At 33.3% G+C, this 144,179-nt stretch overlaps 8 protein-coding genes and 2 long non-coding RNA genes across 10 annotated transcripts; 8 read left to right on the top strand and 2 right to left on the bottom strand.

Moving 5' to 3' along the window:
• The first annotated feature begins 22,626 nt into the window (after window positions 1-22,626).
• LOC139430319 (jerky protein homolog-like) lies at window positions 22,627-23,343 on the top strand. The gene has a single exon (XM_071197134.1). The coding sequence runs from the start codon at window positions 22,627-22,629 to the stop codon at window positions 23,341-23,343; it is 717 nt and encodes a 238-aa protein (XP_071053235.1).
• A 16,391-nt stretch (window positions 23,344-39,734) lies between these two features.
• On the bottom strand, window positions 39,735-41,012 carry LOC139430311 (uncharacterized). The gene is made up of 2 exons (XR_011640779.1): window positions 40,630-41,012; window positions 39,735-40,439 (listed from the first exon to the last, which is right to left on the bottom strand). It is a non-coding gene; the product is annotated as an uncharacterized lncRNA (long non-coding RNA).
• Window positions 40,175-41,066, top strand: LOC111413791 (uncharacterized). Its single transcript, XR_002706210.2, has 2 exons — window positions 40,175-40,459; window positions 40,666-41,066. It is a non-coding gene; the product is annotated as an uncharacterized lncRNA (long non-coding RNA).
• A 16,881-nt stretch (window positions 41,067-57,947) lies between these two features.
• On the top strand, window positions 57,948-109,890 carry LOC111413790 (N-terminal amidohydrolase 1). The gene is made up of 7 exons (XM_023044899.2): window positions 57,948-58,230; window positions 97,935-98,128; window positions 98,291-98,356; window positions 108,464-108,646; window positions 108,710-108,918; window positions 108,974-109,135; window positions 109,189-109,890. The coding sequence occupies exons 2-7, from the start codon at window positions 97,942-97,944 to the stop codon at window positions 109,312-109,314; spliced, it is 933 nt and encodes a 310-aa protein (XP_022900667.1). The 5' UTR covers window positions 57,948-58,230; window positions 97,935-97,941; the 3' UTR covers window positions 109,315-109,890.
• A 3,761-nt stretch (window positions 109,891-113,651) lies between these two features.
• Window positions 113,652-115,308, top strand: LOC139430298 (putative nuclease HARBI1). The gene is made up of 5 exons (XM_071197093.1): window positions 113,652-114,159; window positions 114,217-114,500; window positions 114,560-114,779; window positions 114,839-114,997; window positions 115,059-115,308. The coding sequence occupies exons 1-5, from the start codon at window positions 113,936-113,938 to the stop codon at window positions 115,240-115,242; spliced, it is 1,071 nt and encodes a 356-aa protein (XP_071053194.1). The 5' UTR covers window positions 113,652-113,935; the 3' UTR covers window positions 115,243-115,308.
• LOC139430300 (myb/SANT-like DNA-binding domain-containing protein 3) lies at window positions 115,233-116,651 on the bottom strand. The gene is made up of 4 exons (XM_071197100.1): window positions 116,192-116,651; window positions 115,936-116,131; window positions 115,515-115,832; window positions 115,233-115,459 (listed from the first exon to the last, which is right to left on the bottom strand). The coding sequence occupies exons 1-3, from the start codon at window positions 116,354-116,356 to the stop codon at window positions 115,675-115,677; spliced, it is 519 nt and encodes a 172-aa protein (XP_071053201.1). The 5' UTR covers window positions 116,357-116,651; the 3' UTR covers window positions 115,233-115,459; window positions 115,515-115,674.
• Window positions 116,652-117,472: 821 nt separating this feature from the next.
• LOC111413799 (protein MMS22-like) lies at window positions 117,473-125,517 on the top strand. The gene is made up of 2 exons (XM_023044907.2): window positions 117,473-118,982; window positions 123,826-125,517. The coding sequence occupies exons 1-2, from the start codon at window positions 117,582-117,584 to the stop codon at window positions 125,449-125,451; spliced, it is 3,027 nt and encodes a 1,008-aa protein (XP_022900675.2). The 5' UTR covers window positions 117,473-117,581; the 3' UTR covers window positions 125,452-125,517.
• Window positions 125,518-130,401: 4,884 nt separating this feature from the next.
• Window positions 130,402-131,928, top strand: LOC111422669 (POC1 centriolar protein homolog B-like). The gene is made up of 4 exons (XM_023055884.2): window positions 130,402-130,500; window positions 130,619-131,050; window positions 131,111-131,641; window positions 131,702-131,928. The coding sequence occupies exons 2-4, from the start codon at window positions 130,691-130,693 to the stop codon at window positions 131,768-131,770; spliced, it is 960 nt and encodes a 319-aa protein (XP_022911652.2). The 5' UTR covers window positions 130,402-130,500; window positions 130,619-130,690; the 3' UTR covers window positions 131,771-131,928.
• Window positions 131,929-132,285: 357 nt separating this feature from the next.
• On the top strand, window positions 132,286-134,958 carry LOC111413803 (gastrulation defective protein 1 homolog). Its single transcript, XM_023044911.2, has 3 exons — window positions 132,286-133,070; window positions 133,128-133,278; window positions 133,328-134,958. The coding sequence occupies exons 1-3, from the start codon at window positions 132,858-132,860 to the stop codon at window positions 134,872-134,874; spliced, it is 1,911 nt and encodes a 636-aa protein (XP_022900679.2). The 5' UTR covers window positions 132,286-132,857; the 3' UTR covers window positions 134,875-134,958.
• Window positions 134,959-135,135: 177 nt separating this feature from the next.
• LOC111413771 (glucosidase 2 subunit alpha) lies at window positions 135,136-143,292 on the top strand. Its single transcript, XM_023044872.2, has 11 exons — window positions 135,136-135,175; window positions 135,569-135,895; window positions 135,954-136,127; window positions 140,298-140,579; window positions 140,635-141,451; window positions 141,509-141,763; window positions 141,825-142,074; window positions 142,131-142,285; window positions 142,334-142,447; window positions 142,506-142,615; window positions 142,674-143,292. The coding sequence occupies exons 1-11, from the start codon at window positions 135,162-135,164 to the stop codon at window positions 142,885-142,887; spliced, it is 2,712 nt and encodes a 903-aa protein (XP_022900640.2). The 5' UTR covers window positions 135,136-135,161; the 3' UTR covers window positions 142,888-143,292.
• Window positions 143,293-144,179: the final 887 nt, after the last annotated feature.

Below are 144,179 nucleotides of genomic sequence, written 5' to 3'. Positions count from 1 at the left end.
CCCCTATTCTTTTTTAATCTAATCTCCCCGCAGGTTTTATACTCCCCCGTCGTTTCTTAAGCATTCTTTCTGGACGTCTGGAGAGTTTGGATCCCTTTTTTAATCAATAAAGTAAATATAAAACTCCTCGAAAGAAAATGCCCACAGTAAGTACCACAAAGCTTCTTGAAAAATTCTTTTTTTTATTATTATTTTGATGAAGGGCATTAATAAACCCATTCTACGTAATACTTATATCCCTGCTTTGAATACAGGAATTCAATCGAGTAGAAAATTTGGTATTCACCCTATAGGAGGTTGAATTCTTTACGAAATCCGCCCCTTAAAATCACCTTTATGGGGATCGTCTCGCATACACAACTTGTGACTTCCAGGCACCACCTACATACTCTTCACAGAGGGATACCATAAATAACGATTTATACATGCGAAGTTCAGTTCGTGAAAGTCGTAAAATCCGTATATAGCGATGGGCTTAACTTTATCGTTGCCAACAAATACTTTAGTGGCGATACGGTACTTCCCTTCCGTTTCCGCTGTGGGGAGAGTGTCCCGAATGAGCTATTACTACGAATCTATTCGGCAATATAAGAAATACTCTTAAACCTGTATAAACTATCTTTTATGTGAAAGATTACAAGTTATGTAAACCTTTTAACATAAAAAAAATTCATATTGACGTATGACTTAAGATTTCTACAAAACAAATTGGATTTTATAATTAATATTTTCCAAGAAATGAAATGAAAATCCCCTAAAGGACACTTTAATTACTTTCTTTTATACGTCATGTCGTAAAGCTACTTTATGCGTCGAGACAGCATCCGGGAGTTTTTATCTCGCAAAGTTTTTACCACTGCTCTCTCCCTCGCCAAAACTACAATCCACTTCCTTTAATATTCTCAGTACAAAAGTGTATCAAAAACAAAAAACAAGACAAGCCAAGATCGTTTTCTTTTATATTAAACTAAAATATACGCACCGTTCTTTACTTTTTGTAAAAATTTGGCTCTAGTTTGGATGATAGTTTTAAGCCAGAATCCGCCAAAACTTGCAAAATTTACGAGGAAACTGTATTATAGGGGATAATGATAGCGAACAACTTTGTTAATAAAGGGGTTCATAAATTATTAAACTTTCGCTTTCCCTCTTTATAATTATAACCGCTACTATCCCCAATTCTATTAGTATATACACTATTATTACGGTCGAACTAAACCATCGTATTACTGATTGTTTGTTTGTGCCAAACTTTCCCAATGAAATTATATCGCAATTTGGTCCAGACAAAACCAATAAACTGTTTCCTCAATCGCCCAAAACTTTACTACTCCAAATTATTATGTGTTTTATGATGTAATCAATGATATAGCTTTTTTATGTTGTTGTGTTATCGGTTTTTTACTAAATGCCTAACAACTTATATTAGTATCTGGTATAAATTGCTAAGATTCTTGTAATTAATATTTAATAATGAGTATTTAATTGTATTTGTTATCATTTTTTATCGACCTCCTCAAAGAAGAAACAGATGCGGCAAATACCCAACATGTTAAACTTGATAAAATAAATAATGAGAAGAAAATTCGCAAGCTCTTTTTGGTGAATGTTACATCTAGTCAAATAATGCTTAATTTGCAGAACAATCTTTATCAATGGATCTACAGATAGATCTTAAAGATATAGATGTATTTTAATGTAATCATTGGTACTTTAGATAAAGCTGTATTTTGTGATCTGATTTTCGATAATTTTAGTTAAATTTAGTAGTATTTAATAAAGCAAATTATAGCACTTTTAAGGGTTTTTGATGGTTATATCCAAAAATTAATAGACCAATTGCTCATTTTATCCCTATTACGTTTAAAAACGGTAACTGTGTCAAAAGTAACAAACAGAAGCAGATTTGCCGAGCATCTAGAAAGCACGTTTAAACCCAGCAACAAAGGATGGTTGCAAGAAATTCCACATTAATATATTAGATTTCAAAATAAAGTACTGAGGAACATCGTCGCTGCTCTATGGTACATACACAAAAGCAACATCCATCATGACCTGAATATGGAAGTTGTAGCTGTAACTTCATACCATACTAATTGACAACTAATTAAACAATAATGAACCAATTCTTCTTTATTGTTTACCAGTTCTGCCTAACATTTAAGCAGATTTTTATCAACTCGTTCTTTTAATTAATCTAATTTATCTATGAATTATGAAGTCGTTGACATTTTTTTAAACAGCATCACGTATTTGCCAAATATGAAAGAGTATTTCCTCTGCGTGCAACGATTTAAATATCCCCACGCTAACTCTTACATTTATTTCTGTTAATTTTCTACTCATTTCCATTGACAACTTCCCGCTGTTCACTGTGTCGGCAACCTATAAATTAATAAAAGGAGTTCAAAGATTTCGTGCTTACCGACCCAACAAACCTATTCAGTTTTATAAAGTGCGGTCGTTTCTTCTTAAATCTGGAAATATTCGCTCTGAAACTGTTTGCTCTCACTCCTACGTTGCTTCCATCCATATCACAAACGAACTTCAATGTTTTTCTGGTATCTTTCTCTTCTTCAATCACCTTTCTACTAGCTATATATCACCCACTGTTATTTCTGCTTTTCCAAACACATCCCCTGAAGGTCTATCTTCGGTATTTTACTTATGATCTTGCTTTATCGTCATAATTTAACTTCTCGACTATTTTTTATCCTCGTTACCTTTTCCTACATATGTTAACTACCCGACATTGATATTTGTACACTTCCCCGTAACGCTAACACTTCAATCTTCGTTCCTTGTCCTTCTTTTCGATTCTTCCCAGCCTCAATCTTCTTCACTCTCTTCCATTAATTATCTAGTAGTTCTATTAGATGTTACTCCTTGGACTAACCCTTCTGGACTTCGTTTTCTCCTCTACTGCTCTTATTTCATTTCTTCCCTTCAGTCGTATTTCTAGTGATTGATGATCGTATTCCATAGATACCGTTAGTGTGAGCTTGTCTAGACCCTCTAATTTTATGATCCATGGTTACATACTATCTGAGAGTAAAAAAGAACGAGACCAATATTGTTAAGAATAAAATTGGCTACAACTTTTGTTCTAAAAGTTTTTTGTAACATGCTCTAATTTCCGAGTGTTACCATTCACAGTTTGTAAGACAACAAAATTCATAAAATTTTCATATTTTTGTATTTTTCTCGATATCTATGCATGTGAGAGCAATAAAGCAAGAGAACAATATTGTTAAGAATAAAATTTCCTACAAGTTTTGTTCTAAAATTTTTTTGTAGGTATCAACATCAGTATGCTTGAACTACTAAGAAACTGTGGAAATTTTAGCTGTTTACTCTTAGATTACTATTCTTTCTAGTTAGAAATAGAAATTATAGTATAAATCTAGTAAACAAATAAACAAAAGATATTAATACATTTTTATCACTTTTTGTATTTCAAGTGATTTAATTGCAGACAATAATCCGTTCAAGAATGAGGAAAACTTTGTTAACGAGTGAAAACATAAAGTAAAAATCATATCATTCCCAAGCGAATGGTTGTACAGAAAAAATCTTCAAAAGATAGAGAGTACAGCTATCGCCTGGGAAACAATTCTGGAAAAGAAATACAATTATGACGAACGGGCTAAAGTGCCAAAAAAGATAAAAAAGGAGAGAATACTGTAATAATAAATATTAATCAGAAAGTAGGAAAGTAAGAAGACTTTGTAGTGATAGAAAAGAAAGAAACATATGAACGTAGTAGTATGTTTTTGAAGTACTTACCGAATAAAATACAACCAAACAAAATTGTAAATTACACGGTGATTACATAAAATGTCATAGTACTAATTTAAGTACAAGTAATTGTGTTACTAATAGGAGCAAAGTCATTAAACCACCGTCTTATCGTAAGGATTACATTTCATAATACATACGTAAAAGAGGTTTTATGATAACTACATAATGGTTTTTATGTTGATATTTCTCGCCTACCAACCGTTATCAAGAGAGCAGTGATTACAGCATTATAAGAATATGACAAAGTATATCATCATAATAAAGTAAATAATTATACACTAATGTATAATTAACATCTTAACTCAATAATAAACTTACTATTTTAAACCGTAAATTAAGATTTTAATAATGTTTTCTCTTTGAATATTTTCCATACATTATGATTCACCCAGTACGTTATGTAAGTTGTGGAGCACAAAAGATAATGGTTCAGTAGTTTTCATTTAGTTGGATAATGCATCAACAGTGCAGTGTAATAGAAAACAGGAGAATATAATGGAAATAAACCGGATTCATCAGAAACTACACTGCGCTATCTTGTCTTCAAATGAACGGCCGCGGACTTCTGTTCACGACATCTCATTAGATTTTGAATAACCAATTTCAGTCAATTTCTCGGGGTACCTTTTCGCAGCGTCTCCATAATCCGTCCGTTCGTGGGCCCCTTTCAGGACGAACGGAGAGAAGCAGCCCTGTGAAATTCAATCTCGGGAAATTTAAATGTGTGATCAGATTTACGGTCTGGCATTACGGGGCCACACTCGATCGGGTCCGAGTTCGGCGCCAGGCGTCCGAATTAATGGCCTATCAATTCGACGACCCCGACTCTTCTTCCTTCTCCATCCGTATATCCTTTCGTTTTCCCCCCGGATTTTCGTATCCTTTCCAAGAACGTAACGGAAAAGAAAAGGGTCTACGAGTGAAATATAAAGTAATTTGGAAGTAAGGAAAATGGCGATTCGTCACTACAGGACGATTTCACTTTTCCACGATTCTGAATTTCGCGGATATTAAATTTTTTATGATTTGTGGATGAGAATTTACGAGGTGGATATTAAAATTGTATTTTTGGAGCAAGGTGAAATAAAATGTTATATGATCCAAAATTCATAAAGTTTTAAACTTTTAGTTTTATTCATTTTTTGTTTTTATATTACCGTGTAAAGAATTTGTAGTATGAATTAGTTCTTTTAAAGTTAGTATAAAACTGAATTTATGCACTAGTTTTCCTCCACGAGTAATACTCGCGCAAGCTTTTAAACTTTTTCGACATATATTACGCAAGCCGTAACCCCGGAAAAAGTTTTATGCCGACTTCTCTCCATGTCCGCGTTCTTCGGCACGCTATATTAGCGCCATCTGGCAGTAGCATTCGCAGTGGCGGCAAACTTTCGAATTTATGTACCATCCACGCTGCAACTGACAACCAGGGGACGATTCCCGCTTTGAGAAGACCAGCGGCGAGGCGAAAATGCCCCCCGGAATACCCCGTGAGGCTCTCCAACGCCCGGTCCTTTCCGGCTCTAACGCAACAGCATAACGTCAGTGACACGACCAGATAATATATAAATTAGCGCGCATTAATTTGGGCACAATGTAACCGGGTTCTATTGATGATATATTGCACTGACAAGAGCATGTACATTTGCGCAATGTCCTGTGTTTCGTAAGCGAACTGTATTTGAAGGGTTTTAAATGCTGCGCTAGGACAAATTTTGAATTTAATTAGCAGATGCGTTACGTGGTAATCTCAAAATTACCATTCAATTCAGAACTTCAAAAAAATGTTGAGCCGCACCTCGCTTTGCACAACTCGATGATCCTATCCCTTTGTACTCGCTGGCTCACTTAAAAGGCTTTAAATCGAAATGAACGCTCTCCTAGTGCATCTTTGAAATTCAATTGGGTGTAAATCCAGCCCAATTTCACCTCGACAATCACGCATTTCATGCTAAACCCTCGCTCAGATTCAATCAAGAGGAAATGGCGCACGAATAGGCAAAATGGGGAAATAAATAATACGTCGGTCGTCCGAACCCGGGGACCGCCCGGAATTATACGGCATTCTCTTTTGAACGCCAAACTACGAATTAACGTCGTTATTTTACGTGTGGAAATTTGCGGCCGACAATGCGGTAATTATTAATCTACATACAACGGCAATTATGCACTTTATAATGGATTTTGCACCAGCGAATCGATAACTCCCTTTCAAACAATCCCTTTGAACAAATAACATTTACCAATCGATAATACAATTTATCTGGACGCTATAAATAAATTTACTATAATGTATTAATTTATTACATACCGGGAGCTTTGAAAATGTAGTTACATAACTCGTTACCAATCGAAAACGGGGGAATGAAAATGTAGCGTGTCCGTCTGATTGCCCTACGAACAAATAGCTACATGGCAAATCAGTGTAATTAGATTATAAGTTCACATTTTGCGTTATATGGTCAAGCTTAATTATAGTAGCCTTGAAAATGTTTATTTACTATCTAATGTGCTGATCCTGTCTCTTAAGAACGGTTATTTTGAATATTGACTTTTAGAACATCATATTGTACATAATTTAATATACAGCTAAATGATTGATCACATCTGATTTTAAGCTGACCCATCACCTCGACTTTTATTTATTCCAGCTGCTGAGAATGACTTTTGTCAGTCTAACTTACAATTCCAAATAGTTTAACGAAGTGCGCTAGAAATAAGTTTAAAGGCAGAAGAAAATTAGAGACGCTTATTTTGAGACTATACATCTATAAATAGAAGAACTAGAAACGATTAATTACTAGATTGACCCCTGATACTAAAAATTCACAGGTCTCATAGTTTCTCCTGCCATTAAGATGACACTTTGAAGATTATGTTTAAATGAAGTACTTCCTCATATCAAACTAGCCTTCATCAGCATTCGAATAGATTTTTTGCAATCAATTAAATCAACCATATTCAAAACAAACTCACTAATTAATCTAATGCTGAAGTTGAAATGAATGTCCTTTGTTTCCCAATATGTAATGGTAAGCTATTTCTGCGTTTGAAAGGTGAAATCCACAATTACGATGCATTAATATTCAGATGATTTTAAAAAATAATTATTTCATTTACTAGCAACCATCATGGCAGTGTATTTTTCAACCATTTTCTCAAATTACTGTAGAACAGGATCATTTAGAATTTGTGTTGTTGTGAAACAATTTCATAGTCGTACAATAGCTTAATATATGTAATTAGCTTAAACTGATTTATTATGGTAATTCTAAGTCTTCGCTGTTACAACTTCCTAATTAATCTAATTAAACTCACTAATATTAATATAATGCTGAAGTTGAAATTAACGTCCTTTGTTTCCCAATATGTAATGGTAAGCTATTTCTGCGTTTGAAAGGTGAAATCCACAATTACGATGCATTAATATTCAGATGATTTAAAAAAATAATTATTTCATTTACTAGCAACCATCATGGCAGTGCATTTTTTAACCATTTCCTTATATTACTATAGAACAGCATCATTTAGAATTTGTGTTGTTGTGACACAATTTCATAGTCGTACAATAGTTTAATATATGTAATTAGCTTAAAATGATTCATTATGGTAATTCTAAGTATTCCCTGTTGCAACTCCTTACCAGTACAATCTGTGATATAATAAATGTAAAATCTTTCCAAGAACTCGTCGTTGGGCGTAGCTCTATTTCTTCTGCTATGCCTCTAACGCCTATGACACAGTCTTCCTCAAAATCCGCCCCAAAGGAGCAACAATCGGAACAGGTAAGAAATGCGTAACTCATAATCATTCATTATTTATCAGTTTTGTTTATCAATCCATGAAAGAAGGGATCAAGGAATCTGTGATATTTTTTGCTATCCGAAATATCAGGAACAAACACAACATGAAAAAGCAAAATAAGCAAAGCTAAGAAATATTTGAGTAAAGTACACTTGATCTTTCAAATAACCTCATAGAAAGAAGATAAATGCGAAGTTAAATCTGGTGATCTCGGTAATGAAGACTTGATGCAGAGATACGGAGTTATCTCAATAGAGACCTGATGGAGATTTGGAATAGGCATGCTAGACATTTAAAGTAGAGTAATCCGTGGTAACTGTTCCTTAGAAGTGTTGATGCATAACGAGACGCAGTTTGATGTAAACCCGATAACGATATGATGCAGTTTGATGAAGAGTTAACTTTGTATAAACTTGATTTAGAAACATGGTGAAGACTTGATGCAGTGATAACTCTTTATGCGGTGTTGTCTCGATCCAGACTTGATAGAAGTATTATATAAAATTAATTCAGAATGGTTGAAAATTAATGATATAGATGTAGACTTTTCATAGAGTTGGTCATCTATCAACTCATTTGATGATGAACAAACTGCACTTTTGAATTTTATTCGTAGTGCAGACTTGGTGGATAGTTGTTGGAGGAATGATACACGTTGAAAGTTGATTTCTTTTTTCTGCGTTCATCAATTCAGAAGGTACGATGGAGATTTAGTGCAGATTTCAAAGACATGTCATAGAATTAATGGGATATATGGACATTTATGCAATCATGACGAAATCTGGATTCACTCTAGATACAGTGCTGATGTAATCTTAGTGTAGTTTAATAGAAATTTGGCACTGTAGAAACATGGAAAAGAGAAACATGAGAGAAACATTGATGCAGAAATAATGCAGTTTTTATACGGAGCTGTTTCGGTGTTAGCTTGATAGAAACTTGAAATAATAGAGATTCGAAGTAGACTGGCTACAGACACAAATTGCTTTAAGCTAATTTACTCATATGGAGTCAATTTAGTGCATAATGTTGAATGACAGAAATTTTATCAAAATGATAATGTAAGAAAGGAATTTGTATAATATTGATTCAATCATTGATTGGTACAACAGATACGTACATTTGTACATTAAAGCGACATGAACGGAAACCTTACATATTTAGAAGTGCCAAGAAACCAGTTCCTGCTCATTACCTTGGCCATCCTTGCGACTGTGAGTTTCAATTGTAACAACCAAATATACTAAATTTCCAATAATTTTATAGATTATTCTCAGAATTACTAAGTAACATGTTCAGTTAGTTTTAGATAAGACACGTTTATCTGGAAATCTTCAATTCGATCCAAGAGGAGAAAGAAATCGAGCAATGAAACAAGCTTTAATAGTCGAAAGTCAAAAGTGTAGGTAAGTGACGGTCTCTATCAACTACAGCCGAGTAAAAAGTCCTCACCGATAGTACTTTCCTGTGGCACTCAAAGTACATTCCATGTATTCAACATACGTCAACTGACTTGAAGAAAATTACTCAAATTCTAGTTCTCATTCTGTCATGAGCATTCAGGTCTTATTCTTGCAGGTAGCGACACTTGCAATTTTTGTGATAAAAGAAACGTTATGTTCAAGAATGACAAATTACTGAGTAAATAGCCAGACACTAATGAAAAATGTAAGTGCAAGGTAAATCTCTTCATACCCAAATGAACTCTTACAAAAATAATACTGACGAGTCTTTTGACAAGAACATGGATATTTAATGACATAGCATTTCAGGAGGAAACAAAAGGAAATTATGAACCTAAATTTTTGTGTGTCTATAACAGATTTATTAAATTTCTACTTTATTTTATGGTTGCTGGTCATTCCTTTTTACCTTGTGACCGGAATTGAAAAGGGACTTTATTTCATGAAAAAATGACACCTTTTCAAATTGTTCGTTTCGCACAGTATTTAATCAAGAATTTAAATTTCCTTCAAATAACTAAATTTCACTTGATGTGCGCGAAATTTAATGGTGGAAAATATTTCCAATTTATGCACAAGTATAAACAAGGCTTTTACATAGATAACTAATATAATTTGGATGTCTTGGATAATTTGGACTTGTGAAAAGAAAGGCTTCTAATTATGACATCACAAAATGTTGACTCACAAACGAAAACTTTGAAAAATTGTATGAACCGCTTACTAAAATTGCTGCTCCAAAATTAAACAACATTGCTGTTTTGATCTGACCTCGACTGCTAAAATTACTTTAACTATACGTGTTGTCTAAAACTGACAACAGATTTGGACCAGAAGACTCTGGACCTGTATTTTAGTTTAATGATTTCGGAGATGGATCGTACACTAGGTCCCTTTGGTGATTTCTTGGAAATTTATCCACAGAAGATCTGAACGCCAGTCTCATCAAAACCCTTAGGGAATTACAAACAAAAGCATGTAGCATGTCACCAAAGAACAAAGTTCGTTCACGTAGGAAACTAAGTTGAGCTAACACACTTCTTTGTATACGACGAAAACTAGAGTTAAACTGAAATCAAAATTGATGTCTAACAGAGGACCGAAGAACCCTTGATTTTTGCAAATAAGAATGATTTTTGTCGGTTATGAAACCAAATTATTTCTATCTAGTTTAGGGTAATTCAATTTATGGGGTGATTCTACAATAATCTTTCTGGTAAATAAGGGTAGTAGGAATAAGAAAACAAAATATTAATAGAAATGGTGAAATACATTTAATTGACGATTTTAAAAGAACTCCTGGGGCAATACATCGACTGAGGCAAAGAGCAATTTAGGGTATAAGGGTTGACTAAATTTGATTATCTCTCTACTCTTATACAACGTGTGGATGTGAAGTACAACGTCGATATAATCAATAAAAAAGAGCGTTCCCCTTTTATTACTACCTTTTCAGTACATTTATTTTAATAAAAACGAGTGTTATCTAATGACTCCAAACCTCCAACATTTAACAACCGAACTAAATGAAATGTGATAAAATTGATTTATGAAATTATAGATCAAGACTAAACAATACTAAAACTATAATCTAGTAGCTACATTGTCTAGAAGTTTATTGTCGCAACATCGCAAACGACAATTCGACCGCAAATAAGAGGGTTGCTAACAGGGGTTCTGAAAAAGATAACAGAACATAAAGAGTTCCCAAAGGAGGGTATGGGGTGTGCATCAAACCATTCAGCGATACCGTCACCTCGCTAACTGTTGTTATTGAATTACGGTTCACCACAACGATGCTCCGTCATCAATGTTTTCGGTGACGCGTCATCGGTAAAACATCTCAGGAAAGTTTATAATCGAGTTGGGCCCCCTTAAAGGCCAAGTTCTTTAAGTTAATGCGTCCTCGTTTCCATCGTTGCTTGTTCGGCAAGAATACAAAGATTTTCAGATTAACGTCCAAGGTTCGATAAATTTTAAAATAGAATCATCAAGTCGAGTTCGTTCTGAATACAAATTTAAAAAGTCGGGGGATTTACATTTTTTTTGCTTTGACATTGAATTTATATTTAAAAAGTGTAGATTTCTTTAATGTATTTCAGGTTTACAAGAAATTAAAAGATCTCAATGTAATTTGCAAAGAAAAAAAAATGTCATTCCTAAATAAGATATGGGGTTGAACGGGACCCTCGCCTCGTTTTGGAAACATTTCCTGTCGTAACGAAACCACCGTATATAACAGGGAATAAACAGAAAACAAGATTAATTTGCTCACTTTTGTTGGCTTAAAAGCATCTCCCTAATCCGAAAGTCGTCCTCTTTTTCTGTGTATCCGGCCTGTACGTCGCCGGAAGGTCTTTACGAACGCGAAACTTTTTGGCGACGCGGTTACTTTTGGGTCGTAGGAATTACGAGGTTGCTATCCACAAAAAAAACATCTTAACTCGTGGAGGGATAACGTTGACGCGCAAGACATTAATACCTTACAGCCACCTTCAGTCAGCTTTTCAAACTTTTTCTTAAGCTTTTTCAAAAGACCTCCCTCTTTACTCTTATCAACTTGAGCTTTTTTATTTTTTCTTTTTTTGGAAGGCAAATTTATCATTTATCAACCACGACACCTAAAAAGAGAATTTAATTTAAAATTTTTCGGCAATAACAACTAATCGGTGTTTAATTGAATAGCTTTAACGGTTATAACGTGAAACATAAATCATGGTAAAAAGTGTAATATTCAATATGAAATTGTGCTGCAAAACCGGGCTTATCCATATTTCATGCGAGCGTCGAACGCTGCTGACTCATTCCATCGACATCAGACCAACTAAAGCGTAAAAAAATCGCAAGCGCCATTGAGCAATTATAACCATGATTGAATTATCAGAAAACGCATTTGCCGATAATGATTTTATACCCCTATGAAAGATTTACGATTATGTTTATGTTTATTGTCGAGCCTCGCAATAGCTACACTTGCTAATAATAATTTTAATAGATCAGTACGTGGGCAATAATGGATATTGTATTCTCGATTAACATTTCCAATACCATCTGTGTTGGTGCGCTATTAATTTTTGTCCCTTTTAATTTATATGTATAGTGTTGTAATTAACTAACTGGAGAAACTATTGAGAAGATGAAAACAAATAATGGACGTAAATATGAATATTAGAGATAACGCGGATGTAATTTTTTTATTTATACAGTTTCAGGACGTTATTCTAACCTTTTTTTGGAACAATTGTCTAAAAAAATTACAAAAAAGAATAACTACCTACTTGACAGCTCAACGTGGGAACAATATTCAATAAGAAACAGATTACAACTTCTCCAATAATGCAAGCTCCAACAATAATCCATACTGACCCTCATTGTATTAATGCCAATATAGGGTTTTTCGCATGAAAGACAAAGTGTTCTCATATTGTCTGCGAAAGTCCAACTTTTACGTGTCGGCCCTAACGAGTTCGTGCGAACGAATCACAAGGGTGTGCCTGAAATAGGCATCCTTTAGCGACCTATTGGTAGTGTCTGAATAAAACACAGTAACCGTATACTAACATTGACCTCATTGTCAGAACGAGCCTGAGAAGGCTCTGCGGCATTGAGCGTTTAGAATTTTTCGCATGAAAGGCAAAGTGCCTGAAAAGGCATGGGCGTGTCGATACCTGAAAAGACGATGTTACGACACCTTCCCATATTGTTTGCGAAAAGTCCAGCTTGTACGTGCCCTGATGAGTACGTGCTATTTGCAATATCTATTCAAGACAGCTGCTAATATGCAGGTTTGTAATGCTATTACCATGACGTATTGTTATTGAAGCAGTTGGAATTATTAACACCATTCTTTGCCCATCGCTACAAAGCGCAATGTTATTCTTTGGGAAATTTTTTGTATATCTCATGCTCAAACTCATATATTTGCAGATAGAGCTACTCAGAGGATAATGGCGAAAAATGTTATTAATAGAATATGGGGGCATCACCATGTAAGGGTCTGTTGTTTTATAATAAATCATGTAGTATACAGGGTGTTTCGGTGACTCGGGGAACAAATTTAACCACATATACTAGAGTGAAAATGACGACATTCATGTAAAAAAAAATTAGTAAAAGTCTTCAAATTTCAAAGATACCGGCCATCAAAGTTAGGAAATTTTAACACATTTTTCCAAATATCTTAAACACTATTTACAGTAGAACGCTGAAATTTGGTACAGTATAATCCAATGTAATGTAAAATCGTTAGGTAATTTATGGTTTGGATCGGTCCGCGGGAACAATGCTATACAGGCTGTTCCTAAAGTTTGTTTGCTCAGAACTTTTTTATTCTATCATAACCCTACATTTATTTTTGCAGTTTCTAATAGTAAATTTAGTTTAGAAACTTTTATTACTCTTAGATAATATTGATAAAAATCACCGTTTTCGTGGTAAATGCAAAAATGTTGGGTTCCAATTTCAATAATAGCACAAAAAAAAAAGAAATCTAAGTTTTTGAACGTTTCCTTTAGTATTTTTTATTACTTGTCTTGTTATTTTATGTACTTTTTTTATTATTCCTGTTAGTGTTGTCGTTTTTTGTTTATTTTTTGTTGATTTTTAATTTATTGTTTTTGGATTCTTTTATTAAACCAACTAAAACAAATTAAAAATGTGATTTAGCTAAATCTACACTTTTACATGTTGCATACATAATAGTATAATTATGACAGCTCAGTTCGATTTTTACTTGTCATTGCCGATTCAGATTATTTATTTATTTAATTTTTGTAGTGTTATTGAATTCGGAGCCTAACATTTTTGCATTTAATACGAAAACGGTGGTTTCTATCAATATTCTCTAAGATTGATAAAAGTTTCTAAACTAAAATTGCTCTTAGAAACTGCAAAAATAAATGTAGTGTTATGATAGAATAAAAAAGTTCTGAGCAAACAAACTTTCGGAACAGCCTGTATAGCATTGTTCCCGCGTACCGATCCAGCTCAAAAATTGCCTAAAGATTTTACGTGATATTAGTTTACACTGTACCAAATTTCAACGCTTTACCATAAATAGTGTAATTTCCTAATTTGGATGGCCTGTATCTTTGCAATTTGAGGATTTTTACTAATTTTTTTTTACATGAATCGTCATCATTTTCACTCTAGTATATGTGGTTACATTTGTTCCCCGAGTCATCGAAACACCCTGTATACATCAAAAGTTCCTCAGATACTAAACGAGTGATGTCATAAATAACATAATCCTTGTAAATATGCGTAGTCGGATATTTAGGCATGTTTGTGTAAATTAAGGAGTCATTTTGCTCTTACCAGCCAATTCTAGATTGTTTTAAGTTCTCTAATATGAGAAACTATAGACTAATTTCTAATGTCTAAATATTTGGAAAAATACCTTAAGTTGTAAATTGTTCGATTTTAAGAGAAATAGATCGATGATCTCTGTTGGTGATGCTATGGTTGTTTTTATGTTTTATGACGTTACTAAAGTGTTTACTGGTGTATTACATGATTTGCTGCAGGGTAAAATTCAAGCTGAAAGTGTAAGATGCTCAATGAAATATGGTTTAAGGTACTGTTAGTTAACTGTGATGTGTCATAGGGTAAAACATTATTCGTGACATTTGTTAACAATCCACCCGCTGGTGTTGTTATTGGTAATGATACGACTATATTTACAAAGAACATTGTAACTAAAATGCTAGACAGCTTAGTCTTGAATATGCACATAACTATGTTAGAAGCACATGGTTCAATAATAATAAACTAAAAAAAATTTCAATTTTGTGCACGAGCAATGGTATCGATAATATCAGAAAGCTAATTCAAACGCTTGTTAAAAGAATATTTGGTTTCGTAGTAGCCAAAATAATTATGGCGCCTCATACCACAATTAGTTTATGGATAACTAACCATGTGGACAGCATTGTTGCTGTACAGAGATCATATTGATATAGAGACTGATATAGAGTTGCAGATAAAATTTGTGAAACCCAATATCTTAACTGTTCCCCCTATTTACTTGTTTATTGCATACTAAAAGATATAATAACAGCACGAAATGGTAGAGATGGGCTAGAGATAGAAGTAATCACAATGGCATCAAACTTTTCAATATCCTTTTTGAAGTGGTGGTACTTTTGTCTCTAAAAATTACTAAACCTCACATATCTTCTAAGGTACAGTATGAATGATCCTCTACAATTTATTGTGCAAAGCTAATTTTTAAGTCTTATTTAGAACTTATTTGTAAAAATTGTATTATTTTATTGTTATTTTATATGATATTTGCTTCTGTGATCTATTAATATTGTTACCATTTTAAAACGGTGGCTGGTACAATAATCATAAGTTTCTTCGCCTAGATCTTCAATGTACAGAGAACTTTTCTAAACATTGTTACTTTCATTGAGGAAAGATTAGGATAAGAATCAAGAATTAAATTATATAGAATAGAACATATCATACTTTCGATAAGTCGCTTAATTTTAATTACGGGATGAAAGAATACATACCAAATATAAGCTAACCAAAGTCTAGTACCCAGATGGTTCCAAGTAAAATAGCACATCCATCGTGGTAGGAACTCAGCTTTTCCGTGACAGCGACACCCACAATTTGCAACGAAAAGACGGAAAGATGCGTAGGACGATTTCAACCACCCTGGCAAAACACTGATCTGGCTTCGTTTAGGTATAACGTAAAAATTCGTCAACTAATCAGCAACCAGTAATTTTATGCCAGTTCTACAGCTAATCCAGCTGTAGAACTTTCAGCTAGTCTATCGGTGTGTTTATTCAACGGGCAAATCAAAATTCCCTTTTGCAACTGAAGTGTAATATACTTATGTATTGCCGCCACCTGACAATCCATCATAAACACAGAGGTGAGCTTTTCATTACTTATTATTGTTAGAACTAAATCTGATATTTGTCTAAAACTGCAGCTGCTTTTTAAACCAGCGGAGGTAGTCCGTACAACATCTGTAACAACATAGGAAGCAGCAGTAAAATTGCAAATGTACACCACTTCACTGCACTGTAAATGAGATCGGATTATAGTCGATTAAAACAAAAAAGAACAAATTTTACTTTCTAAAAGGCGAAATATTTAACAGATTTTGACAAGTTCAAATTCAACTATTCTCAACTTCTTGTTCTCAACTATTTTGAGCACTACCTCTTTTCAATCAAAACACCTCCATGTATTTTCTCTGAAGATGATATTAAGATCCACGATGTCATCTTTTTCATGGTTCAGGTTAAAGCGAATCCTTATAATGTTACAGACAAAGCAGATACCTCCTGCCTTCGTACCGGAAAATATATCTAGGTAACCAAAATCCAGATTTAATGGTGTTTTCATGCTTGCCTTCACGTCAAGCGATTTTTAACTTTTAAAATTTGGTACAATTTTAATGCTAGCTCGTCATTAACTTTATCGTATTCTTTCTCGCTGAATTTCTCCAGTTGTTTAGGTGCGATACCATCTCATCATTGAAGCTGAATGGTGGGTATTTACTAGCCGATGATTTACCCTATACAGGTCCCCTCTATCCTTTACGATTCTTCCCAAAAAGATCGATTCCGATATGTTTCGAATTGTAACCCTTGGCCCCCAGTTGCTTTTGAGGGTGTTGGCTACGCTTTGCTCTGGAGCTTTCTCTTGGCAGAGATCTTTTCTCTCGCCTTCCTTCTCATTTTGGCATCCACTCCACTCGCCTTGCTGTATATACGATGCTGGACTTCCGTGCCTCCTCATTGAACAGTCCTTCAATTGATGTGGAGGTAGGTAAGTGTTTGGAGGGTCAGTCTTCACCGTTTATCACCCCTGTTAAATAAACAAAAAGAAATGTTCTCGAACGCATCCTCGAGTATCAAAAATACGAGAAACTTAGTCCGTAAAACTAATTACGTACTAGCAATTCTTGTATATACGTCATAAGCATGTTGTATAAAAACAGTGGTAAAACCTTGCATTCATAAAAACGTGGAAAAAGATGAAGCAACGTGTACATCAAATCTATAAAACGATCCGTAGCTTAATAATAATTTTTGTTGTTAGACTTTATTATTATATTTCAATAACTCAAGAAATGTTTCCCGTGAAAATAGTCACATCATCTTTATCATACAAATAGAACACCATGGATAATAAACTTTTCAAGTTCTCTCATTTTTTGCTTAGTAACTATTTATATTCCAATTTTAATAAATTTAAAATACAAATGTTTCGATTAAATTCATTTTAATACACCTAGTGCTATCTACCGTAAATATGAAAATAAGGTTACATCTCCGTTTTAAAACTAGTATCAACTTACAGTGCATCTATAATCACACGACAGGAAATTGTGTAAATGTCGGCCAAGACATCGTGCCTATTGTAACATAGATGGCGCTCCCACCGCAGTGTTTACATTTTACAGCTGCTAAAATTCGAGCTAAAATGTTTTATTTTTACTAACAATAATAAATTCAAGAATTGTATTTAATGTGATTTTTGTGGAATGGTGGTATTTTAAATAACATCTACGAGGTACGTTGGTAAGTCCATTTTGTTATAAAAGTATTATCTTAACATTTAAGATTTCCTTGTTGGTCTCTTCATTTATTGTCTAATTATTACATAGTTAATGCTTTTTACACGAATTTAATTAATTCAGAACATTTTAACTTATCTATAATATCTGTTTTCGTATAATTATAATTATATCATTAATCTATAGTTTTAAGAAAAGGTTATGTCGTCAATGTGTCTTGTTGACGTTGTGTCATTAATAAAATTTTTTGAATAGGCAACTCAATATACAAGGTTTTAACAATTTGACTGCTCTATACTATCCCATATAAGTTTGTATAAATAATGGTATTTTATTTAAAATGTTGGGGCGTAAAATGAGATATCATGACTTCTTTATACCTTTAAGTAATTATACGATAATAACTCAGTTACGATTAACTCTTGAAATTAACTAGTGAAATTAATCCGTCTCGCATAACTCAACAAATGTTCCATAAAAACTTTAGGTCCATAGTGATAAGCCTCCGTTAAAGGTGAAGCCGTGCGAAGTTAGAGCAGAGAAACGAAATGCGACACCGTCGCTCCGGTATCACTTACTGATTTACAGACCGGGCCCCGGATGGTCGCCTTTCGTCCTCCTTCTAGACTAGCGTGTACCGGCTACCAATATACCACCAAGCGTCCAGGGGCTTGCTCTGAATGCGATAACTTACCACGTTCCGGACGATATGGTAATCTTGGGCGATACCAGCATTTATTACCTTCTGGTATCGCTTGCTTTCATTAACTTAATTGTTATGGTCTATCGGGGAAACGAGCACTTTGGTCATCGATTACGACGACCTAACCCGTGGATATAAGTTCGTAATTAGAACCCTAGGGAATCTCTAAAATTATGAGTAAATGTGATCATAATATATTATATTGAATCTTTTAACATGGGTTAGAAGAGAAGTACGTTGACACATTCAATTTCCACATTTTTGTATTTTTTATGTTGTTATTAAAAAATTATGTTTATATTAATAATAGTATGGCTGGTGGGCCTAAAAGGAATGTTTTCTCTCTCACGTCAGGATACCGTTATGAAAGATTTTGGTTTAATACTTACGTCTAAACTTATAACAAGCTTAAAATTTAATTTAAAAGTAATTAATTTAGCAGAGTTGAAATATGATACACAATAAACTAAAAAAGATTTATTTCACGTAAAAATTTATTTAATAATAATTAGTAATTATAATTATTTTAGAAAAATATAAAATAAAGTTTATTTTTATATTTAATAGTTTGAAAAATCGTTCAAACCTTTGTCCATGTCCTTTGGCACTACAACCCGAGGTGGATTTTAGCCTCTCTCATCTGCCTCAGTTCCCCCGTCACACGCCTCATATTCTCCTGGTAAGTATCTTCTTCAGGTTCTCCCATTCATAATCTTCTCAGTGCTTTCTAGGTCTTCCTCTGTCTCTCGGTGTTCTATTGCCCTAAAGATCCTTTTTTAGCCTAATCTTCCATACATTCTCATCATGTTCCGCTGTCATCCTATCCTTCGCACCTTTACAATTCGAACTATATGAATTTTCCCCTGGTGTTAATGTATCCAATTCATAGTTATATTGGCTTCAGTATATTCCATTTAGCTCATCTTTATGAGCAACTTCCTCTCGAGCACCTTTATGCGGTTTCATCTGCTGTATTCAACGTCCATGTTTCTGCCTCGTATGTCAAAACAGGTCGTATTAGTACTTTATACATGTTCATCTTTACACTGTTTCAAAGTTTGAGCGACATAATTTTAACTGTTCATAATGGCATGTATTTGCATCTTGTATTTTTTCCTTTTTTGTATTCGTAATCGTGTTTGAGCAGTCAAATACAACGCTAGAGTACTTGACGTTGTTGACACCCTGATTGTCACAAGATTGCCGGGTATTCCCATTAGCTGCATCTTCCCCTCAAGTTTATTCCTGGCAATGCTGTCAAAGGCCTTCTTGAAATCATGTACATTTACGCTGTGCTTACAGCATTTCTCTAAGGTCCGCTTAATTAAAAAAAATTGGTCTATTGTAGACCTATTATTTTTGAAGCCACAATGGTATTCTCCTAGTATAATAGTTTCTACCCTACAATAAGTAGGGTTATGCTCTGTAATTATCCCATACAGATTTGTCTCCTATCTTATGCAGTGGTACGATTATTCCCATCTTCTATTTCTCGGGAATCTTCTCTTCCTCCCAGCAAGTTGTTATCGGTTCATGGAGTCACCTTACCAGTAATTTTTAAGAGGATAGAAATCAGCAGTGATATTACTTCTCTAGGGGCTTTGTTGTTTTTTCATCCTTCTTATAGCTTGCTGCACTTATATTCACCACTTTTCCTCTAATAAACTCTTCCAAAAACATAAATTTCGTCTCATTCCTGCTTCATTCTTCTCTCTTACTGCACTCTCACTCCTCATCGTACCATTCCACATTTATGCAAGTCGTTCTTCTGAAGTAATGAATTCACCACCGATGTATTACAAAGTAGTTCAATCGGTATTTTCGTGTACCATTTAACATTAATGCTAATGAAACGATATAAATGCATAAAATTATATTCTGTGATGATTGAAGGTTTATTCAACCTTTTCCCGTTCTGGAGATATCTTCTTTTACAAGAGGGGAGCGCTTTATTGCGAGAATGTGTTTTCGAATAAAGTTTGTTATTCGCATAAGGTCTACTTTTCCTTCAGATACATGCATTGCAATTGCCATGCTCAACGTTCATTGTTCACAAAATGTATCACAGAGAGTAATAACTCAAAATAGTTTCATGGTATAACCTTACAAACAGTGTTTTTGTACAGAATGTTATTGTTCCAATAATCAAAACGAGTGGGTTTTGTATCAAATCCATGCACATTTCAGGATCCGCTAAGTGTTCTCATCATAATCCGTGGTTCAACATATATCGACACTGCCAAATCTAGTGGATTAAAGAGCTATTCAGGCAGTCTCAATTGCAAATAACCTCTGGTTCAAACATTTTTATTGGCATATCTAGTTGTGCAGGATAAAATAACTAATCAATAGAAGTTGACAGTTACATAGGTTCTTCTTTACAATATTCAACACAAAAATAGTACGGTGCTTACGATATGTACCTTTTATAACAACAGCATTCAGACAGACAGTTTAGAATTCGCTTCATTGTACTCGTAACTTAGCTATAAAAGCAAATTACAAGAAGATACCAACTTCTTTCAGAGATTGCCTTCAATGACAAAGAATCAAAATTTCAACATACGTGAAAACCAACTGGCAATTTCATTCCTCCAAGAAACATCTTAGAAATGAAGTGTGGTTTTGATTTTAATTCTATTGAAACATTATCTTTCTTTAGAATTTTGACGTCGTACCTGAAAAGTGTTCATATACGAAACTGTAAATGATATAGGTGATCGCACCTATATCGTTTAAGCTATTAGTCGTAAAAAACTTTATTTGTTTTATCTATTCATATTTGTGATGAACTTAGAGCAAATTAACCAGACTGATCACTATTTAACAACATGCGCTGGATGACTTATAAAGTTTCCAAATCGTTTCCAAACCGAAATCTAATTTCATGTTTTAGTGCACCTTCAAACACTAGTGGGAGGTCTCTGCAGCGCAAATCTGGAACACTACTCCAGAAAAGTTCGGGAGAAACTACATGTTCCATTCGCCGTCCCATCATAAAAGGGTATTAAGCGAATTTTCTCAATGAGTTAGTTACCAACACAGCAGCTCGTTTATGTGTATGACACCTATTGATGAAAATCTCTTTAGTGACAACAATATACCCGCGAAGTTAGTAAAACACCATCATCCTCGACGCAACGAAAAAGGCTTCAACAGGAATATTATTTTTAGTCACTAGATCAAAATATTAACCCTAGGATACTTAACCAATAAAATAACTATAGTAACTATAATCTCGCCGGGCCTGAGAGGCCCGGTTTATGCATCCTAGGGTTAACGGAGAAAATAAAATGTATGGTAATATCCAAAGAACCAAGACGCTGCAAACTACAAGTTGAAGACTCTATATTAGAACAAGTTATGCTTGTTAAATATCTAGGTGTCGAAATTACAAGCTATCGAGATCTATGTAAGGAAGCACAAGTTACAAGAGCGACACAAGTAGCAGGGAAGAAATTTATACGTGTATAAGAAAAAATGATAATACATATATATGTATTATATGCTTTATATAAAGCCATTACAAATGAGTTGTAATTTTAATAACCTCCAAACAAAGAGTAGAGTGGGTATCAACATAAATTGAGTTACAGTGGAACCTCGATAATCCGTGTCTCTATTAACCGTTTTTCTCGATAATCCGTGCGAAGCCCTCATTTCAAATATCCGTGCATTTCAATGTTTTGAACCCGGTTAATCGTGCGAAACTAGTTTTGCAACCGATTCGTTGGCGCGTTAGTTCTACTACATACTAGTTATTGCTTATGCACGTGTTGCTTTTCGCTCCGTTTATATACGTATGCATGTGAATTTTATTAATTAATTTATTACACGTCTCAAAACGTTTCTACAATAGTGCGTGTTTTATTTATACAAGGTAAGAAGTTACTGTTTTTGTATGAAATATGTAGATGCTCATGAATGTTTTCGTATAGTTTAGGCTCTGTGCTAAACTAAAGTTCACTACCAAAAATGGATGCAAAGAGAAAGAAAATTGTTCTAACCGTCGAACAAAGCTAAAGTTGATTGAACGTCACGAGAAAGGGGATACTGTTTCAAAGTTAGCTAAAGAATACAATATTGGATTGCAAACTGTTCGAGATATTGTACGACAAAAAGAAAATCTCTTAAAATTCACTTCGCGGACCGATTCACTAAAAGGAACAGCACATCGTAAATCAACAAAACCCTCTACACTAGAAGAGTTAGACAATGCGGTATACCATTGGTTCAAACAAAAACGCACAGAAGGCCATCCAGTTAGAGGACCACTGTTATTAGAGAAAGCACAATGGTTTCATCAAAAGATGAACATTCAAAAACCTTTTCAAGCATCACAGGGATGGTTACATCGATTCAAATTACGTCATGGAATACGGCAGCTTAATATTCAAGGTGAAAAATTAAGTTCCGATAAAAGCGCTGCAGAATCATATCTTATAGAATTTAACCGTTTAATCGAAACATATGAGCTCACATTGGAGCAAGTATATAACGCCGATGAGACCGGTCTCTTTTGGAAATCATTACCGTCTAAAACGCTTGCGATGCAAAATGAAAAAAATGCTCCAGGTCACAAATCTAGTAAGGAACGTATAACATTAATGCCCTGTGCCAATGCTAGTGGAAGCCATAAATTACCACTGTTGTGCATAGGTAAATCAAAAAACCCAAGATCATTCAAGGGAACCGAAATGAAACATTTTCCTGTTTGTTATAAATATCAAACAAAGGCTTGGATGAATCAAGACATTTTTAAAGCTTGGTTTTTTGAAGAATTTGTTCCTTCAGTTAAGAAACATTTGAAATCAAAACACTTACCCGAAAGAGCAATGCTCTTATTGGATAATGCTCCAGAAGAACGTACATTACAAACGGCTGATGGTCAAATTTTTGTGCAGTATTTGCCTCCAAATGTTACGGCTTTATTACAGCCAATGGATCAAGGGGTAATAGACGCTTGCAAGCGCCGCTTTAGAAAAATAATGTTGCGGCTTCTTTTAGAAGCAGATTGCTCACTGTAAGAATTTTGGAAGAAATGGAACATCAAAGATACCATATATGCGGCAGCAGAGAGTTGGGGTGATGTTCCAAATGTAACAATACAAAAATCTTGGTTCAAAGTTTGGCCACAACACAGAAAATTTCAGTTCCTCCAAAAATGAAGAATCTACTGTAGTGACGTCTAGGAAACTCTTGAATGGCATACAAAATGTTGTAGAATTTGAATTTGTAGACATAACCGACATTGAGGAATGGTTACACTGCGATAAAAACGAACCGGGTTATGAAGTTTTAAATGACACACAGATTGCAACAATTTCGGAACCTACAGCAACGGATGCCACCGATGAGGAGGATGAAGACGAAAACATATCTACACCTGAAAAAAAAGTTTCACCAGAAGCTGCACTGTCACATGTAGACGGGCTATTAAGTTTTTTAGATCAACAAAATGATACAGATCACATAGATGTTTTGAACTTGCGGAAAATTCGTTCCAACACATGTTTAAAACTTTACAATAAGAAGAAACAGCTCCAAATAACTGATTTCTTTAACCAATAAATAAATTTGAAACATGTTGTTCAATTTATATAGTCTGTATACATGTACTCTATAGTTCCATAGTTTAGTAGTTACTTAAGTAGAGGGGCTCTATATCACAAAAAATATAATGTATTTCACGTCTAACTTTCTTTTAATTAAGACCAGCGACTATCTATACCGTTTCAACATTTTCGGTTTCGATTGAAGATTGAAGAGACTCTTTGGCGTTGACAAGAAAATTCTTAAATTCGGAAGTAGTATTTGTTTGCTAGTTTAATTAGAAGTTCTTAAGCGTTGTCTGAATTTATCACTCATCTTAGTTCAACTCCCGTTGACGTAATAAATCTCCAACTTGTTAAATTAAGACCGTTTTAGTTTATAAATGCAATATTAGCTTTTCAAGAAAATATAAGCTCAAGTTAAAAAGAATTACTTTTTCACTAAAAAACAACCTCCCTTTCACAACTAAAAATGTTGACCGTACTTTTGAGTGTAACTAATAGGAGAATTGACGGAATATGCTAAGGTAGGTATGTTGTTGAGGAACGTACTTCACTTGATGAAGATTACTTGTGCTTATTTTATTGTAAATAAATTATTACATCAAAGAAGAAAAAGAACGAACAATTTAGATAAGAAATTACATGAATCGAACATTAACAGAAATGGAATAAATTGTACTAAAATATACTGAAAAACAAATTTTTCTATGCGAGCTAACACCATTGAAGAAAATAATGAAGAAACGGGACGTCGAGAAAAGACTCTGATGTATAGAGAACAACAGTAACAGAAAGAAAATTAATATAGAAAAAGAATAAAACGAAGGAGTTTGTAATTAAAGAATACTACTAGAATTTTCTTGTCTTGATAGAATAATATAAATATTTGCATATAATGTAGCAAATCTTCAAAGAAATCATAATTTTAATTAAAAATATTTATTACACAGAAATGTAACGTATATAAAATTTAGTATGGCAATAAACAAGGAGACGAGCACTTGTGTTCGGGTCTCTTATTAACATACCATTAACGCGACGGCACCAGGTACGATTTTAATCATCCGTGCAGTAAATAACAATTTAAATTCGAACGCACGGTCTGAGCGATAAACAAGCGCGTTTACGAAGTCGCCCGGGGGCCCTAAGCGCGTCCGAGTGAGAACCACCCTGCCTCGTAAAAACTGGAACGTAAATATGTCCATCAACGGACGCGTATGACGTGCTAAACTATTACGAGCGTCGAGCGCACGTTTTAAGTATATTACAATAACGTGGAGCCGCGTGATGCGTTCCCGGGAAAGCAGGCCATCTGAAACAGGAATGAAGATTGTGGCCCGTCACGACAAAGTTTCATCTTAAATTGAATTTTCTATTATGCGAGTCCTTGAGCCGTGTAGTCTGAGAAGAGAGTTATCCAGAGTGTTTGTTGAAAGAAGTTCTTTTTCTTATCTAGTCGACTAAACTCGCGTCTTCGTGAGTCATACTAAAACCAAGCTTCCCTGCGGCTAGTTTTTAGATTTTATGCTTTATACTCAACATACGAATAAACTGTGTAGTCCGCATAGGCTATACTGAGGAGTGTAGACGATCGGTATCATCAATTTCTTGTTATTGTCTGGGAATATTTCAAGAAAATTTTCAACACACAATGATACATATTCATGAATCCGACCGCGCATACGTCTGTTTTTACCTGTTGTCCAAGAAATACGCATATGAATCGTGTGTTTATTGTGATGTGTGCCGGGGCACATCGACGCGACTTGTGCGGTGAACATTGTTACCGGCAATTTACAATTCAATGCCCGATGACTTTGCATGTCTAATAACGTACGTCGCGATACGAATCTGGCCCGTACCGTTCGCGATGAATCGATAAGCCCGCTTGCGCTTTTGTTGCTTCCAAACCAGGCGAAGAGATAGTATCTTTTGTCCAGTCTCAGACGGAAAACGGGAGAAACCACACGACACTTCTAATTTTAGAACATATGGATCACACATTTGAATACTACATCCAATAATCGAATATGTAGCAATAAAAAAGCTACATCCCTAAAACCTTAAATGTTTTCTCATAAATATTTCTTGACAAAACAGTGCAAGTCGTGTAAGAGCAAAATCTGTTGGAACTTTTACCATCTAACACAAAAGCCAATCGTAGTCTTTTTAAGGTAAAGCAATCTTGTCGACGTGGCGAGTAGAGTTCAGGTTCGAAACGACGAAAAAGGAGAAAGAAGAGTAACGCTCAAGGAACAATACAACCTCGAGGCGAATGGCAAAGTGAACGGGAAGTCTAATTGTCGCCTCGCGAACCGACCGAACGCACACCATGTAAACGCGGAACGCATCGGCGTTTCGCTCGAATGGCAACGGAATTAATGCACATCGTGTATGTTGCTTGTTCGTGACCCTGCCCTTACTCATCCTACGATCTGCGTGTAGATACCGAACCGTATGTTCTAAGACTAAAATAAGAATAGAAACTTTATATGCTCTATTCCGACATACAGAAAATGTTTCTAAAATTTCTAAAGCGTAATTTTTTGCTATCTTCGTGTTAAATGATAGCGGAAATTACACTTGATAAACTGATGAAAAGCGTGCAGGTTCAGACATAATCGACGAATACTCAACTCACCGCACGATTAATTGACGACGTTACCTCGAGTAATTCTCTATTCGAAAGCTGTAGGTGCCTCGCTGTGTATTAACGCTCCTATCTGCAGAGATGTAGATAACGATCGCTCGGTGGAATTCAACGAACGCCCGTCAATTATCGTAGAGATGGATCTATCTATCGATGGAATTGGAAATTTGCTCGCCGCCGTGCTTAAATCGGAAATTCTTCCGGTACCGTTACGCAAAGTTATGCCCAACTAATGGCGAAAGAATCTAAACATATAAAATTGTTAACAATTTTTTAACACGTCACATAACAGAATTTTGAATATATTAGAATATACATTTTTATTCATTAAAATGAAATTTCTATCTATTTTCCGAAAACGCCATCAGTTACAACGCAGTAATCGTACTTTAGGAGGAAAACATTACATTTCCAACATTCCAGGCATTATTGTGACTTGGTGCATCCTGTTGATGACAAATTAATACGTGCGTAAAGTACGATTCTCTTCACAACAGGTGCTAGGCTAAACGATTTGCATAAAATGACGATGTTACGACAAATGCGTCGGTGTAATAGAAATGACCACGCCTCAAAGCTCGCGTATGTACTTTTTCGAATACATAATGAGAAGAGGTGTGCGAAAATTTAACGGTAATAAAGATACATTGATTGATTTCAAAACGTAATGGACTATAGATATGCAAATCGATATCCATCACTGTAGTAAAAATATATATAGTCGTTAATGACGTTTAATAATGAAGGGTAAATTTGCATTTTTATAGTGAAGAGTAGATTAAGATAAAACGGTGGAAATAACAAAAGTAGGAGATTAAATAACATGTGAAACTTTTTAAAGAATTTATTTTTGTTGTATTTTTCAATAGGTGGTAATTTTGAATGAGATTAACTTTACTGATACTAGAAAGATGGAACTGTTAGTTATTCAAACTCACACCAATTATAATGGTGGTTATTCTCTGCGATAAATAACCTCGATCTAGATCTATCAGTGACATTTATCAAAACGCAATCCGCGTGCCTTCCATGTCCCATTTCTTTCGAAGCCGGGCCGCTGCAAAGTTATGACCTTTCCAACCGCGCCATGAGAACTTAATCTAGAAAGCGCGTCCACGATTGGGCTCCGGACCGATTTTTTCCCTGTCGCGCCCTAGATTTGTTTCGGTTAAAATTAATGGGCCGTAAAACAAATATCCCGAGGGTGGATTTGAATGAATCGCGCCCAGGTCGACGGCCCAAATTGGGTGCTCAAGTTTTATCGGCCTGTCGAAAAACGTTCGCCCGCTAAGCTTAAGCCGTGGAATATATCACGGTTGGGAGCAATGATTGATACATCAATCTGTAGACGAACGTTATCGGGTGCCTCGTTTCGAATATCTAAAGATAACGAATGATTTTTTTTTATTTTTTTCATTTTAAAGTTCGTTTCACAGACAATGTTGGACGATAAATAAAGCTAAAAAAGGGGAGACTCTCGGTTATTCTTATCTAAAATAGATAATTTACAAAGATATATTTTTGAAACAAAGTGCTCTTTAATCAAACTGTGTATAAGCACTCGAAACTGTTAGGTATAAAGCTCTTGTAGAAATCCCTATGGTTTAAGTATTAAGCGTAAAGTGGCATCGGGGGCAAAACGAAATTGGCAATTTGGAACCGTTAGGGCCACGGCACCAACAACGATCGGGTACCATCCGAAGCTTTCTATAAACGTCGTGGAATGTAACCGATCAGAGAGGATTTTCCGTCAACGATGGACGGACGTGTCCGCGATTCGCGACGTAACAGCAATCGGGAAGCGCACGAACCGCTGCGCTGTAATTGCAGACCGAGAAGGAAGTAAAACGTGCCGCGCCGGGTATATCATTTGTCGAGAGAACGTTCCCGTCGTAAACGGACTTAAAAATCAAGAACGGCGCGCCGCCGTTGTGTCGTGCCGCCCCGCAACTCCACTCTACTTGACTAAGGCTAGAACGGACACATTTCTATTTAGAAGACGTGATACGTACCAGTCATGTTCAACATGTATAAGTCACTAGATTTAAAATTCTCATTTTCATATACTCTATAGCTAGATTAAGGTTATTTTAAATCATATATGTTCATTAACCATAAAGTTTAAATAACCATAAGTATAACGTAAAGTTAAAAAGTTATGTTTTGGTGATTTTTCTAGATTGATGTTAGAATGTGGTTTCCCATAAATGATTCTCTCACATATATGCAACTTTATCGCATGACATGTGTAATATAGCGTAGATGTCGCCTCTACCGTGATATTTATCCGGTGAGTCAGACACTGTATCAAGATGAAAATTCACCTTATTAAATTATATAATGTACACCAATGTGCACTTCCCATATAACTTCTGAACAGATTGAAATATTGTCTTCTTGAAACACGTCGAGTTCTATTTAAAATTTCTTGCTTCTCCAGAAAAGAAAATATTCTGTTTTCCAATTTATCATTTCACCCTCTATCATGTTCCCTGATCGATCGAAACTTCCTGTGCGAAACAATAAGGCCGTTACCCTCAATCGAATAGAAAGACCATCTTTCAAAAAAATCGATAATCTATGTAAAAAATAGTACGATTGGTAACATTTTTCAGATCCTAAAATTGTTTAATTATTACAATAAGTAATATTAAAACTCAAAATCTGCTCTATAAAAGCTTTGGTGACGTTTACGAAGTTTTCGCGTAAGATCAAGAAGACACAAACGTGCATTGTTCGGATCTCTTCTTCTAGTGCATAAGATTCTCGTGGCATCTCGCTCATGCACTTTTATTGATTTTTATTTCAACCAACCACGGGCGAAACGACAGTGACGTCTCCAAAGTTTTTTCAAATTTTCATTATTTTCTTTGCCCAGTTTGAAAAACAAAAATTTTTGAAGTCTTCAATTTTGCTAAACAACTATCAATAAAAAAGGCCAATAAAAAAAAAGTGTAACGGCCCCATTATCTGGATATAATACGCATACTGGAAACTGACTTTAAAACCCAATACCATAATTGGAAAATTATCATTCTCGATTGTTATTATTTTTAGCAAGTATCGGTTTAAAAAGATCCATGGAGTCTCTCTAAAATGCCGTTACGATGTGGTTAGTAAGACGATTTATGGAGTTGGCGAGAGCCGAGTAATTTATCGAATTGAGAGAAAGTTTAGGAATCAAATTGTTTTCCTTGGTCGTGACTTATAGTAGTGTATTCTTCACAGCGAATCTTGAAAGATAAAGCGTTAATATTTATGTAGTATAGTTGTATTAGTGTGTTAATTTTTCAGATTGCAAAGAAAATAATAACAATATTTATTAAGATAAACATAACATTTCATGCAAGTCTTATATTTTGACCCTTAGATGAGTTCTTGAGCTAAATATACATAAATAACATACGAGGTGTGTAAATTAAGTAATGAGACTGATACGCCTTCAGTGCGAGTTTGAACTCTCTAAAGTCATTTGGTTGTCCGTAACGATTTCGAGAAACAGTTTTTTCTAGTACGTTAAAAATGAGTTCTAAAAATTTCGAGCAACGCTGTGCTATCAGATTATGCTTCAGACTTGGGCACAGTGCAACGGAAACTTTTGCAAAACTTCAGTAACCCTACGGAGACAGTGTTTTTTTTTTTCGGTGGTTTAAGGTATTTTCAGAAGGAACAGAGTCGATTGAAAATGAACCACGAAGCGGAAGGCCTTCATCTTCAAGAACCGATGAAAATGTCGACAGAATCCGGGATCTTGTGCGTTAAGATCGTTGGTTAACAGTCAGAATAATCAGGCAAGAGTTAAATTTGTCTCACACCACCTTGAATTTTTGGAATCGATTAAAAATGATCCCCATTTTCTGAAACTTGTCATCACTGGGGCACAGAGCACGCAGTGGCACATTTCAGCCTCTCCAAGGTCCAAAAAAGCAGAAGAATGAGAAAGTCGAAGATCAAATGCATGCTGATTTGTTTTTCGAAATTCAAGGAATCATCCACGAACAGTATGTGCCTCAAGGCTAAACGATCAATCAACACTTTTACCGAGAGGTTCTTGAAAAACATCGAAAAAGGGTCATTCGTGTGAAATCAAACATCAGGAACTGGGTGTTGCATCACGATAATGCGCCTTGTCACACAGCAATTTCAATAAACCAGTTTTTGGCCAGTAACATTCCTGTTCCTTTTTCTCTTCCTGAGATTGAAAAATCTGCTTAAGGGAACTCATTTTAGGTCCGCCATTAATTACAAGCTGCTCTCGAAGTAGCAATTCAGCTCACAAACCAACCCTAAAAGCACACTCACCCCTTCATCTCAAGAATAACGAAATAGTATTCATAATACTACATACAGTTGTCATTTGATCAATTTTCCCACTTCTAAGTGAGTATTTTTCTTGACACAAGAACTGTTACGTTGACATGAAAAGTTCAATGACTTCAAATTTATATCTTTTGTATAGTTTATATAGTTATTTACATCTACAATTTCTCTTTAGTTGGAGTCAATTCGTACAATGCCTTTGATAATTCTAAAACTGAAGATGCGATTTCATTTCTTGGAATCGACCTCTCATTCGATTATGTAATGTCCAGTGTGGAACGTTATAATGTATGTCTGACGCTTTTTAAACCGACATTTTATTTTCTTTAGTGACTTATAAATCATTTGCTATATTTTGTTCCACACCATGAGCTACACTCAACTTTTGTTACGCAATTATGTTATCTAAAAAGAATTAAGCAAAAGGAAAAATCAAATTCTTCCATACTCACACGTTTAATGAGGTTAACTATGTAATGGTTGGGTAATTAGGTACTGGATACAGTGGAACATTGCTTGCAAAAGTAATACTGACTTATGTAATGTGTTCTTTAACGTAATAATGAATGTATAAAATTTATAAAAATTATACCGAACATGCAAACTTTAGGTAATTCATACACAAGAGATACAGCAAAAGAGTTTCCATTTGGAAAACGATCGAAGTTGGTATGGAACTAAAATTAAGTACCCGACAATGGTCAATCGTATGCGGTATTTAGGCTCATTCTCTGACTCACCCAACAACAATGGCATCTAAACATCTCTCGAAAGCACCGATAAACCAAACATGAATCCAAGTGACGAATTGTCTGTAAAGGACTAAATAAAAAGGAACTAGTCACAACCTTTTAAATATTGGTGATTTGTATATTTAATTACCTTTATTGATCCTTTTCTACAACCACAACATTTAGCTGTTTCGTTGTATGAAGGTTTCTGATGAGATCTTTGGTCTTAGTTACAAAAACAATTCATAAAGCAACGTGGCAATAATTTTTCTTTGTGTACTTATACATGTAGTCAATTATATTTCTATTAGATTTAGGTTTCTTGGATAAATAATTTTTGTAGCAGATTTATTCTCCTTGTTGTATCAATGTGTTACTAACTGCACTTTATTATTGTATCAAACATAAAAATGAAACTACCCACCGTGTGTTATTTACTGCATATCAAGAATTGTGCAAAATTAATGCGAACATCCGCGAAAGAAAAAAATGAAATTCGAGTTGGAGAGAAAATACAAATTATATAAAATGCCAAATTTAATGAGTGCTTAATTAAATTTTATAGTGTATTACTCGTATCATATGATATAATATATACAGTTTTATATAGCTAATAATTACTATTATTAATTTCATTAACCTATAAAAGTAATGTGTTTTTAAATGTTGAAAATTTTATTAAATATTTAAAATTGTTTATCATTATTGCTAAACATTATTTCGCATCTGGTGTTCTCAAATATCTTTGAATTTTCTTTGTATAAGTGTTTATATTTGTGAATTTGTCAATATCCACATTTTTATTTCTATTTATGGCAATTGACATCGTAATCCCATAATTTAGAATGCTTTTAAATTTGTCGCTTCTTCTGAGAAAGAATTATTTAATTAATTTAATTCATTAAATTTATTAATATATCTCGGCAACCACTCATTAAATATTTTATACATAATCCTTTAGATTAACTGGAAAGAACGTTAGAATGACTTATTGCGGAGATGTCTCCACAGTAGAGTTTCTTAATTTACCGATTATTTCATTTACTGGTAATTCGGAAATTGAAACACCAATTAGCGATAAATTTAATTAATTGTAGGTAATGTGTTGAAAATTATACAACATTTATAAAATGTTTGAAAACGTAGATGGAAATTTTCTAGAAATTAAATTGTTTGTGTTTTATATGCGAAGAAAAAAAAATCCCATTTTAATACGGAAGTCACTGTTTTAGTATTTAGATTGATGCAACAATAGGTAATTTCCGGTAAAACACGTCTGTTATTTGAATATGTATACGGTGGTTTAGCCGATAACAAAAAGTTGAGAAAACCATGTCCATTTTTGAATATTGGATTGTATGAAATAAATGAAAACATAATAAAAACAACACCTTAATATCTTTTATGATGGTTGAAAATCTATCTTGTTGATTCATCAATAAACTTCTAATGTTGAGGTAGTGCTGTACCCTTCTTATGAATAGCTTTAGATGTGATTTGATGTGACAGATTTGTGATGGGGAAACGAAAGAATAACTTAGAAATTACATTCATTTCAAAATATGAAACACGTTGAACGGATGTGCATCAGCGAATTGCACCGAATAAACGATATTGTCAACAATGCACCATTGTTTTGCTCGATGTGTTCAGTTTAAGTAAATTGAATAAAATTAAGTAGTATGATCGATAACGTTCAAAAATAAACTTCAAATAAACACCATACATTAAGCACCAACTAAATACCTATTCTAACTAATGCTCAACGTAGATTCATTTAAAATTTTGTATTATCGTCATTCTTTGGATATTTAAAAAGTTAACGCATTATATTCGATCAAGTAACACTTTTATTGTCCTTAGCCAATCTTTGAGTTGGTTTAGAACATTTATGTAGTATTAACATATTCTTTATTGAACAGTTTAGTTTTCTCATTGACGTTTCCATCCAGAACGGAAGATATAAAGTTAATGAATGGTAAATTCTTAAATTTGTATTACCATATCTTCCCTTCTAGCTTTGAGATATTGTTATCGAAACATATTTATTTTTGTACCAATTGAAATACAAATTTTCTTAGATCTGTTCCTGTAAGCCCAAACAGCACAATTATTAATAATTTTTATTTTTAATTATGCTTATATTTAGCTAATTCCTTTTTCCGGTTTATTACAACAATATTAAGAATTTAACAGTTTGTTCTACGCACATTAAGACATACAAAAATATATTTTATTTTCTTGTCATAGCGATGACCATGAATCAGCCCATCCTTTGGGAGAGATCTTTTATTATTTATCATCAGCTCAGTTCAAATTTTTAAAGATATTTGTACATTTTTCATTTGGACTTTCACAGTGATGCATAAATCCTTACACGATACTCCAATGAAGTAGTTAAAGTCTTCTTTAAAATATTTTTCGGATTATTTTATGGAAGTCTATGAAGTTTATCTATAGAAAGAAAAGCAGCTATGTATCGCATGAGATTATTGTCATTTCGAGAGTAATGTGATCCTCTTGATGGGAAGTCTTTCAAAAACTTTCTTATACAAGTTAAAAACTCAGATGGTAAACGATGATGATGATGTTTATGCCTTTGTTGTAGCTTCAGAATTTTCCTCCTCAGATTTTCCCGTTTTATTCTATGAATGGCTATAAATGCTGACTTCTATTCTTGCATTTTCCTTCCTATTCCATTTGCGTGCAACATTTTTAATGCGTAAACATCCTTGTAGGTACAAATTCCGTTCTGTAGTTGTTTTCATATTAGGACAAAATCTTTTGCTGGTCATTAATGCTGACTTTGTGCTTATATTTACATCTACAATCTGGCATAGGCTGTTTTGGTATACTTGATCTTACATTTTACTTTTTAACATTTCCATTTATCTGAACACTTTTTTTCTAACAAATTTTTTAGCAACCTTGGAGTTGTTGCAAAATATCTGTCCTAGCTTGCTATGTACATGAAGTTGGTTGCCTGGAACTATCAGTATCCATTTTATTAACAATCCACTGTTATCAGAAGCCTAGTCACACTTCACAGAGTAAGATTTGTCATCTGAAAAAAATAGAAACGGACTTGATAATTTGTTAATGCTATGTTAATATTAAAAAATTAATCTTTCATTTTTAACTATTGTTGTATTTAGCATAATGCATTATAGAAAAGTTAGGCCCAGCTAGAAATATTACGAATAAAACTCTTCACCGTAGGAAAAATTAGTCAAAGTACTATCAATCTTCAGTAATTTTTAAAATACTTACTGTATTACCTCTCCATTAGCAGAACTTTGTCGATGAGCTTAAATCTTGCTGTACGCTCATGTTTTATTAAAAATACCACAACAGTAAAGAAATCAAGTACTAACAAACATAATCTGCTTATTTTCACCAACAACGCGAGGTTATCTTATATAGACTAGCTAATAGTTGTTACTTCTTATTTTACAATTTGAAATGTGAAAAGTAAAATTCTATTTGAAGATATGACGTAGTTAAGTCAAGTTATTTGGAGAATTCCAGACTTAACGTTCTTCGGTGAACTGTCGTTTTTGTTCGAGACGCGCTAATTCAATTTCGAGTTTTATTTTGTTCGCGATCTCGACATCGCTTCAGGGAAATATTTGCATCTCGCGCATAACTAAAGCCATAACAGTAAATCCGCTCGACTATTATTACACTATTATAGGCATCCTCGAACTCCTCGAGGAAGAAACCACTTCCATCGAAACTTTAATTGTATTACGGTTTATTGATCTTGAAATACAATCTTAAAATAGAAATTATGAAAAGATTGAAATCAGTATCAATATAATTACGGGTGAACCATTAATTTGGTCAATTACTATTTGTAAACTTAAATCGGTGCTTACAAACTCTAATGACAATAACTCCTCAATGTCTTCAGCAGCTTGGCTGTCGTCTTGGGGATAACCCGGAGGGACGACGGCGAAGCCTATTAGGGTTAGGTATCCGAAATGGCCAGCGGTCATCTGTTCCCTTAAGTTTCCCTGAGGGGACCGAGGATTTGCTACCGTGGCTGGGAAATGGGCGTATTAAATTCTAGTAGTTTGCATCACCTGCCCGAAATGTCAAACTCACAAATGTCCTTAGATTATCCCGTGAATATATGGCCGAATTTGCACTTAAGTTCCGTCGTAAATTAACGGCAACTTCCTCGATGCTATCGACGATACTGCTGTTCATTTAACAAGCGGGTTATCCTATATCAACTTTTAATCCGAACGAATTAATATAATTTGTTTAATATCATTAATAAAACAAACGTTAATATATCGAAAAATAAAATGAAAACGTGAAGACAAACGTTAAAGAAAAAAGGCGAATATACGCTTAGCAAGAAGACTATTCGAATTGCAGGTAATGCGATGCGTCCCACGTAAATCTACCGTACGTTGGACGCTGAGGAAAAATAAAGCTAATTTATAAACGTAGGTGTGCGACTCTGCCACCAAGACAAGATTGATGATAATAGAAAATTTCTTAAAGCCGAGCGGTGCTAAGCCAAAGCTCGACGGTGCTCGCTGCCCGCCTATACGACTTGTAATTATATTGTCGCGAAATTAATTGAAAAAGCTCAACCATAGGCTGTGCAGAACACCGTTTACATCGGACAAAGCGTAAAACGACTCCAGTGACAGTGACTTGCGTTTTACGATTTGTTTCTGGATTAGCCATATGCTCAAAAGCAACTGTGAAAAATATGCAATGGTGTTAGAACTGTCAGGATTATTACATGTTTAATATACGAGATAACATTAATTTCATAAAGATTTTTTTTAGTTAAAACCATGTAAATATAAATTAAAAGAAAAATATAGCTATATCAATTTCTGATTCGGTCCTTATAAATAGTCCCACACATATTGTCGCCGTATGCATTCATTTTTAATAATTTCCCATTTGAATGGCAATGAATAGCAAAGCCAAGACGACGCGACGTTTCACTATTGATTGATTAGTCAACCGTTAATGCGTCAATGAGCGCATCGAATTCTGATTATAATCTTTTGTTCTATACACGATCTCTCTTCCGTAGATGGAAGAGGACTCTAAACAACGTTCCATACTTATAATGTCTAACGAGTAGTGTTAGGACAAGCGTTACAGGAATACGAATGTCTTTTGTGCGAGACCAGTCGCTCCCATGTAAAATTCACCATTTATTACATAAACGGGTAAATTCTTCGAAAGTTCAACAACACCGAAAAAAATTCAATATTCGGTCATCTTCTGGGTAGAACTTAATGGGTAAAGTCTGTAATTATCGAACGCTAATTATACGGTTTGGCGGGGGCGGTGCTCTAAAGGTGGAGATGTAACACCTTCGAATCGTTTTGACGCACGAACGCCGAACCGCATTGTCTATATTTCAACGTCTATATTTTCTCGGAACTATTACTGGATTATTATTTTCTTAATAATATTAATGAATGCTTACCCTATCTGTACTAATAGAGTCACGCGGTGTACTCTAATGAAGAAGAATGATGAAACCGCATACTCGGGAATTTAACAACGTGATGTTATTACAAAATCCTTGTATTCTTCCACCAAAAAGTTATTTAAGTATTAATGTTAATTAGTGCTCGTAAATAGAATACAATTCGGGTTATTCCTCAAGTTGCTCTATTCCATGTTCATAGATAAACTTGGGATATCTCCCGAGTTGTCTATGGCTCTATTGTATCAAGGAGTAGTTCTAGATTTAATTATTATTCAGCGCTAAATTGTTGTATATTTTTATAGTTCTATCTTTATTGAACTAAAAGTAGGACTAACACTAGACCTACAACTACAAACAATCGGGTTTAGCCGTCTTAAGAGACGTGCGGCTAAACCCGAATGTTTCTAATTCTAGGTCTAGTGTTAGTTCTAGTTTTATTTGTTATTTAGCGTTAGATTGTTATATATTTTTGCAACATAATAAAATATTACATATGCTACATTTTGAATGAGGTCTAAATTGAATATGTTCAAAACTACAGTGCTCGTATCTTCCTCTTTCCTTCACATATTTCACCCAGTGTGATCCTTTATTTCAAAGACGAATATCACGTGGTATAGAATATTCGGTTTTCCTTCGTTTGTTCGTTACCGTGGACATTCTAACATTACATGTTCTTTTCTTCGAATTCTTGCGACTTTTCGTTTTATCCCTCATTAGCCCAAGTGCTACTTGAAATTCCAGAAAAGGGTTTTTTTTTCGAAAAGTGACAATGAACCACGTATGAATTTACAAAAACAATGTCTATTAGTCCCCAAAAAATTTTATTCCTCCGACTCTTAGATCGTCTTGCCACTACGTAACACTGTCTAAGTCTACCGGCATGATCAACTCCGCCCATAAATTTGTTGTAATCCTTTACAACGCTACAGCAAGGGACTTTCACTGAAGAACCATTTCTTTGCTTTCTTGAAACGTGATCTTTGGTATTACCGTGAAGATTTGAGATAAAGTGAACCACCTTGTTGTCTTTCCACTTGGAAAACCCTATAGTCTGTGAACTGAATCTGTAATCATAATCTCACCTCCGGTCATTTGGTTATCAGATACTACATTTCTTTGAATAAAATTCTTGTTTGCTCTTATAGTTCCACACGCAAATGTATTTTCTACTTTTAGTTTCTTTACAAGAGGTACAGAAGAAAAAAAAATTATCGAAGTAGATCACTGTTTTTTTGACCCATTCCTTTTTGGTCAGAGATAACATAACGTTTTCTCCTAACCCATAGTCCTTCCATTCTTCATTCGTAGCTCCATTTTTCCCTTGATACACATCGAATCGTAAAATATAACCTTTCTGGTCAGCAAGTACCCATACCTTATAACACCTTTTGATAGGTTTTATGGCGTTGTATTTTTTGATCGATGATCGACCTTTGAATGCTATCATTAACTCATCTACCGATAATTCCCTCGTACCGAAATATAACGTCTCAAAGATTTCATTTGGTTTTAGAATAAAAGGTCGAAGTTTGAACAATTTATCGGTATTAGTAGGAATCAGATTGTGATAATGGTTGCAATGCAAATTTGATAAAATCTTATCAAATCTATCCCGGGACATAGTATTTGTGATCAAGGGAATTCCTAGATCATTGCTATATGACCAATAGTGCTTCCAAGAAGGTAACTTATGATAGCCCATGAACTGATTTATACCAATAAATGCATAAAACTCTTCTGTTATAAGGTAAAGAATTCTGTTCGTTTGGATATCGTATAAATTCGACTGGTAAACTATAGTTTCAACAACAGGCCTAAGGAATCTTAAGAAAACATCTACTGCAAAATTACAGTACAATTCAAAACTAAAATCTCTTTTTCGCCGTTTTCCATCTTTATCTCTTTCTTTGTATTGTTTAGTTGGTGTTTCATTTACCGTCTCTTCTAATAAATTATTTTCAATGGTTCCCGTCTGATAAGTTTTATCGATAACATTCGTAATCTGTAGAAATTCATCCTCTTCTAAATGTTCATCTTCCTCGTCAGTTTCCGGGTTGTTATCAATAATCATGTTTTCCAAATCATCGAGCATTTTATTCGCTTCTTCAAGAAGTTCTTCATCTGTAAGAGCCTTATTTTTCCACCAAGACATTTTGATCGAAGTAAAGAGTTACAATCTGAAAACAACGATACGAAATAAATTCACCAAAACACCAAACAAAATTAGTCTGAGGGTACTTCTGAGTCCAATATATAAAAACACTCGAATATTTGTAAAATTCTTCTACTATACACGTAAAATTTTGTTGTTATCAATCAAATATCAAAAGTTATTTATACCTTTTGTTGAAATTCGCAAAAATCACAATAAGAATGTTTTCAATTTACACCTACTCGCACGTCTACCATGTGCACTGCTTTTCTGTGTTTACCAATACAACGACTAACGGCTCAGTTACCAAATCATCTTTTTACAGGCAAATAAAAATGTACTTTTCAGTACCGTCAGGTCAAACGGTATTTTTAAGCGTAGTGTCCAAATATTATTTGTTTAAATAATGTGCTATTTTTAAGTACCGTCAGGCAACAAAAGGTTAATCTGTTATATAAATTAAATAGAAATAATTTACTTTAAACTTAATTTAATTTAGAAAACTTAATCAATTTTTATGCAACTAGAATAATGTCAACTAGGAAAAATGTTTTTATTGTTGAAAATCCTTTTTTGTAATATAGTATAACATTTTAAACAAGTATTAACTTATTAAATACATACTAACTTCCATAACAAGCTAACACTGATTTATCGACATAGACTTTCAACACAATATAGTATCGTCCTAATTATCGCCATTTGCTCTTGGAAACCCTAACATAATTAGCGATGGTATCGGTTTCTAGTCCGCAGAGTCATCCGGTCGCTTCCCAGGCCCCTTCCAGGAAATTAACAAGTCCATTAAACCGGGAACGAAGCGGGAGCCTTCCGTAAACGGGCCGATTTTTGCAGCACGCCGGATTTCAGAGTCGTGTCTGGCCGGGTTGGTCGTTTGCGCTCTCGTCGGCTAATTGCAGAAATAATCTGACAACGGGCTTTACAGTTACCGTGGCAAAGTCTCTCTCGAGACCAGGTTTCTTTCGGTCGTCCGCTACGACGGCGTTGCAAAGGAGTTCCGTGGGCGCGGAGGGCTTTTTTCCGCCGAGAGCAGAAATCACGCCTCGGCCAGCTCGTGATGCTCCACGCTGCCACCCGTCTGAGATCTTATTTAGCGGCGTTAGTGCTTACTTTTGCAAATTGTGCAACTCCGAAACACTTCTGCATCTCCGGATAGACCACCATGGGAAACGAGAGTTCGTTCACTCTCCGCGTCAGGGTCACTGGAATTTTCAAATTCTGTGAATATGATGCATAGAGTAAGTAAATCATATATAAAGCAGCATGTGGTTGTAAAACGTCGTTTGAGGAGAACAACATTTTTGCGCTAAACAAATATGATAAACAATCTGACGCAAAAATATTGTCAGTATCAAAATGACATTTACTTCATTTCGAATATTTTTAATTCTTTATATATTGAACATACCTAAAACGAACGCACTTGATTGTATTCGTTGTTTAGATGAAGGATCTATTCACATGGATGAAGGATCTTGTGAAAATCCAGAAATAAGAACATGCGAAAAGCACACTATCCCAAAAATGGATTTTAGTTACGTCGGATTCGTATGTGTTTCTTTAAAAGCCGGTGACCGAGTACAAAAATTTTGTATGGAAGCAAAGATGGATCTTAATTGTCAAGCCAACTATAAAGAATTCCAATCCACCGATCCTAGTATTTTAGGAAACGCAGAAGTTGTGGAATGTTGCGATACCGATTTTTGCAATACCGCCACAACTTTTAAATCCTATTTTGTTTCTTCTTTGATTGGTATATTCTTATTCATCATCAATAACATATCATAGAGTTTCAATCTGTTAAAACAAATTACAAGGAATAAATAAATAAATGATCAATGGTAATCGACTGCGCAACCATTTTTTTATCCTTTAAATCTTACGTCACGCAAATACGGATTTCAAAAACGTGGCGCCGCCGTCTAACGGAAACGTCAGATATTCGTTAGTTTTAATTTAACTGTTCGTACTCGATGCGAACAAGGCAATTTGTTTTGAGAAAATGGTTTCGACAGCGTCGTATAAGCGTTGTCTACTCTCATAATCGCTTATTAATTGGCACTGTCGTAAGAGAAGCATCGCACGACTTGTTATCTAAACGTGTTAAGAAATTGTGTACAAAAAGAGGACAAAATCAAAATAAAACGATATAATATGTAAATCATTTTTCTCAGCAGCCGTGTGGTTAAGATATTTTATACCCATAATATCAGTTTTTTACAATATATGATTTATTGCAACGTCTAGTTTTTCTATCTGATATATGTGGATTTTCGCATCAGATTTAGTGAGTAATACTATTTATCACTATTTTATTGAGGAAGATATTTCCAAAATGTTGTTATAACTTTTGATACATCACACAATCAAGCCAAAACTTACAATTTTATTTAGGAAGATTTTTTTTTTGCATTATTTAGTATCTTAAAATGCACGGTGTGATATTTCGAGCGCATATAAAACTAATTAATTTGATTAATCAGCACTCAACATTCTTGCATATCTCTTTGGTGCTGATAGACAAGCAACATTTATAAAACAGTTCAGTAATTTCAAAATAAGGTTTAACCTTCAGGATAAAGTATCATGTTCAATTGTGCAGTACAATTGAAATTTTAAATCTGATTATAAAGACTTATAGAATAGTTGAATAATTTGTTTTAACTTAAAGTGCTAGTGTTTTGATATTACATCTTACACTACTTCCCTACATAGCTACCGCCGTTTTTAAGCACTTTTCATAAGGTATAACAAGTTTTTGTATTGTTTCGACAAAGATGATGAAAGTCAAGTTTGCATTTTTTGTTTCCCAACATTAACATCGTTGAAAAGTTTTTCACCTACAAATTTGTTCAAATGAAGAAACAGATGAGAAGCCCCTATTTATGGTTCCAAATAGGGACTGTTTGGAGATCGTCGAATTATTCCTAATTAAATGAGATACAATCTTAAATTTGTTTGGTTGGATGTGGTCATGCTTTGTCATGAACCAAAACATTTCCCACCGTTTGACTTACAATAGACGTCTTCGTTGATTATCGCGTTTTTGGACAAGAAGTCAATCAGCAAAACATATTATCTGCCACAGAAAACAGCGCACATGATCATGTGAGTGGATATTTCCTCCTTGAATTTCTTCTTCACGGAGGATGTTGTCTACCCCTGCTCCATGGTTTGTTTCTTTGATTCAAGAGTTATGTAAGACACCCATATCTCATCACCTGATACTGGTTAACAAATCATCGTCTTTTTCAGCATATCTAGTGAAGAAAGAAAACGCAGCGACATATATTACTATATTACTTGCTGATATGCTCATCAGTAAGATACTTGATATATTCTGTCATAATGTTGACACTTTCTAGGTGTGTTCATGAAAAATACAAAGATAAGACCAATATGATTTAACGTTTACCTTCGCCAAAGGTTTTTTCCATATTTGGTGCAAAATCATCCTAGTTTTAGACGATGAAACATCATGCGTTTTCCACAACATTCGTTAAATTGTCATTTTGTTATCAAACCACACTCAAAATTTTTGTTGTGGATACTAATACACTGATTAATTAAAGAATATGCTTCATCACTACATCTCTTAATACTCTCATTATCATTAGATATCTCCCTTCTAAAACACTCTTGTTCCTTCCGCAGAAAGAAGAAAGTTAATAAATTTCGTCAAAACTTTACTAATAGAATATACAGGATGTTTTTAAATTGATGCGAAAGATTTCAAGGGGTGATTTTGCAGCAAAAATTAAGGGGTTTCTTTCATATAACTTTTTATTCAAAACCCCTTCTCAAAACAAATTGTTAGTTTGATCACAAAAAGTAAAATAATGCTGAGATGAATTTGACTAACTTCATTTCTTTGACTAATAATAACCAATCTCTGAATTAATTCACTTAAGCCTGTGTATTATTTTATTTTTTTGTGATCAAACTAACAATTTAAAAGAAAATGTTAAGAGAGAAAAAATGGCGTATTGAAATCCTCTATTTAAATCATTTTTTTTAATAGAAAAATGTAGATGCATTAAGAAGTTCTGATGGAAAGTATTATAGGGGTTGATTTTTTCAGTCCCTTGTAATAACATTCTCGGGTTATAAAAATCGTCAAAAAGTGTCGTTTTATTAGCAACAGTTATCTGCCAAATTTCATTCTTCTAAATTCCTCCACAGTAGATTTATTCTTCAGAAATTTGTGTTGACCTCACTTGACGGTCAGGACCTAGGTTACACAGGATGAATTTCCCATCCTTTGAATATTGTGTCTCATATCTTACAGTAATATAGCTCAACATCATGCATGGTCTCCTCCAAATCATTCTAAACATATTTTAACAACTTATCTGTTCCACACCTCTTTACCTAACATTGCCCTATACTTCTTCTTTATACTTCTAACATTACCCATAACCTCCCTTTACATTGTTACTTCTAACTACAATTAATATCGTCCCCAACCTCTCTCAATGTCACCCCAAACATTTGTTAATATAGAGGTTGCAGGATTTTGAAAGCCTTTTATTGAAAAGTCATCGGTTTAAAATATAAGAAGTACAGGTTCTCAATTACTATATTGCGAGATGAGGACTTTCGTGAAGCTCACTACTGGACAACTTTTACACAAAATTTTTTCCATGCACTTCTTTTCGTTGCCGATCGTTCTTTTTGGACTGTTGTCTAGTTTAAAATGTTCGGCTATATGGAAGTACTCTCCTCTTTTTTATGGTTGCCAGGTTCGTGTTACCACCAGATGTTGGCACCCTGAACGCTTTTTTGTTCAATGGTACGTAAACCATATGCATTTAATCTGCTAATTAAAAATATCTACATTCGCTTTCCTGAATTCGCGGTTTAGGTATTTGCCACTATTTTTGATACCAATATTAAAAATGATCAATGCCCAAAATCCACCATTTATCTATTTTAGCTTCTTAAGCCAACCTCCTCATCTCTTAGGTTGGTATTCCTATGGAAGGTAAACTAATCATGTGGTAACCTCTCGCTCGTGCTTGAATACATAAATTGCAGTTTCTGTAGAGTTCTTTCATATATTGTGAGCACTCAATGTATAACTCCTCTATAGTTATAACATGTCCCTTGACATCTTTTTCATAGGAAATTACTTCTACTTCCTACTATTTTGAAGTAGGTCTCGAATCATGTTCTAAAGCTTTGCGAACATTTGGAGGGCATTTCCTCCACAATTTTCGTTTTGATTTAGAACTTTTCGTTTCTCATCCAACGTAATTTGATCTTAACCATGTTCCTGTTGTTCAACATATTATGTCCATTATATCACTTTCTTGTCACTGTTTAAAAATTGATCAATTTCGATAATTTAGTTATTTAACTTGCAACGGGTTAAATCACATAGTATATATTATATAAAGCCTCAAACGCATAGGTTTGGATTGGGTTTATACGTAAGTCCTTTAAAATTTGAGTATAAAATATATTCCTACATTCTCACAACCTTACAAAGATTCACTAAAGATTGTCCACTTTCTAACACATCTATTATCCCGTTTCTCACGTTTCGGAATTGCACGTTTTCCACATATAATCAAAGTTTACTATTTGAATATCAACTTTACAACGTCAACGAAGAAATCAATAACATTTTAGGTTTACATCAAATTTACACTTTTACATATCCCAAAGCAACCCTATCTTAGAGAGATATTATCTTCAATTAGAGATAGGAATCATAATCAGAGGAAACACAAATCGTCTTACACAACTTAATAAGTCCCTTCCAGGAATCTGTTCGCATTTAAAATTCGTGCCACATCAACAACTTTCAATATTTCCCCAGCGTCGTGCTCAAATAAGTGCATGTAAAAATAGAAGTAAAGAAGTAGTGTAATTTCTTGTGTTCTTTGTTATTCTAGTGGAACTTAATTAGAATAGTGGCTGAAGTAAATCCTATACTGTCGTGTAGTCTTGTAAGATCGAAGGATCTATTTCTATGGCATACAGCTGCAAGGAGTTTCTGCATATAATTACATACGGGCTCACGATTCGTCGTCGAGTCGAATCGAAAAAACAATAGCACTTCGACATTCCGCGGGTAGTTTACGTCCCTCATGCAAATTTCCCGGCATTTCCCCATAAATACCGGGACCGAACACGCGCCCCACGTGCCATAAATATTCGTATACAAAAACAGTACGTGAACGCGGTAGCGAGAGGCTTAAACTTGTTCGTCCTCGAAATGGAATCGGCCGGACGTCGTCGTGAGCTTCTTAGAACCAGGAAATCGGCGTGTTGTTTATTGACTCCCTCGTCCGGTTCGAATCTTGGCTATGTGCTCCAAGCGGCTTCTGTGCGCTTTAGTTTCTGCCGACAGGAATTCGAATTATCGTGTTTTGCTGACAATACTTAACATGGGAAGAACACTTTTCCTATTTTCCGAAACAGTAAATTTTATTTAATTACTGTTTACGGTTCTGACTACACAAGCTTGTACTGAATTAAAGTTTTTACTTTTTTTTAAAATTATTACAAGAAAATTTCCTTTCGGGTTATTATGTTTACTAATAATGATAAGATATTAAAAAAAGAAACATTCGAAGCTTACAATAAAATGCGATTACTGTCTGAGAGATAAATACTGTCTATTTTTAAATAAAACAATTTCTTATCGACAATTAACAAGAAACACGACATAAGCAATAAGATAATAAAATTTTTTGGTATGTAACAGCAGTACCACAGCAATTTTAATTAACTTCAAACAAAATACGATTGAACTCATGATTAAAAAGCTGTATAATTTCAATAGCAAGGTTATAAATTTCAAGAATTTTAAATCAAACTTCTTTCTCTTAATTTTATTTCAATATTATCTCGATAATGGATCTTTTAAATAGATTTCGATAATTTCCTGTCATTTATAAAACCATTTTCGTGAAACCACCCACTTGATTTTTACGACGTCGAAATCCTCCGTCGCTAATATACGATTCCGGCCATAAAGGAGTTCATTATTCGACGTTAACTGCACCGTTTATACTTTGGCGTTATCTCGGTAATGATCCGGATAAAATCAATCCCGTGGTCGCGAGACGTTCCCTCTATAATAGGTCCTGCTAATGGAAAAAAATTGATCCCGCTCAGACGCGAACACTCATACTTTAAATTACCTTAAAATACGACTTTAATCGACGGTGTGTGGCGCGCTAAGCACTCAATTAGTTTACGTTGCCGATAGATTTTCGCGTGCAAATGATAGCTGCGCCCGCGCGTAAAGCATTAAAACGTGACCGGGCATTATCTTAATATACACCGGCCCGATCGAAGACTATAAGCCGAACCGGCCGAAGTTTTGCGCAAGAGATGCGACGACGTGAAAAAATGCACGTCATTTTCGAGCAATGCGAAAAATGCCGGGACCGATGCCGCAATTTTTCTGGAATTCGGCGTTGCGTCGGAGGAGTTGGCAAAAATTTTAGGGCGTGGATGCTTTATTACCGTCATAAAACTATTATCTTAATAACAAAATTATATAAGGAAATACAATGTTGCGCTCGACCTGTTCTGAATACAGATAAGCGCTCACCTAAAGACGAAACCATGCGAATCATACTTAACCATCCACAAAGAAGAAAGACACCATAACTTACAATATTATCTTCATTTTTATTAATATCAGAACATCATGAAAATACTATCTTTAGAAATAGGTAATTTTTAAATATCTATATACCGTGATATTTTAAATTGGTGGGTGTCAATGTTTTAGGATGAAAATAACATGTTTATCTTATTACTGCACAATGTCAACATCAATAGCTTTTATGAATATATTGGCCTAAGTTTAATTTACTAAATCAAATACTCCAATTACATTATAACAAATTTAAATTACTGATAGCAAACTAAGATTTTTTATTTTACACATTACTAATTATTCAGTATTACTAATGATACACATGAAGCGCTAAATATAGCGCTTAATGTATCTCTTTCAGAAAGTCGTAGCTCTATTATTCAGAATAAGAGTAAAATCGTTTTGCCAAGAGTAACCGTTTTATACCTACTTTATATTAAAGATTTAAATCTTTTGATTACACTTGGATACTATCAAATTCGATCGTTTGAAGGCATCTTGATCGTAAGCCTTGGGACTTTTTATGAAACTTGACTAACGTTACTGTAAAAAGCAATGTACGTTATGTAATCAAATAATGTAAATAATCTGGTCAATTGTTGTATTCTTTTCTATGTTGAATAATTCCTGAATAAATTGCAAGTTTTACATTTTTGAATCTAGAATACAATAACAAACAAGATTGCAAGAAATGTTATTTATGTATCTCCAGAATTGGACACTGAAAGTGATACAGAAAATGCGAGCGAATACATTATCCATTATGAAGCGAATTTACATAATAATATAGTTGGCACCGTTGAACTTGAAATCAGTGACGAAGATTTGCTGAAACATTAGATTCTATACATGACAGTGCTGAAATACCAATTGGACAAGTTCCATCAGATGCAGTTTTTACGTCATTTGATGAATTCGGTACATTGAAACAGAGAGAACAAAAAATTAAATACTGCCATTAATACTGCCATTAAATATTGCCAGAATGTAATCAATACTATTGCCAAAGATAATGGTAAAAATGAAAGGACTACATAGTGAAATCTTAAAAAAATATAATTAGTTTCAATCGGTAAGCCGTATGAGTTAAAAAGGTTCTTGGACATTTTTCTATTGAGCGGGTATCATTATGTTTCTCTATAGAAATGTTACTGGTGAAATCAACAAGATCTTGGACTTCTAATTGTGGCACAATCTCCTGCAAAATCTTGATCTAAGTTCATCAAACAGTTTATTCATGTTCTCAAAAATATGCTCATGAGTCGTTGTGCGTCCTCCATAACATCGTCATCCCATCGTTTTCGTGGCCTCCCTCTTGATCTTCTTGCTTTGCGTTCTGTAGCTTAAGAGCCTGTTTAGCATTCTATCCTCGCTCATAACCAACTTATTGCAGGCTTTGCAATCTGAAAAATTCTGAGGGAACCCCTATTCTTTGAACAGATGGTTAAGTTCCACGTTGTATTGCCTTCTCCAAATCCCATTCTCCATTATTTGACAAAATTTTTTCCTCAGTACTTTTCTTTCAAATACTTCCAGCTAATTATTTGCGCTCTCTGTGATAATTCGTGCCTCGCATCCATAGTACAGTGTACATCTAACGATGGTTTTATAGATTCTAATTTTAAATTTATTTTTTGTAGCGGAATACATTTGATAGGGCAAAGTAAGTTCTGTTCGCGGTCGTTATTCTATTTTCTATTTCTGATTCCGCCTATCCTGCTGTATTGTACATAAGCTGCTATTTGTACAGATTTATTTATTAGTGAGTTTGTTCTCCAGACATCCATTTGGTGCATGACGTATTCAGGGCCAAGTGTAAATAACATAATATCGGAACTAGCCTGTTCTCCTATTTTAGCCCTTTATTTATATCAAATACGTGGGTTAAATCATTCTGTGTTTGAGTTGATGCCATTGTTGAATCTATTGTAGGCCTTATTAACCGGATATATTTGTAAAGAATGTAGAAGCTGTGTATTCGGTAGAGTCGTTTCCTATTGATGGATCATTCATATGCCTGCTTGAATTCTATGAAACGTTGAATGACATGTTCCCAGACCTTGCTTAAAAGTTGTATCAATGAGAAAAGCTAATGGATTAGGGAGCGTCCTTGTCTACTTTGATGATGACTCCTTTCCCTAAATACCTTAAATACTCTTAACAAAAATGAATCAGTTAACATTTATAAGTACTACAACACATCTTCTAGCGTAATGCAGAAAAAGATCATATTTAATGAAACTTTTACGTTTGCATCCAAAATGCTTCTTAATTCATAAATGAAAAACATTTATGAATTACATGAATTTATTAGTTACATGTATTTACTACCCGATAAAACAATATTTTATCACCAAATTTTCAAAAAAGGATTTTTTTTGTCACACATGACTGACATACCTCTGCATTTATATGTGTTCCTTGGAGAAGTAGGGTAAATTTTTTGCCATTATATACCTAATAAAATTTATAGATGCAGAGTAAGCAAAACTTGTATACCAGCTATCCCCTAGCACCAGCATTTCTTCGCCATAAAACCAAATAGAGAAGTTTATGCTAAAGGAAGTTAAGAACGCAAAATTGAAGAGAAAAGACGTGATAGCGACAAAAGACAAAAACGGTTATGTACTACTTAACTTAAATACTTTAAAAATATTTACTTAAAAAAAAAGTTTACTTAAAAATAAATAAATTTTGATTATTTTAGCTTGGACGACTAATTAAGGACCTTAAAATTTTTCAAATATACTAGAAAAGTTTACATTTTATACATAAATTTTCCTGGCTCGTACCATCACGCCAAGTCAGTTTCATTACTCCACACGCGGGGTGTGCCACTCCACAAGCCGAATAATCGCAGCTTAATACGAACGCAAAAACAACATGATAAGACACGAAAAGAATAAAGATCCGTTCCTGATGCGAAATTGGTTCGTCAAACGATTAAGTTTGAACCATAAGACGTCGACTATTGGAAAGTGGACTCTGTGGTTGCATGGCAAAGAAAAAGCCGCATGTATCGCATAAGATTTTGAAGAGTCGAATTCAGTTTGCAAAGGAACACATCGAAAAACCCTTAGAATTTTGAAAAAACCTACTATGGAGCGATGAATCAAAGTTCAACTTATTTGGATCAGATGGTAAAAAATATGTACGATGCCCCCCAAACAAGGAATTAAACCCTCGGTATACTTTAAAGACCGTAAAGCATGGTGGAGAAAATATTATGGTTTGGGCTGCATTTTCGTGGTTAGGTGTGGGTCCTATTCGTCAGATAACTCAACGAATGGATCAACATTTATACAAAGATATCTTGGCGAATACAATGAAGCCATTTGCGGACAAATATATGCCTGTCCCATTCATTTTTATGCAGGATAACGATCCAAAGCATACTGCTAAAAGCGTTAAAGCATGGTTTTCTGCCGAAAACGTTAATATTTTGGATTGGCCTGCCCAGAGTCCCGACTTAAACCTAATTAAAAATCTCTGGGCAGATGTTAAAAGGGCTCTGGAAAAGAAAATAAACAAAAATGCTGTTGAATTCTTCAAAAATGTAAAGGAAATATGACAGAATATTCCAATCGAACGATGTCAGCATTTAGTAGCTAGTCTTCCTCGAAGGTCCAAAAACGTACTTAAATTAACCTACTATGTAAATATTAGATTTAAATGAAAATTTACATTTAATACGTTGTTAATTAATTAATTGTTAATTTATAAAAAAAAACTTAGTGTCCTTAATTAGTTCTCCAAATTAAAATAACCAATACGTATTTATTTTATTTTTTAAGTTGCCAATTGTGTGTTATTTTCGTTTTTGTTTCAATAATTACATAATAATTATAAGATAATAAACATTTATTTTTTTGTTCATGAAATCGAATAAAGCAATTTAATAAAAAAACTCTACATTTTAAAATAAAAAATGTTGTCCCTAATTATATGACCACCACTGGATATTCTTCGAATATCAGTTAATAATAAATGTTTATATTATAAACAAAATCTCTATTAAAAATCGTTTTGACCATCTTTGGCATATTGTACTCAGCATCGAACAATTGTGACTGTTGTAGCTTTTTACAAGTGTGTTAGATACATGTGACTGACGTGGCGATTAACATGATGATAATATTGCAATATAACATTAACTCATGTTCTTTACTTCAGCCTGGGTGAATGTATCTCCCCCTTGACAAACTTTTTTTACAATATTTGTTTATTTTGAATTATTATTAGTGTTATCCAAAAATGTAATAAAAAAAATAAATATTATTATTATTGAAAGAAAATTTTAAAATAATTTAAACTCACCAGCACTTATCTACTTATTATTTATGTTTTATTCAACGTTACCTAAATACAGCAATGGAATTCAAGCATTTAAATATGAATTATCCAAGAAAACTATCGAATACATTAATATTATCATTAACGGTAAAATTTTAAGTACACATTTATATTATAATGTCAAGAAATGTTAATTGTGCATTAAACTAAACTATTCAAGTAGTCTCAAATGGTAGCTGAAATCTTGTTACAAGATAAATAATTTCGATATTTTAGGTCAATTGATAGAAATCGAAAAAAAAAAGTAAACATTGTGTTAAATTGCTTTTAGTCATTTCGATTATTTACTATTTGCAATTCAAGTTTAATGCCCCTCATAAACGGCACAACAGTGTTGGTTGGTCGTAACATTGTACAAATCGCTCACAATTCATATTGCATCGTATCGCGCGCGCGGGGTTGGCCGATGACTCCGTGGCTATTGAACAGTGAATTTCCCATTCTCTGAAGCTTAATTAATCTCCGGGCTATATGGCGATGATATCGCCGGGTATAATGAGTGTTTGTGAAATATTAGACGACTCCAGGAAGTGGAAACCCTTCCTATTAATTTGTATCGAGTGGCATCCCCTTACTCCCTCACTCCGGCGACAATCAATAATCACTTTTTATAAGATTAATAGCAATGATAAAATAATAAATTAAACATTTTTTTAATTTCCATTTTGCTTATTAGTTACTTTGCAGATATACGTACGCTACTAACAAGAACATTTATAGAGAAGCCCTAGGTAATTTTAACATTGCTTTTATAGCCCACCGAAGAAGTAACATCCTAGCAGAAAATCTCTATACATAAATAAAAGTGGTCGTAACGGTAGACTTATAACGTCGCGTATAAACGGCGGGAGAACTATCCACAAGATAATATTCGTCTCGTACTTAATAAAGTATTTTATATGTCCGACCGTAACATCTGCACCTAACCATATAAGGGCTACTACAGGCGGGATTTCTAACAATACGATTGCGTAAATTAATCGTTTTACTTGTTTACCGTATGGTTATTTACGACCATCGGTCGGAGATAGTAATTGCATAAATTAACGCAAATTGACGTCCACCATTGGACAAATATTAAGAAATTTACGCGTGTACGTTCCAGAATGATTTATATCTAATCTTAGCAGTTAACTGCCTCGCTTACAGCCTTCGGGAACGCAGTCAGTGAGTTCGTGGTACTTTCAACAATTTCAGTTCATTACTACTGTTAAAGTGAACTCGCTAATCAGAATTTACCTTTTGGGTATTTAAATTAATCACTTCTTGTAACGCTTTAATTGAATTGGTCATTCTGAATAACTCTTTACAAATATATCTATTACTTTTTAGGCACAATCTATTTTTTGGAATCATTTCAGATTTGGTATATTTAAATACAGTAAAACCTCGATATATTTTTCATTGAACTAAAACTTGAACTAACACTAGACCTAGAACTAGAAACATTCGGGGTTATTCGTACGTCTATTAAGACGGCTAATGACATCTACACTCAATGATAGATTTAATAATATGAACAATAATAATTGTTTTTAAATTCTATTAACACATACTGGATTGGAAGTTGTTTATTGTCTCACGTGCCGCATTATTCACTTAAGCTTTATAATCCATTAGCAAATTGAACCGATATTATCCTGCCCACATTATTGCGGGGCAATAAGTTTCGAAATCGTGACGCGTCGTCTAACGGTCTTTAGCCTAGATCTTCTTTCGCAGATGTGCCTTGTTCTAACAACGCTAGTCAGTGTACCAACGATCGCAACACGTTCAATGCTATGTTTTTCACGGTTAGTTTAACATGGGACAATGATGCCCTTGTACAATTTATCAAAAGCAATCTCCCAGGAAACCGTTTAATCTTACTCCACTAATGTTTTTCTAACCAATCACTCCTTGAATATAACATGAAGTAGCATTACAATGTATGTTATTTACTAATTACGTAAATATTCATATAAAATGATGACTTTAAAAATATTTAGGTTGAATTTTGTAATTTAGTATCCTTCCGTTAATTTACACTTCCGTACCAGAACCTCAAGAAAGGAAGTTAAAGTTTATTAACTGTAATTATGAAAACGTTTCCGGATGCAAATAAACGTTTTGCTTATCCTGCATTAAGATCTTGGCTAATAACATGGTACCTACCTATAATATTATGTAATAAAGGAAATCGTAAATGATCTTGTCAAAAAAAATGTTTTACATGATTGTTAGATATTTTGACTCAATTGATTTAATCCTTCTTCTACCCTTTTTTATATTAACCTTGTATTAATGTTTTCAGTACTGTAAATACTAAATCTTCTCCTTTATGCAATATTTGTTATAGCAAACAAAGAACTATGTATATCTAAATTTTTTGTATCTAATTCTCGAATAAGTGGAATTGGGGTAATTAACCTATTCCCGGCATATTTATCTGTTCTTTTATGATCTTCCTGGAGTATTAAGGATAGCGACGCATTGATGGCTGAGCTTTTTCAAATAATAGTCTTTAAATTGCAAGTGGAATTACTGTCAAAGGTTTTCTTATAATGTGAGATGATTTATTTAGGTCAACATGCAAAAATTTAAATTTGTCACTTACATTTTGTAATCAAGCTAATTCGAGGGTCGTGTCTGTAAAGAAGATATTCGATTGTAAAGACCTCAAATCTGACATGTTTATTATTGACTTGTATGTGCTTTAGGTGTTTTGAAAAAACTCTAATGTCATTTGGTGTCATGATTAGTTTTGCTAGCTAGCTACATTACAATCCTTCCGGCAACAGAGGTTTAACATATCTTTTTCTCACATTTCATTTTAAGATTGTTATGATATTTATAATAATATTTCAATGTTATTGTGGCTAAAAAAGTTTAATAATTAAACAACAATAATTATTATTGTTGTCTATTAGTATGTGATAATCGGGGTATAATTACACACTTTTTTCTAACACTGAAGTACGTAATTTACACTCAAGAAACGTTTACGGAACAAAATGCGTACCGAAGATACCTATTAAAATACACGAACACACGGCAGCCCTGTAATTTAAAAATTTGTATGACAGGTTAGATGAAACTGGTTAATTTCATCCAAAATGCAATATAAGTCATTACCTTTCCTGATGGGAGTAACTTTCTAGTACGTGTTAAGGAGAATCCTGGTGTATAAGTTGATTGCTAGCTATAACTGGATTGAGCAAGTCATCCATTCTGCGAATACTAAAAATAGAGAAGCTGCATCTTTACCACTTTAACTCTGTCAAGAATATTTTGAAACTAGAGTTTGCACGATTTAGTTACACTCAACAAAAATCCTTCGCTATTCATAAATAATCTTTTGTTTGTTGGCGAAGCAACATATTCATGTGACGTTGTTTTTAATTTTAGAAATTGTTATTGTTGGAAAAATTGTTATTGTTGGAAAAACAATTTTTAATCATTACATCTTGCCACAATTAATTAACTTATACAATACGTACTTAAATACGCAGTAAAAATAATGAACACACAATAATAATATTTTAGTTTACAATTCATAATTAATACAATTCATAATAACATAATTGTGATAACCATGAATGATATAATACCGTTAATATTTCAATAAACATATATTCGTTATCTTATAATACCTAACTGCCTAATCTCAAAAACGGAAATTTTAAATAGATTTAACAATAAGTAAGTTCTATTTCCTTTACTTAAAAAACGTTGATTGGTGGTCCATTGTAATTCATGTCTGATTTGTTATTATGGATAAATCCATGTTCATATTGTTCTTTTAACATTGGACAACTGTGTTGCACATAAATCTAAAGCGCCATATTTATTTCCAAACAACACAGCAAATCGATTACAACCCTGTGACAATACCATATAACAATACCAAAATGGTATGAACATAAAACTTTTTCCATTCTTAAATAAATCAATTATTTGATTAGGTTTATTTTATTTCCATCCGTGACACGTTATGATTAATATTCGTATTTTCGAAATTTGCGAAGAAAACAACGCATATATTTAAGATAAGATACTTGTGGTAGATAGACTTAAGTCACGGTCACTTTTGAGGAAATAGACCGTGGTTTTCATTGAGGACGTATTGCGGAAAATAACAAGTATCCTTAAATAACCCTTAAATATCATTACAAATATGGGTGACTGGAATAAATTAGAAATAACCAAAAAAGTAGGTTCATGCGTATTTTGCTTCTAGGAATTACAAGCTATGTATAGTAAATTGCCATGTACAGTAAATACATTGCAATAATCAATGTTGGACAAAAGATGGTAGAATTTACATACAGAGTAATGACATAAAACTTCTTATTGGGAATAGCGATGATCTAGATATGGTGCAGAAACGGTTAACTTAATCTTATTATTTGGACGATATGTTAGTAGTGATCACAAGGGGTGGGTGGAAGGTGGAACTATGAATTAATCTGACATAATTAGATTTTACTACGCAACATTAAAATATTCGCCGATATCTCAAATAATGATTCATGTTAGGTACATCTAGTATGCAAAAGAAAACATAGTTGTATTTGGATATCATATCAAGAAAAGGGACATGGGATTTTATAGGGAAACTAGAGATCCAAAAGATTTTATATTTGGCGCGTCGATATAGGGCAAAGATGTCTATTAAATATTAGGATCGAGATTCAAACAGTGGAATCTTTTAGACAATTAGGTTATACACATGCTGACATTAGATTATAACTTATTGAAAGCAGTACAGCTATTTCATTTCAGCTTTTTTCCGGAAGTTACTATCGGCCCAGTTAACGATGAACATGGAAAAAGCTTTCACTAGGAAATAACGTAGTTTGAGAAGCAATGTTATAGCAGATGAGAAGCCTTCAAATGAATGCTGCAACGACTCTGTATAAGAGAAACCCAGCCGCACAAAAAACATAAGTTTTTTTAAGGAAAAATAAAATTATGCCGTGCTTTTATTATAAAGCTATTTGTTATTAAGCCCGTCGAGGTTGTTTTCTAAACTGTATTATTAAAAGGGTTAAATATCATTGATAACTGACTATCCTCACCTATTCATAAAGAAAACATTCTTATACATTGTTTCCAAGTTAATTCTAATTCCAAGTTAATATTAAATCGTTAGGTACTAGTTATGCTTTACTTTTAACTCTGACTATTCAATTTAAGAACATAATGCCCTCCTAGTGTTAATATACCAGAGACACTTATTGAAGCTCACATTTTTGTACTATCATTTTGGAGCTTTCAAATCAACATAGCGACACACTTACAATGAATGCCTTTCCAGTATCAAATTCAGAAAAATTTAAAATTTGTTTGTGGAAATTGAGGTATACATATAACACTATTTTTTATTTGAGTAAATTCACTAGAAAGGAGTGAGCACCCCATTAAGAGTTGTATACCGGGAAATTCATATAACTCGCAATATATGAATGCTGTAACCATTATTATTATTATTATTGCTGCCGGGCTGAGGGGAGCGGCCCCTGGTTACCGCGACCTATAAGATCTAGTGTAACTTTAGCCCTCCAAAAGTTTAGGGCAAATCTAAGTCCTTGATGAACCTTAGTATTGCCCTGAGGTCTTGAACCTTTATGTCGGTATATGTCGAAAATTTTGTGTCTTAGACGGCTTCTGGCGACGCAATTGCACAAGTATATGTTCTGCTGTTTCTGACTCGTTGTTGCAAAGTCGACAAGTTTGATCCTCAGCTTGTCGGATGTGGAAGAGATGTTTATGGATGCATCTTTCTGTCCCTTCTGTAGGTTCAAAGCGGTGCAGAAGTTTATAGCAAGAGCTTCTGCTTGGAAAATTGTTATGTCCGAGCTGAGGGGCAGTTTATGCTGTGGCTATTTGGTCCACTGATACCTACTCCGGATCTAACTGTCTTTGAAGCATCAGTGTACCAGGCTAGGGCTCCTTTTTTTAAGGCAGTAACCATAGTTACGAAACTATTGTGCACTTGCACTATCCCACATAAAATGCAACATAACTTAATAGTACAGGCATTGGGTAGTTTTGCAAAGGCTTTATATCGCCAAAATTGTTTTGCTTGGATCTAAAATTTTTTATGTGAGCATGAAAAGAATATAAAACATTGCAAAAATAGAAAATGTCAAAAATTGCTTGTAATCAAAATTATTGTATGCCTGTAATCGTGTAATCTAAATGAATATGCTCAAATATTGAAAAAGGTGTTCCGCATATAAAAGAATTACTAAGTATACCTACACTTCAATATGATCATTATTTTAGTATAATTCTGAAATACATAATCTAGTGGAATTACATTGTTCTATAAAATATTTACTAAAGAATCATTTCAAATTGCGCCTTCAAAAATATGTTGTTGGCGAAATTTATGTAACTAGATCATCCTATACAATATACGATTTTGCATTTAAAATTCTTTGAATAACTCGGTTGATATTTCCTTATTCACAAACTGAAACGTTCTAAAGCTGAAAGAGAAAATGATCTTTCATGTAAGCATGACAGGTTTGTTTGTTGATACTTTAGATAGAGTGAGTGTAGACGACGCATCATCTCAAAGTTGTAGATTTAATGGAGATTCCGCGGGCGACGCAGAAAACATGCGCCTCAAGTATGCCAACCCTAATTGTTATTCCTCCTACCACCTCTGACTATGCCCATCATCTCATCTAGTTCTTCTCTCTTCGGCGGGTTGGCGGCGACGACGAGGAAAGGAAAAAGTCCCCTTCTCGGTGCGTTACAGTGGTCGCGCTGTTATCCTCTCTGTTCCCACATAAACCCGTTGTACTGTCAACTGATTCAGTGTTCGGGCACCAGCTGCTCTGGCAACAGGTCCGACGTCGAAGCGAACGAATCCCGCTCCAGAACAAGTGCGAACACGTGTGTGTCGCGATCATCATAAGACCACGGCAATCGACTTCAAACATTTCAGTGACTAACATTCAAAGTACTTTAACAGTTTCATGAAATTGTGAAGATTTTTTCAAAATCAATCCTTTTCAAAAATAGTACTGAAAAACGTTACCGGTAAGTTATTACTTATTATTCATAGTCGACAGAAATAAAAAAACGTTCATTATACGATCTCCAAGAAATATCGTTATTCACACAGTTACAGTCGCTTGAATGAAACTAATGAATAAAACTGTTCACGTGGACTCGTAATCTGAAATATCTCCGCTCCAAAATTAGAAATAACCAGATAGCGCCCCGTCATTCATGTTTATTTCTTTCAGTAGTTACGAAAATATTTTATCGTGGTTTTTACAATGTTTTATTTAAAAACTGGCTTGATAATTCGCGATTCTTATAAATTAATCATTGGCTAAACTGATAAACTAATCCAAATGTAACACTTATTATAAATTATTATATCAAATACACACATTAAAAAAAATTGTAATCACTTTTCGTGTTGATAATTTCAATAAATTAACTTTGATTCGATTTCGTTGCGAACATGTTTTTTATTCCGAAATTAATCACGTATTATTATGAGATTATACACATCGCAACCACAATCCACAGTTTTTTATGTACATACAATGAAACAAACAGATAATTCTTCGTTGTTCTTTGTAAAAAAAGAATAACAAAATTGTATTCTAGATGACATAAATTAAAGTAAATTTAATAATTTCTTGCTTAATTAAAGAATGAAGTAAGTGATTAGATGACTAATTCAATTTCTCAACATTAAACTTAGTGAACTAACAAGCAGCTTATATATGCTACTTCAACTAGATGACCAATCTATAATATAATACGATTTCTCTCCCGTTAAAGGACTTTTATATACAACTTTAAACGGTTTAAACGAACCCGTATATAACTCATTTCAAGTCATCAAGATAGAAACGAGCATTAAAGCACTCGTCGTTTTAAGCTAAGGTAACCTCTAATGAAAATGTCATTTTCCCCACCCAATCGATTATCCTGTTTGATAATAAAGTACAATAAAGATATCTTTGAGCGTGTTGTGGATGTCATAGCAGCCTTTCGCTTTCTTTTTGCCGTAAGTACTGATTAATATCGTGATCTGTATTTCTTTAAGTAAGCTTTAAGATGATCTTTCTTTTCAAAGGAGCCGGCAAATACGAATACATTAATTTCATGCCGTTTGCTTCTCGTGTGAACCTTAGTTGTCGTTGCATCTCTGCCAAGAAGAGAAGTGTTTGGGTACATGAAAGCAACAAGAACTGTAATGTTATCGTTTTAGTTATCTCAAAGTAGACGAGCTAACTCGGCTATAAATACATTTACGTTTATTAATTGTCGTTTGCGTAGAATCCTCACTGTGGTTAAGTTCATTTAACTGGATAAGGTGTGGGCACCTGAAGATGCTATATAGATTTTTTTGTAAATTCCAAACGTCTATTCGCATTTTCTTGTCTTATTATGTTTATTGTTAATGAAGAAAGGATACCGGTGATGAACGGCCGATGTATCTCCGAGTACCGTAAAATGTGCTTTTGTTAAGCTTGGTCTATGGGAATGAGGTTTGAATGAAATTGTCAGTTTATCATGATCAAGGTGTGGATTAAGTGTAGGTTTCATCTTTTGAGCAACACATTTAAAATTGTAGTGTTTTAATTTTGATCAATTTATTTTAAAATGTGTGTCATAACTTTACCAGGAATTAAATGATGTAAATTATTTAAAATTTGATAAATAATAATTTAGTAAATTGCTATCTCATGTGTTTACATATTTATCTTATTTTCTTATCTATGTAACTGTAGTTTTGTTGTAAATCATTTAATTATAAACAGAATGAATATATGGAGTGTTATTATCAAATCGTGAACTTTAATTTATACTTGCAATTCCTCTATAACAACGACACTATCGGCTAAAATCTTAAATCAAAGTATATTAACACTTTTTATTTCTAATTTAATGTTAAGTATTTAAGTTAATCATTTAATTAAATTTACAATTAACAAGAAAATTATCATGTCCTGCTAATTGCAAATTAATTGAGGACATAAATTTTAACGAGACGTTTGAGGTTAATGATCTTTACAAAATTATATTTGAACTAACTTTGGATTAAGCTATGCGTCTTTTAAAAAAGAGTTTGTCGTTTCCGATGCCATGTTGCAACCTTCTGCAGAAACAAATTCAAAGTGATGAATCGGTTAGAGTTTGACAATATATACATGAAGAGATAATTAATAATCAATTAACACTAATTCCTGTCTAATTCTTAAATAAGTTATTTTTGTCAAATCCGTGTGGAGAAGGTGTCGTTGAGTTAACTACCATCTTCTATGTGCGACTGAGTTCTTAGCTGTTCTTTCCTTTGGAAATAATAGATGGATATGTATGGTGTGTCTCTCTTTATGGCAATGCTCTGCGACTGCTTTATATCGTTGTGTTTCTCGATGTTACGTGCAATTTGGCCAACGTAATACTTCCCGCAATACTATGATAACTAGAGCTCGTATTTTTATGCAGCCAAATTATAGGAAATATGCGCCTAAATATACAAGCTTTTTATTCAAAATTTGCAAAAAATAAGCAAAAATATGTGGAAATATGCAAACATATACCTTTCTTATAGTTGTTATCAATCTATTTCTATCACATTTTTATATATGTTTTGCATTTTTCACATATTGTTCTATTTATTTTCTTCCTCTCACACGTTATCTTAAAAAAGAATAATTAAAAAAGTTAGCCATAGATACTCTAACAGATGAAAATTTAATTCTGAGACTATCAAACAGATTCGTATTTTTTATTGTCGATTGTCTAAAAACATATGTGAAAACATATTCCAAGAAGATGGAACATCAAATTTAATATTGTTTTATTTAGTTTTAATTTAACAGTTCTCCATTTTTTTTTAACTGCTAGTGTAAAAGTCTATGAGAAATACAATTTCGGAACAAACCATTAGCAACTCCTCTGAAAACTCTAATTTTTAACTTAAATCTTTGGCTAAAACGCTACGACATAATTTTTAAAAAAATACTTACAACTTCATTGCCCAAGTTTTACAAAATAATTCTTCATTATTTAAATTTAGGTCGGGATAACTTTTTATCCACTGGGACACAAGACACGATATCACTTTAGGCATTGTTGTTATAGATTGGTAGATTAATGTTCACTCACACTGAACACAGCCACAGTAACTATGGTTGGGGATTTCCTTAAACTTAAACTCAATAGCGCTAGGGATTCCCCGCATGTTTCTGTGAATCGTTGTAGACAAGAAACCAAACCGCAATTAAAAAATATCCTGTATTGTGCTTTAAACTAAAAGGTATGTTCGCATATTTAAAAATCACGCAGTCATTATATTTATTTTATTAAGCAACAAGAAACAAATCTAGTAAAATGACAAAATATGCGAAAATATGCAGTAAAAGGCCAATCAAAAAAATTGTAAAAATATGCAAAATATGCAATTTTTTTATTGTACCATCTGCCTTATTTTTATGTAAATATTCCAGAAAATAAAGAAGATGCATTTTGCATAAAATCCGAGCCCTAATGATAACCAATAAACTCCTGCTCCGTTTAATACGGTTAGTTTGTCTTTAGCTACTGGAAAAGCGTGCCGAATTTTGCTGATCTCGCCGTATCATACCATATCGTTCTTCTTCAGGCACCTCGGAATACGCTCCATCACACTTGAAACATAAAGGAGGGAGATAAAACCGGGCTGGTGCAGTACTTCCCGTGCCTTCCCTCTGCTTGCGATTTTTGGTCGCTCGTTCATATTCTTCTTCTTTCTTTTTAGATTCCTTGATTCTACTTTTAAGAGCAATTATTCTCAGTAACTTTCTTGAACATTTTTAATCGATCTTTGTTTAATAATTATTTTAAAAGCAGTATTACCCCAATCCAACACATATAACGTAGGAGACGTCATAATTCGACATGCTCACTTGTTATGATCAATTTAGAACTTGAAATTTAAAATCAGCGAGCCATGCAACAATAACTCTGTTTACCAATGTTATACACAGTATTATTTAAATACATATAAGTAACTGGTACCTAGAACATTTTGTGTTCTTTGGATCACTGCCAAGTCTTTAAAATTCATATTGTAGGGATTTTACATCCTGACCTTTCAATCTAACCGATTTTCAAGATACTGGAAGTAAACTACAACTTCGACGTTTTAAAATTGTATTGTTTTTATTTTATATTCTGATTCTCTACTAAAAAGTTCCAGATATTTGCAAATGGAACGTCATTACTAACATCGATTTATCTTATACAGGCTGTTCTAAAATGTAACTACTATATATTCATTGCAAAAAAAATCAAATATCTTGTATGGAACACGCCATATTTGATTAGTCCAATAAATACAGAACTTAACTGTTAAAAAAACTGCAGCATATCTCAAAATAAGCTCATTATTATGTCAAGTTATGTTACTTAAAGTTTAAGAAGAGTCTTATTTTTATCGGAAATTAAAATCCCAATATAATTTGAAACATTTTCTTGGAATTTACAAGAATTTAGAGCTCGTTCGAAGTTGGATTCGATCGTTGACCATAAAACAATTTCTACATATCTTTATATAACCCCACACAACTAAAATCTGATAGTGTCAAATTCAGAACATGTAATAAGAAGTATGCTACATTATTTAAACTAACGAAACTGCAGCTATAGTCTACAGCATGTGACCACCTTGAACTTAATTTAGGTCGAAATATCAGGATATATAATCTCAACAATCCAAATTTCATCGACGTAACAATGCTAGAACTCAAAAAACATTATTTAATTGTTTCATGATTTCAACTATAATCGTTTAAACAACATAATTATTTATCTCTATTTGAAATATGAACTTGATATGAAAAAGATTAGATGTGTGTTCAGGAATATAGTCCATACCAGAAGTACTGCGAATGACACATCACATAAAAACGTACGAAAAAGCAGAATCTATACCACATGCGGAAAATAATAGCGAAAATCGATTAGTTTTTAACGTTACTTCATTGGTTGTCAAAACCGGATGTTCTTTATTACAATGGATATATCATACGGAAATGGTACGAGAATTTTGCCAAATTCAGTATTACTAGATAATCTATTATTCTTCGTATAAAAACGTATTTTGCAATGACTTGAGTATTGAAATCAAATTGCCTAGAACGACAGTTGCATTTTATACAAACATTTTAAGGTCGACTGTAAAATAATCACTACAGCTGATAGTATGGGACAAATTAGAATACTAAGCTGTATTTTGATACTTTTATGATGAATTGATATTTTGACATTGTTTGTGTACTCTGTTACGCAACTTTCAAAAATAATATTTTGATCTACATAAAACTTGAGTGACGCCTATTTCTAACATAACTGTTTTAATTTAAATTAAAGTAATTGTTTGTAATAACTGATACAAAAAGAGTTTAACGTTCTGATTTTAATAATATACCGTATTTCTTTATTTGTAAAATGCACAAAGTTTAAACGAAAAATAAGATTTTATATATTTGCATCGAAAAAAAGTGAACAAAGTAAAGCACTTTTTATTTCAAAACTAATAATTTTATTTAGAAATGAATATTTAGGTGGGAGTTTAAAAAGCGAATTTTTAGGGACGTATTACATTTCACAGTTTTACAAGGAAGAAAAAGTTTTCCTTTTCTTCAAAAAAACGATGACACATTTCTTCAAAAGAGGTCTTTGTTATTATTTCCTAGTTGTGAGCCTACAAAGATTCCTTGTTCTAATTCCTTCAAGATTTTCATTATTCAACAATTGAAAGAAAATCGTGACTGTTTCAGACAACAGTGCCAATTTGTAAATGGAATGTTTTGAGGTCGCAAACAAACAACTTCATTTCTAATGTACCTTTGTCCAGCAAAACTACGAGTCGAAGAGCATCGGTTAGGATCTCTATGGCTAATTAATGGAAAAATAATACGGAATTTATCTACGAATTATTGACACTGGACCCTTTGTATATGATACTCTAACATTTGAGGATAAAGGATGAAGACTTATTTGAGATGCTTGATAAGTTTATAATCAAAAATGTTTGATAATCAGCGCTTATTCGTTGATAACCACCTGTTGCTATGTACTCATTGTATCATCCACAATGAACTTCCATCATGAGCTTTCAATTGAATTTTTTCTATCTCCACGCAATTTTAAATCTTCTAGAGAAGATTGCTACGTTTAGGAATAAGGTAAAACTGTAAAAAAGAAAATGGCAATTATTTTTATGAATTATACAAATACGTCGGCTCTTACAAAGTTATTATTTTATAAGAATTCCTTTATATAAGATCCAAGATAGAAAACAAAACCTAGTTTTTTCCGATTTAGTGAAATGTTGGCTAACAAACCTTACTTCTCATTTTTAATAAATATATGGTAATTACCAAACATAGTTATAGTTTGATGACTTTCATATGTCTTCGTATGAGATACCTTTGTAAAATGCATTCAATAATTTTTTGTTGTTACTAAAAAGTATTATAACAATATATCACAATATTTGATATTAACATTTAAAATAATTAAATAAAAATGAATTAATACAGAATAAATTCAGATATCACAATTAATCTGATTCAGCGGAGCCATTTTTTGCTCTGTCTGATAATGTTTCTTTTAGTAGCAATGAAAGATCCAAGACAATCAGGAGATGAGTCATAAAATCTTCACAAGTGTTTTGCCCGGATGTTTTATGGGTTTAATTTAATCAGTTTATTCGAAAACACATAAATGAAGTAAGTACCTCAAGGAAATCTATTATGTCTACCCCGTGAATAAGTGGCAAGATTAATATTTTGTCTTGGTGAAATTACTTTTAACATGATGAAAAGATTTCTGCTAAAAATTGCCTTGCAGTGTTCCTATTATTGGAATTTCCAAATCTCCTTGCTTAAGACAATCCATTGTTAACCCATCTGGATTTTGAAGGCCAATTGCATTATTTTCTTTTCTTTTTCAAATAGGAGTCTTTTTTCGGAATTTTTAATTTTGCATATTTTAACTAGCAATTCATTAGCAGTATGAAACATTCAAAAATTCTTATACAGGTATGGTGAGAGAAAAATTTACGAAAATTTTCGAAATTTTTTGTTTGTGTATGGCTCGGTTTTAAAACACTCATACAACAAGTTGTGTTGAACGTTTTTGTCAAAATATTACACATACTACCGTCAACTAGTGTCAAAATAAACTCACAAGACACATGAAGCTCAAAATAATTGACAGACACTCTATAATTTGTTTTATTTCGAATTTTATTTGTTGGGATTTATATTGTAGGATTAGAATTTATGCCTCATAGAATTTAGTATTTATTGAAACATATGATTTGATCCGCATATAAATAATAAGACTCAAGGTACTCAATGTCCCATAACCATTCTCAAATATGGACTCAAACAAATATGTCCATTTTTGCTTTCGATATTGACTAACCCACTAACGTCTACCTTAGCCCTCATACTTACATTTACAAATCAGAGCAGCTTTTGTATACTTATTTATGTGAATCAATTTTAAATTACTATATTTATTAAAACATCATCTAGGTTGACAACTACACTGTAGCTATCATATTATGTAGAATAAACTGAAACTGGCTTAATGAATTGAGATCTGAGATCAAGTAAAAAACCTTAAACTTTAATATGTTTAATACTTCTGTTGTTAAGGTTTTGATTAATGGCAAAAAATTTGATATTACTCTGAATCACTACTAACTAACTATGTAGCAAGACCTTTTATCTGTTTAGTTTGCGTTGGGTGGCAAATATAAAAAGTTAGTGACGTGATCTTGGCAATTTAATATCCATTAATATCTAAGGAATCCACCTGACTTCTTGTGAATCGTTCACTATGTCCTGCTCGATTCACATAGTAACCAGTTAGTCTATTATAGAAACTTCGTAGAAAATTATGATCAATGTCAGTATCAGTTTGCGGTTTTTTAATAAGTGTGATTCATCTGCGATAATCTCATATTCTTCGTATCTAATGAAAAATACTTTAATCTATCCTTCATTACTTCTTTTATTATTATTACTATTTCCGTTTATTTTGTAATAGTAAGTTCAGATATGTTTGCATTCATTTTCTCGTTTATGAGAGGTTTACGAACAAGCAAATAAACCTATTCTAAATTTTTGAGATCAAAACTCGATAAGTAGATATTTTCACCTTATACATCACTTTATAATCCGGCTAATACTCGAAGATACTCAAAAATTGGCCATTTGATGTATTTTTATACATATTTTTATCAAATTCTCGTAATAAATAATAACTTTTTCAATATGATAAAAGCTATCAATTAAGTTGTTTGGCCATATTATCTACACCATCAATATACATTATGTATAGGTCATCAAAAAAAATTTGTTTTTCTGCTTAATCTGGATCTTTATTATCTATATTGGGATAAATATTGTGACTCACTCAGTAGATATAGTTAATACTGTTATGAAATATTTTGAGATACAAACTTATCCTGTTTATCAAAATGATTCTATGATTCTAACAAACAAAAAAATTATGTAAATCATATACACAAAAGTTTTGAATCATTTATGGACTATGACATCATTGCAAAAATTATGAATCACACCAATCAAAAAGCTAATGCAAATAACGCTGTTAGTTCTTAATTGTGGAACGCAATTTTCATTGAAATATATGCATTTTTAGGAGTTTTATTGCTATCTTATTGCAGTTTATTTAATTTGACAAATGTTCATAAATAAATAATGTGGAAGAAGTTCCAAAATCACCTTTACGTATATTAAAAATTATTTTTTGTAATTCAATACTACTTTATGTAATTTCAACACCAGAAATATTGTATTGTAAAAGATTCTGAACTGTATACCATACATGGAAAATCGAATTTATAGCAACCAATACCCTACATGTTTCACGTTTTACCGTTCCGTTTACACTTCATTCCGCAGTAGAAAACCAGTACGAACCGATACCCGGTCGGTTTCTTCTTATTCTTATCATAACAGCTTCCCCCGCGATATATCTCGGACTGCCGGCGTAGCACCGTATATTTATAGTGACATCCATACAATAATACAAGTGTGCTTTACCGGAATACACCCGCCAGTAAACGGAGAGGAAAGAAAAACAATGCCCGTACTGGACGAACAAAAGGACTCACGGTTGCCCACTCATAGATCTCTTTGGAGAGACCTTTCTTAGCATTGTTGTCCACTTCGTTTGCCCGGTGATCCAGATCGCCAAAAGAGAAAAAAACTTCAAGGATGAGTTATGACCACGATTCGTTAATAAATAAATATTATGGACTGTATTATATTCATATCTAAATTATTTAATTTTCTTCTTATACATATAACATTTTTCTAAATATAAATATTATTATTTAGAAGTAAGGTTTTTCTATTCTTGAGACGTTGTAATTGTACTACTTGTTGAGTGGTATATAGCGCCAATAACGTGAACATTACATCCAATTAAACACGCACGGATCGGTCATCTTGGCGTTACACATACGTCGAAGTCTAAACAGCAACCGTCGACGTCTCTAAATGGACGGTTGTGCGGCCGAAGGGGGCAGATTCACGGGCGATGTTGTCATCACTTGGCGCTCGGCCGCTTGTCGGATTTGATTATTCCCCTTAATTAAGCACGTTAGCCGGTATACGCGCTCGTCGGCCCGGATTATTATAACTGCCCGACAATCGTTTGCTCGCCGACGGCAAATTGCCACATTAAACGCTCTGCTGAATTGCCGATCTTCGTGAAACTCGTGACTTAACAACAGGAAATGCTCTTTCACACCTCTATTTACTTTTTTCCAGCAGCATCAGTATTTACCAATTGGTTGCTTGCGTGCATTATTACATTATATTAGTCTTTTTTAGAGCTTATCCAAGTAAATATAATATTAATAAACTAACGGCAGCAAATTAAGCTCTTTTTCAGCGAAATAATGAATTCGTGTAAAAATAAGTGGGAATGAAGTGTAGGCTGTAGGGTGAAAAATAAAAAAAAAACATACGATTTAACAGACATGCAAATTGATTAAGTAATGATGTAAGCGTTGCCGAGTCATTGATATCGTTGTGAACTAACCAACGATTAAGTTAAGATATATTACATCATTATTAAAAGGTTACATACAGACAAATAGTAACGGATGTCTTAATTATAAACCAACTTCCCACAGGTAGTAATCATAGAATGGTACGAGCAAAGCTAATCAATATACAAAAAAAAACGCGGGAGATAATATGAGCCAAAAAAGCACGACATCGACCTAGACCTAGACTTAAGAAACGAGCGAGTGAGTATCAAAAAGAACTGGAAAGGAGCCTATGTTATTATAAAGTACGAGAAAGCGACACCCTGGAACAAATAAATACCATGATAAGCAAGGTAATGATAAAATCCATAACGAGATGGATAGCGAAACCTCAACTAATTACGAGGAAACATAAACTAGCAAAAGAAGGCAAAAGAGGAACAATAGAATATAGGACATAAAATAAAAATATTCGAAGATATAATGGAAAAGAAATGGATAGTGAATGTTGAATCAGAAGAAATAGAGAAAGCTATTGATGAAATGAAACTAAATCGAGCATGGGGGAGGCGACAATATTATACCTGAGTTGGTAAAATAGTTTTACTATTTTAGGAGGAGAAGTTTTACTAGATTATCTTAGGATACTGCTTAACAAATGCCTCAACGATCGGATGACACCATAAGATTGGGAGAATGCCATACTATCGATCAATCAGTGTTTTGTAGCAAGTACATAAATTGCTCATGAAAGTAAGAAATTCACGGCTAACGAACAAATTCCATAATACAGAGCAAGCAAGCGTCACGAAATACTTGCGTCATAAAAAAATCTCTAAAAATATAGCAAAGATCTATACTTAGCGGTTATTGATTATAATAAGGCGACAGTAACTGCACTGGAAAATTGTAGAATTGATTCAAGATATACTGAACTTATTGAAAACATCTATAAGAGAGCAACGAGTACAATTAAGTTTCACACAGAAGCGGAAAGAATCAAGCTGGAAAGAGACATAAGACAAGGAAGTCCCATTTTACCGAAGTTATTCACATTAGTACTAGAAAATATAATTAGAAAACTACATTAGAAAAACCGAGGAATTTGCTTCGAATTACAAAGACTAAATAATCTAAGATACGCAGATGATGTAGTAGACATAGCAGATGATTCAAAAAAACTGGAAATAATGATATATGAACTAAAGGAAAAGTCAGAAGAAATAGGGTCAATGAATATGAGTAAAACAAAGATTATGAAAAGAACAACACAACTCAATAATACACTTATTTGCTTAACCGGAACCGCTACAGAAGAGGCAGAAGACTATACATATCTAGGACAAAACATAGCAGATAAGACAGAGCAAATACAAACGACGGATCTGAATCTGAGAATAAGACTGGCGTGGACAGCGTTCGGCAGGCAATTCAAAATTTATATGAAGGTAAAGGTATTAAAACAGTGTATAACCCTGATCTTGACACATGATGCTGATATGAGTACTCACCAAGATATTCATGAGTACGATATACGAAACGCTACATGAAACGAGCCATATACGAATAGGATAAAAAAATCACTAGAATAGATAAGACAGCGCAACAAGATGAAAGACGTGATGAATACAATATTGAATGCGACATGGCGTTAAGCGGACCATATTGCTGGGATGGAGAGAACAAGATGGATAAAAAAAACAACAAAATGGAAACCGTAAGGAGAAAAAAGAAACCTAGTCTCATTTTCTAAATTCTAAAAGATCCATAATATTAGAGGTATTATTAATGTTAAGGGATAAGTAATATAAAGTAGTCCTCTAAAGTTTTTTAATAATTAATTTTATTTACTTGGTACCGGTTTCGACATAGAAAGATGTCATCATCAGCCAAATAGTCATATAGTTAAAAAATCACGCTGAACAAACACAATTCTAAGTTAATATAAGACATTTTTCCAAAAGATACACGAAAATAACTATTTTCAACAAGGCACAATACCGTATACAATTGAACCCTGAATACGACTGATCTCATTTTGTGCTGATACAACGTTATTAGCAAACACCTAGGGTCAACATGAATGCAACGATCTCAGCATCTCAAGATTAAAATGTGTTTAAACCTGTTTTCAGTACTTTTACATGGTATGGAAAAAAGAACAAAGAAAAATTGTCAACACAAATAAAATCAGAAAACTGCAATATTCTGGTCACGTGATACGGTGGCAGAAATGCTTACTTTTACAAACTATTATTCAAGGGAAAATTACACAATAAGGTGTAAGAAGGCACATACCCTGAATGAATAACCTAAGACAACAGTAGTACAACAGTTGTTCAGTGCAATTGTTTAGAGCTGCAACATCGACAGTGAAAATTGCTATGATAATGCCAACTTTCTTAAAGGAGACGGCATATAAAGAAGAAGAAAAGAAAAAGTACAGTTTCTAAAAAAAGATCATTTCTTGAGCATCACGCCATTCGCGTATGTTGTAGTTGTTTATTGTACAAGCCAGGTGTCGAGTTTGGCATAATGTTAAAAATAGTTGAAATGTATTCAGAAGGATTCAAAACGTATGGAATTCATCAAAATCATGAGTCTATTTTTTTGCACGATTTATAATACTTTCTCTTTGTACATGCCTTTACAACTATCATCAGTTACCCTGGTTACTTACTATGCATTTATATTAACCACTTTCAGAATATTTACCTGAAATCAGCATATTCTTATACTACTTTTAATAGGAGTAGAAATTAAAATACACTTGAAAGATATAGATGGCAGCGTAGATGATGATAACTTTTTTGATAAAATAAATAGGTTCTGAGTTTTTTGTTACAAGTTAAATATCTCGATATATTGAAAACAACAAAGTACACCAAGTGAAACTGAAAGAAACTGAAGAATCTCGATTGACCCATATATGACTCGATGATGTAAATCTTTCCAAACTTCCATTATTATATCAATCTAATTCAAGCGAAATTTTTGTTAAACAATTCAAAACTAAATTCGACTATGCCCAATAATTATAAAGAAAATCATTAAAAATCACCAAGAGATTAATTTTGATTCAATTTGCTCAAAAATTACGGAAACTCAAACCCAATGTGTTTGAGTTGTGTTGTTCTAAAACATCTTGTTTATTCTCAGTGCATTCTGCCTTATCACCACTTATGCATACTTGTGAGTACAGACTTCACGAATGGATCTGATATTTTAAAAATTATTCTAAAAATTCATACATCCTGAATTATTAAAGTATAGTAAAACCTCGATACAAAATATTTTTAAGTCATACTATTAATATTAACTATTTAATACATCAATCTATACCATATATAAATCAAGGACAGTAGTTCTAGTTTTAATTGTTACTCAGCGCTAGATTGTTGTCTATTTTTATTGAACTAAAAGTTGAACTAACACTAGACCTAGAACTAGATCCATTCGGGTTTAGCCGTATCTTTTAAGACAGATAAATCCAAATGTTTCTAGTTCAAGGTCTAGTGTTAGTTCTAATGCTAGTATCAGTTCTAGTTTTAGTTGTTATTCAGCTTTAGATTGTTTCATTTTTTATCCTTAAAGATTAAAGTGTGATATTTTCTGTTATATCTAGGATTTATGTTAAAAAATTAACTATACTCATTTAAATTTATACTGATAACTCGTATATTCTAAATGTAAACAGAATAAATAATTCCTTGAGTGAATTTCCATCAATAAACACATTCTTATCTCGTAGTTGTACCTTGATGTGTAATTGAAGTAAAGAGAAACCCGTTCGTTGTGGCAAAAACAAGTTTCAGTATAACGCAATAACATCGTCCAAATGGTTGCGGTCTCTGGTCGGCAAATTGCACCTTTGAAATCCATTGGAAATTGGTAACGTTCATTGCGTATACATCGTTGAGAGACAGATATTGATTCAAACGCTCAAAATTAATGGACGGTCAGTCGTTATTCGAATATTCCCCGCGTTTCCCGTCCAACTTACCACACACAGACGAAGTAGTATACACGGTTTTAAAACGCAAAAAAAGATTTCGCGTCCTCCTTTTGTCTGTTGTAATTTATTATGCTTCGGTTCTGTTCTTATTGTGCCACAGCTGGTATACCGATTTGAGTGATGAATCTCTTTCCATTTACTAGTCTAGTTTATTAATGTTCAAATTTGTGCCTAGAACGTTAATTTTCTTTTTTAGGAAAATTTCCTTTAAAGATTAATTAAAATAATCCAATTAGCAAGTTGTTAGGTTGAATAATAAATAAATAGCTAGCAAGAAAAATTTCACGTCATTATTAGATTAACGGCACGTAATTCTTGCAGCATCATCAACAACGAGCCGCTAATGAATTTTTATTATTCTCTTCCATTCTGTCTAACAACGGTAATTAATAGCGATGAAATCATCTTCACAAACGTTACCTTACTTCCTTTACCCGTTCAATTTCTTTGTGCGCGCGCGCTCACGAAAGTGATAAATGATCGTATCAAATGAATTATACATACGAGATACTAGATCGAACAACAAAAGACGCGTGCTGAGATATGTAATTGACTCGAACAATGAATTTTGAACCAGATCCGTTGATCGTAAGCGTTTAACCCCCAGTTTATTATTCTCGAAGAAGCTTCTTTATCTTACAGAAGAGATGGTTTATTTGAAAGAGGTGCTTTATCTGAAAGACCTGTCAGCGACCCTAAAAGGAATATTAAGTCTTCTCACTTTTTAAAGGGGATTTAGAGAGGCTGGCGAACGAGGTAGTAGTGGATGGCAACAAGTGGTTGTCATCGTGAGTCTAGATGCCATAAATTCAGAGGACAAAGTGCTCAAGATGGCAAATAGAAAGAACAAAACTCACCGTCAACTGCGTTTTGGAATTTTTAGAGAGCGTTTTTCTTGGAAATAAGAAGATTTTGTAATTATTTCTTTTTAGACTACTTCACTTTCAAGCTTAATGATTATTTTAAATTTAAAAATGAAACTAGAATTCTTCTTTTTTACAAGATGTTCTATTTAATTGATACACCCATAAAATAATAGATCTTGGGTTGGTTATCTAACTAAACAATTAAATAACAATTACATTCCTCGCCCAAATTCTACGAATTGTCCCGACTGTTCACAGTATCCGCTTGCAGCAGGACAATGTAGCTGTCCTCGAAACGATATAGATCTAGATTATGCCGGTCGTGATGTGTTGCCCATCTCTAAATCGAGATAAAGTGCGCCGATAAATCTAAATTCGATACGTTTCGTGATCCGTCGTGTATAAAGTCGCTTTCCCCTCTCTCAGTACGGTTCAATCTACGATTCATTACGGCAAGTAATCGTTATGATCTCAAATAGAATTGTACCATTTTCCTGTTCCCATGTTTAGAATAAGCATTTAGAAGCAACATTTTCCTTAAATATATATCCGATCCTGGTTTCTATAGTAGGTACAAAATCAATTATCGCATAATAGGTATTGGTTCTGGTTTGAAAGATTTTCCGGTTCACAAAATAAGGGGATATTATGGGTAAATTGCCGGGTGTGGATAGTTTCTACGATTATCAATAATGCTACGTTAGTAGGAGACTTTACAGTTGTTGATTACCAATGGCGGTCGTGTTGTGGTTTACGGTATATAATGGAATAAGAAATTTGAAAATCATAAGTAGTTATTTAACATTACATTAAAAACAGGTTTGGTTTTGTACTTTGCGGTTTGAAAATTTACATGGTTTAATCTTATTTAGTTGGAGTAGTATCTAACTAAGCTGGAGTAATGTTTTAATCGTATCGTTGTTAGTTAAATTAGAGTTCTTTCACTTGATTAAAAGTTTTATATTTAAGTTATGTGCGATACATACAAGTATTATGAATGCGTTATGACATGGTAAAAGATTTCAGTCAATGTGTATGAACATGGAAAAGGAGGGACGCATCCTACGCTACAATAATTACATGTTGTCTATGTATAAAACTGTCAATTATTTATATTCTTGCCTAAAGCGTTACGAAATTTATTGGATAATTTTTGAGTGATGATGTGCAAAAATCATTTAATTTCATCAACTTTTATATATTTAATAATCAACTTTTATGTGATACCTCTTTAAAATAAGGCGTTAAATATGTAGAAATAACTCATTAATGACAAAAAAATCTGCAATATAACATTCTACAAGCTTTATATTATAATAACTTTAACTAGGTAAAAAGGTTATAATTGATTTTATTAAGAAAAATCATCCTATTTTAACATTTTGGGGATTTATGCTATATCACTAAGAACAAAGGAACAGGTGTAACAGGTATTTGGAACTATTAGGAACATATTGTACTTTATAATGAAATGACAATTTATCTCCAATCTAATTTACAGAGGATTGTGTCGCATACTTTAAAATTACTAAAAAATCATTGTCACGTTCTATAATAATCTTTTTGAAACGATTGTGTAATGAGTAACATCATATTATGGATGACGAGAAATGGTTCAATTGAAAAGATGATAAAAATACTAAATCAAACCCCCTATCTTGAGTTTGCTCAAATCAGAGGTAAAATATAGCATCTCAAAGGCTTCTAAATGAAGTAACTGGAGTAGATGTGGTTATGCACATATGACAGGTACAGTCAAATAATTAAATTAGATTAATCACTTAGTTTGTAATTTGATTAAATAAGTTTTGTACTTGATCAAGGTTAATTAGGTTAACACACGGAACAAAGCCAGTTGCGATTCTGCTCAGTAAACTGTAAAAAACATTAACACACTAGTTTATATCAATGTAGCTAAACTATAAAGTCTTATCCACTAGAAGAATTGATTCATTTATGCTATTAAAATTGGCATATGGCTAATGCGGACAATGACCCATAAAGTAAAATCCGTGAGCAGTTTGATTGACACAAAAACTTTAAAGTATAAGTTAAAATAAAGCTGTATGATCGGAGAGAACTCAGCATACTTATATTACATAGAATTAAATCTAGAGTTCTACTATTACAAATAACAAGATTAATTAAATAAGTCTAATTACCAACGATTAAAAGACTACGAAAAGACTACTACTAACATCAGTATTCTCCGAATTGTAATCGCAAAAAAAAGACTGAAAAATGGAAAGGATTGCAAGAAGGCGCAGAATTATTGAGCCCGGTAGAGTATTCTGGTATAGATTTTACAGAAATATCTTTTTATCTAGCACGTCTATCTCTTCTGTAGATGACATAATTGTTGCAAACTATCTCTATCGACGATAGAGTCGTTAAAGTTTGATACCGTAAGACAAATTAGCTAATAAGCAAAGAGGATTGAGATGAGCAATTTTGATGCGCAGCTCACAAACGTCTTAAAAACATATGGTTACGATACTTTGATTACTATAATAATTACTACTTTTACAAGCCAACTTGGTTACAAGGACTTCATTACAAAAGACCTCGGGTGATTATTGTGCCGTACATGGATAACACAATTTCTTAACCACACATATTTGTTAAACTTTTCACGACATTTGAACAAGTCGGCATTAATATTCCTTAAGTATTCGTTAATGCATAACCTATCGGGGATATTCGATACGTTTAAACCAGAAAACCTCGTTCTCTTTGTTTTGCAATATATCTACAAAGGTATTAGAAATTCTTTAGTTTATGGGATAAGAACTTGGCGACAATATTTTTCTGTCTTGTCTAACTCGTTACGCCACACGTAAACGAAACGGACGACGGTGAACGACATAAATAACGCATTTGGACACTGGGCTATATTTAACCGCTTCAATATTAGGTAGTGTAGAGCTAAGATAGAGAAATTCGTCTTTCTTTGTCTCAAGAAGTTCCAAAAAAACTAAATTATTTAATCGAAATAATAATAAAAATTCTTCAAAGTACATATATTTAAAATCGGCTATTTAGTCATTCTAGAAAGAAATTGACTGAACTAACTCGAATTTATGATGTGCCATAGTTTTGGCGGAAGTCTTTACGTATTTTGCCTAAAAGAAACTCTGGCATTGTTTGGAGGACTATAAACCGAGTTGCTTCGAAGAAAAACGAGCGCCGTACGTGTGAAAATTTTGCTTGAACATGCTACTATGAATAGCTTTGAGAAAAGCTTTAAGTTAAACTTGACTTAAGACGAGATGCAAAACTCGCAATAAATCACCGCGAAAACCATAAAAAGGATCGTATACTCTACTACTGTAGAGTTCATAAACAGATCTCCAGTTACAAGAAAAAGACTTAGATGTTGTAAATGAAAGCGTTTATCATGGGAACGTATTCAAATTTCGCAAATTTAAGAATCTTCGTAAACTGAACGTTCATAAACTTCTTCTTTTTCCTAATATGTTTCTGGTTTGCTGGTTAATACCAAAGAGGTAATTAACATTGACAGTTAACAAGAAAACGTTCGAAAAGAGACGCGCTATAATCGATTAAAAAACGTTATAATTAGATTAGTTTTACGAGCACAATTTATGAATACAATTTTTTTTTAATTGAATCAATTAATAAACGAGTTTTAAATTAAAATTGCCTTTCAAAACATGTTCTGTACACAAAATCCAACAGTGATAACAACTTTGTCTTTTCTTTCTATTTACAGCCTTCAGGAACAATTTTGCAGTTAGGTTTTATGTGCAGTAATAAAGAGAAGAACGCTGCTACCTAGCGATTTGGTAATAACGTTTTAACACGCTTTCGTCAAAAATTTACTAAAAGCATCATACAACATTTATAACGTTTATTCTTAACACTTTTCTTTACAGTTTTGTTTTCCCAAATTGATTTATCTTTAGTTCAAATTAATTTTAATATTGAATTATTATCGATTAGATTTATTTTTTTACAATTTTCATTTTTTTTGATAAGAACATTGTTGAATAAATTTGTGGAGAGTTTAAATTATGTAGAGAATAATAAAATAAATCCAGAGCAAGACAGCAATTTGAACGTAAATCATTGGCGAATAAAGGTCATAGCGGAGGATATAAACTAGTTGCAAGGAATCTTATTTTGAAAGAATGTTCTTATACAAAGGTAGAAGAAGATATTTTCCAGCAAATGCGAACATCGTTAAGAAGAACTGATGCATAATGAAGAAATTGTTGTAATATACATAAAGTCCCAAAGGAAATATAATCAATTAAAGTAGATAAAGAAACAAAACTGAAATTTCAAATTTGTACAAAAATTTATATTTTATATTATGGACAGAGTATTATGGACATTTATATTAATGGACAGAGTGATAAAAAATACAAGAACATGAACAAATAAATATCAAACAGTAATGTTATAAAAGTTTGGACCCAGTAAAAATAGATAATTTACTATATTTATGCTGACGACATAGCGCTGATAGCAAAGAACCATAAAAAGGCAAGGAAGTTAGTTAACATTTATAAAGGAACAAAAGATAGAAGAAGTATCATCGTATGAGTACTTGGGCAGTATAATATCACAAGATGAAAGGATAGATTTAGACATAAATGCAAAAATAAAGAAAAACAACATACAGAACAATTTTTGGGAAGAAGGAGATACATAAAAATATAAAATTGAAAGTGTACAACGCGGTGGCAGTCCCAATATTAACATATGCCATTGAATCATGGACACTCCAAGACAAACAAGAAGGAAAGATCACAGCAATGAAAATGAAATTTTTCCGGAAAATAGTGGGGAAGACGAAGTAGGATAGGATATGGAATGAGGAAATAAGACTGTGAGTAGATTAAGAGGAGATAACCAGCAAAATAGAGTGAAAGCAACTAAACTGGTACGCCCACATAATTAGAATGGAACATACCACAATAGTAAAAAATGTATTTGAATACATAAAATACCAAAAAGAATAAGGATAAGAAAAAGAGGGGAAGACCTAGAAAGAAGTAGGAAGTAGAAGTAGGTAGTAGAAAGTGGAAGTAGAATAGCAAAAGTTGGGAAGAAGAGAGGGAAGACTCTAACAGATATAAAGAAATTAGCCAGGAAGCGGAGGGAGTGGTGGAGGTGGAGGTTATCTGACGCCATTAGGCATAAGGATCAGGAGAAGAACTACAAATATTTATATTCGCCGTCTTCCCTCTGGGAACTCTTCCCATACCAACTTGAGGACACGTTTGTTTTGTTCCCTAACATGGCCAGACCATCTCAATCTTTCTAACTTTATTACTTTTACTATATCTGGCTGATTATATAGTTCTTCAAGTTCACTATTAGTCCTCATTCTATACTGCTATGTGATATTGTTCTTGACTGGTCTGTACTCTGTATATCTCTCTAAGAATTCTTTTTTCCGCAATTTTTAGTCGATTCTCATTTTGTTTCGCCATCGTCCATGTTTCACATGCATACGTCATTATAGGTCTTATAACCGAATGATACATTCGCGAATCAGCAGCGATTTCCTCCCTGTATTCTATTATCAATCTCTTGTGTTATGTTGTTTTCAGAGCTCCCAAATATTTTAACTGTTGAACCCTTCCAAAATCGTAATGATCCATTGTCACGTTCTGTCCTATTCTGTCGCGTCGTTCTGTTCTTGTTCTAATCATATATTTTGTTTTATCTTCGTTGATTCGTAAGCCAACTTCCCTTGCAGCAACTTTCAGTTTAATGAATTCTTCCTTGACATCGATAGTTGTGTTTCTCATTATATCTATGTCATCAGCGAAATCCAGTATAATTCGAGGACCTTGATTTTTAAACATAAGCGTTTTTGTGTTTGTCTTTCGCACGATACTTTCGAATATGATGTTAAAGAGGAGTGGGGATAACGCATTTCCCTGTTTGAGACCATTTTTGATTGAAAGAAGGTTAAAGAAAAACTTTCTTTCAAATCTTATTGCACTTGTAGATCCCTCTACATAGGCTTTTGTGAGATTAATTAATTTTTTAATTTTTGTATTTCCAGCATATCTCCAATTGATCGATTCTTTCTAAACCGAAAAGACTATATATCCTATGTTAATATTATATGTTACTTTATATGTTTGTGCAACGCATTTTATTCCCATTTTTATGTATGGGTTTCTTTCCAGGGGATTAGTGTTTGCCCTTCTTCCCATATTTGGCAGATTAGCTGATAGAAAGCAAGTTTCTCCTTAAGAAAGCTTAACTTGACATAAACTTACCTAGATGAGTTCCCCCATGTTATTTTATTTCTCAATGAAAACCTTTTTCTTCGCAATAATACACATATTTTTAATTTATAGCATGTATAGTAATGATACATGATACAAGTCTGACATTGCTTGACAAATTTATTATTTGGCTTAGAAAGCATCTAATTTGTCCAAAAATAAGTAGACTCCTTCTTCTATTAAATAGTAATGTATATCCATACTACCTTATTATATATTTTCAAATCCTATCTTTAAGTACTGTAATAAACCACTCATTCTTAGTAACACAACATTCAAGTTCTTTCTACCGTATAGCAAAACGTTAGTAATCCCCTTAAATCTCGACTCACGCGATACATCGACGATAAAGCGCAACATTATTAACTCCTCGATTCTATCAACGGGCAGTTGAAGCGCACGTACCTTCAATCTACGTCCGAATTAATTGCCCCGTTTGTCCAATACATTCATTTCTCGCATATAGTGGCGGTGTGCCTCCCGGCTATCTACCTTTCGGTTTTTAGTTTTAACCTCACACTTCTCTCCTTCGGCTATATACATATATAAAATAATTCCATGCATAGGCCGCGTTGAGAGGCGTTCAACGTCGGACTGTCATCGTGCTTATGACAGGACAACACGTTTTAACTCTTGTAAGTACGCCACAGTCTCGAAGAACTGGGGCCCTGTGTAAACAATGTGTCATTGGCCGTGATGGCTCAAAGGAGATGATGTATGGCGGGCCGTGTATGCTGTCGCATTTTCCGCACTCCTTTCAGACAGTTTGATGGATGCGACAGGGGTTTAAATAAGTTGCTGGGGTTTAGAACCAGTTGAATTGGTTCGTGCTGATTCTCAAGTAAGTTCTATTTAAAGACAATCATTTAATGTTAACTGGAAAATGAAATGAGAATTACTTTTTTATAAATAAAAAATTAACGATGAATAAATCGTTCTTTAAATTAATTTTATTTCTTGTTGTAGTCATTTCGAGTCAAGCATAACTATTCGAAAGTACTGTTCTGTTCCACGTGAATATCCACGCCAAAGTTCTTCTTCATTTGTACCCTGCGGGCATTACTGAGAAATGGCGAACACGGCCCCAGGTCGCGGACGATATGGGCCATTGTGTCCTCACGACGAGCCCACGAAATGACGGCTCTTGCCGTCCAGACTCGTGACTGTAACTCGTGTAAATATTAGAGGAACATATTTGAAAACCGCACGCTGACAAATGTCGCGGCCACGACCATTAGTCCAATGGTACGATGGACATAAATACGGTCCACGCCCTCGATCCGGCCACTTTTTTTTTCCTGGTTTTATTTATTTCAAACTCGTCGTCTTGCGACCCGATTCCCATTGTAACCCCCACAACGGGGCCTTTGTCGACCCGTTATGGAATTTCACCAGGGCTCTCCGAGTGACGCATAAACATTTCTCATGGGAATTCTACTACTTAACTGCAAATCAAACCGTTATTAGATAAACTAATAAAAATTAATTCAAAATAATTATTTTTGATACGTTGATTAAATATTTAGAATTTTTAGAATTTCCTATAAGCACATGTTGTTTACTTTCATAGAGTCAGGCTGTTAATTTACCATACGTACGAGCGGTTTCCACTAACTAGATATCGCTCCGAGCAATACTCATTCGCGCGGCTAACAATTTTCTCTTCCACGATTTGTCCGCAGGATTTCAACTGAAATAATATATTATAAGCGTAATAAATAATTTTCACCTGTAACGCGGGACTCCATTATCCGGGTAATCGAGGAATTGAACGTCAAGAGTTTGCATATAATTACCTCCTTGAAATTCCAGCAAGAGATCTTTACGAAGTATGCTGAAAGGTACTGTTGAATTCTACCAATCGAAGAATTATTTAAGTTAAGGTTGATTCATAGTACTGAAGTTTTAAACTCATTTATTTTTTTCTGATATTATTCTCTGTTCATTGTGACAGTAATTTGCCCATATTTTCCACAAATTATTTTCATTTTCACAATATCTTGTAATAAATACTTTTTAACAAAAGGTTGTGGTGGAGCAGAAGAAGGAAGCAGACATTATTGATTGACAATACAAGTGGACAAAACTGTGATAATAATACGTGACCTTGACTGTGTTACGTAATAACATGTCTACGAGTTTAGTTGCTAAGACTGTTTCAGTGTAGTAGTTTTGAATAAGTTTTGCGATTCAGATTATTAGTATTATTAGTATTCTGAGAGTTTCGTAGGAAGGTTGCCGGAATGGGCATCTAACTTGCAATGCTACCAAGGTCTCATCTATTGTAAGACGTTCCGATGGCCTAACATATTTCAAAAAATTTTTGACAAGTTTTCAAAAATCTCTGATAGCTGGTAATTTATCGATCATTGCTGTATGATATCAACATCATCAAAACGCATACACCTCATCAAGAAACAAGAACGATTTATTGATTTGAGGGCACCAGTAATACATAGAATACCCAAAAGTACTTTTATTTCTTCAATATCTGTTAATCTGACATCTCTTTGACGTTGATAACTTACTCTAACTATTCTGATATACATTTGTACAAATAGTTATGATATATATTTCTGCTCTGATTTTGCATTCCGTTCCTCCTTTTAACAATGGAGACGCAAAACAGTGCTACATAAATGAGTACGAGAATTTCTCACTGTATAAGTTTTGCTCCTTTTAGCTGTATAATCTTTGCACATATAGTATCTAGAACTGCCATTATTAACTTCATCATACTCTGAATCTGATTGTTCTGATAGCGAATATTCGAAAACCACGTCTTCATTAGCTATTATTTCACGTTTATTTCCGTATAGGTATTTGGTAATTGTATTTTATAGAGAAATCTTACCTGCCTCGGCACACGCATGGATTAAAATCGTAACGTCACCTTTTGGAAGACAAAATTGTATACATCAAGATGGAATAGCGTATACTAAACATTAACCAATCACTGCCTGAAAGATCCGCTTAAAAGATCTGAAGTGTTTACAAAAGTATTCAATGTACAGGGTCTAGTATTGAAACTTTTTTTTTCACTGAGAACGTTGGTGGGGAAATTTTTAGTTAAACATTGCCAGTTGTCAAAATGTTGCAGTAGATACCTACGGTATAATATTCCCTCGAGCTGCTGTACCGCTAGAACACTTGCAAACATCGACGCAGTCCGAGCTTCAGTTTTCCGATCTCCTAGGTACACTGCTTCCAAACATGCAGCTGCTCTGGGGTTCAACTCGCCGAATTTTACTACCATACAAAATAGTAGTCGCACAACAACTTTGCACACGTAATTTAACAAACGGCATCCGTAACAGTTCTTGAGAATTTACCCCAACGCAGTTGTGTGGTTCAATGATGAGGCTCATTTTACATTTTCAGGTTGTGTGAACAAACAAAATATGCGATATTGGAGTGATATCAATCCTAGGGAAAGGATCTTCATTCGAATCGGGTCATAGTTTGGACTGCAGTATGAAGAGTAGGAATCATTGAGCCACATATTATCGAAAAGGACAACCGCACGGTGTCGTTTGGGTGAGGATCGAAGCTTGATCCTTTACTTGATTCAGGTCATTGGATAAACTTTTAATCTTGTATGAAACTGTAATGTGGAACTTGGCATACAACAAATGATTTGCTACTCATTCTTAGGCAGCATTTTAGACTACCTCTGTTTACGGTTTATATAAGAATCGTATTCCATTGACTGATTGACAAAAAAATGTCATGATCTCTAGAACTTACAAACACGGTATTTGCGATTCGTTTGATAACATCTACTATGAATTCAGTGGCGGTATCATTTTTCTATATAAATCACAAAGAAATTCTTTAGACTGACAAATCTTTAAACTACCGTAAAATATCTGAAATTTCACTGGAAAACTCTACACTGTAATAAAATGTATGAAATTACGGTGACCAATCTCTAAGCTGCAAAGAAAAGTCTGCAATCACAGTAGTCCAGCTGTGAAAAAAAATATGAAAATACGGTGACCAGATTTCACACTGTAACCAGAAATTATTTCCCTTTTGTAGTAAGTACTCTCAGAAGAAGTCACGATCTATAGTGGCCAGAACTAAGATTCCAAGAACGTTGAACTATTTCAAATTTAAACTGGAAGGCAATGACTGAACTCATTCCTACCATAATTTGGATTGCAAAAAAGATTAAAATTACATTAACCAGTCTCCAAAAAAAAGATGTGAAAGATTAGTTGTTATGTGGTTTCTGGTTTTAATCTAATATCTTGAACGTTTTTCAACACTGTTGGTAATAACATGGTAAATAATAATAAAAACATTATTATTGTAAACGCGTATTAGGTATGGACTTTTGCAGTTTTCTCTGAACACACATTATTTCTTTGTCGTATCTTAACATATTTAAACTGGTTAATCTGCAAATTAAATTGTTATCTAAATTACTAATCATGAATTGGCACTCAAGGATCGTCTGCATAAACACTTCAAAGCTTCCGAGAGTTGTCTTATAATAATCAAGGTTCCCTGTCGTCCTAGCCAGGTAAGATATCACCTTTATTAACAAATCAAAACATCAAAATGTAAAATATTTAACAAATACTGCAATGTTGCATAATTTATGATTTTTGCATTTCGTTGTTTTTAATAGAATTGGATTTGTATCGCATATTGATGTTGAAAGATGAAGTTTCTGTTTAAAAATATAGAAAGTCTATATATTTCTGCACATCTCTTTATTTATTGTTAAAAAGGTAATCTTGTAATATTACTAACTGCTGCAGGCTATTGCGTATAGCAGCTACGCGGTTGTTAATTTATAGCAGGGAAAATACAGCCATTTTTAATAAGTACTTTTAACTTTTTCCAATTTCTATTTATGCTAGAGAATGGCAGAGGCAGAGAATTACTGCTGATAGCATTGTGAATGTTGTCCCAGTGGCTTGTTGCAGATAATTTTGCATCTTTATAACAATAAAAGATTAATTACTAGCATTTAGATTGGGTATTTCTTACAACTCTGATTTAAAGTTTAAAGAAAATGAGGCTGAGAAACTGTTTTTTTTTCGGATTTATTTACTTACTTTCCAAGGGAGCAAAAACAGGACAGACCCAAAGACATTGCTCCACGGAGTTAATGCATACAATATAATGTATACAATACAATATATACAATATACCATATACAAAATTAATCAGCATCTATATCGAAGAAAAGAAATTAGGAAAAAGGAAAAAAAAATAACTAAACAGTATGCGAAACAGAGAATTATACATAAAATAAAACTAAAACTGAAACCGCTCGTCCGCATTTATGATGCTGTTTCGAGTGAGGGACTTATACCTCTGTTTACAGAATACAAATAAGTCAATGTCGAGACGGTCTACTGCTCTCTTCATTCTAATGATAGGAGAATTTCTATAAGCGTTTGGGCGCGGTGTAGGTGCATAGAAAAGAAAATCATAACGAAGTTGACGGGAAGGAACATGTAAATCGACACGAGACAGAAGGTAAGGAGAATTGCAGAGACCGTTGAGTAATCTATACAGGAACATAGCATCCGCAAGTAGTCTCCGCTGACGGAGAGTGAGTAAACGATACTTTCCACATGCAGTGTTATAGTCTTCGTAATCGTGATGCAATTTATAAAAAAGAAACTTTAAGAATTTCATCTGAATCCTCTCAAGTCTGTCGATATAGCAAGAATACTGGGGATTCCAGACACAACTACCAAAGTTCAAGATGCTATTAATAAAAGCATTATAAATACTGATGATCGCATACGGATTTGTAAAATCCTCACAAGAACGCATTACAAAACCAAACGTCCTATATGCATTGTTCACCACTCCATCAATATGAAGACCAAAAGATAGCTTTTGATCAAGGATGATACCAAGATCTCGAAGAGATTAGTTCCTATTTAGGACGTTATTGCCAAGTGTACAATTATAAGAGATATAATTCTGTTCTTTAATAAAAGTTATAGTTACACACTTAGAGATATTTAAAACAAGACAGTTATCAGAACAGAACCTGCATAGATCGTCAAGGTCACTCTGCAATTTGGCGCAGTCATGTACACTATAAATAGGGAGAAACAATTTAAGGTCGTCAGCATACATGAGACAGTGGCAATGGGAAAAGGAGCCAAAGATGTCGTTAATGTAAAGAAGGCACAACAGAGGGCCCAGATGGTTGCCCTGAGGTACACCAGAAGAGATTGAACAAAATCCACCAAACCACACGACAAGAGTCCGAGACGTAAGAGGTAAACCAGTCCAGCAAATATCCAGTAACACCAGCGCGATACAGTTTATCGCATAACAAGTTATGATCTACCTTGTCAAATGCTTTGCCTACTTGGATGTTGTTACCCATGGAAGAGTACAGAAAGTCAACATACTCGAGCATGTTCGCCTCGACCGAGCGGCCAGGATAAAAACCGTGTTGATTGACATTAATAGTATTTTTCAACTGAAAAATAGTCTCGAGTACATCAACCTTTCAAATGCCTTTCCAAATAAGCGCAAAATAGAAATTGGACGGTAGTTCTTGGCCAGGTGTCAATCACCAGATTTGTAGACTGGTACAATATTCGCGCGTTTCTACGCCAAGGGAAAGACTCCAGTAATGATGGACAAATTAAAAATTTTCATAAGAGGAATGGAAAGAGCAGCAGCACAGTTATTAATAAGGACTGAAGGAATACCATCTGATCCAGGACCCTTGCCGGGTGCCATCCCCTAAGCTCAAGCTCAACCTCAGGCCAGTTTTATATAAGACCAAAACCGCTTATGATCCGACACTCAACAGAACACTGCACACGGTCAATATACCGCTTATAATCTAAGTCAATTAAGAATTTAGAACGACCCCGCAACAACGAGAATGATAGATAGTCCAGTCGATTTCCAAAGCGCCTCTATTTTTTATGAATACGATTCTTTTCACGGATTATGCGAATCGTTGAAGGAGAAAACCAAGGTGGAAATTTATTATCATGGGATCGTTTGAGTGGGACGAACTTACTAATTGCTAAGCCCAGATGGGTGTAGAAATGATCTACAGCAGCATTTACGTCATTGCAATTCAAGATTATGTCCCAATTTATGTGATTGAGTTTTAAATTGTTTAACACAGCTTTTATATTTTTACTGTTTTTTACTCTTTATATTCAATGCAATATTAAAAAATGTATTATTATTATTAAAAGGTTTACAAATATTTCTGAATCGAGCTTGAAAACATATATATTGAACGAGCCGAAGTGTGCAGTAATGGGCAACGGTACGTTGGTAACATGCACACTAAGTCATTGCGTAGGAATAAAGGTCGGAATAGAACCGAGAGAGCATAGATTCCTGACCGTCGACTTGTCAATGCGCTTTAACTCTCATTTAGATTTATTGTATCCAACAATGAGTACCAGAGCTTCACCGCTATAGCACGGGACACGTCTTCTCCAAAGTTAATAACCGTTGCCTGGACGTGTTCCCAATTCCGCCAATAATTGAAGGTAATTGCCGGGGCGACTACATGCGCGATTAGCAAGTAGGAATTTTACGAGTGGGAAACTAGAGCAACGCGGATCTTTATTTTAAAAACAGATGAGCTCGTCTCTACTATTCTTATCTACACTGTTTATTGCTCACCGACGCTTGTTAGCGATGACTGATGAAAAGGATCATTGTTCGGAAATCTTGTTCTACCACTTTAACATAGAAAACCGACATAACCTACTTGGTGTTGGATTCCAATCGTGGTTATAATAAACATGTTTGCTTTCTTATGTGATAAGACTGATGTAATTAAGATTTCCTATTATATCCATCGATATTTTTATTTTTACCTACAGTATTTAATTATAATACCTGAATGCCAGGAATTTTAAGAATAATATTCGGATTCTTGCGCCTGTAAAGATGTAAATTTTATTGTATTCAAACGTACTTTATGTACGATATGAATATGTATGTCCCGGAAACCGAGAGCGACTATTGGTTCCTCACAACACGTGTTTACCCAATCGTGTGTTTCAATGATAAGGATATTCTCAACTACGCTTCCATTTTTGATGGCACCAAATGCTCTTGTAATCAGTATTCGTTGGTTTACCCGTCGTTGTGTGATGTATTAGTGATATTTTTTTTAAGTAAAGTGAATAATTTTAAGTTTTAAATATTCAGTAGGATAATCATAAATTCCATTTACGTAAATGTATGTTTTAATCTTTATATATTTTTTTTAAATTTAATTTTAGGATTATAAATTTCTATGAAATATGATTATTTGCACTACATCAAATGAAATAGTTTAATGAATTATATAGATATAAACAAAATTTAATTTATGACGTTTGGAAAAATTGCAAAGCAGTAAAATCCGGTTGAATTATTGCTATGACTAAATTTTATTGCAATGCATTACTTGGTGTAATACATTATTTTGTGGTAATAACTGCTAAAGCGTTATCTTTGTTTATAAATTTTTAGTAATCCCCATGATAACGGAAAAATTTTTATGAGATTTCTGTCTAACAATAAGTAAAGATTTAAAAAATTAAATTGAACTCTCGTGTGAAAAAAAAACTAATAAAATTTAACTATGTCAAAGAAGTACGAATTTACAATAATAACAAGCTTATCGTACTTATGTGATAAAATAGTTACATAAAATAATATATATATTATGGCTTAAAGATGGCATATAGTTCTAATACACAAAATTTTCGCGATTTTTCTTATAAGTATAATATTCGCTACATATTGCTACATATATACAGCAAAACTTCCGAAATTTAGTATAAAGGCATGTAATGAAGTTGGCTGTCAGTGGTCAAAAAGTTGACATTATTGATGCTATCATATGTACACGAGCACAAGACGTAATTTAATCATCATGTATCACAATCTAAGGTGTGCAGAACTCTCAACAATAAAGTTCTTGGCCGATACTGCAACCTTATCTTCTGCAAGATTTAGAACCTGCTAATGTTTCTCTATCAGAGGATTTTTATTCCAGATATAGAATAATGTCCTTAATATTGACAATCATAATACTCAGATTTTGGTTAAACGTTAGTAACGGGTCTTGAGGAGAAATTAGTTAATTGAATTATTAATTAATTTAAATAACGGTGTACCTTCACATTCTTCCATAGAAATGAGAGAGGAGGTGTTATAAAAAAAATTATGAAAATTGATGAATTTCTAGACGAGGTCTACAACATGTGTTAGGTTCATGCTCGACCGACCACTCGTCTGCTTTTAATGTTATATCCTTCAATGGTTAATTGTCTTGGTATCAAAGAGGATATGAAATTGGATATGAAAATATTCGTTTAACCTATAGGTCTAGTAAAGAGCTTGTCGCTACACGTAGACCTCTTCTACCATGTCCTACAAATACAATAGCATTTGAACGAAAATTAGAACTAAAACTAGAACTAACATATACAGGGTGATTTATAACATACGGAGCAGTCTAAAAGGGTAGGTACTAGGAGCCAAATTGAAGATATTTTCTTAATAATGTTTTGACCACAATTTAATAATCACAAAGATATAGAACGTTAAAGTTGACTTAATGGCCGAGCATTTCTTACCATATACACTACGTTTAAATTCACACTGCGAATATTTCGGGGTTACTTAAACAATGCATAATTAACAAAAATAATAAAATCTTTATAATATAACAGTTACGACTATTTAATAATTTGTTAAACCGCTCAAACGGTGGTGTCTGTTTATTGAGAACCGCCGATACCATGTTTTTATTGCTGCCAATCCAGTTGGTTTGGTTACTTAGCAGCGGACAAGTATTTTAATTATTCTTTACTGAATATCAGCGGTTCTCAAAAATGGACGTTAAATTATTTAAAAAATTAACATACGATATCTATGTAACTATTAAGTTTTTAACAAAACATTATTAAGAAAATTCTTCAGTTTTACCTCTAGTACCTACCCTTTTAGTCTGCTCCGTATGTTATAAATCACCCTGTATATTTGCACTTGAAATGCAAAAAAGGCGTATCGGTTCTGGAAAGTAACACATTCGACTTTAACCCTGTCTCCATACCTACTCCTTTTTTTTACTTAATGGTAATTAATGGTAAAACAAATTATACATATTTTGGATCTAATATTAGGACCCCCTTTATAACTTATCGATTATGTATAAGAATTGATATTTCAACCGGTCTCGGGATTTTATTCAGGAACTTTTCATGTTCTGCTTCTTCGTCCATTCCTAATAAATCATCAATGAAAAATCCCGATAACAAAATCACTTCACCAGAGTCATTGGAGGAACTTAGGTTTTTTCTTTTTAACCCATCGATTTCTTCTCTCAGTCTTCTTATCTCTGCAATTGTTAGCGCTCGCTTCTCTAAAAAGGATGCCGCAATTTTCAGGGGTGTTCACGATCTTTCCTTCTCTTTTCCTCGGTTGGTCTCTTTCTTAGGCATTGCTTTGGGAAAGGGTTGTTCGATCGGTCACTTTTGACGGAAGAAATATATGATCGCGGAATACATCACAGCCTAGGAGCGACTCATCAGATTTAATAAATTTATCCTATGGTGGGTTCCAAGTCACAAAAATATTGTGGGTAATAAAAAGACGGACAAGCTGGCCAAAGAGGTAGCGAGGACACCCTTTATTGGATTCCAATGCAGCTGTGGACTATAAAAAAGCCACTTAAAACAGGTGATTAACACATAGGAGGGCTTGAAGGTAGCCTTGCGTCGGAAAAAACTTCTAGGACACAGACAGGCGAAGACTATGATAACTCTGTCGCAAAAGAAAACCAAAGATGCCTCGGCAAAGTAGATTTAAGAACGCTCTCAGGTTTGCTGACCGGCCACACGCATATGACAGAGACTGTTGAACATATTCTATGTGACTGCGTCGCCAGAGGTCGCTTAGGGTACAACATTTTTGGAGAGATTTGCCTGACACCTACTGATATAAAGAAACAAGACTTTGGAGCAATAGTAAGGTTCATCAAGGACCTTTATCTGCTCCAAACCTTTGGAGGGCGTATGTTACAATAGATCTTCTAGACAAAAAAGGTTGATCTCTCCATAAAATTCGCTACAATGTGGTTTGAGAGATTCCCAATGTTTGTGGATGGCGTGAAATCGACTGATTTCATTTTCGTACTTTCGTTGTCTCACTAGCACAGCAACATCCAATAGTGAATATCTAGACACGAATTTATCCATTATACTTAAAAAGCTCTTAGAAAATTAGAGTAAGCTCTTCATAAAAATTTCAGATAAGTCTTTTTGTAATCAACACTAAATATTTAGTTGCTATAAAAGTTCAAAAATAAGCATTAAAGTAACACTTTTCTAATTGTAGCTTTAGGCGCTGTAGTAAAATCTGACCGAAGCTAATTGGGTCATACATAAAAAAACGATGGTGGAATAGAATAATTGTAATATTGATAAAATATATGTAAGTATATAAAAATCCATTCACACCAATATCCAGCTAAATATAATGATTAATTTCTAAATTAAAAAAAAAATGGGAGAAAACGTGCGTGTGTAAGTTAAAGTAAATAGTTTATTACAATAAATAATAACATCTAACTGTACACAAATATTTACGAAGTAGGTAGATATACTATTACAAGTGATATATTCTAGTGAATAAAAATTGAGCTCAACTTTATACACATTATGCATGTAAGAGATGGTCATATGTTATCTTTGTGTTTGCTTCACACTATATCTCGTGGTCTGTAGCACTCCTTGCTGGTCATGATCACGAAGACCGCGCTCCACTCACATTGTGGGTGGTAACCATTTTATACATACGTGCGGCAAGTATGTTTTTGTGACCATTTATTTATGATTACCATACGTTGCAACGGTAAAGCGACATTTATATTGCAATGTTCAGCACGACATCGGTTAATATTAAAATCTATTTAAAAAGGATAAAAATTAATATTTAATTTCTTTTTTGTGTTTCTTAAATTATACTTTATTACAACACAATTTGTATGGCGCCGGTTACAATGGCGCCGATTTTTCTTAGAAGACAAGCACCTAAACAGATACTAATTGGATACAAGGAGTTAATTAATAGTCTCATTAAGGCGGATTGTGCTATATACGATCTCGCAGTACGTATACGTCGACAACATTTTTAAAAGACAACGATGGCACATTGTTCCCGCGCTCACTTCTTTCGCTGATACCTATACACTATCGCTTAATTAACCGTGAGTTCTTTTTGACTAATAAATACGACAAGGAGAAAGAGAAAGACCGACTTTACTTCTTAATTTACAACTTTGCGTGGCACTAAACGTTTCTAATGGCCGGGAATTTGACCGTGTTTGGTTAGAAATCTTAAGTATCTATAAACGCGAACGTGAAACGAAGTATCCGGTTTTACGACGAGTCCACAGAGAGTTATAGGTCTTTGTTAATTTATTACGCATCTTAGTTATCAGTATAATCTTTCTCCAGTTACTTAGTGATTTATACAAGTAATATAATTTTGAATTTTATTACTAACATTTATTTAAACTTGTATTTTAAAGTATATTAAGGTTTCTTTGCATTCAATTTGTTTGTTTTCAGACGCACGGTTGAACCAGAATGTTTCTAGTTCTAGGTCTAGTGTTAGTTCTAGTTTTAGTTCAATGAAAAATATACCACAATCTAACGCTGAACTAAAACTAGAACTAACACTAGATCTACAACTAGAAACATTCGGGTTTAGCCGAACGTCTCTGAAGACGGCTAAACCTGAATATTTCTAGTTCTAGATGTAGTGTTAATTGTAGTTTTAATTCAATGAAAAATATACCACAATTTAACGCTGAACTAAAACTCGAGCCAACACTAGACTTACAACTAAAAACATTCGAGTTTAGCCGTGAGTCTCTTAATAGACGGCTAAACCCGAATGTTTCTAGTTCTACTTTTCGATCAATAGAAATATGTCCGTTATATCGATCTTTTACTATATTGAAATTATTCCAAAAGGTAATTCAAAAAGTAGGTAAATTCTAATGATTATAGTGGGTTGTTTCTACAAGACCGGCTTTTGGCCATTAATCAAATGAGACAGGTATGAATAAATTAACATTGTCTTATAGTTCTTGAACAGCGGGATTAAAATGGCATTAAGTGATTTATCATAATGCGCCAGGGAGTAAATCCAATATCCCCATTTTATTGCGGTCGTCAGTGAGAGAGATCGAGAATCTTTATATGAGCTGCGTATCACTTAATCTTCTTTCCTCCTTAAGTAGAGAGACTTAGAGAGTCTCCTTAAGAAAAGCGATATTTAAATCAGCGATGTACTTAACCCCTCGAGCCGGTGCGTTTGATTTATAGTTAATGAAAACCTGTTTCTTCGATACTTTACAATTTGATTTATGTTAAAACTACGTTTCAGTGGTTTATCCAAAGTTCTAGTAAATTCTTAAACGCAATAAAGTTTGTTTTTATCAAAAGAACGAAAGCTCGCCGTCAACGGAATAAAGTATCGCGGCCATTTAAATAATGTTTTATAGTTTACGACTGCAAACAAGGCAATGGAGCAGCCTGTAGTTACGGTCCATAAATAGTGAATGAACGCTAAATCTAAGCTTCCAGTGTCTACGAGAGTCTTACTACTCAGGAGAAGGACGACGACGACTCGGTTATGGTAAAGAAAAAACGCGACGGTAACTGACCAGATGGGTCGTAATTTATTTTCAGGCAACTCCCCGTACGAGCTAATCGAAAAACCTAAGTGATTTTCCGATTTTTGCACGTCGGAACGACGAACGTAGATGATTTGTACGGCTCTCTTCTACGCCCAATAGCAATTTCAATTTTTGCGTCGGCTACAAGCGGCACATCTTCAGATAATGATTTCCATCGACCCCATAGACAACGGCCCTCAACTACTCCTACAGTGCGTTGTAAAGTTGCAGGGACGGATTCAATTATATTTAATAATTAAATTATTATTTTTGCATAATTTGTGAGAAAACATAATTGAAGTTATTTTCATTTCTTTAATAAATCTTTTCTTATGAAATTTACTTTGTTAACATGATCTAGCATGTTGGCCACAATAGTAATTATTTAAGTATAGTAGGTAGCAAGTTTTTATTAGAATTTTTTTAGTGTGTTACTAACCGAATGGGTGTTTTAAGTAGTTACTCAAGTTAACACGTTGGCTACCAACAGCTATGTATCATGGTGAGCATTATTGCCTAGCATGTCAAATACGACGTAACTCGTAGTTTGTTTACTTGCCATATTTGTACAGCTACAATGAGATTTGTAATTTGTAGTATATTAGTGTAAATATAAATAGATGGACTCAAAGAAGAGAACAAAAAAATCAATTTTGGCTTACATTAATAGTAAATTTAATTGAACCAAAAAGATATTCATACAAAGTTTAATGAACATCCACAAGCAAAACAATACTTTTTGTGGTGATTTAGGAACTTTCCAGAAAATAGGCTAGTTTTGTATCACATAGTACATAGTCTAATAATACATATCGGGATATTTATAATTTGATTATAAAAATAACTATTAAACAACACATAAAACAAAGGTATACATGTAATGCACTCGACAGTAAAAGGACAAGTTGAAGCGTAACTCAACTACGAGTTAACGTCTCCGCGATAGATCCCGTTTTAGACCAGAGTCTTGGAAAGTACCGTGACAGTCAATGTGTTAAATTATATAAAATACTGCAGTACTCTAATGCGGAAATGACTGATATACTCTTTATGTACGTTTTCACCAATTCCGAAGTTTATCATAAAAGAAACTGAAGTTTAGCTATGTTATACAAATACATTCTGTATAATAAATATTTTACCAAGTCGATGATTCTTCGGCGCAAGATACTTTTTGACGCATGATTTGGAGTTTTCTAATTACTTCTTTACAATAAGCACATTTATGTCTTGAAGAAACTCAAATATATGTATAAAATCGTATATGTCGAACTTATTGCCTAAACGGCGGCGTTGTATGTGTATGTGTCTATCATCCCCAATTTGTACATTGTATATTTTAAACCACATTTTTTTTGTCAGGTGTTGAGACGTTATCTTATAATGCCCAAATATTATATTGCCGTCCGCTTAGGTATCAATCATAGATTACTTATCGTATGTAAGTTGACTATGTCTATATACAGTATTGGCTGTGCAACCACAGTAAGTATGTACCGGGTCATCTTGCAAAAATGTCCTTTCGTAATTACGAAATCAATTGCGAGTCGTATTTAATATCTCATTAAAAAACTTTATCATTTGAAAATATATTCAAAGCAAGAGCGCTACGATGTATGTATGTAGTTTCATGTGGGGGTGAATTCCTTCACAGCCCCAGCGAGCCCTTTGTACATCCTCACAGTTAACAGTTTATTCAGGAGTCAGAAAAGCAGCCCAAGATTTTCTTTATGTCCGAAAATTGGGGCCATAATACGCCAAAAATGGATTCCCTTAAGTACGCGAGGTTGGGACAATCACAAACAATATGACTTCTGGACCGTCTCTTCTTCCATTTCACGCCCTCTAGAAATTGTTGTTTTCGCCACCTTCATGTAGAACTTGTGCTTACGTAACCTGCAATGTCCAGTCAAAAAGTGGGTGAGGAGCCTCAAGTCACTTTTTGATTTTCCCGGGAACTGAGCAGAATTTTCTCTGCAAAGACACCTACTGCAGTCTCATGCCATCTATCGCAAAAAACTCGATGGGAGATGGTGTTGATCAGCTTTGATGCTATATTAAAAGTTCACTTACTACGACTTCTTACCCGCCCATTTCGCCAACCTGTCCGCATAATCGTGTGCCATATTTCCGGTATATCCTTTCCGACACTTTATTGTGATGTTGTTATAAACATTAGCCTCTGCAAGTGATTGCTGACAGGACTTCATTAGCGGTGATGCAGTTCGATGCTTACTAAGCGCTAGCATAGTCTGTCTACTTGAGAATAATGAAATTATTCGTGTATTTGTCAGCTAGGACGATCGTGATCGCTAGAAGAATCCTAATCAGAGTCGGCATGTTGAGAAATTGCAATCTTGTGTTGCACTTGCATTGATCAATTTATCACAACGTCACAAACTTTGTACACTTCATACGCTGTAACGCAATCAAAGGCAGCTATGCGAAAATTCTTCGGTATTCTTCTTATCTATACTTATTTATCATGTCTCGACCAAATGAGTGAATATCACAGCAAAGATGTTGCAACGATTAATGAAAACAAAAACTTTAATACTAGTTAGAAGTATGCACACATACAAGGGGGTGTGCATACTTAAACATTACTAATTTGAATTATTGCATCTTAAACTGCAAATTTCTATCAATAAAAATATTTTCTTTGATTTTTCTTATTGGGTTTTTGAAAAGTTTTTATTTTTCTGTGTCGCGCTACATATTTTTATCAAGCCTAGTTACAAATAAAATCACATTTTTTCAACCCCACACACGTTGTTGACACATGTTCCCGTTCTTCTTTTATTACATCTGCACTTAGAATACCCTCGTTTTTTTCACTATCATTAAGTTCCGTAGGACTAGGAATTTCAAGAGCAATCAATTCACGTTTCAGCAAATCTTTCTCCACCAAATGCATGTGTCATTACAATAATGTTGGAAAAATGGGTTGTATTAATAATGAGATCTTTGTTTTCATGCATTGTGGCCACCCCGTTTTTCAACATCCATTTAAAATTGTATTTTAAATCATTTCAAGCATGTTTCAAGGTTCGTTACGACGATCTTGATCTACTGACTGTATTAAAGAAGCTATACTTGGCGCCAGATAAACAATTTGTAAGTTTTGAAGTTCCAGGACATTCTAGGAATTTTAAATTCGAGACCTTTCAAATTCATATTTCGTCTGACTTCTAGGATGTAATATCTGTTGAAATATTCTGTAAAGGAATATAACCCAGCTTCATTACTTCCCATGCAGTGAATAGGTAGTTTACTGGTAGTTTATTTCTCTATATCCTTGATTGACCATGCTTTTAGGGCTCGAATCACTATCAGTGATTTCCACAAACAATCTGCCTGAACTACTTTAAAACTAGTAGTTAAGAATCCTGTATCTTCAATAACCTAAACAAGTTCCTTGAAAAATGCTTTTGCCAACATTTTACTTACAGCAAAATATAATCTTTCTGTTTGGTTGATTGTGAGATGAATTAGCTACATTACAACTCTGCCCAACAACAATTTTGTAATACTTGATAATTGTGAAGTATAAACTAAGTAAGCTCACGACCAAAATGCGATCTTATAAATACTTTGCAAAAGACTTACGCCTGCATACTTTGAAAAACTTTGATCCGAGTAAGACTCGGGCTTGTGCGTTAAGGGGTTAAATGATATGTTTACTTGGTTGGATAGTACTATGAATATTTTGTTAAGTTATTTCAACCTTTCTTGATTGGAATAGAATATAAAGTACACAACATGTATGGTTAATCATACAATCGATTAAAATTTGGAGTTTAACAAGTTCTATCGAAAACATAAAATAATTGCGGTTTGTCGATAACATATCGAAATAAAAACTCGAATATGGACACACAATACGAAGCCTAAAAAGAAGACAAAAAATCGTTTGTGTTTGTGTCAACAATTTGGCATTGTGTCAGATCATAAGATATATGACCATTTGATGTGAATAACATTTGACGTTAAGTGTTCTTTTGGTCGCACATTTGAAGCTTACATCAAAATTACCTAAAATGGAACCCTCTTTTCTCGCAGATTCCAAAACATTTGAAGAAACTTATACAATACCCAGTAAGGCAACAGCTAAATTGCTGTACTAAGTAAGGATGCAATTAGAGTTCTAAATTATCAATATGATATAGTAAATAATTTCATAAATCAGGAAATGCATGTTCCTTGTCCAATATAGATAGCGTACCTACTGTGTACATTAATGCAAGCTCGTTTATCAAAAATGGATTATAGACAAGTACTTTAATAGACAGACCTAAGAAGAAGAAGTAAAATTATAAAATGCATACAACGAAGTAAGCTACGACTAGCTATAACATTCGGGTCTTAACTAAATAAAGGAAAAATTACGTAAAAACTTTCATAAATCTAACATAAATAACTATGACATAACAATAATAAAAGGCAGAATAGACGTCCTAAGAATTTTTTTGTTATCTTAGAAAATTCTTTTTATTAAATATACGATAAACGATCATTCAATATATCAAACGTTTACTTTTACTTCCTCAACAACGTACATAAGTTTCCATTAAGGTTTCATCGAGACCACTCGCTGATTAACACACGTAATTCGTTTCAATCACACATGTGTTCATTCCAGCAGCCGTACACGGTGATCTCGTACGTCGGACCCTCGACTTATTATTGGTAATAATTCATAAAGACCTTCGGTCTATACTTCTCAAAAGGAGATTATTAACGACGTCGACAGGACCGTATAAAAATTTTTTCTAAGATATTAAAAAAAATAATAAAAAAAATACTTATTTAAAATTTATTAATTTTATTTCAGATTCATTATGGTGTTAGTATTGAACGGTGTATTACAAGAGGAGTGTCCTGTAGACACGCGAAGCCTCTACATTCAACAGCCGATATATAGGGACACAGCAGCCCAATTATTAGCTATCCCTAATAAGGTCATCGGCCCTGTCGGACTTCTCTACGTCCTCCAGAGGGAAATGGCTGCGACAGTACCACATGACAGTAAGTATTACTGCTGCTTACATGCTACTCCTAAATTACAGCAATTAATTATCGGGCATGTTGCCACATTGCCATCTCAAAGTTGACGACACATTCCATTACGCTAATTACCCTCATTTTTATTTTAAACTCATCCACCAACATATTTTTCTTCTTTTCTAGAGCATGTCAATATACTTGGATCAGGAGATGCCACCACATGCATTATCGTTGTAGTTAGACATTCTGGTAAGTTATTTTAAAATTACTATTAATTAATTGCTACAATTAAATCAAAATTAAATAATCACATTTAATGACTTTATCGAGCTTGTATATTAGATAAAATAAATGCAAATGTGTTGATGATTTAATTCTTACAGCGAATAAAGATGACACTGATATCATTCAAGATGCATAAAGGCTTTGCTTAAGACAATTTGATAATCCACGTATGGAATAAATCAAACTCCTCCAGCATAAATTTACTATCTTGTTACATCTCATTTCTGTTGTATTATCGTGGGATTTCGAAATGATTCGAGTCTCCGTACACAATCGGTGTACGTTATGTTTCTATTCGTGATCATCGTAAACATTTTCGCCATTTCCCAACGTCATCAAATCAATCACGATGAGTTAGTGGAAAACGTTATCGTAAAATTTTACGGTTAGGTGATGATAATAAGTAATACCATCTGTGACTTCACATCATTTTTGTTATTGGATCAATTAAGATGAAAATTTTTAAAAGTGAATACATAATTATCGTAAAGCTCGTTAAGCCTATTATTATCATGATAAAAAAATGTTTGTTTTGTAATAATATAGTTTGTAATAAAAAAAATGTATGAAGATTTCTGAATTGATATAGAAATACGAGCAGCGTTAGTTGCAACAATCACGACTGCATTGTTTTCTAACAAATAGTCGGCCAAATTGGTCACACAGATAACAGCTTATTGCGGCACCCAAGACCTGTAATTGTCGGTCACGAACGTTCTAAATTACCGTATTCGACGGCGAGGACAACGCAAAACCGTAATATTCTTCTTATACCTGCATGAAGGAAAATAATTGGTAAAGTAACCGTGATCATCAACCCCATTTAATTGTTCCTATCGATCGATCGTGTCAATCTTCTTTGAAACTTTCACAAAACACGTACTAATAAATCTAATAATCTCTCATCTTATTATTTAATGCCTTAGATTCGCTTTTAAATTGCGTTCAAAGTGCATACTAAAGATAATGTGTATTAACCTAATTTTAATTTCCTATTCGAACAACCTCTATTCTCTCGTATCCATTGTATGTTAATAACATCGTGATCTGCTTAACAAAAGCAACGTTGAAAAACCGTGAAATTGATCAATTTTGTTGAATTTAAAACGAAAATATGTTCTGTTGTTTGATGATGAAGACAAACTTCTTGAGTAAATATATGGGATGGGTAAAATGAGCAGTTGTTTGCTAATTGGCAGATGTTCATCAATTAGTGAATGAATAATACTGAATAAAAATAGGTCTACGAGAGAATTTTTGCATTTACATGTTACTTAAAATTATTCGTAAAGTGAATAGACAAAATATATTTTTAAGGTTATTAAATCTTTTAAATTTTTCTTAAGATTTGTTAGTAACTTTATCCATAAAGTTCTTAAGTAATAATAATTATTGTAGTTTGTGCTGATAGAAACACGAATATAGAACAATTTCATATTTATTGGATGATATTGATTAAAATGACTTACAGTTTTGAGAAATTTGAGATTCGTAGCACTTTTAATTACACCACAACTTACTTAAAACATTTAGTGCAATAATTCAAACAATGTCCAGGAAAAAGACAAATTTGTTCAATTTTTGCATTAAAACTGTACTTTAAAGCTAAACTAACAAATTAGCAAAAAATAATTATTCTTAATACTTTTATCTTAAATTTGGTTAAGATTCATTATACAACACTTAGTTTGTTTCTCACAAGGAGACAACGCAGTTGACTCTTCACCAATTTTGATGAATTTTTTTGTGGTGAATCTATGTTGAATATGTATCAGTTTTACCAGAGCTTTTGATCCAATGGCCCTTCTAAAAGGCGTAATTTATTTTTAAAGTTTAAGACCTTTGAAAATGACAGCCCAGCACTCATCCACCGCGCTATATTATGCTGTTGTCTGCAAGCGGTTTTTCTTTGCGGCATATAAACTTAATTTTCAAAGACCTTAAACTTTAAAAATAAATTACGCCTCTTACAAGGGAAGTGTCACAACTGTGTCTCACCGATTTCGATGCAATTTGGTACAGTCATAGAATGGGCCAAAATAAGGTTCGCACATTTTTTTATACGTGCGGTAAAAGCCCCTGGGGCGAGTTATAGGGGTTGAAAGTTTGGAGAAAAAGTACGTTTTCACTTATATTTTGAAAACGAAAAGTGCTATCAAAATTTGGTAAATTGTAACTGATATTCATTTTAAAAGAGCTTTCTTTTGATGTGTCACACATATAGCAGAGGGTTAAAAAGGGCGAACTACCCCTATTTTTTTGGAATTATTTAAAAACCACCCTATCGATTTTGGCGGCATTAAGTATACTTCTAGTGCGTTCAAAAATATTAGTTAAGGGTTTTTTCCCATTCGCCCTAGATCAACCCCAGCGAAGTTACGGGGGTTAACATGTAAGCACTTTTCGTAAGAATGATGTGATAAAATTGTCAGGTATTTTGAAAATACTTTAAACAAAACCGTAAATTAGTCGCACAATAAAATGTTTAGTGTAAAATAAGGCATAATACACCATATAGGGGTTGTTGGGGTTATCCACCCCCTTAAAAATTAATTCTATCCCGGGCGTTATTTGTCGATTACGGCGAAATTTGGTACTGTGTTTGTTTTATATTTGAAGTAAAAATTTTTGAAAATGGTTATAAGGGTTACAAATTAGGGGTAGTTTTTTGTTTATACCTCGAAGATGAAAACTGCCATCGTAACTGTGGTATTGTTTTTTAAAAATCTATCTATCGATGTTCCACGAGGTAAACTACCCTCATTTTCTTTAAATAATAAATATAAAACTACTAGATAAATAAGATATTTTATTTATTTATGAGTTAAAAAGCAACTGACAAAAAAAATAGTTCAATATACCAAAGAAGTTTATTCTACATTACTAATTGACGTTTTTTATGTATTATATTAATTTTCAATATTAAATTTATTTTTATTCTACGTAGTGTTGGCAAAAATGAAAGTCGTGGAAAAAATGTTTTAAACATAAGGATTTTTTACACCATGCACATGTTATGACCGCTATATCCCCACAGATATCACACGTTGGCTTCTCACTCGAAAAGCAAACTTCCACGGGATTTTCAAAATGGTCTGGTCTCTCCTCTATATAGCCACTTGCAAACCATGCGTATTTAAAAACATTTATAAACCGAGGGGAAGCCAACTGGTTATGCGTCAACGATTGCAATTTTAATATGTTATCCCTCTGATGTAAATTGACATCATACTGGTAAAGAATAATCTGATCAGAGAATCTTCTAATAAAATTTTTCCATATTCTGAAACCAAATACATCTAGGGGCTGTATTTGACCTGTTGTCCCTGCAGGTATAGATAAATGTTTAAAATTAGTACCTGATGGAGTTATTTCACTAATAACTTCAGGACAATGGCCACTCCAAGAATCTAATAATAATAATGATTTAGAACCAGTATTTGGAAAATATACATTTTGGAGCCAATTTTTCATGTGTTCTGAAGTTAACTTTCCAGATTTTGATGCCAAAACGTATATATTGTCTGCTTTAAACATTGTATTTGCTACCCTCGGTCCAAAGCTGCCAGAGGGTTCTTTTAAAACAATAAAAAGTGGAGAAAGAAGTTTCCCATCAGCAGATATTACGGGTTGAATTGTGTAACTGTGCGTTGTAGATGACACCGACTGGACCACACTTTCTACGGTTTTAACTCCTAAATCGCTTAATGTTCTTCCCGAATGGAATTCCAAGTTAAAACCGCTCTGATCCGAATTGTAGGTGTTTTCAGGTCCATATATTTGGATTTGTAGCTTTGCCTCTTTAACGAAATCTTTTGCTAAAGTTTTTACTCGATCAACATTTCCAATTTGTTTTTGGGATAGAAATTTTGTTATTTTTCGGCTTACTAACCGATTTGCTTTCTTAAAACGTTGCACCCAGCTATGAGATGCTTTGAACAGTTGAGGAGATAAATTCTTTTCATTTCTAGCTTGTATAGCCCATCTGCGTATATCAATATCATGTAGTGGCAATTTATTATCTACGGCGGCTCTCGCTTGATTAATTACAAATTCGGTAATTTCTGCTAATTTTTCTTTGTATGTCCCTCTTTCTTCAATATATTTAGACCATCTGTGCAATTGGGTCTTTGACGTTACTTTTCGGTATTTGTTTTTTACGGTTTCTAGTTTCAAATAACCTTTCTTCCCACTTGTCCAGTAATTTACCGCCTCTAATTTGTACTCGTAGTCGATGTCATCCTTCAATGGACAATGAGCATCAGTATCTTCTACAAACCTGTCAGTTGTATCCTGGTCTTCAATAATTTGCTGACCGTCATTGATGCCATTGGATGAATCGAAAATTAATACAGTTTCGTCTTCAATTTGCATATTGTAGTCTTCCATACTTTCCATTAAAATACGCTGTATATTTTCTTTTAAACTAACTTCTGCTTCATTTACAGGAGTCTGGGGAATATTCATAACAGTAAAAACTGTCATTAGCAAATTTAAAACGTTTATTGGGTTTATTGTAACCATTGCTTCTGTCAGTTGCTCTGAAACTAAAATCTACCCACTGGGCACACGTTCTTTTATACTAGAAAAAACTATTTTGAGAAATGACCTTTAGCAAGCGGCACTAAAAAAACAAATATTGTGCCAAAATTTTTTTGGTAGGTGTATTTTTGGCAACATTATGTAGAATAAAAATAAACTAATAAACTATATAAAACAAACACAGTACCAAATTTCGCCGTAATCAACAAGTAATGCCCGGGATAGAATTAATTTTTAAGGGGGTGGTTAACCCCAACCACCCCTAAATGGTGTATTATGCCTTATTTTACATTAAACATTTTATTGTGCGACTAATTTACGGTTTTGTTAAAGTATTTTCAAAATACCTGACAATTTTATCACATCATTCTTACGAAAAGTGGTTACATGTTAACCCCCGTAACTTCGCTGGGGATGATCTAGAGCGAATGGGAAAAAACCCTTAACTAATATTTTTGAACGTGCTGGAAGTATACTTAATGCCGCCAAAATCGATAGGGTGGTTTTTAAATAATTCCAAAAAAATAGGGGTAGTTCGCCCTTCTTAACCCTCTGGTATATGTGTGATACATCAAAAGAAAGCTCTTTTAAAATGAATATCAGTTACAATTTACCAAATTTTGATAGCACTTTTCATTTTTAAAATATAAGTGAAAACGTACTTTTTCTCCAAACTTTCAACCCCTATAACTCGCCCCAGGGGCTTTTACCGCACGTATAAAAAAATGTACGAACCTTATTTTGGCCCATTCTATGACTGTACCAAATTGCATCGAAATCGGTGAGACACAGTTGTGACACTTCCCTTGTTAGAAGGGCCATTGGATCAAAAGCTCTGGTAAAGCTGATACATATTCAACATAGATTCACCGCAAAAGAATTCATCAAAATTGGTGAAGAGTCAACTGCGTTGTCTCCTCAAATATTCATTCTATGCTACCACCAAGTAACTGCTAAAAGTAATTAATTCGTTAATTGCATATATGCACGACAAGTCATAGACAGATTGGAACAAAAGTCTGAAAACTCCTAATTTTCTTGTAAATAAATAGCTAGAATTATCCAAAATTTGGGATTAGCCTAATTCAGAATGTACTATTAGGGATTCCAGACGTACCATCTGCAATGTTGTCAAATTTTCTATTTCTACTATTAGTCATTTTGGATTTTTAAACGCAAAACCTAGTAATTGTTTCAATATTATACAAACTATCCTTCAGTACGAGTTCAACCATATACAGAGTGATTTATTAACCCACCATCAAACTTTGACATATGATAGCTAATCCAATTACCAAAAAAAATTTTAATGAACATATGTCCTATTGCAATTATTTACGAAATTATAACACTTTAAAGTTTTAATTTTTATATCATAATTAACTGCAACATTTTTTTAAACACATAGATATTACAAATATTGTTCAAAATAGCCTCCTTCTGCTAGAATACATGCTTCACAACGACGAATTAAAGAGTTCTTCAGCCCAATTAAAATGTCTGGTTGATTTCTTATTTCAGTAGCAGCCATTTGTATTCTGTTTAATAACTGTTCTCGTGTGTTAATTTCGAATTGATACACAATTTGTTTCATATGACTCCATAAGTAGAAATCCAATGGATTAAGGTCAGGGGATCTAGGTGGCCAAGCAAATGGACCATTATTACCAATACACTTGTTTGGAAAGTATTGGTTTAACCACTCGACAACTACTCTTCCGCGATGAGGTGGGGCACCATTGTGCTGGTTCCACATATTTTGAATTACATTAAGAGGTATATCTTCAAGTAAATCAAAAAATGTATTGTTCAAAAAAAATCTGTAATTTACAGCGTTCGAACGTCCATCAAGTATATGCAAATTAAATTGTTGATAAATATTCCACCCCAAACGTTGCTACTGAAACGTTGTTGAAATTTCCTTGGTCCAATCGCATGCGGATTTTGTAATGCCCAGATATGTTCATTATGGTAATTTTTTATACCATCTCGTGCAAAACATGATTCATCTGTCCAGAGAACATTTGAAATGAAGTCATTATTTTGGGCATGTTGCTGCAATAACCATTCACAAAATGCTAACCGTTGCTGATTATCTCCTGGCTGTAAACTTGAACACTATGTTTACGATACGGATGAAGGACTTCGCGGTTGAATACGCTCCATACAAAATTTTGACTTACTTGTACGTAGTGTGCTATTTTTCGAGTGCTGATGGAAGGATTACCAATGACAGCATTAATTACAGCTTCTTCGTCCTCTACATTAACTACATGTGGTCGAATAGCTTTTGCTGGAGCAGAATTACCTGTTTCTCGAAGTCTTCTAAAAGAACCGTTAAAAACTGAATAATATGGCAAATGACGCTGTGGAAATCTTTCTTGATATTCTCGTACTAATTTCCATTGCAAAAACCATACACGAAAATTACATCAACATACTCTTCAGTGCTATAAGCATACATTTTGAGTGTCTTCTTGTATGTAATAATTAAACCTTACAGCAAACTGACACATTACAATGACAACTTTGTTTTTGTTGAATGTTTCATTTTATTGACTATTAATAAATTTGCTGCAGAAAACTTTAAAGTGTTATGTTCATTAATATTTTTTTTTTTGTAATTGGATTAGCTATCATATGTCAAAGTTTGATGGTGCCCTAATAAATCACCCTGTATAACAAACAATGGTGACATCTCAAGTGCAATTTGTGAACTTGATGCACTTGACTCTGATGGTTGTGCCGTTGATCGATTGCGGGCGCTATCTACATCAACCAGCGTATTTGGACCCCGTGCTTGCTGTTTCGTTGTTTGATATAAAAAAAAACAATGTTTGGCCGACTTCGATCAAAAATAATCTTCTGTGCAAACTTTTCTTCGGAATGTTCCAATGGTATTCAATTTGGTAAATAAAACAAAAACGTTCAGTAAAACGTTCAATAAAACAAACAGAAATGTCGATCATGTTAATTGACTTTCTGCTTGCATTGGTACTATCCAACCTTCTGGTTCAACAAATCAACGCCATCCTTTGTTTTATTAGAAAATTTTACTATTTGGGATTTCCTCTCAGGATTGTCAGAATAAAGCAACAAATCATATCAAAAAGTAACAACATACACGCTCAAAGATGGTGGCAATAGACAAACATCGGTGGAATTTCTTTCCGAATATACTGCTTGAATGCTACACATTCACGGAACGGAAGCAACTGCCGTAGATACACTTTGTGATTACATTTATATCCAACTATTTTTCTCTATATCGACGATGCCATCCAAATTCGTCATTTCGGCGATCATATTGAATATGGTATGAATATTAATTATATGGACAAAGGGTCGGATCTCCAACCGATGTCAAACGGTGTTAACCCTATACCACAAGCAATTCATCAAATAGGATGCGGAAAGCAGATATTTACGCAACTTGTCTGAAAGCAAATGAGGTACAACTTATAGCAGGAACAATTGGTATTGATTCTCTGGGTTATTGTATTGTTTTATCCTTCGATAATAATAACACATTTGAATCTAAACAGCTACCTCTCTTATTGTTTGTCAGCATCAGAATCGGCGTTATCATATTCTTCACTTACTTCATTTCCTTCATCATTTTCACTTGAAATATAATCGTAGTAGTTTTCGGTGTTACTGTCATCACTACCAAACTAATCGAACCACAATTCATCTATATAAATGTACTGTTTACGATGCAATTTCTGTTACAACAACGTGTTACAATAACACCTGACTGCAAGATTAAAATTCACTCAGTCTAACACATACAGTCCGGATTAAGGAAATTTTGTATACAGGCTGCTAAGTACGTATAGCTAAAATATTTAATCGATTAATTGTGTCAATTTGACACCAAGCCTGAATGAGATTGAATCAGTTATAAAATGCATCTATTCCCCATGATTCACCGCAAATTAATTATGCTTTATCAATAATTTGTTGCCTTAATTCTACAAGTCTTCCAGGTTTAGTTTTATAAACTCGACTTTTCAAGTAACCCTAATAAAAAATGTATTTAGAATTCAGATCCAAAACGAACGAAGCAGAACGGGTACTCCATTCTATACTACCTCGTCTACCAATCCATTGTCCATGAAATACCTTATTTATACCAAAATGAGCTGGAACTCCGACTTTTTGAAACCATATCTGATTTTAATTGGCTGCAAACAGGTTTCTCAGTGCAAGTACAATTTCTTTTGTGCGTAGTATTTTATAGCTATTATCTGAGTACTCATTCCACTCATTCATACATTTAACTTTTGTAGTCTTTGAATACGCATCCAGTAGGAATTTACATCACTGCAATACTTTACATTATGCCGATTTACATTCCGACACGATGTAAAGATTACTTACTAAAGAAATTACCGTAATTTTGGTAATTATGTCCATCTTAGTAATCTTTAGTTCATTTTTACATTATCTAAACTTTGTAGGGTTAAATTTATTAAGTTTTCATAAAGCTTTGCAGTGCATTTAAGTTTTGATGTCTGTCATAATAGTATTTGGTCGACTCCTCAGTGACCATCTTTTACGTTTCTAGTTTTCTCAAAATGTTTAACAGTTTCTATCACAATCGCTCTTATGGATACATGAATCATTTACTGTAATACACCCTGTTTCATTAAGAACCATACTATAGAAACGATATACTTTGCAGAACTCTTCAAAATATGTTAAATAGATTTAGTTAATAATGTATTAATGTCAAAATTACAACATGCTAGAATGAATTACTTCCTATCTACTTTGTACTGAAAATTTTATTTATTTAAAACTTAGTGAAGATTTATTTACAATGACATAATATACAGGGTGTTGCATTTAAAAAGCCGTAGTGATCTAGTTATTAGGAAATGTGCAAAAAGATATAAAAAATTGGGTTTTTCAATGCATATATCCTTAGTACTAAAATCAAATTGGCTACCAAAACAGGCATTATATCATATCTTCCCAAATTATAATTATATCACAGGTCTTCCCAAATTATAATTGCCGTGGGCGTCCATCAAGTAGCGAGAGTTAGCAAAAAAATTGGCACATCATCTAGAAATCATCATCTCTGTCTGAGCTAAGGAATTCGTTCGTTCCACTAAGTTGTAGCTTTGTAATCGTTATGCTCTTAAGCTTAAAAACACGGAAATTTGCTCATTCGATATTTCAATATAGTCAGAATACTTAACAGTGCTGATAGCACAAGTTAGATCATTCTTAATACATAATGCTGTGCTTCGTCCCAAGATCACCTTACCTTACTTTAAGTCCCACTGGAAGGTTTTACCTGCAACTAAATCAGTTCGAGTAGGGGTGCTTCATTCCCCTTAAAAAATAAGATCATTTCAACATCTTCCTTGAGAGCAAAGAAATGCTGTTGTTGGTCAATAACTGCTTGACTTTTTACTTTATTTGACACAAGAACTTCAAATTAACAAATTAATTATTTGTTACATTAAAAAACACTATTTTTTCTCTATTACTTATTTATTTATTATTTACGTTTAGGTTCTGGAGCTGTAGCATTAGCACATTTAGACGGATCAGGTACTGATGAAGCAGTTTGTAATATGATCCAACGAGTGCAAGATCTGGCAATTGGATATCCTGAAGGAAGAATTGAACTACAATTAGTAGGAGGATTTACAGATGTTCATCACTATTCCGAAGAACTTTTTTATAACATAATGAGTAAGTTCAAAATATTTTCACTGAAAATATTCTTTTCTTAATAAATTTTTTTTGTTTCTTTAGCATGTTTCCACAAACATCCAGTTGAAATAGACTTAACGCTCGCTTGTATTGGTGAATTAAACACAACGCTTCGCGGTGGAATTCCTTGGCCAATTATCTATGGAGTTGGTGTTAATGTTAGGACGGGCGAAATTTTCCCAGCTACGTTTCCGGATAAAGGCCCAGACCAGCCATTAAGATGCGCACGATTCTTAACAGGCGTTTCACAGGTAAAAAAATTTCTTTAATTTTGATTTTTAATTTAAAGTTTTTATTTTTTTTAAGGTACTCGATATTTACGATTCCAATGTAGGTTTATTAAAAATCGGTCCGTTTAATTACGAGCCACTTCGCGGTGTTGATTTATGGTTATCACAAAGTGATGAGTTTATATTGCAGCATTTATCAACATCTCCAGAAGTAGAACCACCTAATTTCGTTATTCAGGTAATTTTTTTTATATTAATAATTAATCCACTGAATGGTTATTGTATTTTTAGATCCGAGCAACATTAAAATACATTCAAGACAACCAATTTCCAGCAATTACAGTTTTTAGAGATAACAGGCCACATTATTTTAGGAGGGATGAACAATCTGGGACGTGGCAACCCGTACGATTCTAAATAAATAAACAAAAACATCTACTCCTATAAATATTTTTACAAATGTATCCCTATTAAAAAAGAATATACTATACTCAAATAGAAGAGGCAAAAATTGTAAATAATCAGTAATCTATCGATTACTTTGCTATTATAATCTTGTTACTGTAAAACTGAAGATGTAAAAAATGTAGTTTAAAAATTGTTTTTTTAACAATAACAAAATCAAATCTTTATTATACGATTTTCGATCGACTTGTTATTTGATCTAAATCGTTTATTAACGCTAAATATTTTCGATCTGTTACTGCCAGTAAAGACAGTGAATAACTAAAAAGAAGTTAGTGAATAGAAAATATTATGTGTGTTGAAACTAGAAAAAACATGAATGGATGAAGGGTAGATTGAAGAATATGAATCCGAAAGTCAATGAATGGAAAGAAAAATAATGAAAGAAGACGACTCGAAGATGAATTTTCTTTTAATTCTATTATTATTTTGTAACATGTTAAATCAGACTTGTTATTTTTAGTCGATATATATTTGTTAATTGGGTTGTTGATAATAAATAAACTGTCATTGCTTTGATAAAAGAAATATGTTATTATTTTCATTTAAAAGGAATTAATTAAATTAATATTAACGTTGGAAAATATTTCCAGTGTTTATTTTCGATTTATATAAACACACTATGAAAATTATGTTGAATTTTATTGTAAATTTTTTAAAAACTTATATTGAGTCAAATTTTTATTGATATTCACGAAGAAAATATCTTTAAATAATCTATGTCACTACAGGATGTTTCATAATACAGGGTGTCACACAAAAAACGCCCCAAGCTGTAACTCTGTCATTTACATTCCGATTTTCATGAGCGGGTTATCAAATGAAATGGTTTCATGAATACTATGATTCATGCTACAAATAAATTTTTTCCAAGGCCGTCTTCAATTTTAAGCGATTATTAACTTTTCTTTTCAAATTACTCTATATATTTTTCTTTACGTCATTGGATAGACATTGTTTTTCTCAATCCACTGATGTGCAATACATCCACTTTGAATGTAATTTTAGCAGAAAAAAGACACCGGTATATACAGGTTGCCACACAAGAACGCCGCTAGCTGTATCTCTGTCATTTACCTTCCAATTTTCATGACCTAGCTATCAAATGAAATGGTTTGATGAATACTGTGATTCATGCTACAAATAAACTTTTTCTAGACTTTTTCATAGAAAAACATTAAAATAGTTTCTGAAGATTCTCTTAAAGTCACTTGTGTTATACTGTAGTGCGCCATGGGATAAATGAAAAACCAACTTATAAGTATCATTTACAACTGCTTGGGCATTGAAATAGCATTTAATGACTGTTATCAGTTTTGCGTGTTATTTTTTTCCATGGCACACTGCAGTATTACAGAAGTGACTAACGATAAGACAATGTTTGGAAAATGTTTTAATTGTTTTTCTCTGCTAAAATTACAATTAATGCTAATGTATTGTACATCAATGGGCTCAGAAAACAATTTCTATCCCATAACGTGAAGAAAAACATACCGAGCAATTTGAAAATCAAAAGTTGATAAACGCTTGAAATCGAAGATGGCGTTGGAAAAAGTTTATTTGTAGCATGAATCATAGCATTCATCAAACCATTTCATTTGTTGCCTCGTTCATAAAAATCGGAAGGTAAATGACAGAGTTACAGCTTACGGCGTTCTTGTGCGACAACCGGTATATACAGGTGTCTTTTTCTGCTAAAATTACTTTCAAAGTGGATGTATTGCACATCAGTGGATTCAGAAAAACAATCTCTATCTAATGACGTGAAGACAAATATATGGAGCAATTTGAAAAACAAAAGTTAATAATTGCTTAAAATTGAAGATGGCCTTGAAAAAAAATTATTTGTAGCATGAACTATAGTATTCATCAAACCATTTCATTTGATGCCTCGGTCATGAAAATCGGAATATAAATGACAGAGTTACAGCTTGGGGCGTTTTTTGTGTGACACCCTGTATATGCGCAGGACTTCAAGATGTGATAGCTTGTCCAAAAATTTGAAAAGAAGTTTCTATCAACTCGCCCTCTAAAATCCGCCATTTTCGAGATACAGGGTGTTGAAATTTAATCGTTTTTTGCGAATATCTCCGGAACCGTTAATCATACAGAAAACAGCTTTTGTAAGCATTTTCTACTCATAATAAGCTAAGTTTTGTGCGAGAAAAAATTGTTTAAAGTCATAATTGGTGAAGATTTTGACCATTTTTGAGAAAAATCAACTTTTATGTTGAATAACATGGTAAATTTTTTGAAATAAAAATTTTATTTTACTAAAACGTTAGAACAAGTAACAAAAGCAAACGTTAACTTCATAAATGCATAAGTTAAATGTTAGAAATGTCCGCCGTTAGCTTCAACGCACGCAACAATTCTTCAATGCATTGTCTAACACGCAGGAAAATTCCCGAAGTGTTCCGAATTATCTCGCAAGATCAACAATGCGCTCTCTTAATCGGTCAACATTTTCATATGGAGTAGCGTAGACTAGAGTTTTCAGATGACCCGAAAAGAAAAAATCTAAACAATTAAGTTCGGGATATCAACGGGCGAGCAACCAAACTAAAGTGAGCTGGAGCTCCATCATGCATAAAGTACATATTTTGTCTTACTTGAAGCGGTACATCTTCCAGCAGTTCCGGCAGTACTTCTTCTAGAAATTAATTGTCGATAATCTGCACCGTTTACTCTGTTCAGTAAAAAAATGTGGGCCTATCAAATGATCACCGATGGTGGCCCATACATTTACAGAAAATTGTTGCTGATAATGGTCTTCTGCAATTTCATGCGGATTTTCTTCTGCCCATATGTGGTTATTGTGAAACTGAAAATACCATCCTTCGAAAAAGGTGCTTCATCGATAAACAGAACTTTGGCTCCAAACTCAGGATTTTGAGCTATTTTGTCTTGCATCCGTGTACAAAAAGCCAATCTTGACGGAAAAACTCTTAGCAATAAGGCTTGTACTCTTTGGATATGGTAGGGATACAAAAGTTGCCTTATCAAAATTCTCCAAACCGTCGAGTGAGATAGGTTTAAGTTGTGAACAATTTTTTTGGTACTTGTGCTCGGATTTTCATAAAGTTCGTTGAGGACAGCCTCTTCTACTTGGGGATTTGCAACTTCCATAGGCCGCCCATTATCAGCAGTATTCCTTTTAAAACTTCCATTTTCCCATAGTTGTTGGTGAATGCGTAGAAACAAGTTATGGTGTGGTACTGGGCGATCAGGATGTCTTTCTTGATACAACCGCCTTGCTTCTGCCGAATTACCGCACACCATTCCATAAAGGTAATGTATTTCGCACGTTTCAGCGTTTATGTAATTCATTTTTAATTTTGTAATATAAGTTTACTTTTTGCAGGTACAAAGTAACTGTTATTTTGACAGGAGGTAGCTTTTGTTATAAAATTTAAAGCCTACTTGTTAAAAATAAATTATACAATTTTTTATACAAATGCTGAAATATGCGAAAATCGTTACCTTTACGGTTTGGAGAATTTTGAAAATACAACTGTTGTATCATTTTTTCATTATTTTTTATTTTGCAATTATGAAGGTATATAACGCTTGCTTTTGTTACTTGTTCTAACGTTTACATAAATTTTGTTTAATTGTAAAATAAAATTTTTATTTAAAAAAATTGATCATGTTTTTCAACATAAACGTTGATTTTTCTAGAAAACGGTCCACTTTAGAGCTCATGACCTACAGTACCTTTTTTGTGTAGAAAACATTGACGGTTCAAATGGGGCCAAAACCTTTTTTCCAGTGGCGTAGAAGGTGGGGAGAAAAACAACCACTACCCCTTGAAAATCTTCACCAATTATGACTTTAAAAAAATTTTTCTCCCACAAAACATAGATGAGAAACGCTGTTTTCTGTACGATAGAGGGTTCCGGAGATATTGTCAAAAAACATTTTTTTTTAATTAAATTTCAACACCCTGTATCTCGAGAATGGTGCATTTTAGAGGGTAAGTTGATAGAAACTCTTTTCAAATTTTTGGACAAGCTATCACATCCTGAAGTCCTGCGCATATATTATGAAACACCTGTACCAACAGTGTGTTAATTAATTTTTCGCCTCCCATACCTGAAAGTAAATCATATCAGCCCTAAAAAATAACTGAAAGCTAGATTTTCGGCCCTTAGGATTCTAAACTCTGAACGTCCCTACTTTATAGTTTTTCATCACAATCTAGTTAGTCTTCATTGACATTTGCGGACATTTTTGACGTTTCTCATAATTTTTCATTAAACGTCAGTTGAAATCAAAACTGCTTAATTGATTTAGGCCCACTTTTACCACCTCCTGTTATTCTTGCTGTTATCTTTAACCTCATGTTATGTCAAAAATCGTCTTTTACCACCGTTTTTATGTTACTGTTAGCGTTGACCTACCGGTTATTTTTGGCGTAACATTGACAGCCGGTTTCGGTGCCTGTTATCGGTCTGACCGGTAGGTTAAAAGTGATTCAACTATTTCCGCGAGGTGGCGTACCGTTCAAACAACACACGTGTGTCAAATTCATAACCTAAAAGAAACGAGCGGTGGTTGTGTTTGTATTGAAATGGATTTTGAACGTGAAAGTAGCAGTGACGAAGAGATGATTGAAGATCTGGAAGAAATCAAGGAATTATTTCCTATTCGTGGTGGCCGAGTCATGAAAGAAAGAATCGATCATGTTCATCATTTATCTGACGCCGAATTCGTAAAGAGGTTCCGCCTTTCCAAAGAATGTTTTCATCGGTTGTTGTCAGAGGTTGAAGAAAACATTAAACCACGAACGGAAAGGTATTGTATATTGTATAATTTAGTATCATTTGTAAAATAAAAGATATTATTTTCTAGAAATTCAGCAATATTTGCCTCAAACCGGTTATTATTAACATTAAGATTTTTTGCTACGGGTAATATGTTGCTGGCTGTGGCTGATTTTTGTGGGGTCAGTGAAGCTGCAGCATCTCAAATAGTGAAGTTGGTGGCAATAGCCATTGCCAATTTAAGACCCCAATACTGCAAAATGCCGGAGGGTGACGACATTGGAAAAGCGCAAAGAAGCTTTTATAACATTGCTCGATTTCCTTTGGTTATTGGCACCATCGATTGTACGCATGTACGAATTCAATCGCCAGGTATTGTTAGAAATATGATATACCAATGTATATCAAACATTTCTTATGTTATATTTTAGGTGGAGACCAAGCAGAAAATTTTAGGAATAGAAAAGGCTATTTTTCCTTTAATGTACAGACGGTATCGGACGCAAATCTGAAAATTTTAGATATAGTGGCTAGATGGCCTGGATCCACGCACGATCAAACTATTTTTAATAATAGCAGTATACGCAACAGGTTTGAACAGGGCCATTTTGGAAACGGTATATTGCTTGGGGACAGTGGGTATCGCAATACGTAAGTTCACACTGTAAGAGAATTATAATAAACATAGTAAATGAACTGTTCCATTTTAGAAATTATTTGTTAACTCCCCTTGTCGCACCAAGGACAGAGGCAGAGCGTCTCTATAATGAAGCTCAAATAAGGACCCGAAATGTCGTAGAACGGCAGTATGGGGTTTGGAAGAGACGATTCCAAGTTTTAAGATTGGAAATGAGGGTGGCGACGGAAAGGTAACAATTAGAACCAATTAGTTAAAAAAATTATTCCGTGATTATTTCTTTTATTTGTAAGGATACAACCAATCATTGTTTCAACGGCGGTTATTCATAATATATGCGTTGACATGAAGGAACCGTTACCACCCGAGGATGAGGATGACGATAATAACCCCAACATAGAAGTGGAGAGAAATGGTGATGACATTGCCGGTGATAAAAGGGCAGAAATGATACAATATTTCGAAACTTTGCGATAACATATATATTTACAATAAGTAATAAACAATGTAACAAAATAATAAAACTAATTTTTTTCTAATGAGGCCAATTTTTTCTTTTTAATTTCTAATTTATATTTTAGTACCTCCATTTCTAATTGGTGCCGTTCTTTTTCATTAGCAATTTTTAAATTGCACAGTTCTTTTTTTTTTTCAATATATTCATTGTAGCTATTGTGAATTGTTTTGTTGTCACCTGTAAACTATTTTTATTAATTCTCCTAATCTTACTGTATTTATTTCAACTCTACCTTTTCGTTTGCCACTTTCTAAAACACTACTCTTTCTCTTCCGTAATTGTTTGGGAGTCCAAACATTCCAATCACTTTCTTTTTGACTTTTGTTGACTTCATCCTCTGGGGTGGGTGTGTTTATTTGTGATTCTGCATCAATAAATAATTCTTTGCCGGCCTATTCAGAACTAGCACCTGCTGATGCAGATGTTTGTTCTGTAAGAGACATATTAGCACCTACATCAGCAGGTGCTAACGATATCTCCGACAAAAAATTGTTTACTGCGTCAGAATCACAAATAGACCTCATTCCGTCTACACTCAAAATTATCAAAGCTAGAAAGAACATAATCATATTAATGAACAAATTCCACATGAACAGATAACAGAGGCTATTCTATATTTATAATTTAAACCTTAAATGTACTTTAAAATTTACCTTTAATTTTTTCTTCGATAGGTGTGAGTTGTATTTCGGAACAAGGACCTCCACCAGTTTTCAATTTTTCTTGTTTCATGTCCGCACATTTTTTGCGAACGGTTTTTTTTAAAAATTCATACTTTGTGCGCAACGATTTTGAGTCTCTTGCAACTCCCGTTGTAGCACTCATCGTCGCCGCTATCTCCTCCCACACCTGCATACAATAAATCGCCATAACATTGAAATTGAAAATTGTGTTTTATACTACACTTACATTTTGTTTCTCTTTCCAGGTGACGGTATCACTTTTTTTATTTTCTATAACTTTTTTTCGGTCGGAGATCAATTCGATCAATAAATCGACCTCTTCCATTTTAAAGTTAATTGATCGCGGACGTTTTTTGTCGCCTGAAATTGATTGAATGGAATCCATAGCCATTTTCTCTTATTCTAGTTTTCTAATCACAACTACACAACGACAATCGCTAAGAAATGTCACTTGTCAAAGAGTTGTTTACAAACATTTACAAATAATCCAATTTTAGATCATTTATACGTTCGGCCAACCGTCTTAATAAAATTCCCCTAGATATATCTCCTAACCTTGCAATAAACTTAACCTCCTCATAAGTCGGAGTGGTAAAAGCCGTTTTCGAGATAACCTAATGTTACGCGCTAACCTCCTGTAATGCTAACAGCTAGAATGACAGGAGGTGGTAAAAGTGGGCCTTATAAAATTAGTTTTATTTTATATTTTTGCAATTTTGTTTGGTTTAATGGGAGGCGAAAAACAGTTGTGTGTCACACGTGCAGAAATGCATTAGCAGCCCTTATCTAATAGCCTTGAGCTGCTAATGCTTATTTTCTGCCCTTGAGACAGAATATGCTATATCGTACCCGACGTCATCATTGTAAGTATGCAACCAATATCACAGTATTGGTATGGCACTCTAAATATGTCCTACTACCATTAATACATTATTTATTACTTTAGCTATTCGCCTTTATTGTAATACTCATTAATTACTTATTAAGAATTCTTGTTTTGTCAACACTTATGACTAAGGCTATCAAAACTACATGATGACATAAGACCACATAAGACCTACATAGGACAAATATATGTCATTTATGAAGTATAGCTTTAATAATGTTTTAATTTTGAAGGCTTTTACTCCCTAGCATAACCGTTTATGACACATTGTCTGAAAAGATCCTTGTCAAAGTAGTTATATTGAGTTTTGAATGTTTTTGGATTCTTAACTACAGGAATAAGTTGGTAGAAGTTGCAAAACAAGCTTCTTCGCCATCTTCAGTTATCATCATTTCTTATTCCATTCACTATTTTATTCAATTTAGCAACTGCAACATAAGCTACTCCATCTCAAAAGTCAATCGCAATCTTTGCAATCTCTTCTCAGATCATAGAACTATCACTAAAAGTATCACAACATGTTACGAATTCATATATTCATTGTTCTTCGATTTACATGTTATGAAACAGCATATGCAGAATATTCTGCAATTATATAGGCAACTTATTCTGCTTTTACCACAATTATATCCCGCCAAAATATCTAACCTATTTTATCTTAAGTGTAAATTATTAAATCACTTCCGAATCCATAGTGAAATGTAGTGCTTTAAATATTACTTAATAAATAATGGCAAGTTATTTAAAGTGTAAATTATCTTCTTCAAGTGTTAGAAAAGAAATATCAGATTTAGAAGATCTTCCAGAAACACCTATTATAAACAATTTCCACATTCAACAAAACTTTGAGAATAAGAATGGCAAATATGTGTATGTTTATGGTCGTAATTATGTAAAGGAATTGTTAATATTAGAAGGGGAGGTTTTGTTTAATAGAGCAAGAAAATTGTGGAAACACTTAGAAAATATGATTTTAAATGAAACACCAATACCTCCAACAACTCTGAATGATATAAAAGAAGTTGTTTATTTATTATTATACACAGCACAAAATTTATTGAATTCAAAAAATTCAAATACATGGGATTTCCAAAAGAATATTTACAAGTTTGTTGAGTTATTAAAAAATTCTGTTTTAAATGTATCAAAATCACATGAAAGATTGAATACTAAATTTACTCCCAATATAGTTACATTAAAATCAGAACCAATTTGTGAATATTTCCATTCTTATTTAGGAGCAAAATTTTTGGTCCTATATATAGATAATATTTGTGATGAAGATAAACAAATTGTGAATATTAAAAATTTTATGTTAGACTTAATATCATGGTCTAAAAATATTTACTTTTTAAACAAAGATAGTTTTATTAAAACAGAACCATTTTTATGTTCCTGTGTAAAAAGATTATGGCTGTATTTAATCTATAATCTAAAAATTACTCAAAACAAAGAAAAATTATTTTGGAAAACATTTAATGAACTAATTAGTAATAAAAAAGAAGAAGAAGAATTTATATTTTGGATGGTTTATCACATTTCTGTTTTATATTTATATGATGATAATGGAGATTTTATTGGATTATCTACAAATATCGAAGATAATTATGAACTAATTACAAAAACATTACAATCAATAACATTGGCAAATCCATCTGAAAATAAACTTTGTAATATATTAAAACTTCTTGATCCAATTTTAACAGAAATTTGGGTACAAGATTCGAAATTGGAACCTTTTCAAATACTTTGGGAATACTTTTATAAACACTTAGAAAACGTTTTGAATGATACAAATGTTCCTAAAAATTTAAAAGAAACGTTAGAAATTATCAAAACCAATCCAAAATCATCACAAGATCCGTTTTTATACTACCTTAATATGTTAAAAAATCACTTAAAAATGAATCCTAATCATTGGAATAAAATGAGAGGAAGGATTTATTCAAGATTGCCACCACAAAAAATGAATAATTATAGTAACAAAGCTATTTTTGGGATTAGTTTATTGTTTATTTATTTATCAGAAGCTGGAATAAATGAATCTATCGAAAAAATTTATAGCTTACTTGAGGGATTATCTGACGACAAACAAAAAAGTGAATTATTATGGATTATTTATTTAACATTGGTAAACAATCACAATTAATTTACAAAGTGTTTAGCTACAAATGTGACAAATTTAATAAATTATAACTTAATCCTTTCTCTAAAATTAATAGCTACAAAATTTTGCAGTAAGTTTAGCTCATTATAGGCACTTTACCAGAACTTTATAAATTAGTACAATAAAGTGGATATCCATTGATCATAAGTATGATTATGCAATATCCATGTTAAATGATTATCAAATATTAATTGATATAGATCAATTTTTAAAAAAAGTAGATATTTAAGGAATAATTTCACCAGCTGTTCTGCTTATGTTATTATTCATCACCTTGCTATTTTCTCAACAATATAGTGAAGAATACACTAATAAGAATGGAGAAGGAACTGTTTCTTTAGACGCAATAACTTTCACAAATACATATGAACTCAGCCCACAAGACAATTAAAATCAATAATAGATTGATGTTGTGCTGAGACAACAAAGACAACTTCAAGTGCGAGATGTTAGGCTGCTAAGAGGAATAGACTGTGGCTCAGACCGCTATTTATTAAAAACAAAGATAGCATATAAAGCTTAGAACCAACCAAATGTAAAAGAAAATAGAGACTTGAAGAAAAAAGAATAAGAAAACTGTTCCAACAAAGGTTAGATAAACAACTTGTAGATAAGAAATATGACAGTACACATGAACTTTGAGAAAATTTAAAACAAAGCACTGGGAATCAAGGAGAACTGAAAGTAAATGAAAAGAAATAATCTTATCTGAAGTGGACTTGTCCAAAGACAATGAAGAGCAAAAAGCATGTATTATAAAGAGAGAGAAATGGTGGATATAACAGAGAAGAGAAAAATAGAATTGAAAATGTAGAGAAATTTTACATGTATACAGTGTGCAACAAAATTATGGAATAAATTCAATAAAACGCTTATAAGCATTATTTTGCAAAAACGGTGAAACATGTCTATTTTGGTTTTTCGAAACATACATTTTGAGCCCATATTCCAGATAGTCTTTTGTTTTTGAGTTATGACGTCATCAGCAAAAAAACACTTATATTCCGTAATAAAAAGAAATTGTTGATGACGTCATAACTTGAAAGCAAATGATTATCGGGAAGTGGACATGGACTCAAAATGTGTGTTTTGAAAAACCAAAAAAGGCTTGTTTCAATGTTTTTGCAAAATAATGTTTATAATCGTTTTATTGAATTTATGCCATAATTTTGCAGCACCTGTCTAAGAGGTAGAAGATGTATGAAAGCTTCGAAATGTATAAAAGGTATAAGATTTAAGAAGAAAATAACCTCCAACTCATTGGAGCTGACAAGTGGGCAGAATATTGCAGAAAGCTACTTATCAAAAATCAACCCACATAGACGAATTAATAGCCACAACCAATAAATATAGAAAGGGAGACACTGGAGATATAAGAGATGAAGAAATCAATTAAGAGATTAATAACTAAGAGATAAACTATTTACTATGATAAATTCCAAAAGAATGGAAATAAAAGAATAGGATTCGTGTCATACATGACAGTTACTGCTTCATTCAGCCGATTATATGGAAGAATTTTAAGGGATCTGATAGAACGAGAATATGAAGAACACGATACAGGAGAATAAACCGGATTCTGTGCCGATACAACGTGCATAGACAATATATTTATCCTTAATAATAACCGAATTCTGGCGACCGTACCGTATCATACTATATCGTTCTTCTTTAGGCATCTCGCAATCTGCTCCGTCACACCTGAAACATAAAGGAGGGAGATAAGATCGGCTAATACAGTACTTAGCGTGTCTTCCCTCTGCTTGCGCTGTTTGGTGGCTCGCTGGATATGCCCCATAGTGTAACCGTGCTTCTAGAATACATCTTCTAGAAATTCGCTTTTTCAAAATTTTGTGAAACACGTAACGGAACCGTAGCTTTGGTTTCCATGGACTCTTCCTTAACTCTTCTTCTTCAAACATTTCCATGTAAAAATTGGCTATTACCGGTGACAAAGGTGATCTTATGGCTGACCCTACGAATTTCTCATAAAATTGTCTCTCCAACCCTGGAATATACTTCGGTAGGAATTCCATGATGAATTTCTGGCGACGACCATCCATGACTCTCTGAGTGATACTCTAATAAATAGAGATTTCATATCGAAACTTATCCTAGTAATCTTGGAAATCTAACTTCATACTGTTGTTTAATTCCATAAGATGCATAGCATCGCTGACATGATTCTGGAGACAAAATCTAAGCGAGATGTTTCGCCAGCTGAATTTATGCCACTGACAATAGATTTTAGGTAATCCATATATTCTTGATGGTACTGGGGCCTGAACAAACAAACTTTTCTGTTGTTCCTCTAGAATTTCTGTAGATTTCACTAATTATCTTCTCGGTTGGATCCATCTTGTCATCGTATTATTTCCTGTATATGACCACGGTTGCATTCCCTTTATCTGCTAGTAGGACGATGATGTCTGTTTTTTCCTTTTATCGTCAGCAGTGTCCTTCTTTCGTTAATTGTTAGATTTGATTTTGGTGGCTTCGCTGTTTTAAGAACTCTTGCTATATCCGGTCGAATTTTCTCTGCGTTCACTGCAGATATACTGCGAATAGCTGCTTCCACTCCGCAGATGATTTCTCCCTTCGGAACTAGAGATGGGTCAACTCAATTTATCAAACCGGGTTAACTAACACGAGTTAGGTTTATGCTATGCGCAACCACCACGTTAAATCAAACTGAAAATGACATTTTAATCGAACCGCCTTTGTCGCTACCACCGGCTTCTTCTTCATCTCTTGATGTTAAACCTCCAATAAAACGATTTAAGCAAACCGTACTATTTTCTGCAAATAATTTTGCAGAAATCTGAAGATGATGCGTTGATTCAATTGATAGTTCAGGATTACCAACCTTTACAAATTGTCGAAAATAAAGGTTTGCACAAACACATTTTCTAGAAGAAACAAAATTGCAATCAATAGCTATTTCTACTTACAGACAATGCAGCTTCAATGAAAAAAGCAGTTAGCGAAATTTTAAATAAGCAAAACCATTTCTGTGTAGCCCACACTCTTAATCTTGCTGTGAAAGACTGTATAGAAAAAGATTAAATTAAAGAATTAAATTAGGAATTAAAGAATTAATTTAGGAGATACTACCGCTAATAATAACCAGTTATTGCAAGTAATAAATAAATGCCGAGCGATTGTTTCACATTTTAAACATAGCACAAAGTCTTCATATGCCTTGGTCGCCATGCAGAAGCAAATGAATTTGGATGTAATCAAATTAAAGCAAGATGTTCGCACTCGCTGGAACAGTACTTTTCATATGCTCGAACGCCTACTAAAGCTCAAAATTCCGCTTTCTGCTACTTTACCGACACTGGTATCAACTCCACCAAATCTGGATTTTTATGAGTGGTTATTTGCTAAAGACGTAGTGGCGTTCTTACATCCGTTTGAAAAGGTAACTGCAATTTTATCCAGGGAAAAGTATCCATCGCTATCATCTGTTATACCTCTTGTATTCCGTCTACGACATACCATAAATAGCAAAACTCCAATAACACAGAGAGGCAAGCACTTACAAAGAACTCTTGCTGTTATAACAGAGACGCGACTTGGGGTTTATGATATTAATAGAACAGTAGCAAAAGTTACTTTTCTTGATACACGATATAAAAAATCAGCATTTAGTTCAGCTGGTTCTACTTCTACTATTGAAGATGATACGTCCATTACAACTTATTCAGCAGCCACGATGATAAAACTATATATTGAATTACCATACATAGACAGAAAACAAGATCCCCTCCAATTCTGGAGTAAAAAAAATGTCTATTTCCAAAGCTAGCTAAAATACTGCATAAATACCTCTGCATACCAGCGACTTCGGTGCCATACGAAAGACTGTTCTAAGGCGGGTATTTTTTATTGACTTACACATCCATCAATTCAAACCAGTGCGCGATTTGCGAATTTACAGATTTTAGATTTTTGCTACCAACTCGATTTCAACTCGGTTTACGCAAATTTTAAACTCGATTAACTCGGTTTGGCAAAAATCCGAGTTGGCTCATCGCTATTCAGAACCCCTTTCCAAGCGACTGCATAATTCAAGCTTTCTAGTTTCCTCCTGTGTTAATGGGTCGTTTGATCGGTTTCATACCACATTTTCGATGATTAAATAGTTGTTGTTCTTTTTGTGGGTGCGGCGAGCAAACGACTCAAATTTCTTAATTTGCTTCTACGTCAGGGCGCATCATTTGATGGCCATTCATGACAATATTCTCAATAAAGCTAATAATGCTGCTGTTTTTGTATAGTAGGACCGCGCTAAAATCTTCCTCATTTAATTCCTGCTTCTTCTATATTACAGATTTTATACTAGGAAATCCAGAAAAGGTAAAGTATGGAACATGAGCGTCAGAGAAAAACTGAGCTTGAGAGCTTTACTAGAAGAGATAGAAGAAAACAGCTGAAATAGCTACCTGGCTCGAATGGTTGAGGAAAACATAACAAAGAAAATGTTCAATATAAATCTAGAAGGAAGAAAATGGCGGGATAAACCTTGAATACAATTACGTTGAAAAGGGGAAAAGTGTTGCTGAATGGCTAGAGATAGGAACGTCTACTGGAGATGAATCTGAGACCAACATCATGAAGTAGAATCACCACAAGAGAAAGAAAAAGGTGATTTAATAAAGCAGGCATCATTTTTTATTAATAGACTCAACAATGCTTACACCCACTTAATCTTAATAATTTTCAACTTAATCTTAAAGTTTGTCACATTTGTAAAAAAACATCCTCTATAATAAACACTAATAATAATTTTCAATGATTTCAGATGATTATAAGTATACAACAAAATCGTGACATCAAAAAAATTTCAACAATACTTCTTAGCCAAACTGAAGAAATTGCAAATCGAAGAGAAAAATTTGTTTTATTAAAACATTTTATAAAGGCAATAGAAATTATTATGAACTCAAATCAAAATTATAATTTAGGTCAAAATATTTTATTAGGTTCTTGGATAAATCCATACATGAATAGCTGTACGTTTACAGATTTATGCAACCTTTTAGATACATTAACTTTATTAATTTTGCAAGTAGAAAATTCCGGGAAATGGTACGAATTTAAAACGGCTTTTATTGAATATGTTTTACCGGCGTTAAAACGGATTTCTGTTTCAAATACGGTTCCATCTCAAGTTGGTGAAATTGCAGGAAAGATTTGTTTAAACTCCCAAGAAATAATACACACTCAAATTCAATATTTTTGTAACCCGACAATTAATTCAAAAATAACTTATAGTTTTTTAATAACAATTTTGAGAAATAATACTTTTATAAACTTTTCTACTAACGAAGAAAATTTATTAATTTCTAGTTGGTTCAGAATTTGTATCCTAACTTCAGATGAATCTTACAAAGATTTATCGCCGTACATTTTTAATTTACCACCGATCCGAAATTGTTTAACTATAGAAAATTTCGAAAACGATCCTTATCCAGCTTTTGTAAAAGCTTTAAATGCACAAATGAATTTACAAGTAAATATATCACGATTAAAAGATATTTGTGAGGTTTGTTTTGGAAATATTGATCAATGGCTTATTACTCTTCTATCTCCTTACACCTCAGATACACAAATTACGTATTTATACACAACAATTTCGTTATTTTTTTATTTATGTTCTCCACTTTTATACCATAAATCAAAATCGACGTGTTTATTTAATCGATTAATTTCTTTGTTATTGTTACCAACGGAAATTTTAATGGGGAAACCACCTTCGACAAATATTTTAAAAGCAATAGAAAAAACTTGGCATCTTTTCCTTAAAGGAATTAATACTTTAAAAAGTCCGTCTCAATCTGACCCTTATATTGATCGAACATTCAAAGATTTAGTTATAAGATACATACCACATTTTTCTCCGACTAATTCACCCATTTTAAACATTTTAGATGATCAACAAATCACAACAATTGTTTTTGATAAAATTTCAACCGCGTATCTATTAAAATCAGCTAGAAGTTCGGAAGATAATACTCATAAAGCTTTGAAAACAATCCAAAATGTTTTAGAAAACACCAAAGATGTAAACAAAATCATTCTTATTTTAGAGAAAATTTCTTTGGGGATTTTAGAAGTAATCATGTTTTCAAACCAAAAAAATTTAGCGTTGGATGTTATAAAATCATTAATTTCTAACGGGTTCTATGAACAAGTACAGAATAAATTACAAATGGGTATTCAAACGGCAACAGATCGGCACTTAGCTTTTAGCACATCCAATTATTTTCAATTAATAGGTAATTTAATTAACATTGTTCCTTCTAGCGTTCGAATGACCTTACCACATATTAAAAAACAAATTTCGCATGTTGAAAAAATGAGATGTGTGGGTTTTGATAATGTTTTAAGACAAGGTTTAGATCGTATTGAAAAAGCTTTATCTTAATATATTAAGGATAATAAATTATTAGTTTATTGGATTCACATTAATAAAATATATGAATATTATAAACATTTTTTTTATTTAATAAAACTACAATATTTATAATTCATTTAACAAACATTGCCTTATTTCGGTTAACCTGGGAGAGATGAAACTGATGCTGTACGAATTAAAGGAGTTGTGTGGAATAGTTGGGCTAGATATCAACATGGGGAAATTAAAATTTATGATAAATCTTGTTTCCAGTTCTAACAACAACATTGGTGATAATGAGGTTGAGCGGATTGACAGCTATGTATATCATGGTCATAAAGTTTGTTTATTGAGAGATAATCAAAGAAACGAACAGATGGCTCACTCTCGCGTGGGCAGCCTACGGGAAACTTAGAAACATTTTCAAGAGCGATATTTCCATATATTTGAAAAGGAACGCTTTCAATTTGTGTGTGCCGCCGCTTATAACATTAGTGCTCTTAAAGTAACGCACAGAAAGAGGGGAACCATGCCAGACAAAAATAAGAAGAAGTAACTACAGTTTCAGAAAGTTACAAACTTGAATGAGCAAAAAATCCACGGTGAATAAGTGAAAACATTGATTTAATTAATAAGTAATATGATAGGTAACAACAGGTTCTGACAAATAGAGGCATTCTTCTAGAGACATTCGTAACGCAGAGTGATAAGTTTATTAAAGAGGAGCAGATGTAGAAAGTAACATTTAATAAGCGACAACAGACACAAAATGCAAATTCTGCACTAAAGAAATGCAGGGGAAAATGCAGAGTCCGCTAAAGAGTAGAGGATCAGAATGTAAAATATTCAAGAGAGAAAATTTGCGGGTGGCAAATAAATAGGAAATATAACCAAAGGAATTTTGCAAGTGACTATATTACGGAGAAAGCTTACAGAATGAAGAACGACTACTGAAGGACATACTTTGGAAAAAAATTGTCGAGAGTCACAAAACAGAAGCAACAACAGATACAGTAAGTAGTCAACCTGTTAGCCAGTCAGGTACGCACCCAACTACAGAACGCATTACCGAACCCAAAGGAATTACCTAGGTCAGATGTCTGATAAATGGCCAGAACCCTGCAGTCAACAATATTTGCCAGTATTGCCTGAGTATGACCAGATAGGTTATAGAAATGTAAAGCCTTAAAAACAAGTTCACTATCAAACTTTTGAATATGCTTCTGTAGAAAGCATATTCAATGCACTATCGGAACTTGACTTGACTTTCATTATTAAATCGATTTATTTATTTTGTTTCTTCTTCATATCCCATTTATGCCTTTTGGCGTTATGTTGGGTTGCTAATACCTTGATTGATGTTAACCGCCCAATATATTTCATGGTCTCTAATTTCCATTATGAACAGTTATTGAGTCATGTTTTTCTAGTGTACCTTTTTTTAACACTTTGCCGTCCGCACGTTTCGCAAAAATTTATTCGCTCGGCGCCGGCAGAATATTCAGATTACTTATCCGTGCAAAAAGTCAAGTCCCCTCACTTTAGAGATCGATATCTTCGCAACCGATCGATGAAATATACATATTATGTAAAAACAAAATAAAAAATTTTGAAGAAAATAGTGCCAAGCTATTTTGTTTAAATTTATATGCATTATTCATGTCTTGTATACAAAAATGAAACATACTTATTGAATTTGAAATAAAATAATTTTATCTAAAATTTTAAATATTATTCGCCACGGCCCGTCCGAAGCGCACGCCAGCAACATCTCTTCAACTCTGTTCCGATTGGCCGGAACCCCACCCCTCCCCGCATGGCTTACTTCTGTTTCTCTTTAATTTGTAATTCCATTAAATCATCCTTAACAAAATAGGGGGCCCTGATTTTGAAAAACTGATAACGGAATTCGACAACCGACATGATTTGACATATTTTGGTAAAAACCGCGTTGAAATCCGCCAGGTCGTTTCCGAAATAACCGCATCCTACTAAACCGCGATTTTCCGCGAAACTATATGGAATATTGAAAAAATAAAATATGCCCCACATTAAGAACACATCGGTTTACCACCAGTTCAAATTTCAAATTTTTTCGTCAAATAGTTTTCGAGAAAAAAAATCGCAAAGTTGACAAAGTTGCCGGCACACTCAAAAATCGGGTACTTTTTTCATTTAACTCGCGATAAAAAGAAAACCGCGGATCCGAAAATTTTCAAATTAATATAGGTTACGTAGGAATGTTCAGTGATTACAACAAACTTTGTCGCAATTTTTTTCATCGATCGGTTGCGAAGATATCGATCTCTAAAGTGAGGGGCCTTGACTTTTTGCACGGATAGTAGATCCATACGTAAGCGGGCGACACCAATGTGGTGACGCCGGCCGTTGAGTGATATTTTTCGCGCGACACCACTGTGGTGTCGCCGGACGGCATAGTGTTAATTATACTGTTAAAACAGGGTGTTAAAAAAGAATGTAAAATATTTAAAAAAGTAATAGTAAGGACGAAAATAAACAAAAAAGTCTTAATAAATATGGGTCCGCAAATAAACGGTTTTGGAATTGTGGAAGGTATGAAAAATAATAACTTTTTTGAAAAAAATTATAATGTACAAACAAACAAAAGAAGTTTCTAACAAAAATAAAAAATAAAGTTAAATAAGATGTTCAAAATGTTATCCTTCCTTATCCAAACACCACATCTTCCTCTGAAGGATAATCGAACTCTTTCTAAAATCTCCTCATTGGTTCCAATTTGTTGGCATTGTTTGTTAATTCGTAGCTACAGCTCCTCGAAAGTATTCACTGTAGTACCATAGACTAATGTTTTCAAATATTCCCAAAGAAAAAGAAGCCTAGAGGGTTTAAGTCAGGCAATCTTGCAGGTCATAGTACAGGTTCGCGCATCCTATCCATCTATGTGAGCAAGTTTGATTTAAATGTGAATTTAATTTTTTATTTGAATGTCGTCAAAAACATTAATCATTGTGTTCTGCAGAACGTTTAGATAAGCAGTGTTAATCGGTTTGGTAAAAAAACAGGACCTAAAAACCAGTCGCCTACAATGCCCATCCAAATGTTTAATGAAAAACGTGTCTAATGTCCAGATTCCATTATTCCATGGGGATTTTCGTCGGCCCAAACATGCATATTGTGAAAATTAACAACTCCATTCCGTATGAATCTGGCCTTACCAATAAAAAAATATATGTTATCTATATAGAATTCAACCAATTGGGTTTTTTGACCATTTACTCTAACTACCTTTTTGTTGTCTCTCTCATTTATCCATATCAGCTTGTGATTGGTTTGTAATTCTTCAAGTGTTTCCCATATATTGTATTTGGTCTTGCAGCTTTAAGATCTAAGAGAACCACAAATATTTTCCCTTCTTTATCAATTCTCTTTTATATTATGTTTATGATTATAAAAATGTGAATCTGTATTTAGTTGCCAAGACAGGAAGACGCTTATTCAGCCACTAATTTGTTTTGGATTTCATTTCCTAATGTTTTCATATGCTCTATATATGCATACTGCTCTATAATTATCACAGAATCTCTCCTTTCTTTATGTAGGCATAATAATGTTTAGGTATCTCAATAACTATTAGAATATTGTCTTGAGCTATTTAGGATTGGTTTTCATCCATTTTTCTGGTGTAATGTTATCATCTCCAGCAGCTTTTCTATTTCGTATAGATGTAGAACTTGTTTTATGTGTTCTTCAATAATATCATTAATTCCATTCTCTTATTCTGTGTCAGTTTATCTACCGTAGTATTCCCCCTTTTGGCACCTTCTCTCTACTTAATTTTCTCTTTCACTTGTTAGTGCTTTCAATATATTCAATTCTTTAGCTTGTTTCTCGCTTACTTCTTTTGTTCTATACTTCTTTCTTTAAGAGTGTTGCTCAGTCTCCCCTATTATTAATTTCTTCCTTTACTCCTTGGGAGTAGACCATTGTTAACACTTATAATAATATAACACTTCTTCATAGAAGTATTCCTTATGAATTAAGATAACTTGTGCTGTTAACTGATATATTCCTAGAACTATTACATTTTCTCATTGCAGTTATTACAGTTGTTATTCTAAAATTATGAGCTTCTAGCTCATTGGTATTACAGCAAATCTAATTACTACTATTGCAATAAAATCATCTATAAAATACTTTGAGTATTCTTATTAACCTGACTTCATACAAGTGGATTATATTACTAATAAACTAATAATACTAATAAAATTAAATTTATGTATGTAGAAAGTTCGATCTCTGTCACTTTGTGTCCTGCCTCCTAGCACTTTTAATATCTTGTACTGTTCTCATACAATACAATTTTATTAACACTATTGGGTGTTGTATTTTAGATATTTATGTATGTGGTTTTAGTATTAGACATACCTGTATCAAAAATTTAATGATTATGTAAACATATTCTAATTGAAAAAATACAGACAAATATTGAATAAAATAGCTGCAAAACATTTTGAACTAAAAGGTTGTCTAAATAAAAACCAAAGAGAGAGCTACTAAAGTTTGAGGACTACAAAATTAAAACCTAAATGTTGGTAGTGTATAAGTTATAAAAGCAACTGATAAAAAATAACAATTAAATAACAAACTATTTATTTAAATAAGCAGCAATGTTTGAAAGCTGAAGCGTCCTGACCTGCATTCTGAAGGAAATTTTCTTATCTGTATAAACAATTACAGAGGAAAAGTTGCTTGCATTTTGTTTGAATATGTTGTGTTTAAAATTTGGCAACACATGTTGCCTCAATTCGTGATTAGATAATTGGAAAGTAAACACTATTACCTTTAAAAACCTGAGTAAAAGATTCTGGTTTGTTTAACATATCTCTCTGTAATGTTGTTTTATTTTAATAATTTTTCTTTTACACTCTGTGCAGACATCGTTTGGATGGTTTTGATATAATAACTATTAGGTAAATTGAACACATACAACCACGCATGCGCTTTATTTGAATTTGTCAACGGTCATTTTTGACAAGTGCACTTCAAACTCGTTTATTTGCATGTAATTCACCTTTACAAAATTATCATACAATTCTAGTAAGTTTTCTTTACTAACTTTTTACTAAAGAAGCAGTAGATACTAGTGTATAAATAATTTTTAAGATATTTCTTGTGTCATACTTTAAATTTCGAAAACTCTCATTATCTGTTTTAGAGAAAAATTTTATTTGGGATTAAATAAACTTCCTCGAGATCGAAAACTTCAATATTTAAAGTACCTACAATAATGTCTGAAGTTGAATTCACTGATATATCACCCGCATTAAGTCACAATTTAAAAGGTCATAAGAAAGATATAACTCAATTATGTTTTAATCCCAATGAACAACAATTAGTGAGCAGTAGTTTTGATCACAGTTTAATGTTATGGAATTTATCATCACCTTCACAAAGATGTTATAAATTTGCTGGTCACACAGGAAATGTAAACTGTGTACAATTCTCGAACAGCGGAAAACTTATTGCTTCTGGATCAAGTGATCAAACTGTAAGAATATGGGTTGCCAAATTAAGAGGGTCTAGTAATGAATTTAGAGCTCATAGCTCAGCTGTAAATTCAGTTATGTTTTCACCAAGTGATGATAAAGTAAGTATTAAACAAATTTAAATAAAACTGGTGTATGAATCATGTGTTGTTGTTTTTAAGATTTTAACAGGATCAAACGATAAGTCAATAAAGTTATGGGACACAAAAACAAGGATTTTTACATCATCGTTCATCGGCCATACGAATTGGGTGAAATGCGCAAAATTTGCAAGGGATGAAACATTTATTGCCTCATGTGGTGATGACAAAACATTAAGAATATGGGATATTAACAGTGGACAATGTGTTTCTACATTCACTCCAAACGGAAATGTTAATCATTTAGCAATTCACTCAAATTGCACCGCAGTAGCAATTGGTTCAAGTAGAGGTTCTGTTCGTATATACGATCTCAGAGCAAAAAAGTTACAGCAACATTATATGTTACATGATAATGTAATGTGTGTTGATTGGCATCCTTTTGCTAATTATTTATTAACAAGTGGAGGAGATGGAACAATGAAAATTGTTGATATTATGGAAGGAAAACCTTTATATACTTTAGAAGGACATAATATGGGTGTTAAAACAGCGGTTTTTTCAAAAAGTGGAGATATGTTTGCTTCAGGAGGATTTGATAAACATGTGATGGTAAATTATATGATTGGAAGTTGGAAGTTTTAATGAAATTAATTAAATTCCTTTTTTTAGGTTTGGAAAACGAATTTTTTATCCCTAAAATCCAGCCCTTCAACCTCATCTACTGATTCTTTAAGTTAATATCTATGCTAGGATGCTTACTTTAATTTAAATTTAATATTAATGAGTTATTAACCTGATTTACATATATTTATATTAATTCATAAGTAATATTATGTATTCCTCACTATTTTACTATTTACTCTATAATAAAGAAGTTAATTAAAATCGTCTACTTATCCATAAAGTTTATATTTTCCTTTATTTATAAAATTTAAATAACTATTTAAACCAACAACAGAGGTCACTACAATCAGTTTGTTTTGACAATTTTGACGTATAAGATTCTAACCTCAAATAAAATTAATTTATCAATACTCAAATCTGTATTTTAAATAAAGCTTATATTAATTTACTTTGTTTAATTAATTTTAAAATGAGTAAGAAAATCGTATTCAGAAAAATTTGCGCAAACCTTGCGTAAAACTCTTCAAACGTTAAAGCCACGGAATTTTTTGGAACATTTGGTCCCCCGGCGGTCAATTCAATACAAAGCGAGTCCTTCGAAGATGACACCGAATTAAAGAAGATGAAAGTCATTATGAGGATCACCACATTTAGAAGAAAAGCAAAAACTTTTAATTATAATTACTTAAATCAATAACAGAGGTCACTACAATCAGTTTGTTTTGACAACTTTGACGTATAAAGTTCTAACCTCAAATAAAATTAATTTATCAATACTCAAATCCGTATTTTAAATAAAGCTTATATTAATTTACTTTCTTTAATTAATTTTAAAATGAGTAAGAAAATCGTATTCAGAAAAATTAGCGCAAACCTTGCGTAAAACTCTTCAAACATTGATGCGACGGGATCTTTTGGAACATTTGGGCCCCCGGCGGTCAATTCAATACAAAACGAGTCCCTCGAAGATGACACCGTATTAAAGTCCATGAAAGACGTTATGAGGATCACCACATTTTGAAGAAAAGCAAAAACTTTTAATTATAATTATTTAAATCAACAACAGAGGTCACTAGAATCAGTTTGTTTTGACAACTTTGACGTATAAAGTTCTAACCTCAAATAAAATTAATTTATCAATACTCAAATCCGTATTTTAAATAAAGCTTATATTAATTTACTTTGTTTAATTAATTTTAAAATGAGTAAGAAAATCGTCTTCGGAAAAATCAGCGCGAACTTTGCGCAAAACTCTTCAAACGTCGAAGCGACGGGATCTTTTGGAACATTTGGGCCCCCGGCGGTCAATTCAATACAAAACGAGTCCCTCGAAGATGACACCGAATTAAAGAAGATGAAAGACGTTATGGGGATCACCACATTTGGAAGAAAAGCAAAAACTTTTGATGTCCAAGTAATATTTTCCTCAGTTTATATTTTAGCAATTTAAATTTGATTTTTATTCAAACAGGAAATGGTTCATGAAGTTACAAAGACTGCTAGAGAAATGACTAAACTTTCTACAGAAACATTATTAAACAGTTTATCTAATAATGAAGATGATGATGATGATGAAGATGAAGAAGATGATGATGATATAATTGGACCCCCTATACCTAAAGGTTTTTATTAAATTAATTTGATAAATAAATAATAATATTTAATTTATAGATTTTTTACCCCCTCCACCTGATAAACAAACAAAATCAAATGATCTACAAGATAATTTAAGTAGTGATGATGAAGAAGATCAAAAAGATGATTTATTTATGCCATTAACACATGAAGCATCAATGAAACATGGTACCAAAGCAATAACAGCAATGTGTGTTGATCCAAGTGGAGCTCGATTAGCATCAGGATCAGTTGATTATGACGTATGTTTTTGGGATTTTGCTGGAATGGATTCGTCGATGCGAAGTTTCCGAACGCTTCAACCCTGTGATAACCACCCAATTAGAGGGTTACATTATTCTGGAACTGGTGATTTACTCCTAGTAATTTCCGGAGCGGGACAAGCCAAAGTCTTAGACCGAGATGGTTTTGAACAAATTGAAACTGTTAAAGGCGACATGTACATTACAGATCAAGCAAGAACTAAAGGACACACCGCAGGTTTATTAGCTGGGGGATGGAACCCTACTAATAGAGATGAATTTTTAACTACATCCAGTGATGGTACAGCTCGTTTATGGGACATTATGAAAGGTGGAAAAGAACATAAATCAATTGTTAAATGCCGCGCTCAAAATGGATTAAAAGTATCTCCCACAGCTTGTTCTTATCATCATGATGGAAGATCTTTTGCGCTAGGTTGTGCAGATGGATCACTACAACTTTGGGATTTAAGAAAAAGTACTGTTGCTCCAGCTTTACAATTGAGAAAAGCTCACCAACCAGTTGAAATAACCAGCGTTGGTTACTCACATATTGGAAGTCAATTAGTAACAAGAAGTTGTGATGACACAATGAAATTATGGGATTTAAGAAATTTTAAAAAATCAATTCACGAAGTTGGGGATTTATACACAAGATATGATACTACTGATGCTATTTTTGGGCCTAATGATAAAGTTGTGGTTACAGCAACATCTGCGAAGAAAGGTGAACCTTTTGGGCACGTTTTATTTTATAAAAGCGATGGTTTAACTTTATTAGAAGATGCAAAAATCGAATCACACGTTGTTAAAGTTTTATGGCATCCAAAATTAAATCAAGTGTTTGCTGGAAACGGAACAGGAATCATTAAATGTTATTATGATGATAAACGTAGTCTTCGAGGTGCTACACTCTGCGCGAGTAAACGACAAAGAAAAGTACAACAAGCGGAAATTGTTAGTTCTCAACAAGTTATAACGCCTCATGCTTTACCATTATTTAGGCAAGAAAGGCGAAAAACGAGTCGTAAACAAATGGAAAAGGATCGGTTGGACCCTGTTAAATCAAAAAGACCAGATTTACCTATTACGTCAGGTCAAGGTGGGCGTGTTGCTTCCAGTGGTGGTACTCTTAGTAGTTATGTTATAAGAAATCTAGGATTAAGTAAACGAGTTGATGATGATCAAGATCCAAGAGAAGCTATTTTAAAGTATGCTAAAGAAGCTGAAGAAAATCCTTATTGGATTACACCTGCTTATAAAAAGACACAACCTGTTGCTATTTTAAGTTCGAATGCGCAAGAGGATGAACCTAGCATTAAAAAACCTAAAGTTGAATAATTAATTAAAATATAGCATAGTTGTGATGTTTAAATTTTAAAACTAATATTTGAATGTTTAGGAAAGTAAAAAATACTTAATGAATCGGACTTTTATTTAAATTACAAAGAATGCGACTTAGTTGCAAGTAATTTAATATAATGAGTTTTACTTAGTCTCATTAAAATTAATTTAAAATTGCCGCCAAATTTAGTTTTTAATTGTCCAATCAAAACAAAGCAACGCATCCATTACCAACGTATAAAAAACAAATTTTCCCTAAAAGTGTTTTTTCAGTGATCGTCAATATGGCCGTGTGGAGGTACGTACTTTTATTTAAAACTTTATTTAATTTATTTTTTTTACAAATATTGTCTTTAATTTATTAGAAAACGCAACATTAACTTATTGTAGTTAAAATATTTAAAAAAATTAATTTTTTTAGGGGTTTTTATCAAGTAAGCCGGTATTTTGTAGGTTAACTTGTCAAATTATTTTTTCATTTATTAATGATTTAAACTCTTTGTCACATTAACTCTTTAAAAAACTAGTTTTGTTGCAAAATTTACATTACCTTATTATTATCGAATCGATACAACGGACTGTGATAATGAATTATGTATAAAACCAGTTGTAAACATAAAAATACATTTATGTTTAACATAATTATTTAATTTAACATTTCTAATGCCAGGTATTCAATTTATTTATTTAGATTTATTACACGGATTCTACCATTGGTACTCTTTGTTGGAGCTGTAGACAAAGGAAATTTTAAGACATGCGATCAAAGCAGTTTTTGCAGAAGACTTAGGAATATCTCCATCGATAATTCTAAATATGTATTAGACCTAGAAGCTTTAAAAGTCTATGATAATGTTGTTGAAGCCCAGTTAAAGAATACCGAAGCAGATGTTACCTTCAAATTTTCATTGCAAGCACTTGCCGGGGATACCTTTAGAATGCAAGTTGATGAAATCCAGCCATTACATCCTCGTTATAAGGTTGAAGTAGCTTTAGAAAAAGATCCTGAACCGAAAAAGTATGTTTGTTGTTGATTTGATTATGATTAAAAAAATAAATTATGTTTTTTTTTTTAGGATTGAATTGTTAGATAGAAATAATGAACAGGTATCAATTAAAGCTGGTAATAATAAAGTTATTTTGAAATCAAATCCTTTCAAAGCTGAATTTTATGAAAATGACCAAATTGCTGCGATAGTTAATTCTAGAGGATTGTTTCAAATTGAACATCTCCGTGAAAAACCAGCAGAGTAAGTTTATGTATTTTATAAATCATTGAAATATGATGAAAAATGTTTTATTTAATCATCTATTTTTAAAACATTACTAAAGTTTCATATTTATGTCTTATTTGAGTTATGATATTTGATTTGTCTTTTTTTCTAAACCTTTTACTGAAAATAAATGATTTCTTGCGAGTTGTTTGGGGTACACTCCGAGTTAACTATTACACTGGTTCACAATATGATATTTATTATATATTAGTATATTTTGCAAATGTAGCTGATTGGTCCTTATTTTTTGTGGCGAAGGTTATCATTAGATACTGGTTGTAATGATTTAAATAATCATGAAGTGTTGCCAAATGAGAAAAATGTTATCTATGGCTTGTAAACATAACTGATTCCAAATATGCATCTTCAAGCAATACCATATAGAAGTTGGTGGTAATTAGTATAAGTAGCACTTATGGCTGCTCACTCATTTAGGTGTGACGAAGACACAATTCACTTCTACAGGAGGAGCGCATGTGTCCTAAACAACACTGGTTATGAGTTTTCATCATAAATTCAAATTGTTGATTCTGATCATAAAGATCATTAGTTGATACAACTAAAATTATGCGAAAAAAATGATATGCATTGAAATTGCCATAAGAAGAGGCAAGACAGGTTGTTATTTTGTTGCCTTCCACTTGTGATGCGCGATTAGAAGAAAATATAGTGGGTGATAAGCAAAATTAAGAATTCCTTTTGCCAGTTGTTAAATTGTACACAAAAAAACATGGAAAGTTTGAACAAGGCAAAGCAGTTTGAAGAATGTTATCAAAAATTTTATTTCATAGTAACTGGTCAACAGTTGCATTAAGTATACACTGTGTACATAAAGTAAGGAATAAATTTGATTAAAATACAGGAAAAATTCTGGAACTTTTATGTTACTTTTTTAACGCGCGCTTTTTAGATGAAATTGAAATGTACAGGAGTCCCAAAATTGAGATACCACCCCTAAGCTGAAATTTTTAAGTTAGAAGTACATTATGTACACAGTGTGTATGATCAGACCTATTAACCCATATCTCATGCTCAATGCACTCAACATTTAGAACATACTTAGAAACATATTTAAAGCTTTAACAAACCAATCATGTATCCAACAACGTTCTCATCTTGACTGGCAATTTCAATGCAATTCAATATTTCAGTTTGCAATAGGCAATAGGCTAGTAATAGCTAATACGACGATTATCAACATGAACAAGCAAAAAATTCAAAAATCAAATTGATTATAGTGATCTGAAGCAGATGGAGAACGTTAATAAGAAATATTAAAACAAGACCAAGTGCAATATGCGGTTTGGACCATAATATCCTACTAACCACCTTAGCTCTAAAATTACAAACGTCCAAGAAGCAAAGAGCAATCAAAAAAATGAATGTGTCAGTGACTGAGCAGCTGCAAAATCAGCTAGAAACAATACCAAAACCAGAATACTGGGTTTCCACAACACATTATGGAACAATACTAAAACTAGAAACTAAATAGTTAATTTTAATAACTAAACTTTTTCTTGTCAATTCGGCGTGGCAAGAAACCTGCCGGTTCTACCGTCACAGATATTTATTTATTTATTTAGACTAATTTAAAGTATGACATTTCAAGAAATGAATAAGTACGTCCATAATCTAAAATTTTATATCCTATTCAGCTAGCATTCAAGAGCTGCGTTAAGATAAGATCTAATAGGGCAATTCTCCACAATATGCTGGATAGATTGGAGTTCCATAATGACAATGAAACTGTAGTACCACTCCTTGTTTGTAGAGGCTATTACCACAAATTCCATATTCCGTGTGTACTCTGTTAAGGCTGTTCTATAGGTAGTGGGCTTTGGATTCTAGTCTTTTTCCCACTTAGAATCCACTTAGAACCCAAATGTTTCTAGTTCTAGGTTTAGTGTTGGTTTTATAAAAATATACAACAATCTAGCGCCGAATAACAGTTAAAACTACAACTAAACCTAGAACTAGTAAGTCTAGTGTTAGTTCCTAATGGTAGTGCTAGTGTTAGTTCTACTTTTAATTTAATAAAATGCATTTGTTACATATTTGTTCTGGCGAAATCATAGGCAGTCTGTACTCATTTACAGTTTCAATCTTGATAATGTATCGACGTACTGCGGTAACATAATTAATTATATGTTTCTGTTCTATAAACTTTTTTTTTAATTATGTTTATTTCTTAATAAACGTACAGTACACGATACACAAAAATACAGTGGGTCGGTCATACTAATGAGGGTGTTCATAGAAACGAGGGAGTAATTAAATAAATTAAGTTTATTACTTACACCAAAATCAGTTATTCATGAACATTCTTAAGACATAAAAAATCTGTAATTTTTTTCTGAATATTTTTTGAGCAATTTTGGCCATAACTGCGTTTCCTTGAATTGTTTTCAATTTTGAATTTTGATTTGACCATTCTATAGCAACATTAAATGCTTTAATTGCATCGGAATGGTCATCATCTGAAGAAGACATTTCCACATCTGCTGCCTCATCCTTGTCCAAATGTTACACATCTGCAGCAGTGTAGTCACCCTAAAATGTGCAGTTTATGATTTTGCCATCGACTTCTAAAACCACTCATGCATTAACTTACTGGAGCTACTTCCTGTAGTAAATATATTGTATCCCTAATAGCATCAAGAACCAAAGTTTTTTCACATCTCAATTTCTCCCTCACTTAGCGAATTGTTATCTTTGTCTGCATTCTCATTATGTTGATTAAAATCTGAGAGGATGTTTCTCCAAGTCTTCTCGATTATTGTTGAGCTAAGTTTCTCCCACGCCACAGATAAATGTATTATTGCATCTTTTAATGAAATCTTACTGAGTGCTGCAACTATTCCTTCTTCCGTTGATACAACAGAACTTTTTTGCAGCTTTTTTGAGCAAACTGTTTCTTTAGTAAAGTTTGGTGAGCCTTAAAATATTTTGGGGTTGTATTAAAGACGTAACATTAGGAGATAAGAATTTTACAAATATCATCCCATCTTTAGTCCTCAGTTCTGTTGCTCACCAGCAACAGAACTGAGCACCGTCCCATCCACCGATGGGACGGTGCGTTATCCACAAGGAGAATTCCTTTCTGAGCTAACTCCTGAGCACGCCTACGAATTGTGTAATATAATTTTGAAATATGATCAGTCTTATGAACCAAATGGCAGATAATTTTAACTCTTACTTCAGGTACAAAATGTTGAAAAAAGGTCATCCACGCCTTCTTAGTGCGTTTGTACAGCAATGAGTTGTTAAAATTCCTAAAACATCTTTGATTTTTTGATTTCCCCAGCATTTACACAATCCATAAACGTCAGTCGTTGCTTCGAAATTTTTAATCCAGCAGTTTTTTCTGGTAATCAGACATATGTTTTGTCAGGCAATAAGCGCCAATACAATCATGTCTCATCAGCATTATAAATCTGATGCCGCTTTAGGTCATGCTCTTGAATCATACGTTTTAGATACTCTTTAAAAGGGTCTACTTCATCTGGGTTAGCCGATAATTTCTCCCCTGCGATTTTCAAAAACCTTAAGCTACGGCGGTGTTTAAATCTTTGCAGCTAACCATCACTGGCCGTGAAAGTATCAATATTCAATTGTTGTTTTGATAATGACAATGCCTTTAGTTTCAGCATATTTCCAGAAATTCGTGAATTCTTTTGTCTTTCTTTAGGAAACCAATTGTACAATTTCTCTTCTAAAGGTGGAAATGCTGTCTTTTTCAAGGTGCACTTTTTGATGGTTTTAGCGTGAGTTGCAGTCATTTTTTTATACCACAAATTGTTGATTTTGAAACTCCGTACTTTTTATAACGTCGTGACTGACATTCCTCTTTTACCTTCTTCGATTATATTAGCTTTTTCTCTTAAACTCAAAAAAATACTCTGTGGTAATGTATGTTTTTTTTGAGGTACATTTAATTGCATATAACTCAATTAACATTTCTAACTTCTCATTTTAGTCAACTTCCATTTTAGCAATCTTGTGCCCAATTAATAAAGAATTTGTTGTCTAAAAGCAATTTTTGCTGAATGTCTTGAAGGTTGCGTACTTATTCCAAACTATTCTATTATTAAAAAAATATTCTAAAAAATGCTTAAGCCAATTATTAATACTTAATTAATTATTTAGAGGAACTGAAGTTGAAGGTCAAGATCCTGGCGCTTGGGAAGAAAACTTCAAATCACACCAAGATAGCAAACCGAGAGGTCCAGAAGCAGTTGGTGTTGACATTACATTCCCCGGAGCTCTTAGAGCTTATGGTATCCCAGAACACGCTGATAAATTCGCTTTAAGAACAACCGGAAAAGGTGGTTTAGAACCTTACAGATTATACAATTTAGATGTATTTGAATATGAACTTGATTCAACAATGGCAATTTATGGAAGTGTTCCTGTTCTTTACGGACATGGGTAAATTATATTAAAATTTTATTCTACTTACTTACTAATGATTATTTGGGTTTAGTCCTGAACATACAATCGGAGTATTTTGGTTAAATTCTGCTGAAACTTGGGTAGATATAAATAATAGTAAAGATGCAAATGTAGTTTCTTCGTTAGTAAATTTAATGTCTGGTACAAAAACGGAATCACGCGTTGATGTTCATTTTATGAGTGAAAGTGGGATAGTTGATTTATTTATTTTAATGGGTCCAACGTTTGGCGATGCAATCCGACAATACGCCACCTTAACAGGCGTAGCCCCTTTACCACAATACAACACATTGGGTTACCATCAATGTCGTTGGAATTACAACGACGAAGAAGACGTTAAAATGGTCATTGAAAATATGGATATTCATGATTTCCCGGTTGATTACATTTGGTTAGATATTGAATACACCGATGGCAAAAAATATTTTACATGGGATCCGATTCGGTTTCCACATCCATTAGAAATGCAAGCAAATTTAACGAAAACCGGAAGACGTCTTATTACGATTATTGATCCCCATATTAAACGGGAAAGTGGGTATTTTGTTCATGAGGAAGCTTTAGCTAATGGATACTATATTAAAAATAAAGATGGAAATGTTTATGAGGGTTGGTGTTGGCCTGGATCTAGTAGTTATATGGACGTTTTTAATCCCGTTGTTCAAGACTATTTTGCCGATCTTTATTCGTTTGAGAGATTTAAGGGTTCATCCGACGCTTTGTACATTTGGAACGATATGAACGAACCTTCAGTTTTTAATGGACCTGAAATTACTATGCCAAAAGATTTGTTACATTATGGTGGATGGGAACATAGACATTTACATAACATTCATAGTTTATACACGGTAAATTTAATTTAATTTAAATTTTTTAAGTTTATTTTAATGTTTAATGTGTTACAGAATTTAATAACATACAATGGATTAATGAAACGCACCCCTAATAAACGTCCTTTTACTTTAACTCGAGCTCATTTTGCTGGGACACAACGATACGCTGCCATTTGGACGGGTGATAACGCCGCGGAATGGTCTCATTTAGTTGCTAGTATTCCAATGTGTCTCTCAGAAGCTGTAGCTGGAATCAGTTTTTGTGGAGCAGATATAGGTGGATTTTTCCACAATCCCGATCAAGAATTATTACTGAGATGGTATCAAGTGAGTGAAAAAGCTTAAAACTTCATCAATAAATCTAAAAACCGTTTTTTGATTAATTTAGGCTGCTGCTTGGCTTCCATTTGTTAGAGCTCACGCTCATATTGATACTAAAAGACGAGAACCTTATTTATATAGTGAAGATGTTCAAAGGCGCATCAGATCTGCTTTAAGGCAAAGATATGCGCATATTCCGTTATGGTATACTCTATTTTGGGAACATTCAATTACTGGGGATCCGGTTATTAGACCGTTGGTTTATCATTATCCTAAAGATGTTAATGTTGTAGATATTGAAAGTCAATTATTAATTGGTAAATTAAAATTGGAAGTTATCTTGAAATTACTTAGTTTTTTAATTTGTTATTAGGTAACTCAGTTATGGCTCGACCAGTAACTGAAAGCCAAGCTACAAATGTAAACATTTATTTTCCTGGTGGGCCTACTGAAATATGGTATGATATTGAAGATTATAGAGCTTTTACTGGTCAAGGAAATGTTAATTTACCAGTTTCTTTAGATAAAGTAAATATTTTAATAAAAATTTGTTATTTTTTTAACACAATTTTTTAGGTTCCTGTATTTTATAAAGGAGGAAGCATTATTCCTAGAAAAGATCGTCCAAGAAGAGCATCAACACTTATGCACGATGATCCATTCACTATTTACGTAGCTTTAGATTCAAACGTAATTTTATTAAATATACGGTTTGATTTTTATATTAATTAGTATTATTTTTTTATAGAAATCTGCAACTGGAACTTTATACGTTGATGATTATGAAACTTTTGGGTATAAAAATAAAGAGTTTTTGTATATAAGATTTGATTATAAAGACAATACTCTTACAAGCACGTAAGTTTTATACAAATTTTTAGTTTACACCTTTTTGATTAATATATTATCGTTATAGCTTTATTAATAAGGATGCTAGTTATCCTACTAAAGAATGGATAGAGCGTGTTGTAATTATTGGAGCACCGAAAACTATTAAGCACGCAAAATTAGTAAGCAAAGGTTTAGGTACAGTTAAATTGGAAACATCTTACATAAACGACGATAAAGCTTTAGTGATCCGTAAACCAGCGGTTAGTTTGAGGGAAACTTTCACAATTAGTCTTGTTTAAACTTTCTTTTAACTATTGCGAACATATTTACGGATTAGTAAGTTATCTGTGAATATAAGAAGTGAATAAATGTGATTTTTAATAAATAAATTTCAAAATTTTAGCAGCCATAACTGATTTGATTATGTATTTAAACATCAAACACTTTAATTTCTGTTATCTCTGTTTCCTTAATCGAAATATTTTTATTAATATTATCGATTTAATCAGAGATGCTACTTGGTTATTCAAATTTGTTATGGCCATTTATTAGTACCAATTTCTGATAAAGCTAACCAAGAAATTGTTGCCATGGTTATAGCTGTTTTAATAGCTCTCATCAGGTAATACTTGGATTTAGTTACAAACTAAATTGTAAATTGCATTTATTGTATGTTCTTGCTAGAATTACAATTTTTGTTGTGATTTTATATCTTTTACTATACCTTATTCATATAATCTTAAAAATTTTTAAATCCATTCTTCAAGTGGTCTTGACTTTACCATTTGAGATTGTAGATTCCTATTGACCAATTAACTCGAGGTCGCTTGCTAAAACAGCTAGGAAAAAGAAGGAAGATTTTCAGTAATTTATTAATTGCATATTCAAAATACAAAAAATTATTCACTGTAATAAAAAAATAAACGAAAACAGTACAAAAACTAGGCACACGCCAAACTTAGACAATAACCAATTAAGCTGTGAATTAAGGCTGACATAAGTAAATATTACAATTTTATGTAGAAGTTTTCCCTAATTGACTTTTCTGTATTATTCGCGTAGTCGAAATGTCTAGACAAAGCGACCAAACAACTATTGAAATTAGAAAATAAGTGTTTAAACATTCCCATGAAGGAAAATCGGTACGAGAAATTGCAAAAATTGTAGACAGAAGCCATTCTATAGCGCACGATATAATAAAGCGCTTCGGTACCCACAATCTGGTGATAAACAAGCCAAAGAGCGCTCACAATAAAATTTTTCCTGAATCGTATGAACAGTGTTTAATAAAAAAAATGAAAGCGGATCAATTTTTTAGCGCATTAAAGCAGGCTATTATTCCTGAGAATGAACTAGGGAAAAAAGCTAGTGCGTCAACGATCAGAAACATGCTCCATAATGCTAATTTACATGGTAGAAAGGCGAGAAGAAAATCGTTAATCAGTAAAAAGAATCAAAACATCAGATTAATATTTGCGAAAGAAGATAAATAAACGAAAATAAAGATTTTTCTTTTTCGAAAACTGTTCTATTTACTGATGAAAGTAAATATAATATTTTTGGGTCAGATGGTAAGCCATATGTATGGAGG

Source organism: Onthophagus taurus, chromosome 1 (genome assembly GCF_036711975.1).
Source record: "Onthophagus taurus isolate NC chromosome 1, IU_Otau_3.0, whole genome shotgun sequence".
Taxonomy (NCBI): domain Eukaryota; kingdom Metazoa; phylum Arthropoda; class Insecta; order Coleoptera; family Scarabaeidae; genus Onthophagus; species Onthophagus taurus.
This window is presented reverse-complemented; position numbering and strand designations above follow the sequence as displayed.

Excerpts from the sequence above, each read along its gene's own strand:
- LOC139430319 (XM_071197134.1), top strand. The coding sequence starts at position 22,627 with ATGAACATTCAAAAACCTTTTCAAGCATCACAGGGATGGTTACATCGA.
- LOC111413790 (XM_023044899.2), top strand. The coding sequence starts at position 97,942 with ATGGTGTTAGTATTGAACGGTGTATTACAAGAGGAGTGTCCTGTAGAC. Across the intron at positions 98,129-98,290 it reads TGCGACAGTACCACATGACA|AGCATGTCAATATACTTGGA; the intron begins GTAAGTATTACT and ends CTTCTTTTCTAG. Across the intron at positions 108,919-108,973 it reads TCTTAACAGGCGTTTCACAG|GTACTCGATATTTACGATTC; the intron begins GTAAAAAAATTT and ends ATTTTTTTTAAG.
- LOC139430298 (XM_071197093.1), top strand. The coding sequence starts at position 113,936 with ATGGATTTTGAACGTGAAAGTAGCAGTGACGAAGAGATGATTGAAGAT. Across the intron at positions 114,501-114,559 it reads TGTACGAATTCAATCGCCAG|GTGGAGACCAAGCAGAAAAT; the intron begins GTATTGTTAGAA and ends GTTATATTTTAG. Across the intron at positions 114,998-115,058 it reads ATGAGGGTGGCGACGGAAAG|GATACAACCAATCATTGTTT; the intron begins GTAACAATTAGA and ends TTTATTTGTAAG.
- LOC139430300 (XM_071197100.1), bottom strand. The coding sequence starts at position 116,356 with ATGGCTATGGATTCCATTCAATCAATTTCAGGCGACAAAAAACGTCCG. Across the intron at positions 116,132-116,191 it reads CCTGGAAAGAGAAACAAAAT|GTGTGGGAGGAGATAGCGGC; the intron begins GTAAGTGTAGTA and ends TATTGTATGCAG. Across the intron at positions 115,833-115,935 it reads TATCGAAGAAAAAATTAAAG|CTTTGATAATTTTGAGTGTA; the intron begins GTAAATTTTAAA and ends TGTTCTTTCTAG.
- LOC111413799 (XM_023044907.2), top strand. The coding sequence starts at position 117,582 with ATGGCAAGTTATTTAAAGTGTAAATTATCTTCTTCAAGTGTTAGAAAA. Across the intron at positions 118,983-123,825 it reads GGATTATTTATTTAACATTG|ATGATTATAAGTATACAACA; the intron begins GTAAACAATCAC and ends CAATGATTTCAG.
- LOC111422669 (XM_023055884.2), top strand. The coding sequence starts at position 130,691 with ATGTCTGAAGTTGAATTCACTGATATATCACCCGCATTAAGTCACAAT. Across the intron at positions 131,051-131,110 it reads TTTCACCAAGTGATGATAAA|ATTTTAACAGGATCAAACGA; the intron begins GTAAGTATTAAA and ends GTTGTTTTTAAG. Across the intron at positions 131,642-131,701 it reads GATTTGATAAACATGTGATG|GTTTGGAAAACGAATTTTTT; the intron begins GTAAATTATATG and ends TCCTTTTTTTAG.
- LOC111413803 (XM_023044911.2), top strand. The coding sequence starts at position 132,858 with ATGAGTAAGAAAATCGTCTTCGGAAAAATCAGCGCGAACTTTGCGCAA. Across the intron at positions 133,071-133,127 it reads CAAAAACTTTTGATGTCCAA|GAAATGGTTCATGAAGTTAC; the intron begins GTAATATTTTCC and ends TTATTCAAACAG. Across the intron at positions 133,279-133,327 it reads TGGACCCCCTATACCTAAAG|ATTTTTTACCCCCTCCACCT; the intron begins GTTTTTATTAAA and ends TTTAATTTATAG.
- LOC111413771 (XM_023044872.2), top strand. Across the intron at positions 141,452-141,508 it reads ACATTCATAGTTTATACACG|AATTTAATAACATACAATGG; the intron begins GTAAATTTAATT and ends AATGTGTTACAG. Across the intron at positions 142,616-142,673 it reads GACAATACTCTTACAAGCAC|CTTTATTAATAAGGATGCTA; the intron begins GTAAGTTTTATA and ends TTATCGTTATAG.